At 36.3% G+C, this 144179-nt stretch overlaps 11 protein-coding genes across 15 annotated transcripts in view; 8 read left to right on the top strand and 3 right to left on the bottom strand.

The window, feature by feature from the left end:
• LOC144434916 (uncharacterized) overlaps nucleotides 1–2022 on the bottom strand; it is a 2163-nt gene extending 141 nt beyond the window's left edge. The window contains exons 1-2 of the mRNA XM_078123438.1: nucleotides 1847–2022; nucleotides 1–705 (exon numbers count right to left, since the gene is read on the bottom strand). The exon at nucleotides 1–705 is cut by the window's left edge and continues 141 nt beyond it. Of these exons, the coding sequence (XP_077979564.1) occupies nucleotides 1–594 (594 nt within the window). The 5' untranslated portion in view covers nucleotides 595–705; nucleotides 1847–2022. The remainder of the gene's footprint in view (nucleotides 706–1846) is intronic.
• Nucleotides 2023–4557: 2535 nt separating this feature from the next.
• Nucleotides 4558–11335, top strand: LOC144435959 (uncharacterized). 3 transcript variants are annotated; one of them, XR_013480916.1, is made up of 5 exons: nucleotides 4558–4861; nucleotides 6266–6490; nucleotides 7858–8305; nucleotides 8805–10587; nucleotides 11252–11332. XR_013480916.1 is itself a non-coding variant. In XM_078124604.1 (3 exons), exons 1-3 carry the CDS (start codon nucleotides 4680–4682, stop codon nucleotides 8162–8164), a joined length of 714 nt encoding a protein of 237 aa, XP_077980730.1. In that variant the 5' UTR covers nucleotides 4558–4679; the 3' UTR covers nucleotides 8165–8741. The 3 variants fall into 3 exon arrangements, 1 of the variants encoding a protein (XP_077980730.1); XR_013480915.1 differs by having other exon boundaries at nucleotides 8805–11335; XM_078124604.1 differs by lacking the exons at nucleotides 8805–10587; nucleotides 11252–11332 and having other exon boundaries at nucleotides 7858–8741.
• Nucleotides 11336–13992: 2657 nt separating this feature from the next.
• LOC144435032 (ubiquitin domain-containing protein UBFD1-like) lies at nucleotides 13993–22799 on the top strand. The gene is made up of 7 exons (XM_078123571.1): nucleotides 13993–14015; nucleotides 15700–16098; nucleotides 17012–17191; nucleotides 17698–17795; nucleotides 18265–18370; nucleotides 18795–18877; nucleotides 19260–22799. The coding sequence occupies exons 1-7, from the start codon at nucleotides 14000–14002 to the stop codon at nucleotides 19368–19370; spliced, it is 993 nt and encodes a 330-aa protein (XP_077979697.1). The 5' UTR covers nucleotides 13993–13999; the 3' UTR covers nucleotides 19371–22799.
• A 1036-nt stretch (nucleotides 22800–23835) lies between these two features.
• Nucleotides 23836–31146, top strand: LOC144435960 (methionine-R-sulfoxide reductase B1-like). The gene is made up of 4 exons (XM_078124605.1): nucleotides 23836–23976; nucleotides 24588–24730; nucleotides 27648–27765; nucleotides 28521–31146. The coding sequence occupies exons 1-4, from the start codon at nucleotides 23922–23924 to the stop codon at nucleotides 28550–28552; spliced, it is 348 nt and encodes a 115-aa protein (XP_077980731.1). The 5' UTR covers nucleotides 23836–23921; the 3' UTR covers nucleotides 28553–31146.
• A 2259-nt stretch (nucleotides 31147–33405) lies between these two features.
• On the bottom strand, nucleotides 33406–37532 carry LOC144435227 (uncharacterized). The gene is made up of 4 exons (XM_078123809.1): nucleotides 37460–37532; nucleotides 36969–37208; nucleotides 36108–36238; nucleotides 33406–34784 (listed from the first exon to the last, which is right to left on the bottom strand). The coding sequence occupies exons 2-4, from the start codon at nucleotides 37201–37203 to the stop codon at nucleotides 33498–33500; spliced, it is 1653 nt and encodes a 550-aa protein (XP_077979935.1). The 5' UTR covers nucleotides 37204–37208; nucleotides 37460–37532; the 3' UTR covers nucleotides 33406–33497.
• Nucleotides 37533–37546: 14 nt separating this feature from the next.
• Nucleotides 37547–43647, top strand: LOC144435228 (uncharacterized). The gene is made up of 7 exons (XM_078123810.1): nucleotides 37547–37834; nucleotides 38512–38899; nucleotides 39359–39520; nucleotides 40030–40278; nucleotides 40454–40540; nucleotides 41159–41388; nucleotides 42156–43647. The coding sequence occupies exons 1-7, from the start codon at nucleotides 37767–37769 to the stop codon at nucleotides 42283–42285; spliced, it is 1314 nt and encodes a 437-aa protein (XP_077979936.1). The 5' UTR covers nucleotides 37547–37766; the 3' UTR covers nucleotides 42286–43647.
• A 5238-nt stretch (nucleotides 43648–48885) lies between these two features.
• Nucleotides 48886–64239, top strand: LOC144435692 (UPF0764 protein C16orf89 homolog). Its single transcript, XM_078124300.1, has 8 exons — nucleotides 48886–49170; nucleotides 57261–57422; nucleotides 57927–58077; nucleotides 58539–58656; nucleotides 59499–59661; nucleotides 61338–61463; nucleotides 62090–62146; nucleotides 62674–64239. Exons 1-8 carry the CDS (start codon nucleotides 48969–48971, stop codon nucleotides 62754–62756), a joined length of 1062 nt encoding a protein of 353 aa, XP_077980426.1. The 5' UTR covers nucleotides 48886–48968; the 3' UTR covers nucleotides 62757–64239.
• Nucleotides 64240–64899: 660 nt separating this feature from the next.
• On the top strand, nucleotides 64900–70059 carry LOC144435812 (transmembrane protein 220-like). Of its 2 annotated transcripts, none has more exons than XM_078124437.1 (7): nucleotides 64900–65018; nucleotides 65835–66069; nucleotides 66804–66833; nucleotides 67251–67311; nucleotides 67899–68034; nucleotides 68458–68526; nucleotides 69114–70059. In XM_078124437.1, the coding sequence occupies exons 2-7, from the start codon at nucleotides 65923–65925 to the stop codon at nucleotides 69247–69249; spliced, it is 579 nt and encodes a 192-aa protein (XP_077980563.1). In that variant the 5' UTR covers nucleotides 64900–65018; nucleotides 65835–65922; the 3' UTR covers nucleotides 69250–70059. The 2 variants fall into 2 exon arrangements, with proteins under 2 accessions (XP_077980563.1, XP_077980564.1); XM_078124438.1 differs by lacking the exon at nucleotides 64900–65018 and adding an exon at nucleotides 65216–65353.
• A 1568-nt stretch (nucleotides 70060–71627) lies between these two features.
• Nucleotides 71628–111051, top strand: LOC144435109 (uncharacterized). Of its 2 annotated transcripts, XM_078123668.1 has the most exons (16): nucleotides 71628–72914; nucleotides 78293–78410; nucleotides 79225–79270; nucleotides 79870–79963; nucleotides 80466–80606; nucleotides 80998–81119; nucleotides 82178–82280; nucleotides 90759–90944; nucleotides 91299–91416; nucleotides 92823–92938; nucleotides 96122–96314; nucleotides 98807–98908; nucleotides 101800–101870; nucleotides 103827–103887; nucleotides 104405–105882; nucleotides 106598–111051. In XM_078123668.1, exons 1-16 carry the CDS (start codon nucleotides 72828–72830, stop codon nucleotides 106610–106612), a joined length of 3051 nt encoding a protein of 1016 aa, XP_077979794.1. In that variant the 5' UTR covers nucleotides 71628–72827; the 3' UTR covers nucleotides 106613–111051. The 2 variants fall into 2 exon arrangements, with proteins under 2 accessions (XP_077979794.1, XP_077979795.1); XM_078123669.1 differs by lacking the exon at nucleotides 98807–98908.
• A 15773-nt stretch (nucleotides 111052–126824) lies between these two features.
• Nucleotides 126825–131321, bottom strand: LOC144434917 (sulfotransferase 1B1-like). The gene is made up of 6 exons (XM_078123439.1): nucleotides 131210–131321; nucleotides 129368–129631; nucleotides 128692–128865; nucleotides 127949–128049; nucleotides 127281–127470; nucleotides 126825–126966 (listed from the first exon to the last, which is right to left on the bottom strand). Exons 1-6 carry the CDS (start codon nucleotides 131319–131321, stop codon nucleotides 126854–126856), a joined length of 954 nt encoding a protein of 317 aa, XP_077979565.1. The 3' UTR covers nucleotides 126825–126853.
• Nucleotides 131322–134410: 3089 nt separating this feature from the next.
• The window catches only part of LOC144435234 (uncharacterized), a 24502-nt gene continuing 14733 nt past the window's right edge, over nucleotides 134411–144179 (top strand). The window contains exons 1-10 of the mRNA XM_078123817.1: nucleotides 134411–134650; nucleotides 137449–137605; nucleotides 137877–138055; nucleotides 138880–138987; nucleotides 139674–139782; nucleotides 141715–141812; nucleotides 142336–142508; nucleotides 142883–142931; nucleotides 143480–143758; nucleotides 143937–144019. Coding sequence (XP_077979943.1) covers nucleotides 134438–134650; nucleotides 137449–137605; nucleotides 137877–138055; nucleotides 138880–138987; nucleotides 139674–139782; nucleotides 141715–141812; nucleotides 142336–142508; nucleotides 142883–142931; nucleotides 143480–143758; nucleotides 143937–144019 — 1448 coding nt within the window. The 5' untranslated portion in view covers nucleotides 134411–134437. The remainder of the gene's footprint in view (nucleotides 134651–137448; nucleotides 137606–137876; nucleotides 138056–138879; nucleotides 138988–139673; nucleotides 139783–141714; nucleotides 141813–142335; nucleotides 142509–142882; nucleotides 142932–143479; nucleotides 143759–143936; nucleotides 144020–144179) is intronic.

A 144179-nucleotide genomic window follows, 5' to 3' on the forward strand; every position in this document is an offset into this window, starting at 1 on the left:
ACAAAACGTTCCGTCTTTTAAGAGTTTATCAAGAACTTCATATTCTGCACCTCCAATATTCATTCTCATGACAACAAAGTCGTCTTTAATTACATTATATCTCAACCACTTGCTAAAATTTAGTGTTCTTTTCACTTTTTCTAAATTTATACTCAGAGGCTCATCGTTATGCCAAGCGGCCGTACTACTGTACAGTGTAAATCCATATTTTCGCTTCATCTCGTATAGAATACTATCAAAACGTAAATCAGCCTCAAACACGTACACTTTCCATCGCTTTGGATCATATTGGCATGGCAACAACACGTTGAAATCTTGAGCAAGCAACGGGTCGTAAAATGCTATCAGCGACTGACCATTCCCAGCACCGACATCGATGTAGACTCCTTCAACTTCGAGTTCACGGGGTGACATGTCAGTCAATCCTTTATCCTTACAGGGACCGTTCTGCCAGCGTTTTATCATAAATGATATAAGACTTATCTCATGTTTGAATCGCATAAGAAATACAAAGACAATACACGTTATTGTGACAGCTGTCAAAAACGAACGTGTTCTAATTCTTCGTGGTCGCAGAGAAAGTCGTAGAACCATGTCTCATCAGTCAGTTCAGTTCAAGATACCAGTGTACACCCTTTCCCAGATTTTATTTGGGACAGGTCTTCCTCAGAGCTTTGTCCACATAGTATATGAGTTTCTGAGAGCCTGTGAAGAGTTAGACATAAACATTAGTACCGGTGCTCATTAACTAAAATAGACATCATTGTGTTGGTTGCTAAGCCAGTACTGTTAAAGTGTTTATTAAGAGAATGTGTAGAGAATTTCTAAAACGTTCCAATGTTTAAACAAAATTGAAATTCAATGGTTTGTTTATCGTCTCTGAGTTCCATTAACAACATAGCCTATCTGTTGTGTTGGAAAACTGTTGTATTCCCTGGAATGCTGGGGTGTGTAAGATTTGTTTTACGTGGTTTGTGACGAAGGTGTTACACAGCTGTCATCCGTCCATATGGGTGAAAGATCAGAAAAAAACAAAACTCGAGACCTTTCTATGCTTACTTGTTGTCATCGGAGCTCTAAATCGATATCGCATTCATTGACATACCGATGTTGTATTCATAAAAGCGAACCTTAGGGGCGAGATCAATCGTTCAATATAGGATAAAACACTACATTATTTTACTTTGGGGCTGGGGGAGAGGTTGAACCATTTTAGTTCTCATCCTACAAAATCAATTTTACTTTTAATGGATCTATTTGTACCCCTAAATGCAAATATTTTTTTTTTTAAATATCGTCAAATTGAGATATAGAAAAAATTTCGCTATAGTAAATGCATGGTACTAAAATAAAGTAAAGTGTCAACAAAAGAACGACTTTGCTGTCCGAAACATTTTCAATTTAATGGGCCAATTTAGTTAAGGGGGTGGGGGTTGGGGTCTGAGGCCTAACTAAAAGAATTTAGTTTTTTATCCTACATTGAAGTATTGATCTCGTCCCTTTACCCCTTTTGTCTTTTATGGAATTGTCTTTCTATCTATTGAATGGAAATCTACATATCGACAGGCGTACGCACATGGCAGACGTCTAACCTCTGCAAAATGATTCTAGTGGGGTCAGCCCCAACATCAGAGAGTGACAGTTTCTGGATTCCAAATGCATATGACTGCGTTCGTGTTTTATGTGGGAGTTGTAAATAAAAACGTTATTCCTACATCAGGCAACTGAATCACTGGCGAACAATTTCCATGCAATATTCTGTACTATACATAGTGTTTAGGCTTAATGATCTCATGGGGTACAATAAAGGTTCTGACACAAAGTAATGGTAACTGAGTATACTCACCGTTTGTACTGTATCATGTGTGTTGTAGTCAATCTTCCCGGCAGGTGCCTTGATTCTGATAACACACGACAATTGTGCATCCAAACATTGTAAACATTCAAGCTCTGGGAATGAAAGCGAGATTGATCCACAGTGAAAAGGGAAAGGGAAAGTTTAAAATATGGCGACACAGTACATAAACACTACTCAGGCCAACTAGCTTGGGCTCATATGATCGTACGAGTTTCTTGTTTGTTTCTCTCTATTCATATTGTAATTGAGGTCATATTACGGGTCACTGGTATGGTCTGGAAAAACAATTCAGCGGCGGGATGTTTTGAATTTTCCTGTTGTCCGATAATGTAATCATTTAAAAAAAATAGAAAATGAAATACGGGAAAATAAAAAAGGAAAGGAAAGGAAAGGACTGTTACTTGCAAAGGCAGGAATGAAGATACCGGGGTACCTGCATAAGTTCCCTCATAGACAGTCTATGGTTCCCTCCCAATGGTTCACACTGTCACACTCTTGGCCGTCCTATGCGCATGGCCAATTTATGTTATATGTGATGAAGTCGCGTCACGATCACTATGTATTCAAGGTTTTACTCATCCCAAATTCCGACCACGTTGTTGAATTTAGCTCATTTGCCAACATAATTCACTTGCGGAAAAAGCCTTTGGGAAATCATGTAAATTATTAATTTCTCAATCTGACAATCTAGTGGAAATGCGTCTGATATGCCTCTACAGTTTTGCATATATCCACCATCTCCTGTTTGATATGCTTGTCATTTACCACCTTTACGCACCGGGGGCTCAGGCTTAGTTAGTTATGTTTACGAAAACACACTAAACAAACAACAAGCGAACAAAAAAACAAACAAACAAACAAACAAACTAACAAACAAACAAACAAACAAAATAAATAAATAAATAAATAAATAAATAAATAAATAAATAAATAACAAATAAACTGACAAACATGAACGACAAGGTGATTACAATCTAGATCATTATATATATCACTGAACAACGCTTCTATGCAACAATTGTATCTGTGATTTTCCCATCACTACCAGCATCCCACCACTGCCGGCATCCCACCACTGCCACACAGGGACACATATTATTATATGACATATTGTTTTCCTGAGGAAAATATCACACGGAATCGCGCTACTACAAATTTATCAATATACACTACACTATTAGTGTTCTATCCCCCTAAAGGCAGTGTTAGGAAGTCAAAACGTTATTATATTTCAGCATGTAGACAAGGAAAACAACAATCTAAGAAATACTAGTAATACGCGTCCATATACACTGCCACCGTAATAAATGAAATTAAACGTGTCGATCAACTCATATTGAGCCAAGGAACAGTTTCTACTCTTTCATTTATTTGGCAATTATGGCCTTCAGCTTCTACAATTAGATCCCGGCCGGGAATTGATTGGACTCTAATTTTATTGAACTAAGATCAAGTAGCTATGCCTTTGAGCTTTTCCAAAGTATGGGAGCCTTCAAAACAGAAAAAAAAAAAAAAAGAAAAAAAAAAGACTTAATTTACAGTACATAGTTAAAAGCAATCCATCAAAAATCTTTTCCAAAATTTACTGTTTAAGATCCCAAAATCAGGTAAAGATGCTGTAATTATAGCTAACATGGTGTAGGCTCGGTGTTTCACTCATGGGACATTACGTTTTTGACAACTCTAGACTAACAAAATAACAGAAACACAATAAACACAGCAGGATCCATTGCCGAATCACATTGAAAACTGATATTAAAGCATTGCTATTCTTTAACAGTGCAGTCAAAACAGGCTTCTAATGAAAACATTGCACATGGATTTGATGATTTTAATTGTATTTTCTAAATGATAATCAACATTTCAAATTGACTACTTCTACAACCCCACTGTGCACGGCACATATTAGTCTATCTGCTAGACCTCGGATGTTCTTCCGATACAATACGACACACGACCGAACATCGCTATCAAAGCCCTCACTGCGAACTTCGTTCGCTTATGGTATCGGAAGAAGGCCCGAACGTCTAGGAGCAAGACTAGGCACCTATGTAATTGTTTCTTTTGCATTAGCAGTTGCCTGAGGGTTTGTAATAAATGTCATGATGTTGCATGAGTGAAACACCAAGCCTACATAATTTTAGCTGTAAAATATTTTTACTCTCTTTGAGTCTGAAATAACATTCCACGCTGTTTGCTTTCGAATGTCATGCTAATTAAACTATGGACAAACGTGTTACAAATACTCACATGCCTCTTTCAGTCAAGCAATATTCTTAAAAGCATTGTTGTACGCAACACGAACATCATCGAAACATTTTTTCGTATTTATACTCCAAATGTGAGAACAGTACATGGACGAACAATGTGTCCAGTGATTCATGATTTACTCTATCCTTAATATACATCCCATCTACATGATCTAAAAATGGCCCTCCCCGAGAACCGATTTGTAAAGACGGGGTAAAAAATACCCCCCCCCCCCCGCACTTGCCTACAAAGTAATAATTAATTTTTTTGAGAGAAAAGAAAAAGAAAGACCATTACTGCACCATCACTTGGCGTGAGCTGCATGCTGTTTTTGCTCTGTAAATACAGTCGTGGCGGTACAAACAGCGCCCGCACTGTCCGTCTGATTTCCCGCGCCTTGGGGTCGAATTGCTTGATCCCCCTATAGGGTACAATTGCTACAGCGTGGCACAGGTCTTCACAGGGCCACTAGATACGCACGTTTGACAGTGCCACCAAATTTTCACTGACAACAACACAATATTATCCGGTCGCGAAATCAAGACTCTTTCAATTCTTCTTGTTGAACATTATGAGCTACGGCCGTGGACCGCCTGAAATCGAGGGGATGCATTCCCTTAAAGTAGACAATTTGACTTACCGAACAACACCCGATGATTTGCGCCGATGCTTTGAAAAATATGGCGACGTTGGAGATGTGTATATACCACGAGATCGTTTTACTCGTGAAAGCAGAGGATTTGCATTCGTCAGGTAATGATTATTTGTACTTGTATAATCTACGTATCCTGTAACCTTAAATGTAGGAGTGTATCATCGCTATTCGTTTCTTGGTTTGCATGTTTGGTGTTTGCTTCTTGTCGCGTCTCTACATGTCGCCATGCTACATGTTACTTGACCTAATTTTCATCATGGACGAAGAAAAACGTTGTTCTGACGTGACGTACATTAATTTATGGAAGCCATTTACCATCAATAATTTCCAATTTCAGTATACATTCTCTGTATTTAATTATTGTACTTTCATTCGGAACATATTCCAGAGGTTTTTGAATTCAAACGATGGCAATGTGTCATTAGCATAAAAGGCGATGCCACATCCATTGTCGCGTCTTCATTCAAGGAAAGCGTAAGCCTTTTGCTCGCAGACTCACACCTTCCGATTTCATTATGTGTTTGAGCATGTGTAAGTTCATTTTCTCAGGCGCATTTTCTTTATTTGAAGATGTTCAAATACACTACACATGTAGTATAATAAAGATAAAAAGAAAACATGAGTAACAACGAACTCCATGACTGGTTAATAAAATAATTACAAATGGCTACATATAGTACACGTGGTAATAAAATCAATACAGTTCATAACGTTCGCTTTTAAAAGTTCAGCGTCACCAGTCATTTTCAGTTCACCCGGGATAGAGTTCCAAAGTAGACAGCAGCATGCGAGAAAAATAACTGTTTCCTTCATAACTATATAAAATGTACAGTACATGTTGGAGGTACACGCAGTCATGATAATTGATATTGTTTTTACAAAAATGGTAACGTGCAACTTGTGAAAGGTAGTTTACTTGTGGTGCTGTTTTGAGCACGTTCATACGTGTATGTTCATATGCATAGAAACCACCAGTAAACATTTCGTTTTAATACGAAAAGACCCTTAATAAATGAAAGACAGGAAAAGTGAACTTGGATTTGTTTCAAATGAAGTAATGTATAGTTTCAATTTTCATGAATCAGTGTTCACTTACTAAAATATTTACCTTTGGTAGCATTAAGCATTTGTTTATTGTATGTTTAGTAATTTGCATTATACAAATTTATTCATTTATTTATTGCCAATTTGAAAGTCAATATGTACAGGTCAATGATGATAACATAGACGAAGGGAGAAACAAAATGGCAATTTGGAGTCCAAAAAATAGCTTTCCGCTAATCGAGTTTGGCTCTACCGCTAATAGAAATAATAAGTTAACATTACAGGCATAACTAAACAAATGTATAGATTATAAACATATAGATGGACACAGCCAAGTAGTGAAGTGTAGATGTATCTACTTGAAAAAAAACCAAACAATATTCTAATCTCTGTTGAAGTTAGAACATAGCCTTTCTCTTTTGTAATGTTATAATTATTGAAAATTATCAAATCTTCAGATATTATGACAAACGTGATGCAGAGGACGCGCTGGATGCTATGGATGGTGCCATTCTTGATGGTAGAGAATTGAGAGTTCAAATGGCTCGGTATGGTAGACCATCAGACCCAAGACGTCCCCCACCAAGGCGCTACTACGGAGGTGGTGGTGGCGGCGGCGGTGGTGGTGGTGGTGGATATGGAGGAGGTGGAGGCGGCGGTGGTGGTTATGGAAGGCGTCGAAGGTTTGTTTATACATCAGATAAATTAACTTGTCACAGTGTGCTTGTAATCATATTCTGCATTATCTTCATGAACAATGTATGTCGAGTGTAGCATGTGAACTATAAAAAAAACCACAATCTTGGAGGTTTTGTGTTTGCAATGAAACCACAATGACACTCAGTTTTGTTAACTTTGATAGTTCTCAAAGTCCTAAAATGTTATTTCCTATGGAAGTACTAGAAAATTTGCCCATTTTGTGAATTGATTTTCAAAGCAATGTTTCTTGTCTGATGATAGTAATGAAGCCATTTATAGCTCTTATAAAGAATCCTTTGATTTAAGGGTAAAGTTATGATTTTGAGTACTATAACAATTTTGGTGCTTCTCCATATCAATATTGAAAATTGATAACCTTTGTTCAAATTCTAGTTGATTCAGCAAAGTACTTGTATTCTAGTAGCTATAGCAGCCACTTGGACTCCACATTGCAAATCATGGTTATGACATTTGTATGAATTCTTGTCTATATTTTTCACAATTTCATGGTATCATATGGCAAGAAAACTAGTTTCTAGTGTGGATGAGCTTTACTAAAATAAGTGATAGACAAAGTTAAAAGGAGTGATAGGAAAGGCATGTGGACGGTTATCGATTATTCTTGCTTGGGTTATCAGTTTGTGCTCAGCGCTAAATATCTGCACTGAATGAATATACATGCAGCAAACCCACACTGCACAATGATTTTAGAATTATTAAAGGGTGAAGTGATTCATAATTGAGTATTTTTAGTGGTGTTCTTTGTAATAGGAACAAAAATGAAGGATCCAGATTGCATAGCAAGATATTTAGAATTTGTACCATTCCTATCACCCGACTCAAAAGTACACAAGAAAATTTGTATTCTCATTGTGAACCTGAATACTGACAGACAACGATATTGCTGTCACTTTCAGGTCTCATTCAAGATCAAGATCTCGCTCAAGAGGCAGATACAGGTCTTTTATTTTTTTTCTCTTTTTTAGATTTTTTTATTGTACAAAACTACTCACTGTTTGGACTTTTGTTGAGTGGTAATAATGACAATTGAATAACAAGCATATTTGAGTGATTATCCAATTAATTTAGTGACACAAATCTATGATATTGCTAACAATGAATGGTATTCTCAAAGTGTTTAGAATTGAAGAACTGTTACTATTACATTGAGCAATTTCGTGGTACAGTCTTAACATCCATCACTAATGGTTTTTAAAGACGGTGTGGCTTTGTATCATTCATTTCTTACTTCCTGTCTACTTTCCATCTGTTCGGTGTGTTGGCAGTTATTTCCTACACACCACTGATACCAGAAAGAATTCTTGTTTATTTTGTCTGTTTTTGTTTATAGGTCATATTCAAGATCAAGGTCGCGTTCACCTGTCAGACACAGACATTCAAGACGTTATTCCAGAAGCAGATCCAGGTCTAGAAGTCGTGACCGTCGCCGTAGTTTCAGTGGCAGCAGATCAAGGTCTCCACGCCGTTCTAGGTCCAGATCTAGGTCCCCACGTCGATCCAGGTCAAGATCAAGGTCCCCACGTCATTCACATTCTCCGAAGTCACGCTCACGGTCACCTCGTTCAAGATCAATTACACCAGTGAAGTCACCGTCTCGATCCAGATCACGTTCAATATCCAGATCACCATCAACCTAGCACTGGGATTTGTTGTTGGGTGATCACTAAACGTCTACTGAAGACTTTAGATTATTTGAGACTGCAGAGATCTAGAGATAGGACTGAAAACTTGGTGTTGACAACCAGTAGCCTTGACAAGTAGACCAAATTTTGCAAAAGGTTAATTATCCCATTTCAATATCTTACCAGTCTCAGATTTTAAACTTAGTTGTTTTTTTTTCCATGTCTTGTTCACAACTCTAGAAGATTTAGACTAGTTCCTCACGGTGCACACTTAGTGAGGTTTTGATTTAGTGTAGGGTGTAGTAGTCATTGTAAACATTTAAAAGTAATTGTGATATGGTTATCTACGAGACAACATGTAATTTTGCTTTCTTTCCAGGAATTGTGACTTGTAACTTTGTTAAATATGTAATTGGGTCCCTTTTAACAAGTACAACCAAGACTCTTTTGTAGGTCTTCCACAGGTACATATTAATGTAATGTGTGTTCTTTTTTTGTAATTTGTTTAGAGAGTACAGTACACCTTGGACAAATGTGTTTGTTTCCCCTTTCTCACATGTGCAGCCATAAATAAAGTTTTTGAGATTTTTATTCCAAACAAAACAAAAGACTGAGACTAACCTGGATACCTTACTGTTGTTTCCCCTACCATTAGGAGCAGTACGATGTTACTGTAAGGGCAGTAAGAGCATGTCATGGTTGCTGATTTGCTGAAAGCAGTGTGAGGTGGCAGTGCTCCTGTTACTGACTATTCAATGAAAAATAGCTGTTCAGCGCAGCAGGGGTTGCAGTTCCTTGTTCTGCGATGCAGTGCAGTTCAGTGGGCAAAGAGTGGCAGGAGAGAAAAATTTTGGACTTACTGAAAACTTCCAGAAACCAGTAAAGAATACCAGATATAGCTGAAATCTACATCTACTTTGTGGTCCTGCTTTGCAGCTTCGCTGTGCAGACAAGATGTTCCTGCAAAAAAAAATATCGGGGATAAAATTTGTCAAAACATTTTGTACAACTTCAAATTCAAATTCCTAAACTGGGGGGTTAGGACAGCAACATTTCGGCCATCAATTCTCATTCGTTAAAAAAAAATATTTCTTGAACCAGTATTTCAGCAACAGGATCAAAGTGTAGGATTATAGGATTAGGCCTAAATTTTGCATTATGTTTTTGGAAAGAAGTCTTCAAAAATTGGTTTAACAAAATTGTTTTCTGCAACCATAAAGATATGCTCGATACTTCATACTAAAAACTATCGAAAGGCAATATTGGCTTCTAGATTGGCATTATTTTCCGTGTCTAGTTTTGAATGTTGACCTATGTTCTATCTCGTGGATCAAATAATTCATTATGTGATGGGCTTTGTTTTGCAATTCACAGATTCAGGAACCTTTTGGTATTTCTGTTCATACAGGAAACCTGGCTTTCAATTTATGAATTGTAGATCAAAGTCGAGCACTAATGAACTTTTGGTTGGAAAGTAGAACATATGAGGTCACCTTTTAAAAGAAAAACATGCCATATCAAAGGCAAAAGCTAACTGCAGAATGGGTTGGGGGAGGGAATTATGTTTAGTCACTAGTGTGATTCATCTAATAAGTAGTTGGAAACTGCATTGTTCTCTCAACAGAAAATGCCCTGTATAGTGCAGCAAAGCTTGTCAATAATGCTACTCCTGGAGGGGGAGGGAGGAGGATTCACATGTAGTGTGAAAAGTAGTCCAGTTTTGATTGTTATTGTCTTGTGTGAAGTACACTCAGCAACCAAATTACCCCTAACTTAACCAAGCAACCACTTCTGTATGTATCACTGTGTAAGCCAAGCCTGTCAATTCACCTGAAAGCATTGCTGATAGTACAGGGTATTTGTACAACTTTGTTGTGGCAAAATATCTGGATTGAATTGTGATGTAACAGGTCAGGAGCTGGAGTTGTAGGTAAAAAGAATGTAAGAAGTGTCACCTTGGGTGCATGCAGCCGAGTTGTTTGTGCAAGTATGATAGATGTAGGATGCAGCTGTATGTGTGATACTAATGATATGTCTTGCATGATAATGTGCAAGAACATACTTTTATTGCCAAGTCTGTTGGTGATGCTCATCATTCATTGCCCCCATTGTTGGGATGGGTGGGTGTTCACAAGTAGGACAGTCACTTGTGATTTGGTGGGATGCATGGTTCTTTACCCAAAATATACAGATGTTAAGTTTGGTGAAATGGTAATAGATGTTACCTTTCATTAACATTCACCTTTGATGACTGGAGATGAAGGGTAAGTATTCAAAGCCAAGGTAAGTGCACTAATGTGCCCTTTTCTCCAGTCACACAGGGACTCTGAGGGAGGAACCAAAATAACCTGCATGGTTGAACTGGCAACACTACAGCCTAGTGATGGCTAAATGTTAACAAAGTGTTTGCTTCCACATGCTATGTTGATTTCCTATAGGTAAGATATGGAACCCATGATGGATTGGATTTTACCAGTTGGAGGAGGTGGTGTAGTTATTGTGATCTGCCCAAAGAATGACAAAGCAACTGTGATGTCTGTTTAGTGTTTGTTCAGCAGAAATTTGCTGCATGTACGATTTTTTAACATAACTAGGCAAGTTCCTAGCAACCTAATCCAATTTAGTCGTGGTAGTATTACTACTGCCTTCTGACCTAAAATTATCACTATATACATGTGTTAAAGTCCTGAATTAAGTCCCTAGCAACCATGACCAAGCCAACTGCAGATGTAAAGTGAAGTGGTTTATGTTGAAATTGTCCAGGGTACAACTGAAACCTCGCAGTTTCTATATTGGATAAGAATGGTCTAGTTCACAGCCAACTGTAGCAACAAAAACACGCATCACAGGGTTGCCTAGGCCAATCTTGTGTATTCCCAGTTTGGGGACTAATCATCAGACCCCCTAGTCAATCACGAAAATGCCTGTCCCGAGTAATTCAGGAAATGCAGTTCCCCTTTCTATATGGGTATAGAAGCTAACGCCATTGAATGTAATGTTCTCATAGCCTAAAGTAGCATGGTTTTGCAAGTACAGATATTTTGCTAGCCACGGGTTTCTAGTTTGTTATACAGGATCACGCTTTAGTTTTTCCCTTTTCAGAGAATAGGTCCAGGAGTTTGTGACTGATGAGAGCAGATACCAGGAGGACGAGAATTCATTCTACCGCTCAATTTCTTCAAATTTATGGCATGAAATTACATTCGTAAATTTCATTAAATTCTTAACCATGAAAGAAGTGTTTTAGTGTTTTCATTTACATGTGTACTAGTATGTGAAAGAACACTGGGTAATTTGCGAAATTATATTGCTTGGAGGTACAGTCGAAAAATATTTTAGGAGAACTAGACATTTATGAACATTGATTAGGGGTAGTTTAAGGGGGGGGGGGGTTGCAGTAAATTATTAACCTGGCCTGGGATAGTGTGAAAAGTAAAGTTTCCTAGCTGCAGTAGTGCTGGGCGTATATAAGCTTGGTTTTTTCTTCACGTTTGGTGACCGACATTCCACCAATGCGGTTGTCTAAAAATTATGGAACATAGCCCGACACACTGTGCTCTGAAGGTGTTAAAATTCACTAGAAGTGGAAGTCTTTTTGGTCATCCTAACCCACGATCCCTACACTTCCGTTATGAATTGAAAGTGCTAGTAAGGCTTGTCAACTTCGTGACGCTTGACGTTATGGTGAATAGAATAAAACTATCACGAGCAAAGAAACCAAATCGTCTTGAATGTCCAGCTGTGTGACACGTGCTACTGGAGTAAAATATCCCAACATTTCGCTTTAAAAAAAAGGACCGAGAAAGATGAAGATCACGACTTGGGCACAAAAGCGATGACGGCGATAATACTTTGGGAGTCTAAGTAACTTCAACTGGGGAAATAAACTAGAAGCAACGAAACATATTAAGAGGTCAAAGTCCCTGTAAAGGTGCAGCAGAGTGATTATTTTGGGTGAAATGTGCCCAGTGAAATGAATATCAAATCACTGTAGGAGTAGGAAACCTTCAGTAATTACGAGGAGGAGGGGTGGGGGAAATCAGGCCCGGTCCAGACTGTTGCGTAAAATATGACCCTCCCTCAATTTACTCTCTCTAACACATTACCTCGTGTTAATATTGTTTGTTTTTAATGCCACTGCTGCCACCATGTCGAAAGTTTTAAAGTATTGGCTATTTTCTAACGACTACCACCGGAGTGAATTTGCGTTGCATCGGCTCTGCGTTACTCAATACCCGTGTTTGGATCGCTTGCTGGGCTGAAGGCGAGAAAATTAACTTCCAAGCACTTCACAACTGTTCTATTTTTTAAGATACGTATTGAATACAACTTGAGACTGATGAAAGTGACACTTCTGTAATGCATGTTCTAGACAGTGATGGAGACAATCATGATACTGATGGCTCAGAAAATTCATGTACTGATGATGACACTGATAGTGATTGTGATGAAACAAGTCTTGCACATTTTTGCGGACAAGTTACTTTGAGAAGTGGCAGAATTGCAGGTCTATTTATGTTTCATTAAATAATCATGTTTTTTTCCATGACCCCCAGTAAATTGTGAAACTTTTGTTCACCCCCCCCCCACCCCATTTTTCCTGAGAAAAGTTGATATCCCCCCCCCCCCGAAAATCCTCCGGGCCCCCAGGAAGTAAAATCTGGACACTCCCTAAGCCAATGAAAATGATGCAAAAATGAGTGCCCCGCCTCCCAAGTATGTCATGCTCGTAGTATCATGTGCGTTGGACGAATATGGTTTCTAGATCTGTTCGCATGCAAAGTTGAACTTGCTGAAATGTGTATGTGTAGTATATAATTACCAAAAGACATTCAGGATACCGAACATGGAGAATGTCAGTGTTTTATTTAGACATCTGAGGTTCAGTGGCCAAAACCCTCAAAAGTTAGCCGAAGTATCAAACTTCAAAGGAACATTTCCAAAACGAACCCCTGTCTGCAGCCAGCGACCTCTCACTTTCAGTCTGTATCAAGTACATTCAATCATACTCATAGACCAGGAAACGAACTCTCCCCGGGGTCAAGCTATGATGGAATACCAGTGGTTAATAATGAGTAAATATATTAACTACTTTTGAAAACAGATTTTGTCTTTTCTTTATGTTACGTTGGCGTTGTCATGGTTATGATGCATGACTACAAATTCTTTGGTATAATTCCCGAGTTGATAAGGAATATAAACTACTTGTGTCACGTGCACAGAAATACAGATGTATAATCAATTCATTCAACGTCAAATCTGTAATCAACAGGCGTGGAACATGTGAAAGAAGATACGCGCGAGGAATATTCCCCACAAAAATCTGAATGTTCAAAGAGCTAGTTCGGAACCACTACAGGGTACAGAAATGCTGAGAAAGGTGTAGGTTTATACATGAAATATTTGAAATTGCAATGGTGGCTTCTATAATTTATGACAGGACTCGTATGATTGTGCTCTAGTTCAAGTTCCTGAAACCACGGATGTATTAGGGGATAATAATACGTCCATGCTGAAACTAGCTGAAAGCAGAAATTTGTTGACGGGTCTTTCTTCAGTCTGTATATCATGATGTAAGACAAGTCACTTTACAATAATTGTGAATGGAATTAAGTAACCATTCACTCAAAACAATTACATTTTCTACACAAATAAGTAATTGTAAGTAAATGTAACAAGTAATCTAGATTATTGTAAATCGAAAGACTCTGGCAGCGAAAGAACAAACGGTCGATCTGATCTCAGCATGCTCAGAGTGGTCCGTGAGGTCTGATGCAGACTTTGGTATGGTAATTTACAGTAACTTAGGTAGTTCAATTTTGGCAGAGCTAGCCGGGGAGTTTGTCCAATATGGCGGAAGAGCTAGGTAGGTGGTTGCGCAACCTTACAAAGCACTTTATTTGACCTGATTTTCAGAATAATACAGAAAACGTGTGCATCATGATCGTATCCTTGAAATATCACCTACAAAACTCTTCGATACTTTTAAAATATAGTTTGTATCCGCAGGAAGGAATGGTTAACAAGTGAAGTCTTACCACTTCCGCATTGCAGCACGTATGATGCGATGCACGACGACATGAGACTGCATAATTACCCAAATCTTGAATATTTAACTTATCCAATTCTTTGTATTGGGGTTTAGTTAATCAGGGATAGAGTTTACCTAGAAAGTTCATCTCTGGCCAGTTTTAAACCAGAGTACTCACGAATTGTAATGAACAAATGAACTTCAGACGGTGATCGGTCTCTGGAACAAAACAGTGGTCTGCGCAGAGTTGAGTAGTTGCACACAGCGCCCCCAGTCCTGAAACCTATGAAGTTCATGCAGTTCATGATGTGATAAAGACTGAATATTTACCAGGTTCCTTTCATGAAACGGTTATTAATCAATCTACTAGATTACTGGATGAAGTTTTACTTTTAAGATACTTGGTAGAACTGAGTAGTAGTACATTTCTATCATAGGTCCCCTTTCAAGACAGGGATGTATGGCATCACTGTAATGTCACGTTAACCATAGACACTTTAAGGGTCTATGCTTTAACAAATACACTATTCTAAAAAAAGGAAAATAAATTATGCCCCTCCCCCTGTTCTCCATGCAAGTAGATTACTGTGTACCTAGTCATTTTCAGTAGTCAAATTGTCACTTTGGGTTATACTCACTTTCTCGATCGTTGGCTTTGAGATGGTTCATACATAGGAATAAGTACTGTACAACTTAATAAAAATGTGCAATATTTAACAATACGTTAACCAAAACTCCAGCTTTGAGGTTCAACCATACTGCATTGGTTGAGGTCCAGTCATACTGCAGTGTTTGAGGTTCAACCATACTGCATTGGTTGAGGTCCAGTCATACTGCAGTGTTTCAGGTCCAGCCATACTGGATTGTTGAGATCCAGTCATACTGCAGTGTTTGAGGTTCAGCCATACTGCATTGTTGAGATTCAGCCATACTGCAGTGTTTCAGGTCAAGCCATACTGCAGTGTTTCAGGTCCAGCCATACTGGATTGTTGAGGTTCAGCCATACTGCAGTGTTTGAGGTCCAGCCATACTGCAGTGTTGAGGTTCAGCCATACTACATTGTTTGAGGTTCAACCATACTGCATTGTTTGAGGTTCAGGCATATTGCAGTGTTTGATGTCCAGTCATACTGCAGTGTTTGAGGTTCAACTATACTGCGGTGTTTGAGGTCCAACCATACTGCAGTGTTTGAAGTTCAACTATAATGCAGTGTTTGAGGTTCAACCATACAGTGTTCTCCCTATAATGTTTTAACAAGAGGGCTCAGAGAATAGCAACACTCTTGTGTAGTTGGTGAGGCTGAGTTGGCGACCAAGGCAGAGGCCTCAGGCATTTTGGGTTCGATGGCCGTGTTGCTACCATTTTTTTTTTGCGTACAATGAAGTGATTTTCATTTTAGCGAGAAGATGCTTAGATGTTACAATGGAGCTTGGCATCCTTGTTACCTAGTTTATTGAGATTACCAAGTACTGCTAGTATTTGAATTGTCTATCTCATAATTTTAACATAAATTTTACAGACAGCAATGGTGATGTGCCAATCAAGGAATGTCAGACAGTCAGTGGAGATCAAGGAACAGGTGATGGTGACAATGAACACACTAAAATGGAGATAAGCAACAATGTAGAAGAAAGTACAACCACTGCACAAACTGAAAGTGACTCATCATCAAATTTAGCAAAGGAGTGTGAGAAATCAGAACAGTCAGAACTGTGTGAACAATTAGAAACATCTACAGATGTGACTGAGAACATTGAAAGTGTTGCAGGAGCATCATCATCACCACCGACTACTGAAAGTGCCACACCCAAGGAAACTGTAGATTTTAAAGTTGTGTATAACAAAAAGAAACATGATGTGACTTTTGGGCTTGATGAGACTGTTGCTACTCTGAAACTACATATCCAAACAATAACAGGTAGGCTATTTACTCATCTTATTTTTTTAGTGATGGCACTGTACTTAGAAGGAGGAATCTCATCTTGGGGTAAATATGTATTGATTGGCTGTTGAAAACATTGTTCACTTGCTATGGTTTGCACTGATTTTCATTCACACCTTCAAAATTCCTCAATATCTTATAAATGATATGTGTTGCCATTGTTACCTTTAACATTAGTAACAAGACCTCAGTGGCAAGTACTAGCGACACTCTGGTAATCAAGATCTTGGTTTACTAAGATATATGATAGACCCTACACGTGTAGGGTTTATGGATATACACAATCTATAATTATTGTTCTGACATGTTGATATAAGCTATTGAAAGACAACTCACAGTAGGGTACCATTTCTGATGACTTCCATGATCTTGCAGTGTACATTTTTAGGGACTTTCAGTGTTTAGTGTATACTATCTTGGCAACAGAGTGATTTATTTTGCACAAAAGAGACACTGGTATTACCCACTTGTGTAATACCAGTACACCACATCAAACAACAATAGTTTGATTTTGTGATTAACTTAGTAAACCAAGACCTGACTGCCAGAGTAGTAGTTGGTTATCACCTGCTACACAAACTTGAAACTTCTCAAATGTGACATCATTGGAGGAATTCTGATTCCAACACATATCAAATTACCACTCATTATATACTATATACTATATACTATATACTATATATTATATACTATATACTATTTACTATATACTATATATTATATACTATATACTATATACTATTTACTATATACTATATATTATATACTATTTACTATATACTATTTACTATATACTATATATTATATGTCAGCTAAGCAGTATAGATAATGGTATACAGAAAATGAAAGAATTTATTCCTACTAAATTGTTCTGTTTACGATATGCTAGGTGTTCCACCTGCAATGCAAAAAGTCATGTTCAAAGGATTGATGAAGGATGAGAAAACATTAAGAGAACTAAAAGTTACCAAAGGAGCTAAAATGATGGTGGTTGGATCAACATTGAATGACGTCATTGCTATAAATACACCTACTGCCGAGGCTGGCAAGGAGGATCAAACAGACACAGGTAAATACAGAATTGATTTCAACAGACGATTCCAAATAAATCATCAGGCAATCTTGTGTACATGCTACCTTTAAGGAAAGTACACTGTTATGTACAGAAAATGACTTTGATTTTCAATCGATTTAAGACATGTCTGAAAGACATAGGGCTAATAATCCTAACCATTATAACAGTTTTGTCTGTAGCAATTGTACTATGAACATTGTGTACATCCTTAACTCAAATACCACCTGTACTGATCGCATTCATATTGTTTGGTTAAAAAACAAGGTTATGCACACAACCATAGTTGGCCCAGTGTTCTTCAGTCTTGTTTGACTCAACATTGGCAACAGACATAGAAAGAAGGAATCTGTTAAAAGTTACTATGTATACACATAATAATAATTGTGATGGGAAACTTGGATGGATTTGTAACTTGGGTAGATTGAACTTGCTTAAAGCCCTTAAGAAAAATGGGATTGACATTAATACATATGACCCTCCATATATTCTATACTGAGCAGGTCCAGCCAAAGAATCTTTGTCCAAGCAGAAGCAACATAAAAAAGTACTAGATAAGGGAAAACCTGATGACATAATGCCAGGTATTAAAGGAAAAAAGGTATGTAAGAAATAAAAATTGCACTGCACACACTAATATAATACCAACAATCAAATGTAGATCTGGATATAATAGTGTACCCCTATTGTAAGTCACACTCACACTTTTCAATTTATAAGTTTATCCATACAGAAATATTGTTAGTGTCTTTGATTAGTGCTAATGTGTACGTTACAGATACTAGTCTACTGGGTACAGAAAATGACAGGACAGAGCCAGCAATAGCTGACGCCTGTTAATCACCAATGTGTCATTCATCATGCCAACACCCATGCCAGATTAAGACCTTTTATAAGTCACAGATATGGGTTCCATGACATCTTTACTTACATGTATAATGTGTAGTAGGAATGTTACTTGATGTAAAGATGGTCAACTTTCACACACAAAAACACTATGATTGAGGTGGTATTGCCAGTTATATAAATATTTAGCAACATAAAATAAATTTTCACTGTCTTTCCATCAGGAGCGACTCCCACCAGTTCCTGTGTCAGGAATGTTAAACAAAGCAGGCGGAAAAGTGAGACTGACATTTAAATTGGAAGCTGATCAAGTTTGGATTGGCACAAAGGGTAAGTAAAGTATACATTATTATGTGCTGTGTAGATTTTTATCACAAGTAACAAAGCCAGTGAAGGTATAGGTTCACTCTCAGTATCTGTCTACCTGAATGTCAATGTTTACATATCTGCTTGTATGTCTATGTTAGTCTATGTCTGTCTGTATCTGACTGACTGTCTGTCTGTCTGTCTGTCTGTCTGTTAGGCTGTCTGAATCTGTTTGCCTGCCAGCCAATCTGAATTCATGTCTGTGTCTCTGTGTGTCTCTGCCTTCATACCTTTCTGCCTATAACTGTAAGTGTCTGTCTGCCTGTCTGTCATAGTCTCTATTTGTCTGTTTTGTTTGTCTGTTTCTCTGACTATGTCTCTGTCTCTGCCTCTCTGTCTGCCTCAATAGTCCAGTAATTGAAATCCCCAAATTACTTTTTTTCTACAGAGAGAACAGAAAAACTCCCTATGGGAAGTATAAAGAACATTGTAAGTGAGGCAATAGAAGGGCATGAGGAATACCATATGATGGTAAGTAATAATTCTTTTTACTTGTATTTACAGCAAACCTGTATATTTCATTTCAATGTGAAACTCACAACTTATTTCAAACGTCATGGCTAATACTAGATACATTTTCCCCCCTTTAAATATTTGGACATCGGAGATAGTTGGGATGTGTGCAATTAAAAGATGTGTCTGCCAGGCAGATCAACTTTTCTGGTCACCTTTTGTCATGATTGCACATCTGTGTCTGAGTACATGTGTATTTTAGCAACGAGTTAGCAATATAGCAACGGATTGATGTTGACTATAGTTTCATGAGTATTTCTGAAGTATAGGGATCATTTTCTAGCTTAGTTTGTTCAATTCACAAGATATTGAATGTTTGTCATTTCTTTTATACTACAAGGCACTTCAACTAGGCCCTACAGAAGCCTCCAGGTATTGGATCTACTGGGTACCAGCACAGTATGTTGATGCCATCAAAGATGCTATCCTAGGAAAATGGCAGTACTTCTGATGATAGAGGGCGCCCTTGGCTATCCACCTTGAAATTTACATGACATATCTGTCAGACCTTGTGTAAGAAAAGGAAAACAGAGACTTTCCAATCCAAGAACAAGAAGTGGCACTTCAGATAAGGTTAACCTACATCTGAAGTCTAAACTAGATTAACCAGGATTTGTTTCTCTTTTTTGTAGAAACCTCAAAATGTAGTTTATTTGGTAGATCTTTCAGATCACATCTCAGTGTTATCAACATTGACTTTCAGATCACATTTCAATGTTATAAGCATTTAGTTTGATATATAGAACAGTTAATTTCAGTTTCTAACTTTCAATGATGTGGCAGTACTACTGTAACTTTCATGTGAACTTGACGCAAGTAAAGTTAAACTCTTGTTAGTTTCTGTTTTTTTTATGCAATCATCCATGTAGGTTGATATTTATTGATTGTCAATTACTGTTCTAAGTTGAAATTTATTTAGTGAATTTCTCTTTTTCTTTTTTTTTGAAAAATGAAATGCATAATCTGTGCAAATTTGAAATATTGCAAATACAACTATGCCTATCAGTATGGTGCAAATTTTGGCCCTATTTCACCTCAGTCCTGTATTTGGGCATCAAATTTTAAGCTGTAAAATTCAATGGGGATGTGTTTAGTCATACTCTTTGGTGAGCCTACAGGTGTCAAATGTGTAATTATCACATGTAATCCTCAAATGTAATTGATCATTGTCCCGATATAACATTTTTGTCTGAAGTCATCCTGATGGAGGATGTGAAAGAGATTATAAAAGACATGTTTGTATGCTAAGTAGTACTATCTTATGCTAGATAATACTAGCTCTCTTGATGTATATCGTAACATGTACATTTTCCCTTTCAAGAATATCAAAATGCTGATGCTGGTCAGACAAAATATGCAGTAAATTCATGCAACAGAGCTCTTCAGTTCCCAGGGTTCCCCTAAGTGAATCAATTTTGAATATCCAGGACTCCCCAAGTGATGTAAAGCAAGACTCACCAGTGAATATAATCAAACACACCCCTGCATATTTGTAGACAATTTGAATATTAATTACAAAGGTATCTTTTTTCCCCAAATAGAACCTATGAGGGCGCCCTATTCTAAGTTATCTAATTGAATAGAATATTTATAGAAAATTGAAATATTGGTTTAATACAAATTTAAGCTCTTTTGTTGTATGAGAAGACAGGATTAAATGTAATACAATTCATTTCTAAATGTTTTTTTTGCAATATCTAGATTTTTGTATGAAACAGGAAGACCTCATATAACATGGCTACGTTTGGCGTCACTTACCTTGCTTGGTAGTTTTACTGTATAAATCATTATTTTTCTGTTGCTTACAAAATAACATCTAAAAAATCAATGACACCTGAAGAAAAATGTATTTCTGTAATGAGTAATGTAATGATTTAGAAGTGCTGACAGCTTGTGTTTCATAAAAACATCACAAAGTTTGAGGAAAATACAGGAGGTAAGAATGTAGAACAGTGGACAATCTGTACCAAAGATGTATATTGTAACAAAGCTAGGAAGTTTGTGTTAAGGTGAGGTTAGGGATTTTGATATGTTAAGACCCCCTAGCATAAACCTGATTAGTACTCTTGACTCTAAATGGCCACCACTCTACTCTTGCCTCATACTGAGGGCACACAAGTGCTCATGAAATTGCTATCAAAGAGATCAGGCTGAACATTCCTACATAACTCAATGCTCAATATGACAGCTTCACTCATGTAAATCTATGTAGTATATCAACTCTGTGAAAACCTGAGTGTTTTCTTATTCCATGAAAGTCAATGAATAAATGATGATGATGATATGTCAGACATTTTTAGTATCCAGATTCAACATGTTTATGCTGTGATGGATGCATTGGCTGCACGTTTTTTTTATGACACACAAATATGGTATAAACTGGTATACTTTATGAAAGATCAACATATTAATGGTTTTTGTCACCCAAGGAGTTTAGAGCCATTAATGACTGTAGTGTGTGTACATGTCTACAATATTAAAGGGACACAGGCTGAGTTAGACGGTTTTTACTTTGGTTTGTAATACAAAATACATAAAACCATGGCTAAACTAATCAAGTATAGTGTTTACAACGATTCATGTAGCCATGATGTGTCACTTTTTACCAACCATCCAACTCACACGTTGTTCATGTTTGATTTGTTGATACATACCAACAATTATGTCATCAAATCTTTCCTATATCGAAATACCAGGATTGAGTTATACCAGTATCAAGTAACGAATGAGTGTGCTTCAGTAAGTAGAATACAATATGTAACACTTCGTAGGCAATAAAATTGCATCCAAAAACCGTCTAAACCCAGCCAGTACCCCTTTAATTCTATTCAATGGCATATTGTCAGGTTAATAAGGGAGATTTTGTGACTTTCCTTTCTTACACATTGCTTTTTTTCAGTCTGAAAAAGAAGATCTGTTTTGAAATGTCTATTCCATCTAGATAACTTTCTCAAAACAAAGCATTGTATAGTTTAAGTCTGTGAAGTCACTGTACAAGTAAACCTTGAAGGAAATAATTACTACACTGGAAAAATCACTGAAGCTAGAACAATGAATCAAAACAATTTGTAATCCTAACAAACCAAACAATTACGTGAAAATATGTCGGTGTGAAATTTTACAAGTGGAAGAGCACACTCTAAATTCTTAATGAAAATCAACAAACTTGGTATAAAGTTAAAATCATCTACTTTATATTCACCATAGATATAGTATCATAATAAGACATGTTTATTACATATACTGATATGTATAAAGCTAAAGAACATACCTACAACTTCTGTGATCTACCACTTCCTGATAACACATCATACAGTTGTTTATACCGTAGACTCTCCAACATCTGTGTTTATGCCATCAATGTAGTCGGCAGCAAATGAATCAATCAATCATTTCATTCAAACTAAGATTACCGTTTTGCATATTTACCTGATGTGTATCCAAGAGTCATCTCATTACCGAAACAACAATTTTTTTCTTAACTGTTTAACTTCACACCTGTATAGCCCATAGAACAATATTTCCCAGTAAAGGTTTAGTACCATGCTTACCATCTGAAACTCCTACTTGACAAGCATCAACCATATTAAAAACATGAGTTTGCTGAATTCTGTTGGATGAAAACTACACTGAATAATTCTGAAAAATTTCACAGATTAAAATAAAACAGATTATGTCATATATGAGTACATGGTTGTATTTCACAATATCTTTTCTTTCAGTTTTAGTTATGTACAACTCTTGTGCAGAAAGTACCATCTCCAGTATACCTTTTCTCTGTAGATTTCCAAGTAGCAATAATTTGTTGTAGCTCCATATAGTAATCCATTGGTGTAAACTTTACTTCTTGGTATAATAAATGTTGAACAGCTTTTCACTAGTGCGGAATTTTGATGTGTTCTTTTTTTCTAGAGTATATATTCACGCGTCAGTCAGCTGTCCCACCAAAACTACCACTACCACCTACTACTACTACTACTACTACTACTACTACTACTACTACCACCACCACCACCACCACCACTTCTACATCATAACGTGTCAATATAACATGTGTGATGTTATTATATGTGGATGTTCAATCCCTAACTGAACTAAACTAAAACTGGTACTACATGACGTGTGTGTGTGTGTGTCTGTCTGTCTGTCTCTCTGCCTGCTTGTTTGCCTGCCTGCCTGTCTGTCTGTGTCTATCAGTCTTGCAGTGTCTGTCTCTGTCTGTGTCTATGTGTCTGTGTCAACATAAGGATGTATGCCAAACTACCTTGGCCAATGTCATAGCCCATACGTATATATTTGTCAATCAGTGAAAGTAAAAAATTAATAAATACAAACTGGTATTATGCTGGTTTAATGTGGCTGCCATAAATTTGTCAGGAAAACTGCTGTGAACTCATTCAATGTTGTAATCTGTTTCAACATGATAGTTGTTTATAGTCTAGTTAATTACTATATGCTGTAGTCGAGGTGATCGTAACGCACGACTAGTTGGTGGTGGTGGTGGTGGTGGTGGTGGTGGTGGTGGTGGTGGTGGTGGGAGAAGTCGAGTTCCTGACGACCGTATTCCAATTTCACACTACGTTACATGTATCTTCACACAATGTGTGTAATCTAGGGAATACGGTCGTCAGGAACTAGGCTATGGATGGTGGGAGTGGTTATATACCCGGGGGTTTATACTTTCTAGATTCTCCTTATCTGGGAAAGGGAATATTCAATTTCAAAACAGATTTACTACCAATTGCAATTTTAATGAAGCATTAGCAGCATGATCACAGTCCCTCTAGAAAGGGACCTAGAGAGGGACACCCCCTCCCCGGGGGACGTCCTCCCGTTATATGCGAGCTGCGTCCCAATGAACTTTGACATTTAAACAGCGCCCTCATATCCTGATAAACAATATTTATTACCGTATACGGTATTACATCTCAGACGTCGTTTCATAAGGATACGGACCAGCAACGGTATTCCTAGTGCATACTCCCCTATTTTAAACTTAAAAATGTCGTTCTGCTCGTGGTTTGGTGGCGAAAAGTACCGGGATCATTTTGATGCAGGTAAGAAGTTAAGTTGGAAGAAACAGGTTATGAAAGTGTAACGTAAAAATCGTCCAACGTACTAGTACAAGATACTGACACTGTGTTCTTCTTCAGCCAACGGACGTGGACGGAACCGAACCCGGGGGGCGGACGTTTTTGATAGATTTTTTATCACCTTCTGATCACTCAAACTATGTTTATGGCATTAAAAAATGCAATACCAAGTTATTATTTGCTATATGCGTCTAGTAGGGAGGACCTATGATAGATCCGGGAGTGTATGCATGCATGATTAGAATGCAATGATTCGTACTAAGAATGAGTCATCATGAGTTCCAATGAAAGTTATATATGAAAACGAGGAAGTGGTTCACATAACTTCAAATTAAAGGCAAAAGCTTCACAGCTGTGAGCCTTCCCATGAGTTTCGTGTATTTTGTTATAAGCAGATACATTTTTATGAAGATTTTAAATCATACTGAAGTCACAAAATAATTTTGGATATATTTTACTGTAGACACGTGTCTGACAAAACACATACTAGTACCAGTACTGTCTAAAACAGCTGGTATAATAATTGCATTTGTTTAATAATTGTCTCTTATCAATGTAACCCCTCTCAAATATAGGGACTTATGCATGTTCAAAATGTGGCTATGAGTTATTCTCCAGTAAAAAGAAATATGATCACTCATCCCCCTGGCCAGCATTCACAGAAACTGTTCATAAAGACAGCGTATCTAGAAGACCAGAGAGTGCAACAGCCATAAAGGTAAAGTGCATTTATTAGACACATACATAACCTTATCATAAGTGAATGGGTCAGTGTAGGCTTGTCTTGTCAGTGAACTAGGGCCTACTATCTCATTATTTATTTGAATGCATTGTTTGAGACCACTTGGATCTCTGACTCACTGAGAACAGAGTCATACTGACCAAATGTATCTGACGCCATACTCAAGTCAAAGCCTCCTCGGACTTGGCCTTCTGATAGACATGATCTGATGTCAAGTGATTGAGAATGAATCAGTATTCTGATTGTAGTATTAACTGTATGATCTGACAGAGAAAGGAAATATTAGTAGTAGGGAAGCCAGCTTGTCAAGTCTAACCACTCAGTTTTGTATGAGAAAAGGTGATTCATTTAGTTGATATCAGGTACATTCAATTTAATACACTGCTTATAAATGCAATACAGACCATGTTTGTGTTTTTTGGTGAGGGCCCAGTGGAAGAAATCAGAATTACTTAAATGCATTCTTGCAAACCAGAGCTATTATTTCTTCGAAATAAAACAGTAGGGACCAGCTTGTTAAGAACGGTACCGTAAAACGGTCATGGTTTGCGACGATGCTTAAATGCTTACCTCTCTTTGCTGCTGTAGTATTTTGTGTGCAGTTCTCTTGTGATTGTTATCAATTTTGACCAAATGTTCAATTGAAAATCAAAGTAATAAGAAAGTTAGATCATGCAGTTGATAGTTGAAGACATTACATGTAATAAATTATACTCCTACTTCCTTGTTGCTACCAACCCCTCGTCACTATAATGGTATAATCCATCCTCTTTTGAATAGGTAGGACGTACATAACCAAAATATAGGAAGAGTACAGACAACAAATTCAAGGAACAATTCCCTCCTACTTCCTTATCCTGTCAATTCCATTGTAATCATACCAACAAAGAAAGTAACTGAATCTGTTTGGAGGTGGGGGGGGGGGGGGTGAATGGTCTATAATTTTAAGATTAGAGTTGTGAAAGTGAGTGTCACATCCTGCTGAGTCACTGTGCTAAAAATAATGCAGACATTTGGTTTCAAGGTGAGAGATTGAGTAGCCTAACATCTTGTACATCAACACTCTCCTTGTCACTGTGCCATCTAATGGAACACAACAAATTTTGATGTTGGTCAAAATGATAAAAACTAAGTTTCCTTGTGAGTCAAGACACACAGTAAGAGGTATGGGGAACATCAAATTTGATGGATCACAAGAAATAGCTGTGTGACAAATTGGCTTGAGGCACATTGCTCCTAGTACAGTTCTAAGTACAGCATACACAATGGCTGCATGTTGATAATATCTCACGTTGTATCGTGTGATGGATGTTGACTGGCCAAATCTCAAAAACATTGTTTGTCCAGGCTGTAACTATGGATATAAATTTTGACAAATCTAAAGAACTAGCATATTCTAATGATATGAAACATACTTAGGATTTCCTTCTAAAACTTTACAACACAAAGTGAATAATGTAGAGATATAAACCTAGGGAAAACAAGTATATTTGATGTTGTAATAAATGGTGCAAAGGTTGAGTGAACCCCATAACTTTTAGACACTGTTTTCAATGTTGTGAATTCTAATATATGAATAGTCAAAGTTCAGCTGATAGACTGAAGAAATGTCAGATGTTTGAAAGGTTGTCAACCATACAACATATTGCAATACATAAACATGTATGTACATGTGATAAACCAAGTTATTTTTATCTAACACTTTGCACTATTAGGACACAATCAGTGTCTCACCCAGTTTTTCCAAACAGTGGGTTACTCTACTTACTGTCAACCAGGCCTTTTAATTTTGGGGTCATCCTGAAATATTGGGGATAAGCAGAACATGGCTAATTTATCCTTAAAGTGTGCCATCATAATATATGAAATGATATATGGTAGTGATCTAGTTACAAGTTGAACCAAAATATTGATTATTTAGCAGTGACTTCATTCATCTTGGAGAACTTAATGTATTATGTAAGGCACACCATGACAGGGTGCCTTCACACATCAGTCAACCCAAAGCTGGTCGATGAGCGGGTAGCGAGATTGTGAATCTTCCAGTATAGACTGTCAACAGTCATTCCTGCCTTTTTTGCTACGTTTTATCTAAAACTAAAGTCGTCACCTTGCTACGATCCAAAGCAATGCATTAGTATTCAGTGCTACCGAGCAAGGCAACGAGTTTGTTTTAGATGAAAAGTAGCAATAAAGGCATGAACGACTGTTGACAGTCTACGTACAGTATAAACTTTGTGATATTCAGGTGATAAAGTGGCTCACCTATGTTATACAATCAACACATGTAATATGTTATTATAACATTCATGTAGACAGGAAGCGCCTCCCTTGTTTCCATTTATGCAAAGCACTCACCATTTGTTGGGAGCTTATGAGTGGTTACATAGTTCTCTATAGTGGTCTAAGCATAAGTGAAAACAGTGATGGATCTTTCAGTCTGACTTTCATGTAGTACTTTTTATTCAATGTTCCATCATATAAGATGTAGTCAGCTTCAAAATGAAAACAGACATAAACTTTAAAAGTTCCCATAAAACATAAAAGTTTTGGTTACATAAGTGAAAACAGTTACGGCTCATTCAGTCTAAATAACGTTCACGCAGTACCTTTTATTCAATGTTCCATCGTGTAAAATACAATCTGCTTCAAATGAAAACAGACAAGAACTTTAAAAAGTCCTCCAGAAATACTTCCTTTCCATTGGATTCTCCTGGTTCAGTGGTTGAACCCTGAGTTGAACAGTTAGCCTCACTTACATTTCCATGTGTTTATTCCATGTGTAGTTCAACATTTAACATCACAGTTGTTAAAGTTGTGTTTTTTAAAAAAACATCTGTGTGCAAGTTGTTGAGCAAGAGTTTATAATACCTGATTTGTCTTTACTCTGCAGGTATCTTGTGGCAAATGTGGAAATGGTTTGGGGCATGAGTTCTTGGGTGATGGTCCAAAGGCCGGACAGTCACGTTTTTGAATATTCTCTGCCTCATTGGAGTTCAAGGCCAGCAAAGGTAGGTTTTGACTATCCCCTCATAATTATTGACCATGATGTCATAAATTACAATTACCATTCTGAAGTGTCATGCAAATCAAGTTGAAAGTTTATCTCCAATAAAGACCCAACAATTTGAGGTTGGTGAATGATACATGGAGAATATGTTGACATACAGCAATATATGGCAGCTCAGACCACTAAAAGGAAGACAATATTATCTGATGCTTTTAACAATTTACCACTTTCATGTCAATTTTTGTGAGCCACATATGGCAATCCCAAAGGTGTGTAACAGAAAATAATACAACCCTGCAAGAATTCTATATTGCTTCCAATCAATATCTTGCCTTGGAAGCCAGGAAAATGTCAAACTTTGTTCTTGGAAGAGGTATTTGGGCACTTAAAACAACTAGTGGACAGCAGGTTTACAATTCAGTGTATTAAAATTTGCCTAGAAATGGCAACTGATAGACTACTGTGACGTCATATGGGGATCATGATAAGTTGACCATTCTACACCAACATGCATTGAATCATACCCCAAGCATAGCATTGTTCAATCAGTCATGAAGCTTAAAAAGTGAGTCATTTCTGACATTATTAGTGTAAGTGACTCACAGGACTTTGAGGTCTGTCTGTTATACACTATTCTTAAATCACAAAAAGTAACTGCAATTACTAAAAAATCTACAGCATTGGCAGTTCATTGCGAGCAAGATTTCAAAAGTGACATGCTTTGTATACCGTAACAATATTGTCTTTTAATTACAGGCATGGCCAATGGAACCAGTGAGGCAAAGTAAATGTAACTTTGCCGACCAATGCTGACATGAAACCTAGGAAATCAGAACAGATGATTATAAAGTGGTGAAAGGAGTAACTGAAAGTGCAATCTTCTTTTTTTCCTTTTTTAGCAAAATATTAGAAAATAACTGATTGTTGTAAATAGTTTCTGTACTATGGGGATGACTGAAGATGTCTCAACTTTATCAAAATATGTGAAACAGTGTTCTTTGACTGTGTTATTAGATGAATGTGAATACATGTAGATGCACTGTGATAGGTGCAAATGTGTTAAAAGTATATGTTTGATAGCAATGTATAGTAGATCTGTACATAGCATGTACATTGTATATGCATGGATGTATATCTCCCCTAATGCATCAATGGTAGTATGTGACGATACTGTGTAGATATGAGTGGTTGTATCGAGTCCTTGTCATGGAGTGTATGCTGCTGTGAAATACTACAATTTTTTAGTCAACCTTTCTTCGAGTCAGAGGAGATGATTTTAAGAGAGATGTATCTTCTAGGTTTCATGTCAGTCATTTTATTCAAGGTATGAAGTGAGTCCAGGGATATGTAGTTTTGACATTCTGAGTCTAGTCTATGAAGCTTTTTGACCCAAACCCCGACACCAGGGGAGGTTAGAATGGCAGAAACTTAGCTGACATGTTATAACTACCAGCTCCTGTACTGTCACAGCATACCACAATGTAAGCTATGCATCAATGATGAATAATTTTCTTGCTGTACTTTGTTCCAATTTCTTTACTAATCATCAGCTTCACAAAATGTAAGATACAACGTCTTGCTGCCTTATTAGAGTACTTCAAAAACACCAACACAAAGGGAAGTGAGCAACACCACTTCCAAATTTGAAAAATTTATCATTATTGCCTGGACAAGATTCATTATTTGATGTATAGCAACACTTTTTCTTCTTTATCTTTAAATTTTGTTTTTCAAAAACCTTTCAAAATTATGAGTTGATTTGTATTTTGATGAAAGGGTGATAAAAAGAGAAACATGGCCTTCCTAAAACATCTAAGTAATCTTATCAAAATACCCACTATCATATCACTAGATAAGTTTTAAGTCAGGATTTTTCTACATTATGAGTTCAGAAAACATCAACAGAACTAATTTAAACAGCTGTTTTCCAAATTTCTTCAAAGGAAAACAGTCAAATTGGTTCGAAACCAGTTTTATCTTTTCTATTATTACTGATCTTTGGCTATTATTACATTATAAAGGAAGTCCTAACATATCAAAACAACGCCTCAAATTACAAGATAGCATCCATACATACATCACTTATCACACCAATCCATGTTGTGAGAGACATCTTGTTTGGACTCCCAGACTATCTTGACCTTTACCCCCTGACCTGACTATAGAGGTCAAACTGGTGTAAGTATACATTTGCAGTTTACAGACAAAGCAGTGTGCAAGTAGAGGAAGGAGAAAGATTTGAATAATCAGAGTGATGTAAAAACAAATTTTTTTCCTTGAGATTCATACTAAGTTTTAGATTATAGAAGTGTTATTTTTTGATGTTATATATATCTGGAATATACAAAATAATTTGACTTTCTTAGAATTCTTGTGCAATGGACAATACAGCTGAAAAGTCACTGTTAGAGTTGACTAGCATAATGATAGCTCATTGTTACTACACGAGGCTGGCATTGACACCATGCCATGTGTTATCAATTGAAAGGATGTTATGCTTGCACCAGTCCGATGCCACCACCAGGCTAGCCAAGCATCCACATCAAGCTGACACAGGGATAGCAAATCAAAAAAAAAAAGATTTCTGAAGATGTGCTGTACTATTGTTGTAGCTTTGGCTTGGCTTACTATATATGTACATGTGATATTAAAAAGAGTATAGAGTAAATGTAGAATAAATTTGTATACTTGTTACAGAAAGTTATGACAGAGCGTTTTTAACCATTTGTACAACTTTGAAACCATTATGAAATGGATAACATTTTGTAAGCTTTGACTGGCTTTAAACATAATTTGATGATATAATTTGTGATCAAAGAATCTATTACATGATATAGTATTGAAATTCTGCAACTATCTACATTGAATGGATTTTAACTTCCAAGTAGCTACATGTATTTTGGCATTTTAGAGTGGCCACCAAGTTATTATACCAGTTTTAAAATAATCAAGATTTTCTATATATTGGGTGAAGTGTGAATATTTGTAACACACAGAATTTGTACTAGTTTGAGAAGTACTGTAGGATCTATTTTTGATGGCGGTGATGTGGATAAATTCCTCTACCAAGGGAGTATTTGTGTGTACACAAATAATTATGAGATGAGCAAAACAGGATGAACTGTAGAAATTTGGTAGGAATGGCATATTTTGACTGAACTGTTTACAAAAGCATTTTCAAAAGATGATTTTTCACTTGCCAATGGTAATGTCCATTTTATTCCTCCATTATTAAAGAAGGAAAAAACTTTCTATTGAACTCCAATGGTTGTGTTTGCCATATACCGTAACTGTGGTTTGTAATAGTAGTCGCTATGGTAATATAACAGTACTTGATAGTTGTGTATACTTGATAGTTGTGTACCAATAAAGTCAATATATATGGAAAACAAATTGTGTGCAGGTAATTCATCTTTGAAGTGATTTTTTGTGTTCATTGATGTTATTGTAACAAATATTACCTCAATAACAAATATACATCAGCTTGGCCATGTAATTTAACCAAGACTTGCACAGACATACTATAGTTATTCAGCTGGTTGATATTTGTATGCAGCAGGACTAAAAATAAATTGTTTGTTCATGTATATGAGCAGCAGTGTGCCCTCTAATGATAGCCAAATTTTGTTGTTGTGGGTCAAAATAAGAAAAAATAGCATTTCTTGTGAGTCACCACATAGTAAGAGATAGGAGAACACCAAACTTGGGTACGTCACTAGAATTTTTGTGTCAGTGGTGTGTCAAATTGGCTTAGAGGGCACACTGATGAGCAGCTTATGGATATCAGGTTATACCCAGTATTGATGTATACGTGCACACCAGCAGCACTGTCTATTTTGAATATTTTATTTACACAATAGCAGTAACACCAATCTCTTATCTTAATATGTAAAAAAAAACCTAAAAAATTCACAGATAACATTTAAATCCAACAAAATAGAGTTATCATAGCATATTACAAACTTGCTGACATGAAGTGTTCATATGTCAAGTTGTATTCAACTTCATTCATACTGACAATTGTATTCAGGTACTAAAATTAGAATTGTATGTAGAGTGCGATATCTGAAGAAGGGTATATAAGAACTATACATAGAACCTTAGTCTGAGTTTATGTCATTGTATTCATCAGACAAACCACCTGATTGTTCAACCTATTAATGGGAATAAGTATACTATTATAGGAATGATGATATTACTACTACAGTAACTGTACAATGTTAGTTTCAATGTTAGGACGTTAATCCCATTGGAAAATGCTTGTGAAATGGAGATTGACGTTGGGTTTTGGATGTTTCAGAGTATACCAGGTTGACAAAAGTTTGTACAATGTGAAATTAATATCTCTTACATGGTTGGGTTCAGTGTCATTCTCTTGTACAAATATATTTCAGTTTCAATGTTGATGATGATCATACATTTCCAAACGATGATAATACAAACCATAACAAGTGCCCGAAACTTGGTTACTTTGATGGCTGGTCTTTGTGATAAAGAATACAGTTTTAACATGTACTCCGCTCCAGTTGTGGTTATATCATCTCTGACCTTGCTTGACACAAATAACTCACAAGTTTGTAGCCAATATCCTGAAAACTCTCATTACATAATTGATAATTAACTGCATAATAGATAAAACTTTGTCATGTGTTTCAAATGGTATTATGAACAGCATAAATCATTTAAGGAAAGAATTTCATTTTAAAAGCAATATATACGGTCAGAAATGCCAACTCAGCTTTGGATTGCCGAAGAACTCAGGCTAATGAAATAGATATCCTAACTTGTCTTCTCTTAGAAACTAAATGTTTAGTCAGTTATATAACATACACAGGATATATAAGATGGGAAAACATACACTGGATCAGGATATATAAGATGTAAAATATACACAGGATATATAAGATGGAAAAAAATAAATGTGCATCAATTATGTGTTTTTTCATCATAAATATTTATTTGCAATTACAGCATGAGACAAATCTATGTTCAGGTCCATTTACAGCTAAAATGTGTCTAGAGTATCAACTAATAAACCTGATTTCTCCTTCTTTCCCCATCTCCATCCTCCCCTCCCCACCCCACCCCCACCCCATCCCTACTTTCTTCATCAATACCAAAACAATTTTATAAAGTACAGGTTTAGATTCTTTGCATTAGTTTTAACTGGGGTATTATTTTTTTTCATAAGGCAACAATATATTCCCTGAAAATTGTTGAAATATTAATACTACACTACACTGTGCATGTCAAGTATAGAGGTCTAATTTATCTATTAGTAGTATAGTAATGAGTTGAAATCGTGATTCACTGGGGTGCTAATTATAGTAGAGGAGGCGATCAGGCTATAAACGTAAACATGTACTACGAAGGTCAATTCAGGCAAAATAACGAATGTAAAATAGCAATGAACGATTAGCCGACATCTACATCGGATTTTAATCAGATTGCCTATTAGTCTTAATTATTGTTTGAAATAACATTTTCATCATTAAACAACAGAAAGACATAATAATCTTTTGTGAGTTAAGAAAGACTAAACACCAACAGTCAGATGACAACTACCCCCCACCCCCCCAACCCCAAGTAACATGTACAATTCTTAACATACATTCAAAATACATGCCATTGTATAGGAAAATACACAATGCATCTGGCAACTGTAACAGATCTTTTGAGAGTTGAAGTCAACTCTGTATAGATGTATCGACACGGACAGCCATATAATTACATTCATGAGTCATCATCCGCTTCCTCTATCATGTCTGAAATCCAAATTGGTAGGCTGGGTATTGGATCTTCTTTAAACAGATGTTCCGTTGATTTTTTCTTTGTTTGTTCGGTATCCTCCTCAACTTGTGCAGAAGTTTCTTCTTTGTTTTGTACCTCCTCAGATTTCTGACATGTGTTCCCTTCAGAGTTAGCATTCTGCCCAGCTGTATCAATATTTGTGGGAACTTTTTCCTGATTGGGTTTTTGACTATCGTCTCTTCTTGGGTGACTACCTCCACTTTCTTCACGTCTCTTACTACTGTCACTGCGGGTGCGTCTATGTTCACTTTCCTCACGTCCCTGACTACTGTCACTGCGGGTGTGTCTATGTCCACTCTCCCCATGTCTCTTACTACTGTCACTGCGGGTGTGTCTATGTCCCTTATCACCACATCTCTGACTGTTATCACTGTCAGTGTGTCCATGCTTAGTTTCTTCCAGTCTTTGACTATTGTAGTTACAGGAATCTCTATTTTTAGCATCAGTGGGTGTAAGGCCCTTGCATACACTGCTTAGCAAATCAAGGCCATCCACAATAGATTTTTCATCAATGACAGAATCTTCTGCATCAAGACTGGGTCTTTGACTGTCGACGTCCCCAACATCAACTCGACTTTCTGTGACTGATTTATGTTGATAATCAGCAATAACGTAGCCTTGTGCATCTCCAGAGAGTGTCTGACTTGGGTCAACTATGAGTGGATATGCTGATTGGCAGATAGATGGGTCAAAGTTACCTACACTAGCCTCACTAGATTTCTTATCAGCTTTAGTTTGTTTATCTTTACCAGCTTTGTCAGGCAATGCTTCATTAGGTGTGTCTGTGACTGCTTCTCCTGCAACTAAGTGGAGATTATACCTGTGCAAATCTCTGAAATCTCGGACAATGCTCATGCAACAAACATTTTTAACAACCTCACAGATGACTGTATAATCTGGACACAGCAAGTCAACTTTATGATATGAATTTTTGGATGTAACTTCTTTGGCTAACATTTCAATAATTTCTTGTTTGTTGTGACTGTTATTATACCTGGCTTTATACTCCACTGAGAAAGTTTTCCTTTTTGTGCCTGCTTTATGAAACACTGGATTACACAGGTCAGCACACAAATTTCTCATACGTTCTGGAAAAGCCTTACACGTGCCCTGTACAGGAATCATTCGCAAAATGTGTCGCACTATCTTCTTTTTATTTTCAGCAATGTCTGAGAAAATTTCATAAGCAAATTCACTGGGATTGGGTATCTGAAAAAGGAAAAATATGCCTATATCAGTAATAGTATATCTTATTGCAATCTGATTAAAATCCGATGTAGTGAACACTCACGATTTCTTTTTGGTTGTCACATTTACTGTTGTTTGTTCTTTTGTGAGGGCTTGTTACATACATCTGACACAATGCCATAGGTTTCCCGAACCACACGAGAGCACCAAGTGAATCACTCAATCAATGAAAACATGTAATACATGAAACATACAGGTACAGTACTTCAAAGCACTCAGTTCGAAAACAGCATGAGCACAGAGCACAGACAACGATGTTATCATTATTGTTTGGTAATTCTCTTTCTTTCAATTTTGAACGTTGAATGTTATATTGTAAGACAGATTCTTGTTGGCTACTCGTAAGTACGAGATTGGGTTCAGGAAAACCTATGGAATTGTGTCAGATGTATGTAACAAGCGCTCATGAAAGAACAAACGACACTAAACGTAACAGCACAAAGTGTACACTACATCGGATTTTAATCAGATTGATCTTGTTGTTACATAGCAAATTGTGGTGTTTCATTTAATTTCATACCATTTCACCAGAGAGCCACCCACCACATCTTAGTTACTGAAGTTCCAATGATGTCACTGGTTAGCATCGCGACAGGGTGTACCAGATTTGGCAAAGTGAGGGCTTTGATTTTCAGTTTGGCTTCTGATCATATGGCAATGCTTAAATTTAAAACTGTGAATAAATCTAAGCTGCATTTACAACTAGGAACATTACAGTAGTGTCAGGGGTTAGGCATGTTTTTATATTTTGGTAAAAATTAGTGCACCAGGAACAACACTGAAAATGTGTGATCATGTCATGTTTGCTATTTTTTTGCTACAACACTTATAAGTATTCTACCCTCACTTCAGGCCCCAAAGATGGCCAAACTATGAAATCTGTTATCTGTCTGACAACTGGAATGTGGCAAACAGACTGACGCTATCAGTAAACTAGATGCAAGCATGTGAGCACTGTACTAGAAATCATAACACATGGTTCAGAACACGGAACGCTGTAAACAGATGGAACATTGTATTTTTTGTAAAATTAGTTTTCACTGTTGTTTTATACATGTGCAGTTTCTCTATGATCCTGAAGTCAATGAAGATTTCATCAAATCATTTAGTTTCCCTAAACGCACTGTTACACATCTCTGAATTGTTTACTAGTGATGATTACCATGATATATGTTTGAATAAGTACAGTAACATAAATAATTGAAATTAAATTACAACAGAAAAATTCTCAGATATGCATGTATGGTTGATGGATTAGTCAAAATTATGGTGTATTTAGTTTACCTTGGCTTTGATGAAGACAACATTAAGTGCACCGCTGTCAACAGCTTGAAATCGTCTGTTCTTTTTCTTGTTCTGAGCTTTCAACTTTTGTGTTTCTTTCTTCAGTGCTGCTTCAATATCATCATCTGATTCTAAAATGGAAATGGAAATAGGTTACTTAAAATCTTAACATTAGATCAGAGATATAAGCATCTTTCAAGTACATTGTATTACCAATGGCATGGACCTATAAAGGCACAGCAGCCCTTCATAGTTCTTCATCTCCCTCAGGAGCATACAATCTACTGAAGCCCCAGAAAACACATACAATTAAATCCTTTACAATGCAGCCAATGATCTAGCAGCTCCCAATTTATACAGCTGGGTTGACTGTGGCACAAATTGAGGTTCAAATCTTGACCAAGGACTTTACCATTTGTCAGTGTGGTTCACCTGGTAACCAGCAGACACTAAGCAAGCCATCCAACTATTTGACCTTCATGACTTCATGACTGTAGGTAGGTATTCATGTAGCATTGTGTAGCACTGCATTGTCACCCAAGGTTGTGATATACCGGAATTATTTGATTTGTCTTCAGTGTATTATACATATACACACAACTTAAAATTTGACAATAGGACTACCCAAGAAGAAGTCTAAATGACATTTTGTAACAAACAATCTCACATGGGAGTAATCAAGGGGAGGGGACCAACAGGTGACAACTATATGCACAACTCCAACGAATGACACATGTGCTTGCCTTAAGAAGTGAATTCACTGACTGATAAATCTATCCAAATTCCAATGGTATACCGTATAGTATACTCATTATGCCACTGACCAGCACAACTGATGTCCATTCCTTGTTGACTGCTTACCTGCAGCTGAAGATTCTTCAGACATAACTTCTGGGCCATAAATCTTATCAGCATATTCAGATAAGACATTGTATGCTTCCCTTACACAAAATTTCTCATTTCTATTACATGTTATGAGAAAACCTGTCATTCCAACTTGCAAAGTCTCCAGCCCCTTCTTTCTTTTTTTGGCCACTGATTTTTTATAGAATTGTTTGCCTCTTTTCTTCCCACATTGTGCACCTCCTTCTGACATTGTTTCTACAAAACAAACGCAAATAAAATGTGTTATATAGGCTGCTATAATACCACAAGTACTATCATCTCTTACACACATGGACTATGATGAAATTTAGTACAACTTTTCATTAGAGGGCGCTGTCACAACAATTTACAGGTCCTATTTCTGCGAAATGAAAACTAGTCAAATATACGTACAGTGTAACATAACACACGAACTGAAATGTGGTTTTCAACTTATAAAAGCAAAATACAACATATTTTCGTGTTACCTTCCCCTTTTCAAGTGTAAAAGTCTCTGAATCCCCTTCCACAAACTTGTCGTTCGTACACACGCGTCTTCAATTTGTGTGTGTATGTTGGTTGGTATTCGATTTCTCCACACTCTCAAAAATAACCTGGGTATTTTAGACGAGTCATTCGTTTATCTGAATATTCCCTGTCCAAGTTGAAACAGGGTTTTATTTAAATCAAACTAAAGTGTATTGGAAAGTCAAACCTTTAACACAGGTTCAATATTTGGGCAAACACTTAAAGCGCAATAGGTTGAGTGAAGCCGTAGAAAACGAACAAACAAAAATGGCGGATGTATCACTCGACGAAGTTATTGCACAGCGAAGCATCAAATGGTCTGGCGGGCGTGGAAGGTAAGCCTGATACTTTTGATGAAAGGTGTTCGAAGAGGATGTGAATTGCCAGGTTTCATAAATGTATTCCTACGTGTATATTCGCTAGAGGATCAGAAGTTTACGCTTTAATATTTAGTGCCACTGACTATGTACGTTGACTATGTACACAATGCACGCCAGTAGCTACACTGTACAGAGTAACAGTGCACATACAACGGAGCAATGGCCACTTGTTATCCACGTTTAATACAAAGCGCGTTTCTGCAAACCGATATAAATAGTTTCCACGTTGCGAGGAGTACACCGAGTTTCTTTAATGTCATGGTAGTTTACTTCCAAGTTCCAGTATTATTAATATTATATAATAGTAACAAGATTCTCTAGTAAAACTAGTAGTAAGAGGCCCTAAACTTAAAGTTGAGTGGCACATATTTGGTATTTCCCCAGCTCAGTGATGACTCACAAGAAAACCCAGTTTGTACCATTTTGACTCGCAACAAAACATTTTCCTCTATGCACACTGAGGTCAAACAATGCAGGTATTATGTGTGTCCACTATTTATAATATTCCTTTGTTATCATCACTGTATCAGAAACTCTTTTATATAATTGTGGCTATTGCAATGACTAAAACTAGGAATGTAAAATTAAACGTTCTCACATGATATACTTCTTTTTTTCAGGGGATCAGCAAGAGGGAGGGGTAGAGGGAGGGGACAAGGTCGAGGGGGAGGAGGGGGACGTGGGCGTGGTAATTTCAATCCACCATCACGAATTCAAGTTGCCAAATCACTCGCCAACAAAAGACGATTCAACCAGAAACCACCACATATTCAATCAAGACTGCCAGATGCAAGACAGAATATCGGCATTAGAGATGTTAGACAGAATATCGGCATTAGAGATGCTAGACAGAAAATTGGAATGACAGACGCAAGACAGAAAATCCAACAGAAAATGAGACAAACTGATGCCAGGGAAAGATTAAATCAGAAAGCCAAGAAAACAGATGCCAGGCTGAAGTTAAATGCAAAGAGAAGTTTTGAGGATCAAACCAAACAAAGTGGTTCCATCAACATGGAAGTAAGTTATTTACTCTCATTTCATAATAACAATATGACATATTGTAGTCTGAACTAATTCTTCACCTGTTTTCTTTTTTGAAAATTCACTCAACAATGATGTTCTGTATTGATAAACTAATTTAGTGGTAGCCACAGTTCTGGTTATTTACCAGCATTATTACATGTAATCATGGGCTTTCTAAGTTCCCTCCTAGTCTCAGTTACCCACACTCCTCTGACTTTCACCACCATTGAAGTTTGGTGCAATGCAGGAACCAGAAGAGGTCTGGGTAACTAAGTTCTCTAAGGCCTAAGTTCTCTCTATGCCTTCATAGAGTAAAAACTTTGTTGGTAGCAATGGAAGCTAATCAGAATGACAATACATTTTTTGTTGTATAAATTTCTGTCATTATCTGCAGAGAACACATCGAATTAGCTATTTCTTGATTTGTCCATATCTGTCTTTATTTTAATTCAGGCGGGTACACCAAAGATCACAATACAGAATCCTAAAGCAATCGTAAACACAGTTAACTTCAACGCCACTCCACAGCAACCAGCTGTACAGAGACTGAGCAACAAAGTCACTGCAAATAGTGGTGAATTAAAAATCACAACTGTCAACGAAATGGCCAGAAAGGTAAATTCAACATTTTCAGGGTGTATGTAGTGTGAAAGTATACATGCATTGTGATATATTGTTACCTCCTGTTGTCTGCATAAGGAAACACAAAACAGAAAAATGATTTAGTTGAATTACTTGAATTGTATTGTTACATACAATTGAACAGATTAGGAATTCCAGTTTGTAAAAAAAAAGAGAAGATTTTGTAATCTACCTCAGAGTATGTACACACACATTTTGTGTATGAGTATATTTATAAGAAGTTTGTTCGATCTCTCTGAAAAATAACAAGTGGCATTGAAGAAACTGAAAGAAGACTTGCTAGCTTGTCAATACAATATCTCCAAAAGACTTGATCAATACTAAAGAGGTACAGTGTGTAACTTTTAAGAGTTTTGGTGGTTAGTGTTGTTTAATATTTAAGTATTCATAATTCCACAGGGTACATGTACTGGCAAAAGATAAACCATGCTGGTAGATCTGTCTGTAATGTTGTAACATTTCTGTGGAATTGATTTTGACAGAGGAAAGCGGCGCCTTCATTGTTAACATCATCACCAGCACCAGCACCAGCACCAATGTCATATAGTGCTTATATTCAAAGACGACAAATCAAACAAGAGTTTGAGGAGGAGGAATTTGAAGAAGAAAATGTGAAAGAGGAAATTTTTGAAGAGGATGACTTTCAGTTTGTTGAGCCTGAACCTATTCCACCCAAAATAACAAGGATGTTACAGAAACCGGCGGCACCCCCCAAACCAAAGGCTAATGAGGTATGGCATCTACCATCATAGACTAATATTTAACAGACATTGATATAGGACCAAGATAACTTATGCAAAATTTCCCACCTTCTTGCCAAGATTCCCAAACCTTACCAAAACCATTGTATTTTAACATTTGTTTATTACTGTATAGTAAAATCATATCTTGTCATATTTGGTTCAGTTGTTAGGTTTTGGCATCAGTCCATTACAAGGCACTAGAATGCATATCACAAATCTACATCCAACTGTCACAGAAGAAGACATAGAGGTAAGCATCCAAGATTTGTCTTATAAGTTATAGCACAGAGTTGAGCAATATATGTATCATATACTATACTGCCTGGTAAACCGTATCTAACACAGCAAGGTAGGTGAATGAATGGGGGCTGGGGGGTCTGATTGTTTTACACCAATAATCTGAAAATAGACACATTTTTACCAGGATAGAAAATGTACACATACATATTTTATATCCCCTGTCCAAACAATAACTGCTTAAACTGTCTTCCACTTCTACTTCTACGCTAAAGCCTGTTCAGCTACCAACAAAACACACATACATGTATTGTACATCTATATTCTTCAATCTATATGTGTAATAGTAAGATGCAAACAAGTTATTTTGGTTCAGTGGCATCCTTGAATTACTGTAATGTTGGAAGTTCAATGATGAAAGCAGGTCCTGTTGTCCTTGGGAAAAACTGAATCTATACGCGTCACTATGTGTACTTCGTCTTATAATGATGACGATACCTCTAAATGAGTCTGATGTACAAACCGATGTGAGCCCAAGAATCAATTTGGTTTGACGAGCTTTGAAAATGATTCTGACTTCACATGTTCAGATATGAATTATTGATAACCTTTTTTTTGCACCATCATATAGGAATTGTTTGGTGCAGTCGGTGCACTGAAGAGGGCACGGCTCCTGAAACAAGGGACAGCTGAGGTTGTCTTTGTTCGAAATGAAGATGCACTTGAAGCATTTAAAGCATATCATAACAGAGAACTAGATGGTTTACCAATGCAGTGTAAACTGGATGCATTTGGAGTTATGTCATCGTCATCATCACCATCAGTAGCTACAAAATCATCAGTTTCAGCCCTCGCATCCAGGTAAGATTTATTCTTTTGTTTTTAGCTGTAGTTAGTCTGTAAATATATAGTCTGTACGATATATGTCACACCTATCAGCTAGCACTCAAAATGGTTAACAGATGCATGAAGACACCCCACCATGGCATACCTTACAGCCTGAGGTGTAGAAAGATTATTTTAAAAGTTTTGGAACGTGCCTCATTCTGAATACATCATATTTCAGTTACCCACTGTGTAGCCATTTCCAAACAAAACACCATAGGAAAGAACACCAGGCCAAATATAATGTGTGTCCTAATCCTATTACTTTTGAACTATAACAAAATGTATGAGACTATCACATTATGGTTAGCAATGGTAGAGCACTGTCTATGTTGATAAAGTAATTATTAGGGGTGTAGTCTAACTGCTAGACTCTTGGGCAAGTCAATTTGTAAACTTCTAAAGTGACCACAGGACACATAGTGCCAATGATGCTGTCAAAGGCTTGCCAAAGAGGTTCTGGCAGAGGTACTATCATCCTTGACTATTGTGCTGCAACCTTCGAACTGCAGATTCAAGGTCTCACTACAAGACTATGCAACTTTGATATTAGATGGAAAGCTTGGTCTGGTGCCCTTCAAGTACACATAAAACACTTCTAAAAGTACATGCTTTGATGAGATGTCATCTGCAGTTTGTAATGATCATTCCCTACTAGAATTCTTAGTATTCGTCATTGTAAACAGCTAGTACAGTAGTACAGACTGTAAGTGACTATCATATTTTGTGTTTCTTCCTTGTAGGATAAAACAGGAAACTGGCAAAAAGACACCTCCAGAAGTGGATCCTACACTTATCCAAAAAGCTTTGTTTAAAACATCCACAGCAGGCAGTACTCCTGTACGGCCGGTTACTTTCACTGTCAAGCTGTAGCCTAGCCATATTGAACACTGCCCTCTATGTTCAAATTAGAAAAGTACTTTGTGTTATAACCTCTCCTTTACATGTAGCAGAATGATTCTGCACTGTTTAGTTTACTTCAGAGAAATTTATGATAGAAAGTGTCACAGGAGAAACTCTTAGCTTCCAAAATTTATAGACACCTATTGATCTGATTTACTTCTTGGATATTTTCTCGTCTCTGTATTTTCTGAAAAGTGAAGTTGTAAGCTCAAAAAGGAGATTGTAAGCCGTTCGGCAAATTTTTCTGTGTCATATTTTTATTGTCTTTTTTTAATGAGTCATTATGACAAACATGCAAACTAGAATACTGGGAAACAATATACATGTACCATACAGTATCAGGCTTGGTATGGTTGTGAAGCAGCATTTGTTCTTGTGGCTGTGTTTTCAAAAAACTGCGAAAAACTGAGTTCCACAATGAAGTAAAGTACAAAATAAAGGGAATCCAGTTAGTGACAGTGGATGATATTTCAAGATGGTACAATGTGTCCTCCTTTATTGCTATTGTTGATCTCAACATTTGTGTTGCTTTTCCGTAACATATACATTTGTCAGACTTTTATATAACACAAACCTTATACTGTGAACATAGATATTTTCAACCCAAACATTTTTGGTTCACAGTCTTCAACTACTTCGCAAACTCAAAAACTAATGTCTACACATTTTCTAAGCCTGGTGCACTCTTTTGAGTACAAAGAGGACATTTTAGTCACTACTTTTGTTTTCCAGCCAAAAAAAACAAAAATAAGTCTCCAGTGACATTTTCCAGGTTTACAGGATTACATAGTAGAACAGAGTGGAAATAGATCGTATTAGCCATGTTTGATCTTTGAATAGTATTGTCTCCAAGTCACAGGGTGCCAAAGATTGGTATATTTGAAAAATCACTCTACCCAGGTATGTGACTTAACATCTACTGAGACAAAGTTTGTACAGTGTTGTCTGAATTTTGTTAAAACTTTATAAAATTGAAAGACAGGCATAAGAACTTTCTCTTAGACCTCTTTTTCAAGAGTTTAGAATTAGGGTCCATTCAAACTGGAAGTAGTATACCAAAGTTGTTATTATTATTATTATTATTATTATTATATATGTACCAGAGAGTACTTACACTGATACACATGCATACTCGTGGTATTTGCACTGAAGTGCAATACCCCAAACATTATTGGATACCTGCACACAAATGATATGCAAATAAGGATGCGGTTGTTCATTTCACCCAAAAGTGTGTGATCACATAGTGTCATTTTTATGGAACTTTGTTGTTTCGAATAAACATATGTAATAATAACAACCCCATGCCGCGTGAGTGCCAGTGTGGGTAATCGGGTGTATATGCACTCGTGCTTGCAGTGTTTTCTGCTACACTGCCACAGTGAACACTGCAAGCATTCATGAAAATACCCCCAGTATGTCACACTTGCACTCACGCATCATGGGCTTCTGTCATAGTGTTAAGTGCTGTATTAAACTGTATACCAAAAAACATTTAGTTACACTGATTTTTCATCACAGAACCATTGTCCATGCACCGGAGTAAGACACATACATCAAGACCAAACCAACAAACCTTACACAAGGAACATGAACAAAACAAGCCTTTTTCAGGTCTTACTAATCATGTATGTTAATTTGCTGATTGTTGTATTTCAAAGTCAACATTCATGAAACTCATAGATATGTACATGTACAATGTATTATAGTATGATGTGTCTATTTTACATTGTGAGCCAGTGTTGGGATACTCTCCACTAAAAGACTTGTCAAACTTACTTGCCTTCCAAGCTAGTACTTTCACAGATCTTTCAGTCATTTCATTAGAATAGATGAGAGTATTCACCAGACTCTTGATTTGATTGCTGATAATAGCTAACACCTTTACTGTCTCTACTTTAGATAAATTCTCTAAAATGAGATTGATTTTCAAATTAGTTGCCAAGAACTCTGTCTCCGTTTGTTTCTTAACTATTCAAGTAAGCATATGACATACTGCCTAAGCTCTCATTGATATCAATCATTTGTTCATGGTTTTCCTACACTCAAGTTTTTTCCTGCATATCTTGTAGTATATTATATACAGTGTGCTGGATCATTTGAGTAGCTAGTATATAATATACTGCTTGCACATTTATGTAAATATATGCAAATTAGTGTGCTAATGTTCATGCAAATTAGCAACCCCTTAATTTGTTCATCTGTAGAGAACACTGACACTAAAGGTTACTAAAGTCAAACAATATTTTTTTTGCCAATCATGTTAACTGTCTGTCTGCTGGAAGATATTTTGCTAGTTTCAGATTCTAGTTCAGTGTCATTATGTTATTCATCACTCATTTTCATAATCAGACATGTGGTTTTCATCAGCCAACCAGATTGTTGTTAACCAACACCTGTGGTTTTCATCAGCCAATCAAAGTGTTGTCAGCCAACATATGTTGTTTTCCAACAGCCGTGTTGATATCCACCATTAGATTATTCTTTCTTACATCTGGGATTGACATCAGCCAATAAGATTGTTATTTGGGATTTCATCAATCAATCACATAGTTGTTTATGAACATCATCCAATCAAATTGTTATTTTCAACATTTGTCATTAACATCAGCCAATCAAATTGTTGTGTTACAGCATGTGATAAACACCAGCCAATCAGACTATTGTTTTCCACAGTTATGTTTTTCAGTGACTAACCAACTACAGAGATATATGTGAAACTTGTCATTTTCACCAAGAGTTTTTGTTGCCAATGATATTTGTGTTATCACAGTCTCAATCAATGTAATAGAAGCAGGGTTTACTTTATTTGTATGTTTAATGTATTTGAATAAACCAATTTTGTTATCAAAAAGGTACACTTTTAGGAAAGACTAAAACCAAATGTTAATGTTAATGTAGTTTTGTGAATACTGTAGTCTCTGTGTGTATTTAAGTTTCATATACCCTATCCAATAATATGCCAACACTTTTGTGCATGTGAAGTAAAGGTACTATTGTATGATTCATGGTAGAGCTTTCTTTATTTTAAGTCCATCATGATATAACATGTGTTAGCTTTACATGAAGATGTGTCAGTGCTTTAAAAAACTGTTTTTCTGACTATAATATACAGGTTCAAAATGTAAGAGCGCCGTTCCATTGTCTGGTATCATGGTTATGTTGATACTGCCAACTTTGAAGTGATCTAACGAATCTGTACACTTTCTCATTTTAAGCCATGTTTTGGGTTATAATATATAATTCATGTGCTATCAGTCGTCAATTACCTGTCAACCATGTCACTGTCAGTAGCCTCCAGGAAGTAGACAAGTAAAGGGAACATTCCAGTATTTTATTCAATGTTTTACAACACGAAACTTTACAGCGGTAAATAAACATCCAAATGTGTAGGTGATTTGTAAGCAGGGTTATCATCGGTGCACCAAATATTAGTTTCCAAAATTATTTTGTATTGATTATTCAACTATTGAACACTTTATGTTTTCAGTCACTTATTGCCTTTTGATGCTGTTGCACAGACAAGGATTGCAACCTATAACACCGAAGTAAAGCATTTTCTGTATGTACCACAATCGTTTATATCATCCATACATGTACTACAGAAAGAGAAGATAAACACACGGTAACTCCATCTTCAACTCATATTATATTACTTTATTTTTTTGTAACCTTACATGCATTTTTTTTGCAAAGATGTATGATTTGTTTTCTCTGACACAAAAACATGGAACTTAATATTAAACCCATTTATATATCAATTTGAGTTGTTATGAAAAATGAAAATGGTTGAACAAAACTAGTACCAAATATCAAAATGTAACGACTGCTATTACCCGCATTAAAACTGAAAACATAGAGTATTGAATGAAAACTTTGTATATTGCTTTGGACCAATAAGTAAACAAAGGCCAAACTGTCTTACTTGTAACAGAATCTTGTGTGTAGTACTCTATATTGTATAAGAACTGTTTCCACCATATATACATTTTTATAACCAAACGTTAGTAGATTAATTCAGATAAACTGTTTGATATGGAGAGTTCTAGTAAAACGTTTTTCTCCGGGGTTTTTTGGGGCTGCTACATTTCACCTATCATTCAATCGTCAAAATATATCTTGATACCTCTCATGTACATTTTGAAATAAAAAAAGACTTTGTTACACAATAAACGAACGTTGTCTATTGAATGTTACAGTACAGTGAAAGCTTTGTGTTCTCTTGTACCTCATGTTTTCTCTTCCATCAGTGTCTATTAATCACATGATTCGTCAGATTAATCGTCACGTTTTTTAATGGTATTCAAATAGGCCTTTATACATACACAAACCGAAATAAGCGATATTGAATCCCCCCCCATATCTCTCTCTCTCTCTCTCTCTCTCTCTCTCTCTCTCTCTCTCTCTCTCTCTCTCTCTCTCTCTCTCTCTCTCTCTCTCTCTCTCTCTCTCTCTCTCTCTCTCTCTCCCCCTCATAATACTTTCATCCCGTATTGCCATGGTAACAATGATGTAGACCACATTATCTTTTAAGCCGTAACTTTATGGCGATAAATATTTCTTTTCCAAAATTGTTAAAATTGGTCAGTGCGTCTTTTAGTCTGTAATTATGTTCCCTTTGAGAAATATTAAAAGAATACTCTTGTGAAAAGCGGCATTTGGAACCAAGTGTTTTGATTTTTTTCATCGTGTAGTGTCTGTGTCTGTGTGTTTGTGTTTGTTTGTTTGTTTGTGTGTGTGTGTGTGTGTATGTGTGTGTATGTATGTGTGTGTGCGCGCGTGCGTGCGTGTGTGTGTATGTGTGTGTGTGTGTGTGTGTGTGTGGCGTGGAGATGATAATTAGGATGTTTATTTGGAAAACTGTTCAAATGATGGTGGGCTGATCATACAACAGCATTTAGATACTTGGTCAAAAACCTAAACTCCGAAGTTACTGGGAAAATTCATCTGAAGATTGTTTTTAGGGTGATTATGAAGAATTGCCTCAGACAATATGGCACCCTATTGTTGATATGCAAATAAAACAAAACAAATGGGGTTTTTCAGGGCCCTGGGGTTTTTTGCCCGTCTTAAATTTGATGAAAAATTTAAACTTCCAAACAACTTGGCAGATGTACATCCTGAAAGGAATATTCTCTGTGTGAACAGTATTCAGTATTCAAATGTTTAATTTAAAGACAGGGGATTGGCAGGAAATGACATTATGTAACATTTAGATATAGAGTCTCAAAACATATTCTATGCTCGTGGGTTGTATCAATGGACTCGACTAGTTGTGTAACAATTACTTCCACACTCTTTTCCCGAATAACACGTTTATTGTATATACATAAGGATATTTTGTTCTGTTCTGTAATCAAATTTTGTAAGTGGGAATAAATTATTATTATTATCATTATTATTATTATTTAAAAAATGTATGTCCTTTTGTTTTTACGGGGATATTTCTTATCGTTTCCCCAAAGATTTACGTCATTCCGTCCAAAACAGTATTGGGTTTACATATTATTTTAAACATTTCATCCATAAAGTCAATCTCTCGATTATATTTTTTTTTTCGTTTGTATGTATAGTATTATATGAGGAAGAACGCCGCTTTAACAAAAAATGAACCATTCAGATTTTTTACGATTCAAGATAGCCCGTTTATTCGAAACGTCCTTCAATTTTTTTAATGAACTAAACAATATTGTGTATGTTTAGAACGGAGTGAAGTTAATTCTTCAACTATTTGCTGTAAGTTACAACTTGAACGTATGGAGTACGAATCAATGAGAGTGTATCAATTCACTGCCACAACTACAGCGACTATAATGAAACTTTTCACAATCAATTTTTTTACCCGAGGCTACGTTGTATGAAGAATAGAAATAGCCTTGTTAAATTCCAAATGGTATAGTTTGCGTAGTAAAACGATTTTTTTCTAAATGAGTAATTTCCGATATCGTTAATAATTCCTCTCTCTACCGTCGTCAGGTGTTACAATTTATCGTTTCGTTTTAGATGTAGCATATATCACGTCTCACGTTGAAATAAACCACATTGAATAATTCAAACTCTTGGTTTAATATAAAATTTGCTAGATCATGTATATTACATGCCTTATATTGTTTATTAACCATGAGTATTGTTAAAGGGATGCTCCTCTGAGACCCTAGTTTGTTGATTACAGGGAAAATTAGATTTCCATTCTCATTAAGGAGTACGCCACTTGGAACACGTGAAACGTATTGAAAATAAGATTCAAGATGACAAGCAAGAGAATTGGCAACGGTATTACTTTGTGTCAATTTCATATAATTATGTTGATTGCATTACCGTTTCTTTGAGGTGGATGCCCTTTGCTCGGACTTCGTGTCACCCGATTTAAAGCACTTGTGCACATTACTAACTCCCTAACAAGGTAATACTCAAATTCACATCGAGCCTAGCCACTGGCGGTTTCTTAGAACATAGTCCTCCAATAAAAACAGTTGAAGCTTTTACCGACGATTTATGAGTTAGCGATGCGATGAGTGGAGGGGGATCGCGATCGGACTTCGCCCGTTGAAACTTAAAAGGGCAGGAGAACATCGTAACGAGTATATGTGGACCACGCCAGTGACTGAACAACTTGTGAAGGATCCCGAGGTGTATGATAAAACTTCAACAGGATGCCGCCGACGTTCTCGTTGTGTGTTATAGTTTTGATGGTCGTTCTTGCTGTTACAGGCTCTACCGATCTGGCTACTGATGAAGAGTACGACGATTATCTAGTTCAAGTTTTAGACGCTTTAGACAAAGCTGTTAGTTATCTCGGCAACGAATATACTGAAGTTAATGCCGATGTTGTCCTTGGTGTACGAATGGCTGAAGGTAAGAGAGAAATTAAATTTCTATTTTTGTACCACATTCATGTAAAAACTGTTTCATTATTATTTTATGGTATTTGCTTTCCATCGAGTTATAAGATATCGTCGTATTTAACTGATATTTCATATCGAATTATAGTACTTATCTAAACAACCAGCATATGTTTACATGTACATAAATTTTACATTAAATCTCGTCTTTCAACCCTTCTAGCGCCTTTGAATTTTGAAATAGTTTTTTGTGTTCTTTGATGAGATGTGATGTTTCGTCACAGCTTTACTAATCTGTGTCTTCTACGACACCTATTCATCAGTCGCTAATATTGAAAAGCTGATATGATATTAAAGGCAGATTACCGTGAGTTTGACAAATATTATACATTATTGAGTACTCGAACTGATTAGTTTATTTGTGACGAAGACTTGCCTGCTTGACATAAATACATACATGCCTGTTTTGCAAAAATACGTACGTAATATAGGACCACTCAGTCATGAAAAATGCAAGACACACAATTTCTTCTACTTTCCCGGGGGAAAATAAATGGCATCGTCTGTTAGAAAATATGCTTTACCGTTTACACTATCGTAATTATTGAAACATTGGCTTCATCAGATTATTTATCCTGAAACGTAAAATTCACCAGAAATTGTATTCTTCTATGGTCAGAGAAAGTGATATTGAGAAAATGATAGAAGCAGACAACTTTAGATTGATCTAGCGATGGGACCTTAGTAATTTTGAACATGAAAACGATCTAATTCACACACCGGCCATGAAGTTAAATTGAATGAGACATAAATATGAATGAAACCACATAACATTTACATGTATATGTTGCCTCATCAACATTTGACCTTTGACATGTTTCGTCACGTTTTGACAAGACCATGCTCAAAATAAAAAGAAGTACAAACAATATTAATTTTACAGCCACAGAACATGAATGTAATGATTTGTATTGTGACACTCAAATCTTCCCACAAAATATTGCATGGACGACAAGGCACGATTACATATGTAATATCAATTGGAGTGTTTTTATGTGATACATTTTTGAATCAATAAAATATAAATTGCAAATAACTTTTAGCAAAATATAGCTAATATAACTACAGGGTATGGCACAGAGGGAAAATGAAACAAAGAAATCATCACTTTTTCTCAGGCGATGTCGAGCTTTTGATCACCTCATGGTTCTCAATACAATATTTTATTTATGTAACAATACTTCTGACTAAAAGGTGAACCGACCGTGACACGCTTTGAAAACACGCGTCTGGAATAAAAATTTCCATTTCCAAAAGTTTTGTTCAGTTTCACTCATGATCACTCGTGATAATAATATTTTTCCATGGACGATATCGTGATGATATACCCGTACCCTCGACATACTCCTTGACACAAATAAAACACACACAGAAAAACAGACACTTGCACACGCACACGCACACGCACACGCACACACACACACACACACACACACACACACACACACACACACACACACACACACACACACATTAAGACACATGCACATTAAGTCCGACCATAAAATTTTATAAACCATAATTATGCTCGAAATATCCAAATCAAGTACATGTTCCAGAATATATAATATACAAACACATTTACATAAACGATATTTTATGGTATTGACATTGGCACTACAAGGTCATCAACAAAGTCATCATATTCTATATCATGAATAGGGTAACTCTTCTATTGAGTTCTCGTCTGACGTCATTCTGAAAAGAACAGCTATCACAAGAATACAAATCATATTTGATGGTATATTTGCATTCCTAACGAAACCTGAGGACCAGAACATCGTGATTTCGTGTAATATAAACTCAAATCCCAGCATTGCGACTAAATGGGCGTCAGTAATAAACCACTGTAATTGGATACGTGGAAATCATCTAACGCAATCAATCATAATTAAGTCAACCAGATTAAAAATTAAACAGATAGTAGGTTTTACAAACACGTACTTTCCAAACTCAACTAATTATTCATGATTATTAGCTCCCTACAGACTTCGTCAACATATGTTTCATTTAATAAAAATATCATTCCGTTCTGGGTGCAATTATTCATATACTTATTATTATGAAATATGAGCTATCGGTGGAGATATATAAGCATCAAAAAAGGCCTGGAAAATGTAAAATCCATATCACGATTAAGAATTGATGATTGAAACATGGCTAAATTCTCACGCAGTTATTAACTATATGACGTTTTTTTTATATGAGAGCTTACTTGCAAGTGTCTGTCTGTCTGTCTGTCTGTCTGTCTGTCTGTCTGTCTGTCTGTCTGTCTGTCTGTCTGTCTGTCTGTCGGTCTGTCTGTTTGTTTGTTTGACTGATTGTCTGTCTGTCTGTCTGTCTGTCTGTCTGTCTGTCTGTCTGTCTGTCTGTCTGTCTGTCTGTCTGTCTGTCTGTTTGTTTGACTGATTGTCTGTCTGTCTGTCTGTGTGTCTGCCTGTCTGTGTCTATCTGTCTGTCTGTCTGTCTGTCTGTCTGTCTGTGTATGTATGTATGTATGTACGTACGTACGTACGTACGTACGTACCTATGTATGTATGTATGTATGTATGTATGTATGTATGTATGTATGTATGCATGTATGTATGTATGTATGTATGTATGTATGTATGTATGTATGTATGTATGTATGTATGTTTAACTCCCACTTATAGACTCTTTGGGAGTTTCCTTCGCGTCCAAACTTTGAGAAATGTACATACATCAATTTTTAAAAGTACATATGGACAGACTGCGTGAAATGAGACCACACAGGCACGTATTAAATTGAACGCACATGTGATGTGTTGTCAGATCACGATGTCGCTGTCAGGCATGTAAGACGCATGGTGTTTTCAGTGTCATCATTCAAACGGACAAAGAAGCCATAATGTCAAGAGAGCAATAATTCTAAACCGTACCAACGAGAACGAGGTTAAACAACCGTGCAATATACATACTAAATAGCGATATATCATGTACATATTTGAAATTAACAAATGTGTCAACTTCTGATCGTTGCACTCAAACGAATGTATTTCAAAGCTGATTAGCGTAAGATTTGTTCGGATTCAAAGAGGCTTTTCGTTTTCGTCACCGATATGTGGTTAATTTCCCTGTAGTGTCTAACGGGATTATGTCAGATCTGAGTCAGGATGATGAGAAGGCGAAGCATTTTCATTAATCATACCTTGGTTTATATCTGTATTGAGAGTGAAGAAAAATAGGCCATCACTTTGCAATATATCCCAGGTAAAAATAAAAATGGTCAGATGAGGCAACATAAGATTCGATCTATGAAATGTGAAGGATGGTGGTTGTTTATTCTTTGATGTTATTACCTCAGATCACTATATGTTGTCCGAGATGTTCTCAGCTCCTTAAAGTAGCCATATGGATGAGAATATATATATTTATCTTAGATTTTTAATAAAAGAACTTTCTTATGTTTTCTAATTTGAAAAAAAAACAGTGTGAAACAATGTAGACCAAGCATATGGCAAGCCGTTCAGGCCAAAAGTATTATTTTATCTTAGCTATAGAATTTTATATTTTTCGTAGTTACAAACTAATTTTAACTGTTACGCGTTCGTAACTCATCAATTGGAAAATAAAATGTTTATTATTGTACGTACAGGAAGTGATTTGTATACAAATATTTTACAATTTTTTTTAATTTCTGGAATAATTGAGTTACAAACCCGGACTTGGTCGATGTTGCGTCATGTGATTGTTATGAATGTTTAATATTATATATCAATCATTTTATTTCATTTTAGTGTTCATCTTGTTATCTCAGTTTGGAATTGCTACTAATGAATGAATGATGACTAATGGAGGCAAAGTGCCGTCATTATATGCAGTGGATTTATTATAAGCTTAAAAATGACCAGAAAGTTGGAAGAGTTTCATAAGATTTGACATTTTTTATGAAATTCCATGTGATTTATTGAGTTTTGACTGCTTTCCTAGTTTTGTACAGATGGCGGCTTTTAATTTAAGTGAATCCCTTGATGAAAGAAAAACAAACATCCTGTTTGATGGAGTGAAACCATTAGTAAGATTTCTATCAGAAAACTGTCAGTCTGGTAGCCGCCCGTTCCTGTTAGATGTTTATCGCACTTTTGAACTTCAGGTTCGCAAAATGTTTCGGTTAACAATGTATACATCAATCAACGAGCGATTCTAAATATAGCAGCAAGTCATTTATAAAAACTATTAAAACGTAAAAATCAGTTAAATGTTTCAACTATAAGCTCTAAAATTCCTCTTGTTGGTGGCTGCATTCTTAATCGTAACGGTTGTTTTTGAAGGCGGTATGTATCATAGTGACTGTTTGTCTGTTTGTTTGTTTGTTTGTCGGTCGGTCGGTCGATCTGTATGTTTGTGTCTCCCAGTCTACCACACAGTCGCTTATGGGTTAATATTCTATTCAAGGATGGTCTTAATACAAAATAATGGCGTTATTATGTATTTACGAATATTCAAAATATATCGTCACCTGTGTATGTGCAAACACTGGTGACGGCATTTTTCTGAATATTCGTAACTTTGGTCTACCAGACTGTCTGTACATGTTCCAGTGTGTATATTCCTATAATAAAATGTTACAAGAAATGAGAAAAATCTTCACAATCTGACAAGACTGTCATGACTTTATGTTTAAATAAAAGATCACTACAAATAATTACCAGGCCAAAACTTCAACAATGTCAATTTTTTTCTGACGTCATAACTTTAGGATACGTCATAGCGTATGATTTACTACTGTCAGTGGTCATCTGTGTATAGTATTATCAATACATGGACCGTTGAGGGTGTACAGGGAATATAGTGTAATACATGTAATCCGTAATATTAGAATCAATGACATAGTGAATACACAGTTTAACCTCTAAACAATACATTTACTATGTCAATCTTTAGATCTAATTTCGACGATTTCGAGTGACCCATGACCTTGTCACTGAAGCATCAATCATAAACAGGACGTGACGTAGACATGTACAACACTTGAAGGTGATTTGTATCAGACCACAGACCCTCCACCAACACCGTGGGTGGAGAGTCTATGCTCAGACCACTAGCTAAACAGTTAGTGGTCCGAGTTTGTATGTGGTCTTGGATTGTCGACTTATCACTGAACATTTGGCGAGTGGGGTTTATTCTTCGTCTTCTAGCTAAGAAAAGTACTTCTCATTTGTACGATTCCGTTTGTAGTATTTCTTTAGATATTCGTGTTCTTCTGCCATGAAATGTGATACTCTTTTGACTGGATGGATGGATAGATGGATGGATGTGTGGATGTGTGCGTGCGCGCTTACTTTGAGCGACCAACCTGACCAAATGCTCAACTGCTTTTCGTTATCTAGCATTTTCCCACCAAATTCGGTCGACAGACTTTTTTTCTCTTTCGTATTTTTTTTTGGCAACTCTCAATTCTCAGATTTTAGATTAGATTAACATATAAGAGTCTTCACTTGAATTTTTTGGTAAAAAAAAATCGAGTTTAGACCTATACTACAAACGGTGACTGTGACTTGAAAAGAATGAAAACAGTCATCATACTTCTCTAATATGAACCGTGCACTGTCATTAGTTAAAATTACCAACATTTAAGAAATAGCAAAATTGACAGTAGAAAAATGGATGAATTATGAATCTAAATACCTTAGGCACTGCCATCCTTCGGGTAAACAAGTGTCGAAAGGTGGCACAGATGGTCCAAACACTCGGCTAATCATTATAGATGACCGTCGCATAGAAACAATTTTTCATATATATTGTGGATGGAGACAGGAAAGCTTGACTTTCATCACTCACGTCGGTGCATTATCTTATTGATAAGTAGCCGTTGATGGGTCCCTCGACTACCCAACGGACCCATCGATCTCTTAATCTATGTAACGTAAAGAAAGTTAATTTTTTCTTTTATGGACGGTTTGTCATTTGTAATAATTTGCCGAAGACAGTATGGATGTTTCATATTTATTATGCCCAACGTTTAAGATCATCTAAGTTCATACGCCGATGGGGGTTTGGTGTTGTTGACGGTGTGATAAAATATTAAAGGTAGAAGAAAACGACTTTGATTTCTGTACAAGAGTGTATGGCTGAAGTCGATGGGATGACATTAATCAAAATAATAGCACATCGAACTGAATAGATGGTCGATACTAGATATCAGTCATGTTTTGATTGACGTGGTTAATGTACAATTATGTTGGGTTTTCTTGCATTCTGTTTCAAAATTATTGTACTTTGAATCATAAATCTAAATTTCCTAGACTCAGTGACATTTAGAATGTACAAAAACGTGCTACTGACAAAATTGTGGTATTTTCTCCCGAGTTCCAATTCAGTTGTAAACATTACTCTCCTTGATTTACAGCTAAAACAGGCAGCGTTCCCCAGAAGAGATATACTATGTAACATATACATGTGCGATAAAATCAATCATTTTGCATTTAGGTTGTTGTTTAAATTGATAGATAACAACATTTTTATTAACACGGTATGGTTTTATTGATGTAAGTTTTACAAACCTGAATGGAAGTAAACAAACCTCTCTCTTCAATCACAATCCTACTGTGTTCAGCAGTAAAAGTGATCTTATCCAGCAAGTAAAACAACAATCTCAACCAACCAAGTGATCATGCAGCTTTGATTATTAAATATATATGTTACATTACAGTCTTCTGGCGAACATTCCCTGTTTTAGCTGTATTTAGTTCAACGACGTATTCAACATTTAGTGTACATAGTCCGTTGCGTTTAGTGGGTTTCCTTGTGATTTATACATATGAAAATTTGAAGAAATATCAATGGGTTTTTAGAGCAATTTTGACCACGATACCTTAACTTGCAACAAAAAGCACAATTCCAAGATCCTGATGCACGAAATATCATTTATTCCAAGATGAAAAATGTATTCACTTATTATCAGAAGTGAAATAAATAGACATGTTCTGTAAGAAATTTATAAACAATGCCTCATACTACAACTTCTCAATCGTGTACTGTAACCATGACAACTCGTTGCAACTGTTTGACCTCGCAATTCACTTGAATAAACAGGCCTGGGTTAATATTTTGACGTAAGTGTGAGATATTCATGAAATGTATAATACGTCTTCACTGAAAATGGTTTAGAAAAACTAAATTTCAAAACTCTCACGTAGAAATCTATGTTATTTGTATTCGGCCACTGTACGCTAATCTGATGAGACACCTGCATCACATAGTGTTTCGCTGAGACTTAACAAAGTCAGATTGTCAATACCTTTTGTAATAGGACCGATTGATTTAATTCGACCCGGATAAAGTCAATTTAGTGTGATCACATTCAATTTCACACTTCATTACTTATGCTCGATTGAACTTGTAGAAACTGTTTGATTTTATCAATGATGTGAACAGAACTGCGCATGCGTCGTTGAAGAGACTGACTTATACTAGGAGATACAATACGTTTTATACACCGGTGTGTTATGCACACACCGTCCCTTTAGACGTTTCTGTCGTCCATCATTGCTATACATGATGATGGTGACAACGATGGCGATGATGATGACGATGATGATGATGATGATGATGATGATGATGATGATGATGATGATGATGATGATGATGATGATGATGATGATTGCTTAGGTTATTTAGTACCGAAGGGCGCCGTCTTTATTTATTGAGTACCACCCCCTCCCCTCAGCCTCGCTTGAGAAATTTGAGTATTCCCTTGTAGTTTTGGGTTTCTTTGAGTGCCCCCACCCCCTCAGATTCCCCCAATCCCCCGGGCGTAAATAATGACGGCTTCCTAATGACACGTCAGTTGATAAGAATTGTTTAAATATTTTTATGGAGCTTGTGACAAGGGCAATTTAATACCATGGTAATGGGTTGAAAATTCGCCATCTTTTACTGATCACAATCTGTATCCGAAACATCCGAAAGCAATTGAATTCATTGATGATTTAAACTAGAATATCAACAGTTTACTTGGATGTGACGTCACCACTTCATTATCAAATTGTATTGATATAGTCTCTCTTCTCATCATTACAGGACAGTTGAAAGTGCTGCTGGACCGAATGGTCAATTTTGAACTGCTACCACCAGTCGACAGAGACACATTGCAACGAATCCAAGCCAGCTATGACAAACTGACGTTCCTTGGCGATGTGACCACTCCACAGCTGCTAAAGTCAGACCCTGACCAATTAATGCGTACGATTAAATCGTTTCTCATATATTCAATACAAATTTAACTTCTTCACGAATATTGCATTTAGTAGTAATTTGACAGGGTATTCATTTAGACTCGTAAACTTTGGTTTAATTTACAACTTTTATTTTGATTTATCACTTGTATTACTGGTAATGATTGAAATCTCTGACCACTTTAGTGACAGCAATCGAATAAAGCATCACTCAAACTCGATCGAGATCCTCTTTGAGGCAAGAGAGACTGTCATCCCGCGAGATCGGGAAGAAATATTCTCGGACTCAATAGATTTAATGTATGACGTCACACTAATGTTTTAATTGACGTCACAAATTATACGCCGAAAACTACCATACAACTTCGACCTCCATTTTGCCTGATGTACTCTATATTTTAGAATGGCATTAGTGCCATATTCAGTTTTTCTCAATCTGTAAATTTACAGTAATTGGTTCTGTTAAGAGGATTTAATGTTGACACCAATAGTGTAACTCTTTCATGTATAGATCTTGGTAAGATGCTACGTAGGGGATTCTGGGACATATACGCACCAACCAGGAAAGTTGATGAAAATCTCGCTATGGATCACATCGTCAGTGGTGAGTTCCTGAACGAGGATGCAACGGACGACTGCATCGAAGAACTCTTAGGAACGAGGTTGGCATATAACATATGAGTCTTTATTTATGATTTGAGTTTGAGTTTGAGTTTAAGTTTGATTTCAAATTGAGAGAGAGAGAAAGAGAGAGAGAGAGAGAGAGAGAGAGAGAGAGAGAGAGAGAGAGAGAGAGAGAGAGAGAGAGAGAGAGAGAGAGAGAGAGAGAGAGAGAGAGAGAGAGAGAGAGAGAGAGAGAGAGCGAGCACCGTTTAACTGAAATAAATGCACACTCCACCCCTAGCTTGTCCGTAGGGAACGTGCGTTGCTGATGACCTAAAATTATAAGGTTAAAGAAAAATATTTACAGTAAAAAAATTGCATTTTCAAATACATGTACCAACATTTTTTTACGAAAAGTATTTCTTCTACTTTGTGTAAGGGTTATCTTAATCTGAACCATGCCAATAATGATAATGTTTTAACAATGAAAACCTTTTGCTGTCATTGGTTTTCTTCCTAGTGATGACAGCATCAAACCATGTGATGTATCCGATACATGTGTCAAACTTATGACGACTCCAGGATTTCGTCTGTATACATTATCACACCAAGTGTTATACTTGGAAATTGCCCAACAGGTAAGTTTTCAAATGGAAACATTTGTTTTTGAATATTATTTCTCTTCAAAATGTCGTCTTTGATTAGTGCGCTATGTAAATATAATATTGTTAATACCAATATGTCATGGAAACAAGACTTACGTCGCCTCATTGTCATAAACCACTATTCTCTTGACGGAAACGATACTCATCGATCGTTACACCGTGCATCACGTGATCAGCAGAAAACGTTGCTCTAATTTGCGATAATACGTCGCTTTAGAATGTTGACCAAAATGATATTTTCTTCTGATAGTCACATATCACTTGAACGTGTTAATAAAACTCCGTAAATTATACATCCCGTAATATCCAAAGTCAGGTGCAGTCAACGATCGAGTCGATTTTCTGAAATATTTTGAATAAGCGAAACAAACGTTAATAGACTACTATGTTGACAGTTTTGGGTTTTATTACCTATTATAAAAGATTAAAGGGGAAAGCGAGAGCTGTTCGTATGTGACCTAGCCACCCACTGCAACATTCCACAAAATGCCCTACCGCTGGATCCACATGTCCACTGCTCGCTACCAAAATATCTTTGTTCGTACGATTATCTTTCTCTCTCTCTCCTCATATTGGAATACTACCCTCTATCCATCCGTACTGAATTGGTGTATTGTCATACCTTTTACCCTCCCCATGTCCACACAGTCTGCTACAATATTACTTTTGTCGACTGAAACAACAAAATCCCCCGCATCCCACTGAAAAATCGTATATAGCTTCGTTGGCTGCACCTGATTACGTCACCCGTTTAAAGTGTTCATATACTACAGTTACAAGATAACACTGTTTTAATTGTTTTTGACTTTTAATAGGCGGGTTGTGCAGACGAAATTGAACGGCGTTTGCAGGAAAACGGTGTCCTTGTTGACCCCAACTTAATGATGGAAACTTTCTGTACAAATATGTTGAACGAAGCTATCGAATTTGCTAATGCTGGCTATCCCAGTAAAGGACAGGACTTGTTCATGGAACAAGGCAAGTGAAAACGGTTTGATTTAAACCTTCCGAGTACAGATTCATACCACATTCCAAATATGAACAAGTGTAAATGGATCATCAATAAGTCATCGATATCGTCGACTTTTGAAAGTTGACTCTTCAAACCATGTGATTTTTTAAAATTTGATTTGTGAGATAAACCATTTGACCTTGGGAGGAAGAGACAAGTCGATAGGTTTGAATTTACGACAGATTCAAACATCCTCTCATAATAGTTTACAGAAGTTATGCTTAGAGTGGGGATGGTATTAAATCTTATTTCAAAAACTGAGTCACCAGTAACACGTAAAATTAAAAACTATGCAGGCATTTTTGTGGCAAGGGTAGATGCCGTCTCGACCCCGAGAACCGTGAGTACTGACATAGGCCAAAAACATGGATAAATCGAAACCAACGTTAACAAGAGAGAAATGGATCAAAGAAAATGGTCACCCACAGAAGACGTTTTTATCTAACTTTGCTGTGCGTTATCTTATTCAGTATTCAGCATTGTCACGCTTTTTCTTCTCTCTTGCCCACATTTTGCAGTCTTGTTTCTTGTTTTATCTGCCTTATATCCCATTTGCTTTTGTAAACAATTGAATTTGTTAGTATAAAAAAGGACCGTTTTCATAAGAGCCTGTTCATATTCATCGTCGTAAAAGCACCTGACCCTTTTGCGGCGCACAATATAAAAACACTTCCCAATAGACGTTTTCGGAAGAGCAGAAAAAACACTCTATCTCAAAAACGTATTCGTGAGCAGAAACCTTGAACTCAGCGGTTAACCTTATTTCACTAGATATTTGTAAAACACACGGTCAGCAAAAGGAGCCCCATGAAAAGATTTAAGAACGCTTAATATTCGCCACATCCCCCATGAGAGAAAACTGTCAAGCTTAAAAAGACAGTTAATAACATTTCGATCTATTACATAGTGTTGATAGACAAGATCGACCGTCTGTAAATCTACTACGTTCTCGTTACAGCAAATTCTCTTAACTTCACATTTCCTCGGGGAAGCGTTGTTCATGGCGACACAGTTATCTAATTTGGCGCAAATTAAATGTGTTTCATGATTATAATACAAACCAAAATGTCTTTGAAACATAACCATTTCCCCATTGATTTAATCGGTAACAGATATAATAAGACGATAAGAAAACTGTCTTAGTGAAATATGTCATACCTCTAGGCTATTTTAACTTCCATTAAAACTATAGCAAGGTAAACGGCTATGTAACATATAGGTAATAGTCTTTGGAAGGACTCTTGTGTCGATATGAACTAAGACAACAGGGAACAGAGAGTATGCGGGGTGAACTTTATTTTTCTCTTGTTTTCTTTCTCTTTATTGACTAAATAATTTTGAAAAAATAACTTAAGTCTTCATTTTTTCGACTTTCATAAATATTCACTGAATAGTGACGCGCCTTCTAAACTCACGTAAGACATCTAATTGTATCAGTAACAGTAATGGTACTTCTGTATATCAGTACTATTAGTCAGTATTCCTTTTGTCTCTGAGGGTTATCGCATGTAATGTAATGTTGATTAAATTATATTACATTCAATCTAAAACTTCGAATACTTGCCAATGTGCTAAACCCAATTCATCGAATCTATACAAGATTCACTTCAGTAGTTAATTAATGATACTTCATCTCATACAGGGCTTCTATGTGGTTTGGACGGTTACCGCGAATTCTTTCGCTCGGAATGGTTGCAATCGATTCTAACTTGGCAAGATCCGACTGGCTGCTTCAAAAGTGACTCTATGTCTGCTTTCGCCCATAAAGGTGAGGTACTGTGTTTCGTCTATGGTGAAGATTATACTTCTTCTCCTCGAAATGCCCACAGAAGGAGGAGGAGGAGGAGGAGGAGGAGAGAGAGAGAGAGAGAGAGAGAGAGAGAGAGAGAGAGAGAGAGAGAGAGAGAGAGAGAGAGAGAGAGAGAGATGAGGGAGGGAGAGACAGACAAACAGACAGACAGACAGACAGACAGACAGACAGACAGACAGACAGACAGACATAGGGATATATAGATAGACAGACAGTGACAGTGACAGTGACAGTGACAGTGACAGTGACAGTGACAGAGACATAGAGAGAGAAGGGGAGGAGAGACAGACTGACATACAGAGACAGAAACAAAGAAGGAGGAGGGAAGGAGGGAGAGAGAGATGGGGAGGGAGAGACATACATACATACATACACGCACATACATACATACATACATACATACATACATACATACATACATACATACATACATACATACATACATACATACATACATACAGAGACAGAGGGAGGAGGGAAGGAGGAGGCATACAGACATGACAATATAGGATGTATAATCTTTGTGGAATGAATCAATTGTCTCATTTTTTGTTTGCTTAATCACTATATTCTAGAGGAAGAAGATAATACAAGTACACCACAGCAGGAGTCGGTGAAACGACGAGAAAAAATCCTCGACGGTAAGAAATGGTGAAATTTAGGGGGAGGGGGAGAAAATACACACAATAGGAAAGTTCATGGTGCTACAGTGCATACCCGACATTATGTTTAGTTGTACTCTTTATTTACTCTTTGATTTATGTATACCTAATTCACTTTACAGATGTAAACTGGCACCAGTCCCTTTGGAGATTTTTGAAGTCTCAGTGTCACAATCATCAAATGTTTTGAGTTTATTGTTGACTTTGAGTTTTTAGGGCTAGTATTTTGACTGTCCTCATTTTTGTTTGTTCTCCAAGTTACGGTTACAAAGAGTCTCCCAGGGCAGTTCAACAGTTTGTCACTCGCTCAGGTTATCATTTCACACAAAAGAACGCAGCGATGTGTGTTTGTATGTGTGTGCACGTGTATTTGAAACAGAACTGAGAAAAAGTCGCTGACTATATGTACGGTTAGATTTACAAATATTATAATACTGAGACACTTTTGCATGTACGTGTATTTCTTTGCAATCATTATTCATTCATATATCTTCATTCATTCATAGATGGTTGTTCCTCCCATAAGACGTCAGTGGCAGTGGGTATACTCAGTGGTTACGTACGGTATATACTTGAGGCGATGATTTGAGTGTAGAGACAGCTTGGTAGAATACGACTTGGTAGAATAAGATTCTTAACTGCGGTGGAATAACACAATACAACTGATCATGGAACAATACTGGACTCAATATGATTGGGGATCACCTTGCACTACGAATTATACTATTAACAATGCAAAAATGGTGTATAAAAATTAAATTGTTAGCAGCTTCATATATATTCTTGATCATTTACCTTATTATGCACATAACTATGACGAATGTAAGTTTAGTATTAGTCAACATTTGAGATTCAGTGGTGAAATTTGATTGTTGATAAAGTATTTATCCAGTGCTTAAAAATTAAATGAGCAACTGTTTCAGATTATTTGAAGGTAAGCAAGGTGACACAGTGCTAGCTCGGAGACGTGGTTTTGTTTGGACTTGGCGATGCTGTTCGTTAGCCGATAAGGCCTGTTCGCCAATTTGCAGACAGCATTGTGAATCCCGAAAACTAACTTAAAGTCTCTGACGAACAATATTGTCAAGCCTGTAAAGCATTTCGCGCCAAGTTTCTGGACTATAGATTGGCGCACGTATTTTACAGTACATATGTTCGATCCACACACCTCTACGTACACCCAAAAAGTAGAGTTTGGATACAATGAGTCAATGAGGTACGGTTCAACCTATATTAGACGAAATGTCAATGTCAAAGTGAGACTAAGAGACAAACACTTGTCACAAGTTGATTTACACGTATTCACTATTTTGAGTAACACATGTCACTTTTACATTTACACTTGAACTAACTTTACAAGATGTATGATTCACATCAAATTGAACGGAACTCAATGTCTCTTTTCTCATCTCACAATCATTATCTCCTTTATTTACCAAATACCTCCTTAGTGATAAATCATGTATTAGAAAGTGATTCGTTAATCAACCTCAAGGATAAATTAACACCCACGGCATTATTTACAATTAATTCAGATAAATGATAGTTTGAGAAGTACACACAGAAAATGTCGGCGCCGGTCGCCCACGTCAGCTGTCTATCTATTTTCATCACCGACTTTTAAATTAAGAACTTACTAACTAATTTACCGGACTTGATAGGGGTCGACACTCTACACGTGGAATGCATATGTTACATTTATTCTAATTCGACGTCAGGAATTCTTATATTTCGACAAACTTTGATAAAATACGCCCTCCGCATATTATTTTGGATTGCCTTTCGTTTTCAAAATCCTGTCCCCCATCCTCATTTGAAGCCTTACTTATTAAAGTTGCACTGACCTTGCAGAGAACGTGTACCTGTAGAATACTGATTAATACACGTCAGATTTGAAACATTCTTTGTTGTTTGATTCTATGGAGAGTGTTGTAATATAATAGAATATTGTGTGTATCATTAATAGTCACTGTGATTTTTCACATAATCATATTGTATTATACATCATATACTCATGGTTGTAAATATATGCAATTGGAATGCCTAAAACATATAAAGGAATATTAAGAGAATAAACAGACATGTTTTAAATTGATGACAAGCATATGTGCTTACATTGTGTGTATGCAGTGTGTGTGTGTGTGTGTGTGTGTGTGTGTGTGTGTGTGTGTGTATGTATGTATGTATGTATGTATGTATGTGTGTGTGTTTGTTTGTTTGTATGTATGTGTGTGTGTGTGTAGCTATTGCTAGAATATTTTGCATTTTGAAAGAATAGTTTTCGAATATGTACGAGCATAGGCTCCCTTACATATCTCTTTGTCTCTATCTATCTGTCTGTCTGTCTGTCTGTCTGTCTGTCTGTCTGTCTGTCTGTCTGTCTGTCTGTCTGTCTGTCTGTTTCCCCTCTCTCTGCCTCTGTCTCTCTCTGTCTCGACGTCTCTGTCTGTCTGTCTGTCTGTCTGTCTGTCTGTCTGTCTGTCTGTCTGTCTGTCTGTCTGTCTGTCTGTCTCTCTAGGATCTGATATCCAATCAGGAACAATATAACTTGAATATTCAGGGGTAATTAATGACGCTAGCGTTTGATTTTATGATAAAACTGTCTTCATCGAAGTTTCCTTCGTTGGTGGAGGGTCTATCGAATATCTAAGCTAGTAGTAGGCTGTTGAATGCCCGCTCTGTTCATGTCACGTGACCTTTGGTTCATTATAGTCATGTCAAGCAGGTCATGTCCTTAACTGAACTTCCTGGTTATATATCACAAAGCGAATAAACAAAAACTTGGATAATGGTGATGAAGAAGAAGAAGAAGAGAAAATAGTTCAACGGCAAGCATCCTGACGGTCACTTTGTAAGTTGGTCTAAGGTTTATCCCACCGTAGCCCCGTTTCTGCCGTGTCGATGAAGTGTCAATCTTAATGACTCCATATAAACGTACCGCAATGCATTTAATATATATAAATACTCATTAACGCGGAAGTAACACGAGAGAACAGCACGGAGATAGAGTGTATTAGTGAACGTGTATCATACAACGAGCCGATTACCGTGAAACACCCTTTACGTGATCTTCTAAGGAGCATGTCAGATTCCTTATGGTCAAATATGTATTATATTCTAAAATATGGGTTTGACAAGAACAGTTCGGTGTACTAAGATTTAGGAAAGGACTGTCATCAGACAAATGTAAGTTTTAAAGGTGTGTATATTTTGATAGGAAGCTAGTATGTCTGGTTGTGCTACGCGACAATGAGTAATTTGCCAGATATTTGCCAGTCTTAGAAGCTACGCTGTCAGTTTATGTACCCTAGAATAAATCATATGTCTCTAGGTAGAGCCAGTCTAGAGCATATGCATATGTAATAAATGTGTCACATCACATTTGATATTTAGTGCTATACATACATATACTCCCTGCTGTGGCGTAGTATAGAAGCTTAGATTGGCTAGAGAATCAACAGGTGGGGAGATGACGTCATTGGCGCGCGATGAAATATTAAAAATATTGGAATCTATATTTCATCAATCTTCCTATAATATGTTTGTGTATATACACTGGAAACATGAATAGAAGCTAAAGGAGCAAGGATAAAGTCTACGGTCTATCATTAATAACTAATGAACGACAGTACGTGCAAAATGTCTGGTTCCATTTCCTTTGTTCTAGCTCACGTCTACTGTTCTCTTTGGTGCTGTTAAAATTTACCACAACAGAACTGTTATTTTTGATATCTTGAACTTTGGATGTGCCAGAGATGAAAGGAAGGATGGATGGAAAAGATGGGAGGATGCCCCTTTCTTCAACAGAAACGTTGAAGCCGATAAGCCCTGCTCGTTCCTTCATCTTGAGAAGTATTCACGTTGTCATGACAATATTCTTTTTCCTCTGCGCCATAACCCAGGTTAGTCACTACAGTTATGACCGCTGTCTGCAAGGATGAACTCACAAGATTTCGATTGGATTGTCAGATGATTTTTTTTAATTGGTTTGGTTAATATACATACAAAATAATTTTCTTTGTCCAAAATATATATGCAAATTTTCATACGGGAGTGAGAGACGAACTCGGAGAGACTGCTATGTACATGCAAATAGTCAATACACAGTAAGTCAACGCTACGTGCCAATTCCCATAGTATCTTTGACATATTGCTAACGTTTTATGATTCTTTCTACAAAAGTCATGTTTCTGACTATATTTGTCTATAAATCTCCCGACCCTCTCTCCGCAATGAACGTGGTAGTATTCATTTCATCACTAGCCCTGTTTAGTCTGTTTGTCACATCTGGTCGTCCCACTCATCTTGCCAACGTGATATCAGGACTTAAAACATTTATGAGTCGAAATAATGACATGAACTATACAACCGATTTTTTTTCTGTGAATAATTTCTCCACCCCCACCCCGCCCGGTCCTAAATAATGACCCTAACCGTGGATAAATATAATTCACATTTGCATTCAAAGTGTTATTTCTAGTAAGAGTTTAGTAATTTCAATGTACACATATTCTCCGTAGTCTAGTCATTCAGGGAGTACACAATCATAGTGTGGCAGGATAAACTCTCGAAGTTCAGATACAAACGCTACTGAATATATGTTTTGTATAACAAAGTGTTATACATTTCTCACCAGGTGAACGATTCCGATCCCTTTATTTGGATGGTAAGTATTTGAACAGACTGGTGTTTACTTTCTATGTACCGTGCCAGGCCCAAACATATCTTGAGTTCAGACCGTAACCGATTTCATTTCAAATCGAGATATAAATTGCAACTGAATGGAATGTATCTATTAGATTGCTGATGTTTGTGATAAAATAACCAAATTCGTTAAAAACGAAGGTGCATTCTCTGGTTGTGAAATTGATAATGGTATTGTAAGAAATATTAACATGACAGTCGTTTGAAATGTGATCTATCACATTGAAATGTACGTGCTCGTTACATTCTGTGTGCATCGTTTTGAAGTCAGAATTTGTTATATTGAACCGGTCATACACATGACGAGTGTAACATTACAATCGATCCAGTGTCTATAGATAATATGATTGAATTATTAATTTATGTATCTCTCTCGTAGCCGCTTTACCTGGTAGCTTTTGTGTTGACCGCACTAGTGGCACGATCGTTGGATATATGTGGTCAGTATTGGCAAATATATTATGTTTTATAACTTTAATTAATATCTAATTACAAACCTTTCCACATGTATGAGCATATATATATATATATATATATATATATATATATATATATATATATATATATACATACATATATACATATATATATATACACACACATACATACATACATACATACATACATACTTACATACATACTTACATACATGTACATACATACATACATACATACATACATACATACATACATACATACATACATACATACATACATACATACATACATACATACATACATACATACATACATGCATGGCTGGTCTTTGATATTTTCAAATAGACGTGTTCATTCTTTCATTGTTTTGGGGTTTTGGAACTTTGAATCATTGTGGATGGGGGGGGGGGTTTAGCTAATTTATTTAATATGTTCAAAATCGTTATTGAGCACATGTTAGCTATTTGGCAATCACACTCTAAGGCATTAGTTTATGGGTTCATGTTTATCTACATTATACACTGAACTCCAGTGTTTAAAAGTGTTTAAAAAATAATTCAAAACATGACATTTCATTTCATGTCCACAGAGAATCCAATATGGCGGTGTCTTGCACTAACCCATATTATCGTTTGCACATTTGGTATTATATATTTACTACTTATAGTTGTTAAATCGATGGAGGGCCACTTCATGCGTAATCCGATGATTTTTGAAGAAGGCAGGTTGGTTGAACTTGTATCAAAATGTTGAAAGTTAAAAATGAATTGTTCAGTTCTCTTTCTGAGATTATTGTTTGCATTTATAAGTAAGATTTGGTAATATGAAATTAATAATCAAAAATTGGCCTGTCATGACATGGAGTGTTTGTCAGATTATGATCGATGTAAATATGCTAAGTACAGAAAAGCTACGATAATATTGTAACATTCATTGTCAATATTAGTTTTATATCAAAGCATTCATCTGTACTTAATCGCCGTTCATGTACTACTAAATAAACACAGGGTTTTGGTCTAAATGTGGTCTTGTCGTTTGGGAGGGGATGGGGTAAAAAAAACCTTGGATGGTTGGTTTATTTTCAAATAAAAAATATGAGATTAGGGGGTCATGGTAATGTTTCCTTTATTTGTGTGTATCCTATATAGGGAAATGGTTGGGCTTTTTATAATGACATTATGGTTGTCGATATCAAGATTCAGTCGTTGTCATCACGTGTGAGTATACACGATTTTACCGTTTACACCCACTAAACTTATTCTTGACATTATGAACGAAATAGTCTATTTATTTATTTGCAAACATCTCGTGCATAATTTGAAGAAATGTAGTATTTATTTATTTATGTTAAGTATTGGCATCGTATTCAAATTTACAATTTGTAACAATCATCGTTAATAGAGAATACTCATTGACATTGGATCGTACACTGTATAACTTTGACCTTGACATCAACTCAATCAAAACTCTATTATTCTGGTACAAAATTAACTAAATTTGTGCAATGAATACAAAAATAAGGGGAAGTAACTATTGGTATTGATTGTTAAGTTGGAAAACCCATGGTACGATCGGGCTTGATATTAACGAAATGTCGATGGTATGCGAATGTGAATTGGGGGTAATGTCCCTATATGTTGCTTTTTGTTTGTTTGTTTGTTTGTTTGTTTGGGGTATTTTTTTTGAGGGGGCGGTTGGTTTTTTTTGTGCGACTGTATTTAGAATGCGAACCAATATAAATTTGGATTCTATATTTCTCAATCAATACTAATATGTTGTGTTGTTTGTGTCTTTTTTCCTTCAGCGTACAGCGAGGTATAGCAGTGACAACCATATTGACGTTTCTTGCCATCATCGTTGGTTTGTTACCAATCGCCCTTTGGAGTCTGTGTCTTGTCCCATCACTGTCATCCTTCAGTCACTGTGGTGATATGCCGTAAATTTAGCTCTGGATGTATACGCTGAGGGGTTTCGACACGTCTTCTCCGTTCGAAGACGTGTCGAAACCCCGCAGTGTATATACATCCAGAGCTAGCTGTAAATAGTACTGGTCAAGATATGTACGTCTGATGGACGTTCAGTAATGCTACAATTGTTTTCGTACGAGACAGTGATATAAAACATCGCAAGATTCGTCCAGACCAAGTCACGCTGTATGAGCTATCAAAGATCCTCCAAAAAGCATGGAAGTACCACCCATGTGGGTGGCACGTATACTTCCACGGAAGAAGCTAGCAAACAGATCTAGTGTATATTGACGCAAATCTGAATCACTTTGTGAGGCTCATTTTATAAGAAAATATCTAAATCGGTGTTCTCATTTATGCCTTCAACCAAGACTCGAACAGTTGTCCTTTTAAATTTCACCAGACTCTAAATGGTCGTCGTTGATGGCGCTCTTTCCGAATCGCTTCCTACACCACGACGTAACACAATGTTCACAACATAAACACAACGATGAATAGTTGTCTTAAACCAAATAACCCATTGAACTTTCAGGTTTCGTAAATGATGTCTCATCTATTCACTTAGAAAAGTCAAATATGAACTAAGTCATCCCCCAAGATAATTGTGTTACTGTAAATATTACTATGTTCTGGTAATCTTGAATGTACAAAGTGATATATCTTTGAAATAATAATCTAATGGTTTTAGGACAAAATACACAACTCTTCCAGCTATTGCATGGAATTGGAAGTGTACAATATCACAGACATTGATTCCGAATGAAAGTATTAGTACAATTAAAAATGAGATATCAAAACATCCTGTAATCACTTGTATGTTATTTTGTATGTATGTATGTATGTATGTACCTAAGTGTGTGTGTGTGTGTGTATGTATGTATGTATTTATGTATGTATGTATGTATGTATGTACGTACGTACTTACGTACGTATGTATGTACGTGTGTATGTATGTATGTACGTACGTACGTACGTACCTGTGTATGTAATGATATTGAAATATGTGTGTGAATAAAACAAATCTATAAAACAGAGTAATGGCAGTGGCAATTTAACCTGGTATGCATTTTAAAGTGGTAAACAGAGTTATTTGAAGGTAACAGTGGTGCAGCATCTATACATAATGTAATTTCACATGTTTAACCTCTTTTCTATGGTGGTCTGAGATCTAACCACTCTGACACCAAAGATGGAGGTTAATGTTAATGTCTGCAGTAGTAACCTGATGAGTTCATGGGGACATTCAACAGATTCACGCCGTTGTATTACCCCAATTACCGCAGGAAAGGCTATCATATGTAAATGACGTCATCAGTAGGCACGTGCACAACATGTAGCATGTGTGTAAATATATGTTAGCTCTGGATGTATACGCAGCGGGGTTTTGACTAGTCTATCAGCTAGCCCTCGGATGTTCTTCCGATAAAATACGACACACAGCCGAACAACGCTATCGAGGATGGAACATGGCAAGCCCTCACATGCGAACTTCGTTTGCTTATAGTTATAGCATCGAAAGAAAGCCCGAACGTCTAGCAGCAAGACTAGGTTTTGACACGTCTTCTCCCCTCCCGAAGGAATGGGGTGGGCTCGGTCTATGCATACAGATTGTTCGAGAAGACACCAACTCGAGTTTCCAAGACTCAGAAAACCAAGTATATATGACTCCTTCTCGCTTTACTCTACATGTAAAGACTGATACCACAGCAACGCCCCGACATCACCTTGCATCAGTGAGCAACAGGGCGAACCCTTTACACACAGTATGTATCAGAATGATCAATAGTGACACGACTGTGGTAGCTCAAACCGAATGGCATGGCGCGGCAACGACGGGATACTATGATTTCAATATTAATCTTCACAATGCTAAATGCTAGCTACCTCGCAGTGGCTCTCACTGACAGTTGTTTTTCGTTTTCAATATCCAACTCCAACCTTGCAGAAAACTGACCAAAAAAACTGCACGGGACGACATGGAGTTGGTCCACGGCAGCACCGGTTAGGGTTAGAGGACAAGTCCCGATTATCACACAGAACAGTCCCTGAGAACCAACAGCAAGTGAAATCACCCGCCGCATCGCTGACCTTATATATGTGTCAATGACGTCACACTAAATTAGCCAATAGGAATTTGATTTGTTTGTTTGTGTCAGTTTTGGTTATACTGTATCTAATGAATATAGCGTTTGAAATATCTAAATCTGGTCGTGAAAATTTAGTTGATGAATAAAGGGAAAAAAAAGTAATGATTATTTTTCCATGAAAATTATCCTTAGGCTTTAGCCGCATTACAAGTTTACCTTTGACCTGAAAATATAATTACGCATGCGCTGCCACGTTGGAATCAGCTGGGCAGGTAACTTGATAATCAAACATCGTGTCACTTGTCTTTCTGTATTTGAAGGCGGCCTTTTCATAAATCAAAAGTAAAGCTCTGTAGTGAAGAAGACAGTTTCAGTGAATTTACATGATCGATCGCATTTTTGGAAGAGAAAGTGGTATCAACAGACCTGATGTGATGATCGGAAGGTGAAGCTGATCGTACCGGAAGTTGTGACCCGACGTCATCCGTCAGCAAGTTTCTGCAACACGTAAACTGTTATGGACGCTTTGTAAGGCTCTGCAAGATTGAAAATCGAGTCTAGAAGTGAACAAATTAACGTTGCATGACACATCTCACCGTGTAGATTTCCTATCACTAGTGATTAAGGTGTGACCCAACACGTAGTACGGTAAACGACAACGTGACTCCAGATTACGGGATTTGGTGTGTACAACGTGTGCGTAGATCATTCCTGGAGATTCTCACTTTAGTTTATTTACTGCCATCGTAGTTTTCTCCATCCCCCTTCCATACCATTGCCCATGTTTGGATCAAGTTCCCCGCAGTAAGTTCATAAGAAAGTGAATTTAAAAGGTGTTGTGTTTAGCTTCATCAACTCTCGATCGATTCCCTTGGTATCTATTCCAGGTTTACCTCTCCCCCGAAACTCAACGTTGTTGACTGGTGGTACGGTGAAGGTTAAATGATAAATAGATGGATTTTAAAAAAATCGTGTTCCTGGTAGAATTCATAGAGGTCCAGTTTTGCATGTGTAAAGAGGCAAGGGTAGAAGGCTTTATCTTTCAGTGTTTAGTGAAGAGAAACTAATTTTCATAATTTTGTGTCAATTTATTTTCTTTTAAATTACCTCCCATTATTGGATCATAAACAAGAATTGATGACTTAGATATGCCGTCCGGTGCATCGCCATACTATTCCTATGTATTCACAATTAGTAATAGTATGGGGGGACCAAGTATCCTTGCAATCCCCTTCTGTATAAAAGAGGTGAGTCTCTGAGGTTGCCCCAAGCAACAGCATCAACCAGTTGTCAAGGTGATATACAGACATTATCTAATAATATTGGTGGCGAGACTTTTCAGTGAAAGACTTTTTGAGCTTTGTGAGTTTTGGTGGTTTTGGGTTGCCATAGTTGGCAAATAGTGAAAGCTGCATCCTGGATAATAATAGTATATTGGGAAGTTTTAAGGTGACATCTAACAACATGCCAGCCGAGTGGACCTATGTTTTGAACTTGGGCAATAGTATAATAGGAGTCAGTATCCTTGCCATGCCGTACTGCTTGAGGCAGGTGAGTGGGTTACAGGTTTTATATCTTGTTTGGTTGTTTGAGTTTATATATATAAAATGATAAAACAGTAGTCCTGTTTACATGCACTCATAGACATCCTACAGCTCACACTACTGGCTTCAATCCCAGGTATAGGACAGTTTTGGAGTAGCAATAGGAGGGCTGTTCATGTTCATGTAAACAGGGCTGCTGTTCACTCCCAAACTGTTTCAAGGAAGACTGGCTATTATGTTATCATACAGACTGATAGAATTGTCACTTTTAGGTACTCATTCCTTCAGTGAATGTAATTTCACTGATTAAGTGCCATACAAGTGATGGTTCAGACAGCCTAGCCATCAAGGTGCATCACAATTCCGCCAGTGTCTAAAGATTAAGGGGTCTTTGAACTACAAGTTGAGCAACAAGGGATTATTACCCAATATTTTTCTCCATTCAGCCAAGGAAAATATGAGAGGCAGTGACCTAAGGGGCCTTGTCACTATGATTCAATAGAAGAGTAGTGACAAAACCCTTTATGTCATCGAGTATCTTCCTATTGAGTGAAGAAAAACATCGGTGAAAAATCGAGAAAAATAATGGTGAACCTGTTGACAGGTATTTTGAGCACCATGGAATCAATGACATTAACGTGTTAACATGACACAGAACAACCAGCATGTAATAGTCTTCCCAATTCAAATATACAAATGTACATGTACCTGCAATAACAAACTTCTAACTTTGTATTTGAAGAAATGCATTAAAATGATTGATTCACCGCTTATCAGTTGCTTTACTCAAGGAATTGTGATGCACTGTAGCCATAAACAGTATTGTGGGAGAACTTGAAAATAGAATGTGTACAGTTCCGCCCCTCTGATCACTCTGACCAACTGAATCCAAGTACACCCCTCTTTTACCTGTTGGCCATGGCCAACAGGCAGGGTTATGTTCATTCTGTTCAAAGACAAATATTGAAAAACATTGCCTGACTAAGACTGAAAACTCACTCTAGAAAAGTTAACATGAACTTTTGTTTTTAAAAAAAAGAAGAAATTTTTGAAGAGAATTTTTATTTGCATCCTTAACAATAACACTATTAGTTTGTAACATCATTTTAGATAATTTAAGGTTTGATATAAAGTTTTGGAAGGGGAGGAGGGTGTTTGAAAGATTGCCCCCCCCCCAACCAATGATTGACTGATAATGGACAGCTTGATCAGCTAAAGGTATAGGAACAGATACATCCTAGATTCAGTTGAGTTGTTAACCTTGTATCAGCCTCATGTTGACACTGAGTTAGTCTGGTGTTAACATATGACTGGTGCAGGCATTAACAATTCCAGTTGTTACTGTAAGTAACATGTGCAGAGTGCTTAGTGCTTAGGCGTCATTAACACTGAGCTACATGTACAATGTAGCAAAATGCTAAGCCAATGCTAGTCCTATGCTAGTCCTGTCAGAAGGAGATTCTTAAACAGTACTGTACACCATTTTGAGTCAGGTTAAACTGTCATCTGTGAAAAATGATGTTTCCCTTTCTTTAGACAGCGACAGAAATAATTAACTGCAAAAATACAAACATTTATGAAAAGTTTAACCTCACCACGAATGTTGTTTAATTAATGTGTTGCTGTTAAGGGCTTATTCCGTGAATGGATGTGTTGTGTTTGTAAATGTATATACTTGAAATGGAAATGGATTTGCACTTGAAGGTTTAGACCTTGAATTTGTTCTTCAGTATTCAGTTGTATGCTGTAATGCAATGTATGTCATGGGACAGGCATATACTGTGTCTATACTTTAGAATGGTAGTAATTATCTTGAATTTCTGGAATTCTCCATTTGTATACCAAGGTTTCAAATTATGGTTTCAAAATAACAACTATTTCATGTAGGGTCTGTGATTAAAATGAACTGTGAATAGTGTTTGAAAAAAGGTATTTAACAAGGTTAGCAATAGTACCAAGTAAAAAAATATAAGAACAGAAAATATATCTAAATCAAAATTGCAAAATTAAGAAAAAAAGAGCACATATTTTATTTACATATAAAAACATTAATAGATTATAAATGTTGTGAAGAAACCAAGAGATGTGATAATTGTAGTACACCCCTGTAGTACCTACGAGGTATATATCTCAACGACAATTTGAGCTTCACTTCCAAGAAATGTTGTGATTCCGTGTAGAAATTGTCATTTGGTAACCTGAACATGTTTGTAAAAGAGAAATGACAAGAAGTAAAACTTTAAGTTTAAGTTTATCCCTGTAGAGTCAAACCATGACTTTATTCAGAATACTGTGTCTGTACTAATGTGGAATTATCAGAGAAACTAAATTGTTATACACTGTCCAAAACATCAAAGCGAAAATTTATTTATAAATCGTTTGATTTCTTTCATTTACCCAGCAGCAGCCAGGACATTTCACACCTGTTGTTATTGATTTAAGATATAATTTTGATACGCCAAAATATTGCATCATTGAAACCTATCCTGCATGTTGACTCAGATCTTTTTAGTGGTCTGAGATGTTGATATGTAGTAAACCGTCTCCAGATCAAGTCCATGTAAGAGATAACGGTTGTGGCAGGATTAGGGACTTTAGTTAATGGGGTGACCGAGAGCACACATATCTAAGTCTTCCTAGTATTTTTAACCTTGTCCAGTACATGTATTGCACATTTCATAATCCAAGTGTCATTTTTTACTTGCAGTTAATACAATTAGAGCTTAATAACTCAAATGTACACTTTTCTTGTAATATATGGAACCTGACAGTTCTGAAGCTATGTAGTTTTTATGTGTGATCCTACAATGCACATTGTTTGGTATGTGGGGGTCAAAAGGCAAAAATAGGCTAGCCAGGAAACAAAATAATATGGGACCCAGCTGAAAAAAGTTTTTATTTTTTCGTTCACCATATGTTTATTGACTAAAAATATTTATGTAAGGTCTTTTCTGTTGATATTTATAACTTGTGATAAAATTTCACCCATACTCTTAGCTCTTAGCTCTTAGCACAGATAGTAATGGATTAAATATGTCGCGGAAACAAAAGTCAGTTCATATTTTCATAATGAGATATTAGTCATCCTGTTCAATTATTATATGAACAGTCAGTTTCATGTTTTCCTTCTTTTAAACTTTAAAGCCAATCATTGCATTGCATGACGAGAATGTATATATTGCATGCTTTCAAATTGCATGTTGGGAATGCAAACTATTTTTAATGTAGAGAAAATTAATTATGTGTTTGTAAATATTTTTCCTATACATATACTGTGATTCCCTTTGCAAATTATCAACACATAATAATGGGTGGGAAACCGGAATGTTTACAACAACCCCTCCCCTCCCCCCTAAAAAAACAACAACAACAAAACAACAAAACTAAAAAAAACAAAAAAAACAACAACAAACAAAAAAGAACTAAATAAAAACTAAAGAAAAGTGACCCAAAATTGAAAGAAAACACAGAATGAAATTTACTAGTTGTGAAAACTGCAGTCAGTCCAACCACAGTGATGAGCTAATTTGGAGGCATGGACTTGAGAATTTGTAATATTGGGTTGGATGAAAAAAGTTGACAAGTTGCTAGTCGTGTAGTCGCTGCAAAAACTAATTACCCAGACTGTACAACAGAACTTTAGCTGAGCACACTTTCAAGAAAGGTAATCTATAAATAACACTGGAAATACCATAATGAAATGATTTAATAATGACATACACAGATATGAAAATATCTAAAAATCCATATTTTGAAAAGAAAGATATGTAATTAGCATACATGGAAAATTGAATATGAATTTTAAAAAATCATGAATAATAATTGTATTTATTGATTAAAGTGGCCATATGGGGTGAGAATTATGTATTTATTGGGTGTTTTAAAATTCACAAAACATCTCTTTTACGTTTCTCTACATGAAAAAACAGTGTAAAACAGCATATGTCATGAAAGTTTGTAACTCAGTAAATTGCAAAAAGCAGAAAAATGTAAAAAGTTTATTATTGTATGTACAATCACAAATATTTTACACATTTTGAAAATATTTTGTAAATTATTGAGTTACAAACAGAGACTTGGTATTTGTTTAGCATTTTTTTTTAAAAGTGAAAAACATGGTAGCGTTGTTTAATCAAAATAAATAGTCAATTCTCATCCATATGGCCACAGAAAGGAAAGGTATACAATGACACGTAAATTCTTTGAAATGAAAAAAAATCATGTTTATATAAAATTTATTGGTAAAGTACAAAAAAAGGCAAAATTTTGTTAAACATATTTAGAATAAAAGAGAAGGAAATGATTTGTTGGGTGGGGTCTAGTCATTTACAAATTTTAAACTGGTGAAAATTTGACAGAATTTTTTCTTGCCTGTTTTTGACCTATATAATGTAGGAATTGATGCATGTGTTACATTGTAATACTGGTGGCATGTTGCATGTATTAGGAGATTGTAGCATGTTTTATCTGTGTTACATATGGTGCACAATATTTCAGCTGATTACTATTTAGTTTGAACTGATGATACCTTGACAGCATTCTTTGCTGGTATATATTACTGGTTGATAGACAATATGCATTCATGAATGTAGGAATTAAGTTGTTTTTTTATGTTGAGTAATTGATTACATGAATCATTGTATTTATGTCATTTTATTGTGAATTTTTACAGTTTAAGGACTGAAAAGTACTTTTAATGAAATGTAATGAGATTATTTTAGAGTCAGAGTGTGCAGTGATTGTGTGTGTGTGTGTGTGTGTGTGTGTGTGTGTGTGTGTGTGTGTGTGTGTGTGTCCATACATGTTTGTATACATGTGATAGGTATGTCTATGTGATAGGTATGTCTATTTATGTATGTACATGCATATATATATTGGTTTTGTATAAATAGATGTCTCTTTGTTTCTGTTTGGCTGTTTCTGGCTGTCTGTCTCTCTATTTGTCTATCCATGTTACCTGTCTGTATGTTCTGATGACTATGTCACTAAATCCTGTCTATGTTCCACAGTGTAGTTTGATGACTATGTCACTAAATCCTGTCTCTATGTTCCACAGTGTAGTTTGATGACTATGTCACTAAATCCTGTCTCTATGTTCCACAGTGTAGTTTGATGACTATGTCACTAAATCCTGTCTCTATGTTCCACAGTGTAGTTTGATGACTATGTCACTAAATCCTGTCTCTATGTTCCACAGTGTGGTTTGATGACTATGTCACTAAATCCTGTCTCTATGTTCCACAGTGTGGTTTGATGACTATGTCACTAAATCCTGTCTCTATGTTCCACAGTGTGGTTTGATGACTATGTCACTAAATCCTGTCTCTATGTTCCACAGTGTGGTTTGATGACTATGTCACTAAATCCTGTCTCTATGTTCCACAGTGTGGTTTAATTCTAGGACTATTACTACTATTTGGCAGTGCCTACCTAACAAGAATCAGTTGTAATTTATTACTCAAAACTGCCAAACAAGCAAGACGGACATCATATGAATACCTTGGTAAGTGAAACTAACAGTTTGGGATTATAATTTTACCATATAGTTACTGACATGTGTCAGAAAGTAATGTATCAATGATCAATATTGATACAAATGCAAAAAGTTGTAGATAGTACATGTAGTATTAACATAGTTCCTGATAATAAGTAAAATCACTGACATTTGAAATAGAAATCCTTTCTCACGATGGAAGTCAGATAATTCTGAACACACCTCCTTGGCAATTGAATGATACACCATGAAAGAAAGTTACAAAAAAGTAACAAATGCATGTACATATCTAAATATTAATATTGTATTTTTATTAGTCTAGTCCCTGTACGGTATCGTTACGACTTATATTTCCACTCACATGTTTAGTTAGAGACCACAGTTGGCATCCAGACTATTTTTATAGTCAAAAACATATCAAATTTCTGTACCTGACTGACAAACTTTTCTGATATGTGTCATGATATCATTAGATTATCATTTCACTTATGATAATTTGAATCAATTATGTTAGATGACTCTGATTTCAAATTAATGACACCCATTATGCAATAATTCTATTCTTATCTTTGATGTAGTTTATTAAAAATGAAAAGTATTTGGGTATGAGTAATAAGCAACATTTTAGAATGATAATCAATTTTTTTTGTCTTGTATGTCAAAACCTGAACCCAAAGTATTGTTGCTTAGTGCACTCTTTGATTTCTGTTTTGTCAAATAATTTTATGGTTAATAATTGCATTATAAATCATATAATCTAAAATTTGTTATTTATTGATTCAGTCCACTATACTTGCATTTCTCTTTCTCTGCCTGTTTTTAGCTCTGCATTCATTTGGTAGTGTAGGCAAGCTAGCTGTTGAGACAAGGTGAGTGTCTTATTGAACTTTGAACTTACAACTTTATACAGAGAGGGGCATTTCAGGGAATATTTGCATGATATATAAATTTAGAAAAAGGCAGTGGGTATCTGTAATGCAGCACATTTGAGATCTTAAGGATTTTAGAGTGTTATTTTTGTTATTCTACTTACTGAGATGTAAGAAACCAAAAGGTCAGTAGAATTGCATTTAGGCAAATGAAATGAATGATTTAAAAACAGTGTTTGAATGTATCCATAATACCCACAATGTTTGTGAACCTTTCATTGAAACTGACATGTTTACTTTATAAATACCATAAATAAATCTTCATACATGTATGTTGGATTATACCTCATTCAGCATTCTATGTGACATTTCAATCAACAAGTTTGGAAGCCATTGTAGCATTGAGGTATTCTAGTTCTCATACAGTATCGTTACGATTTACACCTCCACTCACCTCTGGTTTACTTAGAGACCACGTTGGCATCCAGACTAATATTGAGACAAAACTTAATTAAAAGTGATTATATAAAACATTGAATACATGATCTTGTCAAGTGTAAATGTGATTCCTTAATAACTTTTTTTCCTTCTAATTTCAGTATAATTGGTTTGTTGTTGGGTACATGTATAGCATTCTTTGTAATCATTGGTGATTTGGGACCTGCTATCTTTTCAAAATGGTTTGACATTGAGGTAAGACTGCATTCAACACAATATTTTTACATTGGGGTAAGAGTGCATTCAACACAAAGTTTTGACATTGGGGTAAGAGTGCATTCAACACAAAATTTTGACATTGAAGTAAGTGTGCATTCAACACAAAATTTTGACATTACGGTAAGACTGCATTTAACACAAAATTTTAACATTGAAGTAAGTGTGCATTCAACACAAAATTTTGACATTACGGTAAGACTGCATTTAACACAAAATTTTAACATTGAAGTAAGTGTGCATTCAACACAAAATTTTGACATTGAGGTTAGAGTGCATTCAACACAAATTGTTACATTGAAGTAAGAGTGCATTCAATAATTTCTCAGACAAGCCATATCCATAATGATTCCATATGCATACAATATGATCAGCAGTTATCTAGGTCAAAATTCAACAAGTCCCAAGAATAACAGAGAGAAATATGAATGAAGGTGTTGTGAGTACTAAATAATATTGTCTTTTGTATGGTTTATTTCAGAACACATGGAGTCTGAGAACTGTGATGTTAGTACTAGTAGCTATCTTTATCGTTCTACCACTTGGTTTACTAAAGAAAGTGGAACAACTCAGCAGTATTAGTGCTTTATCATTCTCATTTTATACAATTCTTATAGCACAGGTGAGTAGAAATATTTTTAGCAGTAACATTTGTGTGATCATAATGATTTGTGTACTATATTACGTAGTGAAGCCGTGCTAAATAATGCATTTCTGGTGTAACCTATCTTAAATATGTCCATATAGATGAATCTGTAAATACATTTTTTCAGATACTGTCTGACCTGATTTGTTATACTGCACTCATTAAATGTCAGGCTAGTGAAAAGAATAAACTGGATTACTCTTCCCATAACAGTAGGAAAGTGTTTCTCCTATTTATCTATAGAGGGCGCCCTTCTCTACCAGTCTGGTCCGAATGCAAGGGAGCGTCATTATTTTAAGCCAAGTCTTTGTGTTCATATTTCTATTTAGGTTTGTGGTAATATTTACTCTCTTCTTTCTCTTCACAGATTATTTTGATAAGCCTTCCTACATTAATATCCTTTTCCTGGGTGAACCATGCAAGATACTGGCGAGTTGAAGGACTTTTTCACTGCCTGTCAATCTTTTCTCTAGCGTTCACCTGCCATACGTGAGTACTATTGGATTTTGTAAATTTTCACAGTATATTTGATGTGAGTGTAACGCAATGTGAACAGACTAGTGCAATCGTTGTAATCAGTTCTCTTAAGTTTTTATTTCTTTGGACACGAGAAACATTTGGATCATTCCAATTTTGAACATGAATATTCATCAGATGCACATGTCTAGTGAAAAGTCTGCTAAGACTCAAGAGACAACGGTGCATCACTGAAAAAACAATAACGACGAAAAAAAAACAGTTTCAGTTTGGCATTTCTTGGCAATTGAGTGAAGTTCATGTGATATGAAATCGTGAAATAACTCCAGAACATAAAGGTTATGAAAATAAGTTGATATCGTGGAATGGTGTTTAACTGTGTTGTTGGAAATTATACAAATGAAAGTGACTTATTGTTATTATTTTAAAGTTCTCCAAAATTAAAGATTTGCAGAAAAAATTAGTTAAAGATACACTTATGGATCACCTAATAAATGATAGTTTTTTGATGTTTTGATGTGTTTTAAATATTCACTACAAACCACACAGTCGCTTGAATTGTACCCATCCAAGTAAACGCTGACAAGTAAACGAACTTTGAGTTTTGTCATGTTTATTCCTATTCCATGTGCATCTGTAGTATTTTCAAGGTTTATCACAGGAAGTGTGGGTGTAAAGTGTAAAAACAAAAGCACCACAAAAAGACAAAGCAATATATAGAGGGCAGCATACACCTGCCATCTTCCAGTAAGCCATACCAGTAACCTTTTCCGTATGGTGATATTTAAAGATCTCACTAATGCAGTAACAAATATTGTTCGTTTGGAATACGTCAGAGTGTTCAAATCTGCAGGTCTTATGTTAAAGCAGTCATCTTGAAACACAATAACAATTTGTTTTCTAAAAAAAATTCTCTGTTCTACCTCTAAATATTCTTTATAATACTAAAAATATAGATACATGACTAAATTGAAAAATGAAAATTACAAAATGTATGTAGCTAAAAATGATCATGATGATACGTAATTTGTTTCAAAATCTAAAAATCAGATTTGTGTCTTCCTTTGCAGACAAGTGTTTGTAGTGTATGAATCCTTACCAGACAGAACAGAAAGGAAAATGAACGATATTGTGAAAGGTGCAGTCAATATGGTGGCTTTCTGTTATATTATGGTGAGTTAAAACAAGTTGATTTGTAAAATCAAAATGACCATCTTTATTAGACTGTTAGTGTAAATAATGTACATGTATTCTGTGAGAAGCGATTATTGTAGGCCCAATGTGTTGATATGAATGTGTGATTGGTTTTACTTATAAACCTATATCGTTGCAAAAATCTATACTGAGGTATTACTCTGTATTAGTGTACATGTATGTATACATTTTTCTTTGTAAATTGTATGTTAGTACCTTTACAGTCAGGACAAAAAGACGTGGTGACAGGACTTTCAGTGTTGCTTCACCAGTTTGATGGAATGCTCTCTCTCTCCCCAAATCCGTCGTTGTAATAATTTTAATGTTTTTAAACGCATGCTTAAAACTCATCTTTTTAAACTTGCCTTTTTTAGATTCCAAATTTTGCTTTTATACATTTTTTTGATTGTTTTGTATTTTAAGCGGCTCTGATCACTGCCTCTGTGGATTTTAGCTGCTATATGCATTTTTATTATTATCATTATTATGTGTGCATGTGTATTCAGACATCATATGAAAAATGTATTTTTTCAACAAAATGTTTAGGGAATAGATAAAATATGTAGAAAGTATTTTCTGAAAAAAATATTCCATACAAGATCTTTCTGTCCAAATCGTCCTTTTCCCCAAGCCACTTTTTTTCATTTTGGTCATAGTTTTCACAGTTTAAGCTTTCAAAGATTGACACCGAGTATTTGAGACAGAACTCCTTCATTTAGATTATCAGAATGACTGAAATGTAACAAGTAAGTCAGATGAGGTATGTGCTAGGGTGCATACATAAACATCACAATTGTAACCTATGCTAATTTTAGTTTAGTGTACTACATGAACACAGTTATAAGATGGATAGGGTTACTATGAAAGTGTTTCTGTGCCCTCCTGGACTTGATGAAATCAAAATGACATTTCCAAACCAAATTATCGTTAGAATGGTATAAAAACAATCACCTATCTCCAGAAACTACCACTTCAGTCTAGACATGTCAAAACTTGTACCTTCAGGATGGCTAACACTCCCTTCCTGGGTTTCAACCAGATACTACAGCCGTGGTTTCTGGTTGTCTTCAACCTCACTTGTCACAAAATCCCAAGGGTTCCTCTGTAAATTAGAGTGTTTGTCAAGAATTAAATGCTTTTCCACCTTTCTTTAAATCAGTTGCTTTAGCTCAGTGACATTTTTTCAAGGTGTAATAAACATCCTGGCAGATAAGGTAGAGACAGTGAGTCACAAATCAGTTATTAACTTAAATTTTGGTTTTACTAGGTAGGGTAATGACATGGAAGTAGCTGTGGTCCAGTCACTGGACATAATACCACCCATTGTGATCCTGTTTCTCGTGCAGACATACAGTTCAGCCATCACTGATATCGCAGAATATAGAATTGCTCATTATAATATTATTAGCATATGTAATTATATGCTCAGGTCTTGAGTATGTGCAGACCGAATGCGCAATCAAATTGTCACTGTCCGGATCATTTGAGTTTCACTTCCGGGTTTATACACGATGCAAAAAACTCGTTCTTTTTAAGAATCAGAAAGGTTTATCTCATTATTTACAACATTTGTTTGTTTTTAAAGAAATCAATAACTATCATGATTGTCAGTTGAAATTCAAAGTACCTGTACCTGTATTGTCTATGCAGTAGACCTATCATTGTTTAAAAAAGCTTTAACATGATTGGTCAAGAGATGTTCACATAGCTACTTAGTATGACCTTTGACATTTAATGAATATTAATGAGCAATTCCAAATATGGTGATATCAACGACTGTTGAGTGTAGTCCCATTTGAAAAAAACATTACTGCTACCATAATATAATGATATGGAAGTTTGATTTTTTTTCAAAATTTGTGTGAAAATTGACTTTTGATGTCAGTTGTAGTTATTTCCTAGAGATGATTGTAACACTGAATTGTCTTCCTAATTCCAAATGTTCTACTTGAAGTTGGGAGATGGAGCATTTTATTTTAAACTCCTTCTGTCAAAAACGGATAACACAGAAAAAAAATACTGAGAAATTTAGAGAACAGTGTAATTTAGAAACATACCTGACCACCAGACAATAATTTGTATTGATGACAGGTTGCACAGTTGTGTTCCTCCGTCAGTTTTTAACAACATTTTGTTAGCGGAAAGAACTGTTCAGTTGACTGATCTCAATGATTGCACACTTCCTTACGTTGCACATGGACAACCTCAGATCAAAATCACAAGAGAAAAAAAGCTGTCGGCTGTGTTTATTGGGTGGGTTAATGAGTTGTAAGATTGTTATAAATAAATAAGGCTTTGTTATCAACAGTCAGTTCTGACATCATCAGTCAGTTCTGATGTCATTCGGTGTTCCGGGTCTAATGCCATGATGTTATCTCTTACGCTTAATAAACACAGTAAACAAACAGCTCTGCAATTATTTACACTTCACAGTAGAACTTTCAATTTTACACTAAACCTACATTTGAAAGTTAAAAGTATTGACTTTGACCTTGACAGGAAGGAGTCAATTTAAACTTCAAGTTTGTAAACAGAAATAAAAAAGTGAAAATCACAAGAAAAGTGAGATTGCAGACCTACTGTCAGAAGTTGTACAATTATATATAAGGAGTTGATATTACTCCAATAAGACATTTTCAAACATATATTTTACTAGGCTGAACACAGTTTATTACAAAATGTACCATCAATGAATAGGAAGAGGAACACCAGTAACCTTGACACACCTGTTGATGGTTTACAATTCAAAGAGATCTTACCAGAAGGAAATGTAGTACCAGAAGGAAGTATGTTACCAGTAATTGTGGCTTTCGTTAGAGCGCCCTCATTGTTGAATATGTCAATCGTTTCATACAATTGGGGTAAAACATAATACTGTTTATACAGTTAGATTTAAGTCTGTAACAATGAGACTTGGTAGGAAACGACTTTCTTAGGGTCGGAAATTTATCTTAAATTTATTCATAGAGCATTTCCTAAATTAGTAATGAATAGCAAACTGTGAACAGTGGTATTGTCTGAAATTATAAGCCCAGTTTGAATTGGGATCAAGAGTCGGGTGTGAAAAACAATTGTGTGGCAGAACTAGAGAAAAAGTTTTCCCAAGCAAAAGAATGATCCAATGTATTCCTTTATGGCTCCACTGATAAAATAACATTAATTTGGGAACCAGGGATTGAAACCTTGGCCTTCAAGTCGGTTAGTATCTAACAAATGTTATATGTAGTTTTATAGAAATTGAGAGTGCCCAGCATAGACTATATAGCACAGCTACAGTTAGTGTACAATATATTTGATACAATGATGTCCCAGGTAGATGACTTGACAGTGGAACAGTTACTGTCGCCACACAACAATACCACCTACTTTGAACAGAGAACAGTTATACAAGTAGTGACAGCCTGCCACAGTGTTGCCACATCACAGCTAAAAAAAAACCAGCAAGTCTGGACAGTTGAACAATGCTGGAGTACTTAGCATGGTGTGAAAAACACCGTCAATGTAGCAACATCGTATGATCTGAGACTCCACCCTGGTTGAGAACACCTGATGTTTGCAGAGTTCTGGAAAATGTATGAATTGTTCATTAGTGTGGGTACTAATTGAATTAGACATAGCACGCTTCTTATTGTTATAAATAAAGAAAGGCTTTTGTTTTGTTAATTGACCAATGGGAAATGTTTAATTAAATGAAACAAAGCTGAATTCAAAGTGAGATCAGTTTCACTTCCTGTAGTGGTACTGTGACCTCTTTGTCTAATCTGTTCACTGTAAATTTCCAGATCAATTTCTATGATTTCCAGACACAGATAGATATCAATTTGATTACAGTTTGATGAGTGAGGGGGCTTTGTTCATTTTGTTTTAATTTGTATTTCAAGGCCTACTTTGATATGAATCACCAGCCATAGTGTTTTTGATAAGGTTGGGGTTACCCTGGTAACAGAAAGAGGGATAAAGGTAAAAGTGGCAGTCATCTACCATAATTTGCTTTACTTAGGTTTACTTAGGTTTACTTAGGTTGTATACTGGGCGCAGGAACTCTAGTAATGTGACAGGGAAACTCTATTAAATTTTATATACTTAACATCCATAGCAAACACAGCCAGTAGGTATGATTTTGAATGTCACACGTCCAGAGGACCCATGAACTAAAAATGGGACAGCAACTTACTAAAGGATATTACAAACCACACAAATTAACATTTATAAGTAGAGAATAAAAGCATAAATAGAGAAATATAAACTTGAATCAACAAGATGTTACAAACAGTTATTCATTCCCCACATGATAGGTTTACAGAATATCACACCTTTTTGATTTTCACACATTTTGGGCAGATAATAATGTATTCATCAGAATAACACAGGAACCTAAGGTTTAATCACATTGTTCTCATTGAAGGATGCTCTTTGCTCATTCTGAGTGAGGTTGTTACCCATATATGTAAGATGGTAATGTTACATCAAATTTCTTTTTGAGAGGGCGAGGGGAAGGAGAGACTACTATTGTGTCAGTGTTCCTAAGTATGACGTGTGGGTGGGGGTGGGGGTGACTGCGCTACCTGGACACCTGTTGCTGGTTTCACTCAAAAGCATTTTTGTAGGCTGCCATATTGAGGGCGCCCTCAGTGGTGAAGGGTGTTTGTCTGTCGAGTGTACAAATTTGAAATATCATTTCAAGAGTAGAATTCTACTGCAAATACAATGCCCATCTCAGTTATGAGGCATTACTCACACTGCTTTCAGTATTGAGTACTCTTGTATAACAAACAATATCCTACAAATTATCATTTTGCAAATCATAATATTAACTAGAAAAAATGTTGACAGTATGCTAGAAGAAATCATTTTGAGGGGAAAAAATTGATAGCCACGGAATTAACATTGTCCTTCAAATACTTATAACTATCAGACATGTAATTCACATCTCTGGCATTCCTTTAGAACAGACAGTGTTAAAAATCTTTTAAAAATCAATTTTTAGTGTGCACAAGCATATTTTTGGAGGGAAGAAACGTTTGTGACAGAAAGTGATGAAATCTAGACACATTTCAAATTTTTACTCTGTTCAAACATTTTTTTTTGAAGGAAGGTGCTCCTTGTACAAAAAAGATAATAAAATCATGAGCAATTTCAAATTTTCATTTATTATCAACCAAAATACTGGAGGGAAAGAAAACCTCTGCTTTGTTTTGAAAGTGTTAAAATCTTGAAAAATTTGCAAATTTTAACTCGATTCAAACTCCAGTTTTGGAAGAAAGATGGTTTTCATACAGAAAGCAATCAAATAACTTGTCAAGCGTAATTTTGGAGGAAAGAAAACTTTTTGAATAGAAATGTGAAGTCTTGAAAAAATTTCACAAATTTTCTTCAAGCATGATTTACTTGCCCAGTAAATAGGTTTTATGTGTGGGTTGATAATAGACTTTAGACAAAATGGAAGTGATCATTGTTACTAGCTTTATCACAAACAAATTGCCAGTCTTGAATCAGAAATTGGGCGTGCGGATGATTTCCTATCGGGTGATATGACGTAAAAGTTGAACAGCTGTTGGATAGAATACCACCCACATGGAGAATAGAGAAAGTAACACTGTGTTGCAATGCCAAGTATGTTCACCCCAGACAAAACATGTTACCGATATTTAAGGAATACATAATAAATAATTCCTTTTGTTACAATTTAAAGTGTCTAAAACAACATTATATTTCAAAATCAGATGCCACAGTAGTTGTACATTCGCAACAGTGTTAACGTTACATAGTCTAAATTGGCCACAAAAATTTTATCTAACATACTTCTATCAGTTGCATTTTATTATTCATGTAGATACAGGCCTCAAAGACAAAGTAAGTATAAAATTACCCTCAGCATTGACAGATTTATGTATGTGTAGTTTCTCTTTGATTCTTATATCAATGACAGTGTCTGGGTGTGTCCAAAATGTATTTCATCAAATTCTTCATTTGATTAGTTTGCCAAACTGCTCTCTACCATCTCATTGACTGATGGTGTATAAATATGTTTCAGTAAACAGAATAACACATATGATTATTCTGTTTATTACACATTTTTATTGTCTGTCGATATCTTAAAGTAAAAGACGACAACAATGGATAAAGAAACATTCAGGAAAATGTTCAAATCAAGACAGCGTCTCTTAAACGTAGGTGGTATGATATCCCTGCCAGACAGAGCAGTGATTGCTGTAGCCTTGGCATAGTTATTGGTACACCCCCTCCCCCCAAAAAAAGGCTGTGTTTGTTTCTTTAATTAATGAATTGGAAGATTCTAATGAATTAATGAGGCTGATATCAGACAATCAGTTTCACTTCCTGTGGATAAGAGTACAGTCATCTGATACACAGTATTTTAAAAAATGACCACCCTAGGTTTGAGGACATCAAGTTGATGTCCCAATCCTGAAATTGGAGTTGATTTTTATTTACTGTGCTGTGTAAATTTTATTTCTGTGCTGAGTTTACATGCTGATCTTTAAATGAAAGTCTTGTGGAGTGTTCTTTGTCTTCTGATCCAAAGGAATGTAGAATTAACAGTATCTGATAAAAGTTAACTGGCATTTAGTGAATGATTTACACCAGGGATTCACAAACTTTAGAAGCAGATTAGACGGTAATTAAAGAAGATGGAAAAGAGAGGGACCACAGTGAATTTCTAACAGTTGAACTGCCACATGTTAAACATTTGACAACATTATCGCATCCTTGCAAAGCTTGTACGCTCCTGGAAAATCCTTGTGTTAATCCTTGGAGGATCAATTAATGCCAGGGAAAGTCCTTGCAAATGTGAAATAATCATGGAAATTCCTTGAAAGTTAAATTTATGGCATGATTTAGGAATAGAGTGTTTAAAATTGCTTGAAAAATCCTTGTGATAAAATTTAAATTTCTAATTCATAGAGGAAAGTCCTTGCACATGTTTTATAAAATCATGGAATTCCTTGAAAGTGTTGTTTATGACACGATTTAAGCACATAGTGTTTAAGATTTGTGTAGTCTGACAAGTAGGTGTGTCATTTTGATGAAACAAATAGCAGTCTTGTGTTAAATGTGTGATAAGTTGTTACTGGAATATATAAATTTCTGACAAAAACTCCATGGCAATATGGAAAATCCTAGAAATGTACATCACAAGTGAAAAATAGGTCAGGAAACCACAGACTTCGTCAACAGGTCACTTGTTTTGCCTTCACAAGATGTCTTCTTGGTTTAAAGATTCACCAAACACCCCCAACCTCCTAATGACTCATTTATTTTCTGTATAAGAAGTGAACATACAACTATGGTTTCATCAATTGGAGAGAAAATATAGAAAACATGACCACCTTTCTATGAGGAAACATTAAAGATATCAATTGTGTGGAATATGGATGGATGGGTGGAGGGAGGGTGGGTGGATGGATGGATTGAGGGAGGGAGGGATGAGTGGGTGGGTAGGTGGATTGATGGTTGAATGGATGGGTGAATGAAGGGATAGAGGGACAATGAGGGGGTGGATAAATTGTTGGTTGAGTAAGTTGGCAGATGGATGGAGGGTTAAAAGTCTGTGAAATGTGCTGACATTATTTTAACCCTACTTCACTAATGAATATGAAAGGAACTGTTGTATGTATATATAATTTATATGTAGACAAAATAAGTGACTCAATGGATAGATAGCAAAAGTTTGAAGTCGTCCTTACTTCCAATCCCAAGTTGAAATCTTGATAGCGACGTTTTGGTGTGTCTAGCACACCTTTATCAAGCTACAGTACAAGGATGACTAATAGAACAAAACCAACAGCGCTCGTACGAACTACGAAAACTGTTAAGTGAAAAGTGACGTAATAAAAGGTGTGAGAATAAACGGCAAGATAAGATTCATTAAGTCCATTTTATATGTGCATTCCTCCTGGGTCTATGTCATAACATTTGATGTATATGCATAGTGAATGATCAGTTATAGAAAGGCCCCTACAAGCAGATGTATATCATTGAATCCACTATAACTGTCAGAATACCTACCAATAAATGACCGAAAGTTTTGTCGTGGGTCAAAAATGGTAGAAACTTGGTTTTCTTGTAACTTGTAAAGGATAGGTTGAACCCAAATTTTGGTGTGTTACAAGATATGGCTATGCCTCAAGAGACGTGTCAGATTGACTCACAAGGCACACTGTTCCTCCTATAAAAAGTGTCAATTCTGCCCTAGGAACCAAGATGTGGAGTGCATACTTGAAGCAAACAATTTAATTGAAAAAAAAAGGTGAACAATTTACCCATTCATTCATATAGGCACTCAGCATTTGTACAACCAGACGTCCATTGTATGTTTTATTTTACACTTTCAATCTGGAAGTGTCTTGTTATAGCTGTGTCTAATGTAACCATTGTACAAAAACTTGACTAATGCAGACAGTAAATTATTGCCAATCATTTTATCTGCCTCTACAGGTTGGTTTCTTTGGTTATGTAGCATTCATTGAACAAGGCATAAAAGGAGATGTTTTGATGAACTTCAAGACATCCTTTGTAAATGATCTTCTCAAGTTTGGTTTTGTGGTCTCTGTGGCGCTCAGTTTCCCAATGATGATTATGCCATGTAGAGCTAGTATTTATACATTGATATCTGGCTCACAGGTAAGTTATCAAGTTTACAAAGTCTTGTGTGTAATCATTTTAACGCCAAATTTTTAGAGTTTCTTCCTACATTTGATCCAAATTGAAATTTTTATTTTATTGGTAGTGTGCTCGATGTACGTTTTGCTACATCACTACAATCATATACTGCAGTACTCGGTCATTAGTAATCTTCAATTTTCCAAAAAATTGTGTGAAAAAAAAATCAAAATAAAAAAATATCAATTTTGATAAAGCATCACCAAATTATTGTGAAAGATCATATAATACCCATCCATATAGCGTTTATTTAGTGTCAATGGAGGTTTTGTTCAATTGTTTTCAATTCTGATAATTGTGTATTTTCATCTTTAGGGGCCTTCTCTTGAAAACCCTCTTGGTGGAGGTGATAGTATTTCCCAAAGTACCCATAATGCTATTACAGCATTCATCGTTGCATTTGCTCTTATGGTTGGTGTGGCCATTCCTAACGGTAAGTACCTGTAAAACGATAGCTTTTACTAACTTTTTCTCTGGATACACTTTTTTTGCTGAGAAAGGTAAAAGAGACATCAGGTCGGTCCCGGTGTAATTTCACTGCATCTTCTTAAATAAATGAAAATGGAATTTCCAAAATGTGTAAATTGTCAGGACTACATCCAAATTGTCATTGAACTTGACTGCAATAATATAATCATCTACATATCTCCTTACCATTGGAGGAGGGAGGGATGAGGGGGTGAGGGAACTACCCTCCAACCAACAATGACAAATCACAATCAGTGTTTTTGCTAAGGTGGGGGGTCCCCTGGTAACAGAAAGGGGAAAGGGGTAAAAGTTGCCTGGCTTCCCATACAATCTACCATAATTGGGGGGTGGGGGGTGGGGGGTGGGGGGTGACCCCTGGTAAAATTACTGGGGAACCCTGGTAGATTTTACTTGCTTACTGCCCTTAACAAAAACACTGACAATTGGTCACTTGATCTTCAGATCGTTTGAAAAATGACAGTTTTGACACTGCTTTGTGACATTTTGACATAAACAGTACACATTGCTAATTCATTATTGTTGACTTATTAGTAAAACTTGTGTCAGACATTTTTGTTGTGTTCTTGTTTTAAGGAATCTGTCTAATTTCAAAGTCTTTTAAAATGTACACAAAACAAAGTAGGGGCATGAAAGACAATCCGATTTTCTAAAATTCAGTTACATCCTAAACTTGTATGAGCCATTTGTCAATATTTTGACATGGGTGTGCCTACTAGTTCACACAAACAAAATCAATCCCAAAAAATCTGAAGAATGAAAAAATTGTGAGATTTATCCAATTGTTCATGGTTTGGTGAGAAAAGTGTTCTAGTATTGGTTTATTTAGTAAAAAGATAGTGTGTTACCTACATGTATACAATACTGTGGCAATACCAAACACCTAGCTACAGACTTGTGGTCTTTCTATCTCAGGCTATTCAAACTAAGCTTAAGATTGTAATACCACAACAAGTGTAGGGATGCCTTACTGAACACATATATTGTCTACAAACAACACAAACGTGTCATCCAGGTTGACAAAAGTCTGCGTGGGAAGATTTTCTTTGGGTCCCTCACCTGTTTCTCCTCATTGTAATAGCCTTCAAAAACTTACATATACTAACCAAGCTACGCAGCCTAACTAACCGTAATACTAAACATTTTGTTCTTCATTGGTTTGTTTCATTTTATCTTGAATCCTCTTTCTTTCTACCAGGGGGATATTTGTTTGAACACAAAAAAAATATAAGTTGGGAAAAACAGGATTGAGACTGTATGTATAGTGTGTATAGTGTCGTACAAGCCTAGGAAGTCTAATCTATCTGTGAAAATATAGCTTAATACTGATTTGTCATTTTTCCATTTTTCCAGTGGAAACCATCCTTGGTCTAACAGGATCAACTACAGGTACTATGATAGGGTATATCTTTCCAGCCATCATGTTTTTGAAGTGTCTACCAAAAGGGCCAGGTGTCAAATCAGCACAGGTACGGCTACTGTAATTTTCATCTCATTACAGGTTCTTGGGTTGAAACCTTTTTAGGAGTAAAAAATTTAAAAGTGAAGATTTCAGGAAACGTTTGTGAAAATTGTGCAGGTTTTTACTGACCTTCTGCAGATATTGATCAAGTTACAATTTTAATCAAAATATTGTGAAGAATGACTTTAATGAAAAAAATTGTGAAATTTTGATGACTATGCACTTCTAGTGCTGAAATTCATAAAACATCAAATGTTAATTACATAATTTTTTCATTTTTGGGGGCTCACTGAACATAATTATTGAGACTGCTTGCATTGTTTTCACAAACACTTTAATTAAGGGTAGCAGGTAAAATTTGTCTAACTTCTTTACTATTTACAAGTTACTGGGTTGTTATCAAAATTGTGATTGAATATACAGGAAATAACTCAAGTGTTAGCTGATGTTTACCTCAGTGTTACTAGGTTACCGAAACACTAGCAAAATTGTCAACCTTTGTAAAGTCAATTTCCTATATGAATGTCTGTGCAAACAGAAAACAGATATGATTAGCTACCTAGTATAAATTCTATATACTGTGTATTGGTAACATATCACCCATATAACTGAGTTTATTCACTGCACTCAACTACTTGCTACTGATACATGTCACGTTAGAGACACATGTCTACTCATTTACACATGATACAAAGCAGGTTTGTGCTAGGGGGTTTCATCCTATACTGTACCTATCCCTAACCTAACTTAACCACTTAGCTTAAGTACAGAAATACATTTATTGTATAGTTAGTCCACTGTACTTCAGTCTTGCCTGGTTTAATCTCAATGGGTATAACTGTAGAACAGTGGCCACTTTGAGATGATGATGTAAATCAGCTATATGTTAGGAGGCCAAAATTTATTTCAATGTCACTCTATTACCCAACCAAAATTGCCTGTCTTTGTTTGCCTCCTTGAATCTTGCAGGCCAAATGTAGAACAGTTACCATTTTGAGTGATGCTCCAACTAAGACTCATCGCACATTCTTCGCAGCATCACTAAAAGGGCTATTTTGTATATACTGATATCTACAAAATAATTGTACTTGAATATTCTTGTACTGTCGGCCCTCATCACTCTATAGGGCTAATCATTCCTTGATGTGTTACTGCGATGTTTGTTGTATGCTCAGGGCATGCAATAACATGGAGCATCACACAAACACGTCAATGAATGATTACCCCTATGTAGTTGATGAGGGCCCACAGTACAAGGATATTTGAGTACAATTATGTGGTAGATATTAGTACATACAAAACAGACCTTTTGGTGATGCTCCGAGGACTGTGAGGGAGTCTAGTTCCAACTTGGCTTTTCCTACCCCAAACTGAAACGCTCTAACTAGATGCCAATGTGTACCAATTGTACAGTTGGTGCACTGTTCTACATTCTTACCTCATTGTATCTTATACAGCAAGTATGGAACAGTGGCAACTTTTGGACAATGTTGCATCTTGCCACAATGCTAAAGGGTCTAGCCGTATTCCAATTGCAGTCTAACCATAACTAAAAGCTCCCCAAGTTGACACCAATGTGTATCAATTGTACAGTCAGTCCACTGTCCTACATTCGGTGCCTAAAGCTATTTATAAATAGTAGCACTGCTATGGCAAGTGTACAGTTGACATATCTTTATATAACAATGTTTCCTTAGGTTTGAAAGTAAGAGTACAGTGTATATATATATATATATACTGGTAGTAAATACACTCAACAAATGCAATAATGGTACCAGTATTTGTTGTAGATACTTCAACTATACAAACACCAAGACTAAGCTGATAAAAGCATTGCTAGTGTACTGACTTCTACTCCCACTAATTGACAAGGTTGTGTAATCTCAGGAATCTACAGAACTGTCTTTGTCTTTTACCTGTAAATAGCTACGATCTTGGTACATTCCTGTTGTTTTATACAGTGGGATTAATCCACCTCAGTACTGCAGGGGTGGTAGCATGTAGCTATCCTAGTTTTCCTGTATATCTCATTTAGATCATTTAGTTGATGACGTTTGTCAATCACTTCCCTGTCTGTGACTTAAAGGCCCAGGTTTCAATCCCAGGTACTCACATTTGTGTTATCTCATCAGTGAAGTCATAAAGATTACATATACCGGTAATCTTACTTTTGTTCTGACCGGTACCCAAATTGTTTTATAGCTATCCCAGGCAACCATTTTTCATACCTGAAGTTTAATAGTCTTGAGGTTATCCATAGCTTCGATTCACTTCTCACAAGATTCTAGATTAAAATTTTGAGATGGGGGTGGTGGAGGGGGGGGGGGGGGGAGAGAATGTGTGTAGCCCAAGTTCAAAACATCCAAAACAGACCCATTGTTAGGAATTTCCAGTCATAGTCATCAAGCCAGTTACCTTTATTCTGATGCTATGAAAGTATTTCCAAAACATGAAATCATCTTCCATGTTATCAACCCCATAATTAGGAAATATTCAGATGAAAATTCAACCCATGTTTAGGGCTTTTTTTTCTGTGAAAAAGTAACCCATTGGGGCAAAGCATACCCATATACCTTTCTGTGGGAGTACCGCCTTCCCAGTATAATATTGATAAATTTTTACATCAATTGGTTACCAATAAACTTGAATAACACCAGTTGAGAGATGACGTGATCATGATGTAAAACATATACACATTGGAAGATGACAGTAATCATTGTAATAAAATACAGTAAGTGATGAAGTAAGAGACACAGACAGACTAGAAGAAAAATATGAGAATTTTCAGACAACAAAGTAAAGTAAGATGTATGCAAAAATTTGTGTGTATAAAATCAAAATGGACAAAACTTGTGCTTTGACATACACAGTATAAAATCTATCCAGGTTCCCTTGTACTTTTTATTGAGTATATTTACTGAGGATTTACCAAACTATTGTACAATGTATAGAAAATGGAAAAATTTCAAAGAGTTCATATATCTCTGTCACTTTGGCTCAGAAATTTAGCAAAAAATTTCCAAAAAAAGAGAACTAATTGTAGAAATACATGTACAGGTTTATCCTAGTCTTGTTCCTATACAGTATCGTTATCCCGTCTTTGTGACAAAGGTCTAAAATTGAAAGTAAACACTGCTGGAAAGGTATCAAAATTTGAAAAAGTGACCAAATTGTGATTGATTTGTTTCAGGCTGTTCTCTTCCTTGGTATTATCATTATGTTTGCCAGTACCTATTCTACCCTACAATCCCGTCCTGATGAAGTTCAAATCGTTCAACCAGGAGCTGACCTCAACTTACCGGACCAAGACCAACTTGCACTTGATGAAAACAAAAATGTACTTGATGGCGACAAAGCTATTGCTCCAAATCTAGATGTAGCAGGTAGGTGAAACTTATGCCTAGATTTTCACTAGATTTTCACTTTTGATTTTTGTTTGTTTTATTTTTTCAAACATGATTCACTGAGTGATTATTCTAAGATCAGTATGTACCAACATTGCAATGTCTTCACCTATTGTCAATTGGTTATCACCACTATCATGTCAGAATCAGAAGAAAAAATGCACACATTTAAGAAAAGTTTTAATAAATTCAAAAGTTATTTTGTACCAAAATTGAATCATTAACTTCAGTTAAATTTTATGAGAAATCCCAACATATGTAAAGGAAAAAGTGAAATTGTAGAACCATCTGAACACGGTTGATACAATACTGAAAAAGTCACTGCTCTACTAATCAGGGAAACCAGTATTTTATTTTATTTTGTACTATTATATGTTAAGAACTGAATCTTTTCTGATCAAGTTGTGTCCTTGGTTTGTCATCTTCTCAACTGTGTATGATATTTGTATCATTAAAGGCACACTGTCTGGATCCAAAGTTTTTTTTTCTGCGCTATTTTTGTTTAGTATGAAGAAATACTAACACTGTTCTGTTTACTGAAACCTATCATTACTAGTAACCACAAGATCTGTAGCATTGCATTTTAGGCAAATTAAACAAATGGTGATTTTGGGGTATGAAATTGTTCTTGGCATCAGAATGAAATTGCCATAGTATATGAATGCATTGACTGCATTTACCTGTCAGTAGAATAACACGACATCTTTCATGTAAATAAAAAATTTAGAAAAAAAAGTTATGATTTGGACTGTGCCCCTTTAATGATATACATGTATATGTATGACTAAGCTAAATGAAAGATTCAGAGTTTGGTAAAAATTGTCAAAACAATATCTTAAAATATCATGTTTTAGAGATCTTTTCTGATCTGAAGGAATGGCTGTGGTATGCCTGTGATATTTCGTTGGTTTGACACAGCAGTCACTGATAGTGTTGTATGTCACACCGACCTGATCACACTGTCACTGTCTATTGCATAACCGCATGACTTATCAATATAATATGTAAATATGTTTACCATGGCTGTGTTTGAGGAGAGGATTGCGTGGGGTGAGTTAAAAGTCAGAAAGGAAACAATGCTATGTGTGTTCAATGAAGTAGAACTAGAGTAGAGTAGAATAGAATAGAGGAGAGGGGAGAAGAGTAGAGGAGGGAAAAGGAGAAGAGAGGGGAGGGGAGGAGAGGAGAGTAGAGGATAGGATAGGATTGGAGAGTAAAGTAGAGGAAAAGAAAGGACTGGATAGGATAGTCACTGCAACATTTGTTGAAAGTAACTGACATAAGATTACAGTTGTTATGTTTATGAGATTTGCTCAGAAAGTCAAGGTGGAAAAACAATATGTGAAATTCTTTTGGAAATTTCATTAGAGAATTCTATAACATTTAACTGGAAATTTGGCAAAACAAATTTAGTGTGTATTTTTGAAGAAAACTTTCAGTATGGTAAAGATGGTAAATTCTGAATATGGTAACTGGGATCTCGAAACTGTACTAACTGTAACTAGAATGTCTTTATAAACTCTTTTGTTAGATATAATAATGTAATCGTAATATCATACACCCAAAACAGTATTGAATCACCACACGATATTGATAAAAGTGTGTCTGCTGGCATTCTTTTAGTAATTTTACAGAAGATAGTTGCCTTTTGACCACTTTTGATATATCAAAACTCCCTTTTTAGTGGGGGAGGGGCTGTTCATTCTTTTCAAGCATTTATGTGAGTGGTAACCCTCCTAAGTCTTCCAAACGATGTATGTATGAAATGACAATGGCAAAAACATTCTCCCATCTCTATCTGATGTGACATTTCATTGTGCAAAACATGGCCAAACATTCTCATGAGCATTTTGAGTGCTTGTCGTTAACAAATATAGTTGTATAACCATTTTCCACGCAGCACTTTGCACAAAATTGATGTGGAAAAATTGTCCTGGTTTAGTACTACAATGCCAACAAAAATAAACTCTGCCAACTTCAGCCAATTACCTTGATAAAGAACATGGCCAAATATTCTTTTGTGCACTTTAAAGGTATGCAGAGCAGAAATTATGTTCCTTAGGCCACTTCAAAGATGACACTGTGCACAAATCCAAGTTTAGAATTGTTAAATAACTCAAAAGACAGAAGAAAAAATGCAAAATGGCCAGATGATTTCATGAACTTCTCTGAAACATAGTTTTATAATTATAGCATTGCACCAAGCACAAATCAAAGTTATAATTGTTTGATAACTCGGCTTAATATTCTCATAAGCACTTTGAATGCTTGCAGTTATCAAAAATAGTTGACTTGTATGACCATTTTAAACAAAACATTTTGCACAAAATTGATGTGGAAAATTGTCATGGTTTAGTACTGCAATGCCAACAAAAATGAACAATGAAAAATGGACAAGGAAAACCCCACAAATCATTTCGTCAAAGAAATATCCCAGGCAGAAAATGAAAATAGACACACATGTTTTGCAGGAGGTGATGTAATCAAAGATAAAGATGAGAACAACAACGATGTTGGTGCAGGAGGTGGTGGTGGTGGTGGTGGGGATGAGCAAAAGGAAGAAATTGGCAAAGGTAATGATGATCGTAACCAGGGAGATGAGGTTGCAAACCAGGAGGTAGATCTAGTGGGAAAGGGTGTCAAAGAATTGCGTGATGAGGAGGAAAACAAAGAGAAACTGAAACCAATAGAAGGTGAAATGGACAATGGAGGTAGGCTGGATAAGAAATGGCTTCCTCCTGGTCACCATAGCAACCAGAATCATCATAAGCCTATGCTGCCAGTAAATACTCTACTCCTGCCACTGCTTTATCATAGCCCCTACAGTAGTGTATGGGCTATGTGCTTATAAACTGTCCAGTGTTCTGTTGATGTTTTGTCTTATAAGCTTGAAACAACTCTGCCTTCATTGACCACATTGTTTACCTTTGTTGACTAATTAATACCTCTTAATGTTTATTCTCTAAAGGAAGTGGGGGCGGGGTCATTTAGTTAATCAGTCCTAATTAGAATTTAATTAATACTAAAGACAAAGTTAGCACTCAAAAGTTCAACATCAGGAAGTCAATGTTTTCCTACTAGATCAGCCCATCATCTCCTTATAAGATAATACTTTACAAAAAATATTGTTGGAGCCACACTTCTTTATTGAATCAGTTCTATTGTATTTTCAATCAGAATATTTTGGTCACCACTAATTAGTGGTCTGAACCTAATTACATTTTTGTGGATTTTTGTAAAGAAAAAAATCCATGAATGGCAATGTATTGGTGCCCACACACTCATGTACACTAAAATTATTTGTATAAAGACTCGAAGAGTACTGGTACCAATTTCTGTCATTGAAAGATTTTTGAATCAAATTAAAGTTTGATTTATTTTTTTTCCAAATGTGATAGACTACATTTCCTGTACAGTATTTATGTTATTATAATCTATATTACTGAAGTTCAAAATTCAGTTATTCTCAAGAGTTGAAATATCTATTTTCTTTCCAGAGACAGTCGGTCTGACAATGGAGATTTTAGTGTCAGTAATATATCAATGGTGTGACATTAGTAAAAAGAGTTATACTGCTATATAGATTACAATTTACAATGTTTATCCAAGGCTTACCTTTAAGTACATTTGTTCATAGGCCTTTCAGTGTAGGGTTTATGATTTGTTGCACAAATCATCACCTTTATAACCAAATTTTTATGTTTCCAGCAGCCTTTTCAAGCAACCTTTATGACAGAGACAAGTAAACAGACTGAAAAATAGCTTCACATTACTAGTAATGCTCTTCATCAAAGTTCAAAGTCATAGAAAATGTAGTAAAATTGTTTTTGAAAAGCACACCGTACCTGTGGTCATCACACAGCTCTTGTATAGTCACAATATTCCAGTTTCCATACATTTTCTTACAGTCACAGATTTCCAATTCTGTAATTTGCTGTGCAAAAACAAAGCCAAGTAGAGCATTGGTCCCTTCTGATAATAAAAATATTATGGCATCCAATTTTTTGCACACTTAGAGGTGGTGCATAATGTTCTGTACTCTGAAAACAACACAGTTACTCCTTCTGCCCTTAATTATACAGTGAACCTTATATATCAATATATTGTACAAATTATTTTAGGTCCAAAACCTAAACTTTCAAATTGCAATAATCGAAATGTTGGGATACAAATAGTAGTCAGAATACTACTTCATTGATGTATTCACATACTGTCATGGTGATACATGGTAATGTGGTGACAGATATTTCACAAGATTCAAATGTTTTCAAAAAAAAATTATGTAAAGGTAAAGCTACACTGGCTTGAAAGATCTTTGAAGACCATCATGATCTGTCACAAACAAAAAGCCTGTCCTGATTTGAGCAATGCTTGAGTATTGAATCCCCAAATGACCAAACACATACAGAAAAAAACTAAAAGATTTTGGGACGATAAATATGTAACATTTTGTAACTATAAGCCCTTGTAAACCAACCTTTGTTTTCATTTCAAGTGATTAATTCTGATTATATCTTTAATTCTTGTCCAAAAATAAGCTGAAACATTTGAAAATTTCGAGAGAAACAATAATTTTGTAAAAAAATAATAATTCATTTTCATGTTTATTACTGAGTAATTCTCATGTGAAGAGATTGATTATGATAATAGTTATATTTATAGTCCAAAAAATGAGCTGTAAACATTGAAAAAGTTATGGAGAAATGATAATTTTGTACAAACTTGTTGAAGGGTAATGTTCAGTACTATAAAGTGTAAGCAAAGAAATAGGTGAATTGTTATTTGAAATGCCTGTTCAAATAATTCTGACCTACATCAAAGCAGTTTATTAGTTTGACATTGATCCTTGCCACTCAATACTTTGGGGAATTGCCAAATAAAAACTTAATTAAGGAAGTCCTAGACTCAAAACAAGGGAGTTTACCACATTTAGTATTGTGTGGTTGGTTCGATCCTCAAAGAAACATGAATTTACAGGGACTACAAACATGTGGATACTAAGCAGTCTTTTAAGGACGATTTCTTTGCTCCCAACGGAAACCCCAAATAAAACTTGAAACTCAGGAATTCTGGTTATCTCGTTAAAATCAGAAATACCATACTCTTAAGAAAGCACCAGTCTTAATACACCTACTCCATTGCTGTAAACAGTCTTTTCTCTTTTCACTAACATCGCTATTAAAATTTGTGAATGGTCAGGTTTTGGGTTTCCACTTCGTGTTGACTTTTCAGATCACTGTAAGTAAGGGAAGCTGAAAATAGAACCACATAAATAATTCATGTGTAAAGCAATAAATATCATTGGTATGTGTCCATAACTTATTCACCTTGGTTAAGAAATCTCATTCTAACTTTTAACTTTTTTTTCATAATTATGAAACTTTTTCTCTAACTGAGGGGATTCTCGGGTTAATGCATAGGTTGAATTACTGACTGTTTTCCCTCAAAATGCTTACATTTGTAGGAAAAGAAGTGGAGATATTACCCGACAAAAGACAAGAACCTCCGATACCACATGCACCAGCAGATAGCCCAGTACGTATAAATAAAAATGACTTTCTCTGATAGTTTTGTGTAACTGGATATGATAGATGTGTAACACTCTAGTATCAGGTCTGAATACTCCAGGGCCGTTTTGTGTCCTGATAAATTAAGTAGCCATTCACTTGATATCATCAGCTATGCAGTCGTAAGTTGGTTGCCGATAACATAATATTTGCCACTGCTACCAAGGCAAATGCCAAGGAGATGATATCCTACATGATTCACATGTCTCATGTAACAAGTCTGGAGTTTGTTTATTGTTTCATTTATTTTTTTTTCCTGAAGGAGAACAAGTCTGGAAAGTACTAAAAATGTTGCAGTATGTTTCAGTCAAAATACAGAGCACAACAATTCAATGCCAAATACTACTTAATGGTGCATAGATTGCAATAAAGGAATGAAAAATCCTACCAGTGGTTATGATAGGCCATAGTCAGTATTTGTCCTGAGAGTTTGTCGGAACAGTGTTGGCTAAAAGTGCCCTTCAACAAAGGCACTGACTTTACTGCCAAGAATTGAGATCCAATTCAATATCATGCAAAGATTACAATATAGAAATATTCAGAAATGAAAATTTCAGGATTGCCCTTCCTGAGTGTTCTTATCAGAACAGAGATGAAGACCCAGTTACCACTTGAGCACAGTGACTGGCGTACTGCCAGGAATAGGGGTTCTCCTCCTTTGGGTGAAGTGTTTGACATTTAGAATGTCAACTGTTGACCTGTGGAGTCTGGTGACTGTTGTGATGCCATTTTGGCATTAAACTCAAGTAGTTTGCAGTTGTAATTTTCATTTTATCAAGAGGACATTTCAAAATTACAAGATGGCTCAGTGGCCCTTGTTGTTACCTTGTTCAGGGGTGTCCCCTTTACCTTATTCATGGAGACACAGTTGCTCCCAGCAGTTGCTACATTAACAGCTACCATAGACCCATTTATGCTGGTACTGACACAGCTTTTGGTTTATAGAATGAGGAATGAGTTCTGCTACAATATTACAGATGGTGTCTTCAAATTACAAATTATAGGTTTTAGGTATGAATAGTGGCAAAAAACCCCACTTTAACTTTTTACCATTTACTGTTACTAATATTTCATGGAGTTGTACAGAATATTCTGCTCAATTTTTGAGACTTCCATCATACTCCAAAAAACTTGGAGTCATTACTTAGATTTTTGACCAGGTTGTTTTTGTAGTTTTTGTTTTTGATTTTGAATGTCAGACTTGTAGAGTCTAAAATGGATGATAATCTACCATGCATAACACCGATATGTATCGAGGGCAGTATGAGTGTAGTAAATTGTTTATTTTCACCATGCAACATTGAGATGTCGGCATGCAGAACCAACCATAATTTAGTCTTCACACTACAAAATGTATGTTCGCTGTGAATTGAAAACAAACTCTGTCTGGTTTCTTGACCGGTTTAAAACTGGAAAATTGACCTTGAAATTGGAAGTATCAGTGGTAGTTCAATAAACAAAGAAAGAAAGTAACAGCTATAGATATCACACCATATGTTTTCAAATAAAGTGTCTGCTCTCCCAAATGTCATTTGATGCTACGAAAATATTTATGGCACAGAGATTTGCGCTAGTGAAAATGGGTAACAGTCTGAAGTAGTGAGCTTTAGTGTTCCATTTTGGTTTCTCTATTCTGTGACAAGGGAACTATGAAAGCTTTGAGTTGAAAAATAAGGAAGAAAATTGGTCTATAAAGATACATCATTTGCAAAATTTGGTTTTAGTCAATCAGTCTATATAAATTATTTATTATAGTGAATATTCCTGATGTAAATATTAAATATCTACTATGAATATTCCACTAAAGGGAATACAACTTTAGTTACCGACAGTTTGTCTTCATCGTTTCATACTGGCCTTTTATAACTTAAGTTGATCAGATGGGAATATTATGAATTCAAATTCTTATATGTTTCATCAACAGGAGATTATTGAGAAACAAAACTTAGTTGAGGAGAAAAAGGAAGAAGTTATCAACATTGCAGGTAAGTGTTGTAGAAAAATGTATTATATCTACATAACTGTCATCATTTCTGTGAGTATTTTAAACTGCTTGCATTCAATGGTTTCAAATTCAGACCACCTCTTATTTCTCTAGGAAATATGATATTTGGCTATATATGTTGAGATACCTAGAATTTAACTTAGGATTCAGAGAAATTAACATAGTGGCTATGTCTCTATAAGATTTTGAGAGGCTGTCACACCCTTTCACTAATGGTACAGGAATGAGTTTTGGCCCCCACCCCCTCCTCCAGGGTAAGGGTTCTGGTCATCACTTTCCTTTCTTTTACAATTGCATCTCTACTATGCAATGGTGGATTTGACACAAATATGGCTTGTCTCTCTGAAAAAAAAAATATGAATGTATTATCTAAAAAAAATATCGAATACAAACAATTCACAAAATCATAATCAAAATATTCACTTTTTTAGACTCTGAAATACATAAAGGAAAATAAGTAGATTTGGTAATGTTTTTGGTTAATTTTTTTTTAAAAGATAAAGACACAGGAGAAGATGAGATTCAAGAAAAAGTCATTGATGTTGGTGATGCCAAGGAAGAAGTGATAGTAAAAGAAGTAGAAGATATCCAAGGGAGAGGAGACATTGGACCAGATGATCAAGGTATGATGGAGAAAGGTGATGATGAGGAGGGGGAGGATGAGGCTCATAAACGCCTGGAAGAAAAAGTAGAGTTGAAAGTGAAGGAACAAGACCAGAAACATGAAGAACAGCAGAAGATGATTGATGAACTAAAGGAGAAACAAGACATTCAAGAGAAAGTTATTGAACAGCAACAGGAGGTTATTGAGGAGTTGAAAAAACAACACGGTGAATCCATGGAGAATCTCCCAAAAGCTGACGAAGGTCAGCATATTGATGTGGAGGCCGGTGCTGGTGATGTCGTTGCTCAGCAACAACAACATGTACAAGCTCGTGCAGTGGACCCAGACAATCAAGCAAATATAGACGATCCAGCACAGAATGTAAATAATCTAAGAAATGTGGTACCACAGCAACAAGGCTTTGATCCACAACAGCAACAACCCAATAATGAGCAACAGAAGCCTGCAGTACCTATTGTTGGTGAAGAAGCAGCTAAGAAGATGTTAGCAGATGCACAGCAACTTGTTGCAGATCTAGCTGCCGCAAAGAAAGACATGCAAGTCCCTCAAGCTGACACACAGAATGGGAATTTGAGAAATGATGCTTTGGATCAGCCTCTACAGCAACAACAGCACCAACAGGTACAACATCAAGAACAGCAACAGGTACAGCATCAAGAACAGCAACCGCATGAAATTAAACTACCACAAGCAGATCTAATCCAGCAAGCTGTAAATCAGGGTTTACATAATGCTGGAGTTCAAGGTATACCAAAACAACCACATCCACGAGATATTCTAGAAGTGGATGGAAAGATATCGGAACAAGAAGGGAATCATGGCCAGAAGGAGTACAACCATCATGGAGGGGATGATGGAAAGGATAACAAGGAAGAGAAAGCACAGGAACACATGGAAAATGAGATAAAGCATGAAGAAGCTAGAGTTTTGGATTCCAAGGAAAGAAGGAAGAGGGAGGAGCACGGACACAGGAATGAGGAGAGAGAAGAAAACAACCACAACAACAGAGATAATGATGAAATTAAGAGGGACAAACGAGAATTTCCTGATGATGTTAATAATGATGATAATGCTGAAATAAGAGATGAAGAAAAGAAACTTGAAAATATTGAGGATATGGAGAGAAAAATGTTTGAAGAGCATCTTGAGAATGTTATGAAAGCAAACAATCGTCCAGATGAAGATGTTGTTATGGACGACAATGTTGAAGATGCTGTCAAAAAGTTTGATGCTGATGTTAAGCAGATTGAAAATGCAGTAAGGGAAGATGATGAAAATAAACGTGTCGATAAGGATGGGAAAGAGCAGATAGATGAGGATGAGAAAAAGAATGAACACTTACGAAAAGAGGTAAGTCATGAGAGGTTAAGTCATAGATTTGTGAATACCCAGTTCATAGATATTCCCATTATGCTATGCAGTCTTGTGCTTTCCTCGAGTGTTACTGTTCAATATGTCTATATTTGCAGTGGACTACAGGGTCTGTTTTTACTGATTCTCACCTTAGACACATTAGTGCAAAACATTTTGTTAGATTGCATGTTGTTTACTTATGGATTGAGCAACTGAAATATTTGGTTGGACAGACTGCCTATAAAATAGTTGGTTTTATCTTGTTTGTCTCAGTTTTAAGTGGGTAATTACCATACCTCTAGTAAGATTGACAAGCTTTGTGTTTGCTGGAATCAAAAATTCTGTAGCATTTATTGTGCCCATAACTTCACTGAGCTGCAAAATAATTACTGATTTGTCAGTTTGCAGGTGGGCAAATTGGTTTAGTAGTCTATTCAATGTCATGTTTGCTTGTCTGCCGTCAGGTTAAGTTGCCGGTGGTGTGTAGACAAACTGCAAAAATGACAGGCATGAGTGACACACATCCATGACAGAAAAGCTGATTGGTTGTCATGATCATTTTGAATAAGCAAATTGAAAATCTGGCCAATCAGTGAAGACTTTGTAGACTTTGCAACTATAATGAGTGATTTGTTTATGACATTGCAGTATTTCACAACACTTTGATATGGATATTTTTTCAAAATATGTTATCTTTTATTATTTATTTCAGGAAGTACGAAGGTGATATGGGAAATAAAATGGTTATTCAGTACTATGCAAACTGAAAAAGAAGAAAAGAAGAAAAAAATAGATATTTCTATCTCACAGTAGCCTTTTTTTGTAAATTTATGCAAATTTATGCCTGCATGCACATACAGACCGTTTTCATCGGTACTTCTTAAAAATTTGATTTCACAACAGAATTAGTATTACAAATAATAATATCTATCAACTTTTAGAATAGTTTGGTGAATTTATGACTTTTGACTGGCAGATGACAATTTGGGGAACAACAGGGGTGAAAGGTCATGAATGCCAAATGAAATACAACACAGACACCAGATAAGCCAGATTTACTATTGTTATCTTGCATACCGTACTTTGCACCACGCCTAGGGGTCACCGAAAGGTCATACTTGCAACAAACAATACTTAAGTATATAATTAGCTCGGTTTTATTTCTGGGCACTGATTTTCATCTGATTTTAGTGTTGGTGACATAAAAAACCCTCAATTTGTTGACCTCTGGTTTAATTTCCTCAACTTTTTCAAAATTTTAGACAGATGGGTACTTGTGGTATTGTTGCTTGTCATTACCTCAATTTCAGGTAAATACACCAAGGTTTATTTTCAGTGAAGACTGAACAAAAAAATTGTAAAAAAAAAAAAAAAAAAAAATGATCAAAATTTAGGCTAAAGTGAATGTCAGAATTTCACAGATTTTTACTTTGGTACTAAAAATTGGTCAGATTAGGAACTCAGTTTAATTAAATGAATTATGACACTGTTTTGACTTCAGTAAAAATTGCTAAATTTTCTGTTCAAACTTTTGTTAAAATTAAGATAGATGAATTTTGTGCACATTGTGACACAGCTAGGTGGATTGATTCTATTTTTCTATAAAGATTTTGACAAAAAATGTAGAAAGATGAAATATTTTGCACCATGGTTGGGAGGGGTAGAGCCCTTGCCATGTAATCCTATGTTGGGTGGGTGGGTGAGATGACTACACTGTTTTTCTATCAATATTTTGGCAGTATTCAAGACAGCTGAAATATATTGCACTGTGACAGTTGAAAGGCTGGGTAGGTTACCGAGCTATGTGTGGTCCTACACTGCAAGGCAAGGTAACATGAAGATTTTGATACATTCTCAAAAGATGAAGAAAAAAAATTGTGCACCATGGAAGGGAGCTATATGTAGCCCCACACTGTTTGGAGACATAACTATTTGTGTGGCAAGATTTAACAAAATTTGTGAAAGCATAAAAAATTTGCACCATGGTGAAAGAATGGGTATTGAATTACACACAGTTGCTAGGTGGCGGTTTATTTTTGACAAACTTCTAAAAAGTGTACAAGTTGTTGCACAGTTGAAAGGGGAGTGGTAGAACGACATTAGTCCCTGACTGCAAAGTGACTTTGTCACTGAGAAGTGTACCTACCTTCTTTAGCTAAGGAAGTAGGGGGAGACACTGTAATGCCATATCTCACAGTTTATTTTGGTTAGCTGTTTGTTCAGAGAAAAGCAGAAACGCAAACCATGGGACCATGTATTGTGTTTAGTCTGTTGAAATTTACGCTGTCAACAAACCATTGTGTTTTCACCCAAATGACATTTTGTCTGGTTATAGTAGGTGAGAACGATTTGAGTGACCTTTTTTGTGAATGTCAATCATACCAAAATTTAATAAAGCAGGTAGTGATATTTGCTTTTGGAGGAAAACCAAGGATACTGAAAGTTTAGATTGAAACCATGGGAACCATTACTTTGAAGGATTGTAAATGTGACATACTATTTAGAATGATTGCTAGAGGGTTATCAGCAAGTTATTGCATTTTACTGTTGGTGACCCCAAATTTTCAAGTGTGCAGTTACTAAACCAAAGTTTAATGCATGATGTTGACTGTCTAAAATGTGCATAAATTAAATGAAACCGTTTCACAATAACTTTTATTTTTAAAAAAATTAACCCAAAACCTATCCTGTTACTCATATGATAATGAGATAAAATGAAACTAGATGATTGATCCCAAATCAATTGAGAGTCTCCATTAGTGGCCAGTCCGGGTAGCAATGAATTCAAAAAAACCACAGAGTGAACAAAATCTCTGTTTTTACATGGCTTTCCAGTAAGCTTTGTGATTAAAAACAACAAATCTGTTTAGTTTGTTTTCAGCTTTAGATAATCTCCACTGGAACCAGAAAGCAAAGACAATTGTGGATGCAGACGAAGCTTAGGTAAATGGTAGTCGAAATATATACGGTATTTAAAAAAAAAAAAAAAAAAAAAAAACTAATTTGAAATAGGAAAACAAAGAAAAAACTCTGTGGTGGAATGTTTCCGAATATGATAGCGTTGATATTTTGACTATAACTTGTAGGGAGTCCACGGTGTGTTGTGCCATAGAGGTATCTCACCTTATACCGAGTTCCATGGTCATCAGTGTTGTAGGATTACAATGGTTTGAGTACAATAGCGAAAGGTGACGATTTGGAAGCTAATTTACATAGGCAGACTACCGACACCAGCTTAATCCTGGTAGAAAGCTATACTGTGGTGTTTGTCGAGTAACACAAGATGAAGGAATTCTTTCCTACATTTCACAGTGGTCTCTTGGCAACAGCTATAGCCAGAAATCATGCGAACTGACAAACACTGCATTCTGACGTATATATCTGTTGAGCATCTCGCCCGAGGAAGTGTTCAAACAGTTTTTTTTTTTACAAATCTGATGAAACCTTTCCTCGCAAAGTGACAGTTTCAAAAGTGATGACATGCGGTAGTGAATTATTTGAAGGTTTACAACTTTCCTTTTTTTTCTTTTTTCTTTACATACATCAGTATACTTTCAGCTGTACGTGCTGCAAATTTTTTTCTCGGTTAAAACAGAAATGTCACATGTCATTTAAAGGAAATACTAATTTCCGGCGCAATAATTTGACCGACTGTGTCGAGCTGTATAAATCCCGCCTAGAAGGTCGTCAGAATACATTGCCAAGTAAATGTTAATATAAAAATAGCCGACTAATATTTGGCGAGTTCAGTCAAACACGGAGAGGTTTCTTTTTAATATCATGAAACCGACCTTGTATCGGAACTTTGCCTATACAACCACTTTTCAAGCATAATTGTAAGACCTTCTTTGACATAATTCAAGTTTAGATAAAGAAGGGCAGAGTGACTCGACAGAGAAGCATTATCCGAAATTTGACAGCGTTGGTACGGTGGTCCACTCCCCAAAACGGGACAACTCCTCCTGTGTGTACTACACGAAAGGCATACAACTTGAAAAGGGGTTAATGCCTGGTACACAAAACCTATACAACAAAAAGGGGGACTGCTTGTTTACTTTATTGACTAAAAATCTGTATGAGAAGAGAAAACAATTTAGTTTCATATAATTTGACCTTTCATGCCCTGCTGCGTCCAATTTTGCCTTCGAGTCACACCATTTATTTCAGGGTTTTCGTCATCAAAATTTTCTTTTCACAGTTGGCTCGTCCCTCTCCGCTTCTCATCAAACCAATTTGTATGAATTTGTAGATTTCCACAATCGGTCTTTGTTCCCGGGTTTCATTAGTGTTCATTTCAATAATGTATTTGTCGGTTTCAGACCAAAGGCAATAACGGGGAGGTCGTCAATTAGCCTTTTGGGTCAGCCGCAAAACAGATCCGACTTCGGACAAAGTGAAATAAGCATACTGACATAAACTCTTTTTTTCATTAGTAAATTAATCGAATGTAGGGAATGAGTGTTCGGCAAATTTGTCGGCGATTCAATCAAACCCGGACCCATTTCAAGTGTTTTTCAGCAATAAACGGTACTTTAACCCGATGTAAAACGGGGCACAGTTTTCCATGTCTTTGATCTTGTTGCCGAAGTTTATGATACTTATCTAAGTTACTTAGCAAAATTGAAGTTCAAGGGTGAGTGCTACCTTGACAGCTTGTCTTGCACTCTGTATTTACGTAAACTTTGTACGCCTACTTGAACTTGAATCGCATTTAAACGTAACGGTTGTAAATAATTGTTATAACGATGATTTCCATATCTCAGTTGTGAATGCTTGAGAATTTAGAAATTTCGTGTAATTTCACTGCCGACATGTTGTTTCCTTTACTTTTTCGCCGATTTAGTTATTAATAATTATGTATTTAATCTAAATTAAAGGTTTACAGAGGAAACATATAACAAACATATAATATTTAGGTTTTTAAATTAGTTATTATTGATGTAAAGACAACTCATTGGATATTCGTTGGACTTTTTCCAGCCGAGTCATCAGCGCCAGTTGACGTATATTCTTTTGGTGTTTGTCGAAATTGTTTGATGTCGGTACCTTGTTCAAAGACTACAGAAAGTTCGCTTAATTAAAAAAAAGTCGAGCTAACACAAAGGATTAAATTGTGTATATTCTCAAACGAAAAAAAGGACACCTTTCTGAAATGTTCGATGAACCGGAACACTTTCTTTCAATTGAATAAATATTTTCAATATAATACATTTTAGTCTTGTGTATTATTACGGGTCAACAAGTCAACATTTAAACAGACAAACAAGAACCACAATAAAACAAATCTGGAGATTATCCTGGCTTGGTACTAGCTGTGTGATGGTAATAATGCGTGCCTATTTGCAGTCAACGTCTGGCATTTGTCATCATGTATTAAGAAAAAGATCAGAGACCCACTTCAGAGCATGTAATAAGAAACGTGGTCCGAAGTCAACTGGAGAAAGAACTCTCCGCTTTACACGTGTTTTATGTGCCTATTTCGACTGAATGGTACATATACATTCTGCGGTTACGAGTAGCAAATAGCGCCCGACTAACATTACAACGTTGTAATAGAAAGCAATTGGTTGAACTATTGTCAGTGTGAGATTGGGGTTGTGCGTGATGAATTGTTCGACAAATTTAAACCATAAATGCCGTTGGGACTTTCTAAAGCGAAGCGTCGTTTTGTGCTTGTCGAGCCGTTATACATGTTATACCCGGAGCCCGTTCATTGAATAGAATACACTGAGGCAGACGAAGCGTTCCAATTTGGTTGTCAGAAAGTGTGTGGCTAGCGTATAAGTGATGTTTGATTGAAGCAGGTGAAAACGAACGACTGCCAACGTCCGGTTTAATACTGTTCTCAAATGTAAGGTGGAACATCCGTCCTCAGATAGCTCACTATCCAGCATTATAAAATATTAATTTTATTTGAGCGAATGAGGTCAATATTTGATATCTAGCGGTCCAGCACAGAAAGGTATAGGTAACAAGCCAGCTTTCGACCCCATAGTTAATGGAACATTGATACCCCCATTTGCCCCACACTCATTGTCCAATGTAGACATCCACTTTCGACGAAACCAGATTTCAGGTCAACCGTTTATCGACTCCCCAATTTGTCTGTCTGTCTGTCTGTCTGTCTGTCTGTCTGTCTGTCTGTCTGTCTGTCTGTCTACCTGCATATCTCTCTCTCTCTCTCTCTCTCTCTCTCTCTCTCTCTCTCTCTCTCTCTCTCTCTCTCTCTCTCTCTCTCTCTCTCTCTCTCTCTCTCTCTCTCTCTCTCTCTCTCTCTCTCTCTCTCTCAGTCTGCCAATGCGAATTTGCCCTCATTTCAAATGTTGTATGAAATGACATTTTCTTCTCAAATGTATATCATACATAGGCTTAAATAACTACCCCCCCCTCCCATCGTACCCCCCCCCCATCGTAATCGTAGTTCTATGACAACATTTGAGTCGCACTTGACTTTGAATATAATAGAGCTACTGTAGATCACTATGCCATCCCAAGTTGCTGGTTAATGGTAGTAACGGTATAAATGATAATAATAATTAAATAAATATTATATAATAATGAGAATGATAAATAACCGTGTGAAGCAGTTATAAAGATTGGCAATTGATGAAGAATACCAAGGAAAGATTACCATTTGTCCATTTCTCAGGAGGATAGTTAGGCTGGTGCTAAAACTTTTGCAACGTTGTCAAAATTTGGTAGGGGTTCACGGTAACGTACATATTCAATCATCATAGTGTACAACTTGGTTACGGTGTTGACGATGTTCAAGGTTCGTGCACTGGACCGAAACCAGACAAATAAGATACGGTTTTCTATGAATGTAAAATCCCCAAATAAAAAGGTATCAATTCAGGGTTACTTGAGGCCCCACTGCGCCATTCTTCCATTGATTCTGTACATGTCATCAATACCCTTCAAATCCACCAGCCAACACTGAGCTACAGTAAACACATTCTCACAGTCACCGACAAGACCCTCTCTACAAATTGTGACCATTTTTCTCCTTTTTTTGTTCTTTACCAGGGGGGTCGTGTCATGGAACATGGAGGGATAGGGGAGATTTTGCTTTGCCTGGAAGACATGATTCCGATCTGTAACAGTTATGTGTTCTAACAAAACTTGTTTTCTCATAACTTTTTATTGGGGTGTTGGTTTAATTGTATGAAACTGTAAATTCAGGTAAACGTAACGACAGCAATGAAACCATTTGTAGAGGAATTTTTAACATATATACTATTATCAGTTACGATAATCCCTTTTCTCTTCAAACCTTATTTTAATAAAGATATATCAAAGTCAAGATTAAGCTTATATAAACCTTGTCCTTGGTACGATAGCAATACTAGTTTCAAGTTCATAGTCTGTCCTTGCTCGGGGATAACGCTCACTGTATCTTCAAGTTCTCTTATGGTATCTTCGTAATATGTTTCTTTCAAAAACAATGTGTTTCAAGGCTTAGATTTATAAGTCTACAGTAGATGTTGTTTTTCAAATGCGCCTGAGAAAAACCGAGACAAGTGGGAACAAAAGATTAAGAATCCTGTGTAAGGAGACAATTGACTCGTAATGACATGTTGGTAACACCACAGGGACGGTAACAGTAGCTTCTTTCATCCCATTATGCTATAAATTGAAATGCACCGTGTCTCAGTTCTTGAGGTCTGTTCGTACTTGCGACGAGCAACTAAACAGGGGTTATTTATCTTGCTGGTATAGTTCTTGGCAGAACATAAAAGACTTTTTTATTGCTAGGGTCAGTAAGGTCATGCAACTTCAACAAGGCCGCTGTAGTTCTACAGGTACGGGAGGGAAAAAAACAAAAGGAGTTTCAAAACACGCTTCAAAAAGCATGAACCGATAGTTTTCATTTCGGTGTAAACATAGACAATGCTGTTATTGATAAAACTACACTACGTTGCGTCGTTGAGGGTCAACCAGGGGACTGCAATATGTATATACGTACTTTGATGAGACACTGATTGGGGGGATCGACTAGACCCGGTTTGCTCTCACAAAGTCCGTATGAGTACCTGGAGCTTGTGCCCACAAAAGCCATTGGGCGTCATACAAAGAGGAACTATTTTTAGGTTGGTGACAAATGAATGACTCACTGTACCTGACCAAGAAGCCGTGTATGATCCTCAGTTTAACTGTTACAGTAAATTTGACAGATACTCTGTGATGAGTGCTCTTTTGCGTTGATTCTTCTGAATGACAAATATACAATATTGGGATTTAACGCACTCCAATGGGAGTTTAATCAGTTGTTTGTGGAGTTCCTTATCGTCGACACCTTCTGTGTGGTCCTAATCAGCACATTGACACTATCCTAACTTGGAATTCAATAAGTTTCCGATAAGATATCCAAATGAAATTAATTTATCGTCTGAACGTTTTTCATATCAGAGCGGTCCATTTTCGGCATTGCGATCCGTACATACGTACGAGAGAGAGGCCTACTTTGGAGTTATTTTGATAATAACTAGATCGACCTTTATACTAGCATATGCTCTTGGTTGCTTTATTTTTTTGTGAGGTCATTCTATCGCATTGTATCTTTAACCATGTAGCTTATCGGTAGGGATGCATGATATCAACGGATAATATGTTTTAAGCTAGGCTGTCGAGCGTTGCTTAGATACGCATGATCTAAGATAGTATTTTGACACCCACCCTTGATCTTCCGTTGTACAGGTGAGCCTTATCGGATCAACAAGTGAATGACACACGACAAAAATCCTTCCTCTGCTCTTTTAGGAATTAACATTTAATTAAAAGATTAAAGAATAATTAGCGGTTAAACAATTGAGATATTTGAAAGACAGCTATGTACATTTCATAGTAAAAGTTTACATTTTGGTGAAAATGGCTTCTCTATTGAAAAACGACAGTCATAAAGGCTATGCTCTAATAAACATATGTACATTTCATTTAAATTCTCATAACTTGTCTGATGTGTCGCTTCCAAGGACGTTCGGCTGCTTTCAAAGTCCAACTTCATGAAATATATTTGTTTCGAGCCATCCGACCTCTCAATTCTTATCTCAGTCACCCGGAGTGCTTGTTTGCTAAAGTGCGAAAAACAAGAAAAATGAGTAAAGTCGCTCGGAAACTGTCTTTCATTTTGCTGGTCCCATGCTGTCAGCTAATACAAGACCGATCACGACAGTCTTTTGTTCTGTGCGAGTGTATTTTTTGTAGGTGACAGGTCTTAATAGTTCAAATACAGACAAGCAGTCCCCTTTCTCCAGAGTTCACTTTTGTAGTTTGGGTAAAAGATTTCTCTCCCATTTCACATGATTTTATGAACAGTAAAGTACACCACGTCCATTATGTAACTACGTCCACAAGTTAGCGCCAGAGATTAGACCACAAAGTGTAAAGGCAACGTTAATGTCATTAGGTACTCAAGTTTTTGCTGCCAACAATTCTTCAAACGTCGACTCAAGCTTGTCCAAACGTTCTTGTAGACGGGAAACCGTCGTCTCCAGAACCTTGTTTTCTTCTCTTAGGTAGTCCACCTCCGCATTATACGTACTACTAACTTTGACAAAATTCTCCGAAGCCGGGTCATCGTCGGATGTTTTCGAGACGGTCGATCTATGTTCCGAGCCTCGTGAAACTCTTACGCTATCAATAATGATGTCACTGTGACAACTAGTCTCTGAAGTGGACCGTGCTTTCCTATTCCTGAAAGTTTGTCGCTTGTTATCTGTTTTTACCTCACTGTCCGTATTTGAGTCCGTCGCAAGACTTGCCGTGATGGTGATAGTCACTCTTTCATCGTCCTCCGTGGTAGTCTGAGGGGCGGAGACCAACCCTCCGCTGTGTCCCCCGGCAACGCTGCTACCCCCATGTCCATCTTTTTGCATACGAATATTTACCTGTGGACTAACTTGAATTTGAGGTTTATCTTTTTCCAGGTCTGCTTCTTTCGTTGAAAGTACGCCAATTTTCTCTTCCAGTTCTTCGTATTTTTTCGTCAACTGAGCCACTTCCAAATACGCAAGAGTCAGGTCGTCCTGGGAAGGACAAGTCCCGTCCGACAACTCCGGTACAGCATACGTAAACTTGCAAGAAGCAGCCTTTTTGCGAAGACGCATAAATCTGGCACAGTTATATATATGAACTCTTGGGCACGAAGATGCTGAACAGACAATAATAGACAGGGCGGTGGCCATTAAGAGCTTCACTAGAAGAAGTGAGCTACTGCAGCGTATGCAATCCGTCCTGAACGCCATGGCGACTGTACTTGAAATGACCGGCACAGCTCAGGTAGTCGCAAATTTAAACAGTGGAGTTCATAAGCAGCCCCTTTTGTACTATGTTTCCATTATGGGATTTCGCGAGAAAAATAAACAGACTTACGTGGTGTATCACACGGGAAATTACCCGTATCACCGAGATAGGTAGGCTTTTGTCTACTCGAAGGACCCGACTTCCGGTTCAGGGGGATTGACCCATTGCGCAGGTGGGTTGCATACGAACATAATAGAGAACAACGCATGATTCAGTGTTTGGACTTCTTCTACTTCGAGAGCTATAAAGCATAAAAGAACCCAGACTTCAATAAGTCGAAAAAGGAGAGACACTTTTATATCCTCTTGTGGATCTATTTTCAGACCGCAAACATGTCCGAAAGTGAAAAGGGCGGGAAAACTTTCTTCAGGCACGGTGTTCTTCAAAGTGGGCTAAAACTTTTACACCCGCTTTCCGCCCGAAATCGTCTGTGAGCAACGAAGCATGAAGAAGAAGCGTGTCACAAATTCTTACAACGTCACGTACGGATGTGACTTCTAATATTAGTATAACCCCAGATGCGACATTCTAAATTTACTACAGCATTTCATGCATTCTTTCTTCTTTACAGGAAAAGTGCAGTGTTAACTTTCTCATGTTTGCTACTTTGGTCACTTTTTATGCGATGTATATAGTCTATGCATTTTTGCAGTTGATCTGGTAACGGAGTATCTGTTCTTTGGCGTGACCGACTTTCAGTCTGCATAGAAGGTTGTAGAGTACGGGCAAATAACGGGAGAAAGGGCGAAAAGTTAAAAGATGCAAAACTTGACAACGGGTGGAAAAGTTTACGATGGTGGTCGAGCTATAAGTGAAAAGTTCTTTTTTTCTGAAGCTGATGGGGCGGTCAAATGATTACACATAAGCATTCTTGCCTGTTAGAACACTATCGCATAGTTACCACAAGACAGCATGTAGTATTGCCATCGCACACGTCACATCGTAAATCATTTATGTGCAATGCGTCTTCGTTTGATCAAATCCCTCGCCTACCTGGGTTTTGAGTTCAAGTTCGTGTCCCTGAATTAACACAAGTACTTTGTTTTTGTTGTCACACTATTGCACCTGATAAACAAGATAAGTGACAAAATCTTGCTTATCTTCGCGTTCACGATTCTATATTCATGTTCATCTTTCTGAAAGTTTTTTTTTTTATAAAGGGGACACCTGCACTACCTGGAGATGAAAGTTGCCAAGGGAAATTTCGCGTCCACACGCAAACTTCGATTTCGAAATACAAATAGATGTAAGTGTCGGGTCTATGGCAAAGTTCAATCTGTACATGTTGCAATTAATATCATTATTTGTCTGTACCGTGACAGAAATGCCTCATTGTTCAAAGTCTGGATAATACACTGGGGAAACTTCGACGTTGAAATAATGGATTCTGATAGCTGAACATTACTCTGTGACCGAACCGTTTAACTACTAAGTCATGAAAGTAGACGGTGTGGGCAGAGATATAAAGTTATTGGACCAACAAACAAACGTCACATTGACGGCAATATTGAGTACTTAACTTGATAAAAAGAACATAACTACCCTGTATCTTAAGCGACGCAGAACGAACTAGATGAAACCGTCAAGCAAGCGTGTAATTTTCCTTGAACTTTTCTCCAGTTCATTTTTGCCATTTGCCGTCGTTATGGCAACGGTTGAACTTGGGCAGTCTCTCTATTTTGTTTGCTGTGATAGACGATATATTTGTTTGGTAATGTACATGACATCGGCTTCTTGTTTCAATACAGTCGGTTTCTTTGAAAAATGCACCGACTCGTACCTTTTAAAGTTCAGCCAACACAGAATGTCAACTACAATGTGGCACACAATGACCTCATCAGCTTCTCAATATAAAGCGCCCCCTTGAGCCCTCACTAAATTCTGAGATGTGAAAATGCGGTGGGGGTAGGGGTTGTGGGATGAACTAATTATAACAATCCAACTGGTGGCATCATGCGTAATGTCGTAGACCGTTCCTGGTTATAGGGACGCTATCAAATCAAAGCTATCATTTTTATGTTCAGGCCCAGGCCTTTCAGGATATAAATATAGCACTATGACGTCAACCCTAGCTTGTTGATACGGTAATTGTGGTGGAAGCGCTTTGAGAACGATGATAAACCGTGTCTGCTTTCGATACGGAAATGCCAAAATCTGGCATTGCAAACTGTTTTCAAATCATTGGGAATCGAAGGCGTAACGAGATGGATGGAGAGAGAGAGAGAGAGAGAGAGAGAGAGAGAGAGAGAGAGAGAGAGAGAGAGAGAGAGAGAGAGAGAGAGAGAGAGAGAGAGAGAGAGAGAGAGAGAGAGAGAGAGAGAGAGAATGGAAGAGGGAAGATAAAAAACACGTACGTATTACAAAGTCAAGATTTTGCTTGATCTGGCTCAAGATCTCGTGATGAGTGAACGACTTAATCTAGAAACAGATCGTATATAAATCTAATGACGACGAGCAAAACGTAGTTGGCAATGTCGCAAATTTGTGACACTGAGCCACTGTTTCCGAATACATCAATTTTACTACATTATGTGATACATATAATATTATACCACACTATGATGTGGAGGATCAATGGAAATGGGTTAACTAGGATGAATAAAAACGACAATCGTGAACTTTTGAAAGAACATTTATCGAGATTCTCCTCACGATTTCTATTATCGTTCAACATTTAATAGATCCATTAAGACTGTCCGCTGTCTTCTTTCTCAATAGAACACATAATAGTGAAAGCTTCCTTCATATTATGTATGTTTATAAAGTGATTGTTTGGCACCAAAATGGTCACACGGTCCACTGGTGCCGACAAATATATCTATAAAACCGCAAACACAATGAGGAATCAGCGACAGATGACGTAAAAGGTGACATCGTGAGCATGTAGGACAATGCTGTACCCGTCCTTGTGAGAAAAATCGAACAAATCTGTGCCACATCAGGTATACTGTGGCGACGTTGTTTGGAGATATATTGACTGAAGGACGTAGGTTAAGCCTCAGTTATATCGAGAAATCATGGGGAAATATTCGAATTGTTTTTTTTTTTCATGGCTTAAAGGTGTAAAGCCATACAGAAAGGGTTAATGTACCGAAAAGAGCCCCTGACGATTAATAAAAACGAGTCCTTTAATTCCATTTTAATAGCGAGCTTAATCACGATGATTCCACAACTACACTAGGTCATTGCTAGTTTTTGAACACGATATACGATGATCCCACAGCTACACCCCCGTCATTGCAAGCCTTCAAACACGGTGATCCCACAACTACACCGTAACCCAGTCATTGCAAGCCTTCAAACACGATGATCCCACAGCTACACCGTAACCCAGTCATTGCAAGCCTTCGAACAATATGGGGAAATCTATGCATTGTGTTTCCCTATCCAATCGTGAAAAAATTGTCTATCTGTGTCGTCAATACCAAGACAGCTGGCATATCGGCGCGTGTTTCGAAATTTGAGTGAATTATTTCTTCGGTGAAGTCAAGCGCACACAGACAACTAAATCACTCCTTATATTGGAGTATAGAATACATAGGCTGTGTTCGGTTGACTGGTGAAAAAGTAGTAGGTATGACAACAAGATTCATTTATAGAGTAATGTGGATCAGACAGAGTTTTTTATCCTTCGTTTTGTATCATCATAAAGTACTAGCACATTGTTTTTGGCTGACTGACGGTGAAAAAAATGCATCTGACAAGCAACGTTAGATCCTACACTACGAGTGATGACAATCGTAAATACTTTACACGTGATATCCCGTGTGTTGCCATACTTAAAAGGGGATAAAATAAGTTGTTTTCAGATGAATGGTGAACTTGACAAGTACATTTAACAAAAAAGACATATTTACTTTGAGTTATACTTACCTTACATACATCATCCTTTTTTGTATATTTATTACTATATAAATCAAAAACTGGATAAAATAATTTTTTAGTTGACTGGTTTAAAAGTACATTTCTCCATCAGTACAGTTTGTCCAAAAAAAATTAAGTTCACCTTGAATGATGCAAACCTGACATATGGGGGGGGGGGGGTATGGTGACGTCAAATGACCACCATAGGAAAACAAATGTACTTTGGGGATTCGGTGGAAAAAATGACAAAGGTGGTTTCAGCTCTATCTTAGAAAAACATTCCATCGGTGTCTTTGCGTTTTATTACCATGGTTAAATGTTAAATAACGTAAGTTGTTTTTTGGTCGACTCGTGAAATCAAAAATACACCTGAAGAACAACGCCAAGGATAAATCCATCTCAAGTTTAAAAACTGTCAACCTTACATATCGAACCTAATTATCCCATTTTATTACCATAATAAAGAATGGGATGAACTAAGTTCCTTCGATAAAAAGTACATCTGACAAACAAGGGATTTTTCTACATTGAGAGATATTAACCTTGTGCATTTAGCCTACACATCCACTGCATTTATTGCAGTAATCAAGTGTGGGATGGAAGTATTTATCACCATAATTAAAAGTGGGATAAAATAAGTTGTTTTCGATGAAAGAGTACATCTGACATGAACAAGTTAAATTTACCTTGGGTGATGTCAACCCTGCATACCTAACCCTGTCATCATCTATATTTATTACTGTAATCATAAAATGGAATGAAATAAGTTGTTTTGGAATGACTGGTGAAAACGTAACCTTACTTAAGAAAATTAAATAAGCGATTCCCTGAGTGAGGTCATGAGGTTAACCACTCACCAGCTTGCTAAATTGTCACTTATCTGGTGTCGGGATATCATTGGATTGTGTTTGGTTGACTTGTTCGATAGTACATCTGACCTCATGTCTCTAAGTCGGATAGCTTGAGAAGCCCCAGTCATAAATGACCAACATAGGTATACTTAAAATTGTGGGAGCTAGTATTGAGATAGTAACACTGTACAGCATATAGGCCATTTGACTTGAAACAAAACGTCGCCTAGCTCAACAAGAATCTTACTAACATTTCTACATCTTTTCGTTTGGCTCGACAAATAAATTACTATTATTACACTGGGGCTTGCCATTGTTTGGCGGGAGAAAAATCTTCCCGCCATTGCTACAGTACTAGTTTATTTGCGGAACTACAGACCATCACCAAACCACGTGTATATTGTAATGACATATATACTTTTCAGGCATGTAACAATCTTCATTTTTGTCATGTCAGATGATAAATTGTGGCAATGTCAGTAAAGTATTTATCGAGCTACAAAATGACTTGTTTCAACTTAACTGGTTCCCCCTGTAGCACATATGAATGTAACAGAAAGTCAAAAAATAACTAATTTGAATAAAATGAATGACGTCACCAGCATTATGCAAATTGGCAGTTATCATTTAAAAAAAGGTACGAAAATGTGACCTCAAAGTGACCTGCCGACCAATGCATGTCTTATTGCAAGGCTAAAGTATAGTCTCAGGTCTTCAAAGTTTAAACACACACCTCTGCTTAAGTTTTGGCCGTGACCTTTCAGGCCGTTCTACTAACCACCGTCCTAAAACTTGATCGGCTTATTTATTTGTAATTGAGTTAGTACTTTCGTCTGAGCACTAGTCATGTAGGGGGAAAAGGAAACAGAAGTAGACATCGAGACAGTCAAGGGCCTCGCCAAGTACGGTATGCCTTATTTGGACATATCGGCAAAGTTGTTATTGAGCTACGATTGTGTATAGTACAATTGAAAGTTAGGCATTAAATAGTTGTTCTGATACCCAATTCCTGTAATCGAGAACTGTGTGTGTATAGCACTCGAGTTCTACTATAACCGGATGGATTTCTTTATATCCTTTAAGAGGAGAACTTAAAATTTTGTGTATTTTAAAATCGAGAGAAAGTATTCGATGTCGATTATACGTATTTGTGTCGATAATGCGGTTTAAACCATTCGCTAATGTTAGTTGTGTTTTTCCGGTTATTTACTTTCCCAAGCACCGGTAAGGCGACCGAGATATGTGGACATACATTTATCACAAGTTTGCGGTATAGCAATGAATTATCGTAACAGGAAATAAATTTGTCAAAGATCTTTAACCTGAAAATAGGTGACTTTATTCCGGAGCAGCAGGTGTCGGCAGAATCCAAGTCCACAGTCGATGACGCCATTGCATGAAGTATACGGAAGGACAGTGCACAGCATATGTCTATAGGAATATAATACTGTGAAAGATAAACATACATGTACGAGTGACCTTGATGAATAAACGGGTATGGACATGTATAGCATGACAGATGAAACCAGGTTAATACACGAATAACACGCCTAATATGATTCGATTACCATCGACGGAACTTAATTACAGACTAGCGGTCGTTTTCTCTTTTTTTTCAAATTTTAAAATGAACACTTTCATCTCAGTTACTGTGAGCTCTGTAACATAAATAAAAACCACTTGTCTCGATGGTCCACTTTTTATCATTGAGCTTTGTAGCAATTGTCAGGTACATCGATGTTTCATTTTACTCCAGACGACTGACCCATTCTACCGTCACGGTGACAATTACACGTAATCACAATGAGTACCGTCAACTTGAAGAAAGCCTCTGAAAGAACACAATAGTATTTGTGAATGACAAGTTCGAAAAATTCAATTTTCATGGGGTTTTTTATGAATTCATCTCCAAAAATGATATTACTTTTTTTCTGGACAGAAAGCTATTATAAAATACTACTAAACATTGACACCAATCTTGAGTAAAATATGCTGTAACATGAACGTGTAATCACAAGGGTTTATATTTGATAATGTACTTGACATTCCTGGAGAAGTTAATTGCCAGGCACGCAAGTATTCCAGGTGACTAATTCTATATCAGAATTATGTTCATAGTTATCAACAGCTATCAAATAGCAATAACGTCTAATATATGGAAGGCGTGACGGTTAATGGTCATTTTGATTTTGGTGACACCTCAATGATCCGGTGTGCAGTTTTCATAGGTCTTAGTAGCACGAAATCTGTGATGTAGGCTGCAGCCCATGACCAGTTTTACATTTAACAATCTGTTCAAAGTCATGGCTACACAGTTTTGTCCTATTCTACATCTACATGTCGTCAAAACTGATGTGATCGCTATGCCTATAGAAAGACATATAGAATCTTAGGGTATACGGCTAGACATGCGTACGTTCCGGCTACTAGTAGTGTGAGAAAGGAAAGTTACAACGGCACAGGTCAAAACACGATTGCCACTCGATGTACAATGTTCTATTAAATACATAATATACGTAGTTAAACAAACAAAAGGTAATTCAGTAGAATGGGAGGTGGGCAGGTAGGGTATATTTTACCGTTTTCTACAACTCTATTGTGTCACTTTTCATTAATCTTCCTTTTTTGGTGCGAATACTAACTAGGTCAGAATCACCAGAAGAGTTCAAACCATAAATCTTAAATCTGCAATTCTGAAACAATTTGTTTCCAGGATGTTTCTAGGATTGGTGTGATTCGTGAGGACTGATCCACGTGCAAATGTTGACGATAAATTCGTCTGATGTCACTTCCCATGCCCTTCACTGGGTTCCCGTTGTGTTGTCAATATATCAAATTCACCTCACTGTATAACGTAAGATGTATGTGTGTTGGTTTTCAGTAACACAGATGATGTGAACCATCCTTTCTCCTGTGCCCCATTGTCTATCTGTCTTCGTATTTTTTCCTTTTCCCAATTATACAACTTATCCGTAAGTTTTCTTGAATACCAGAACATTTTTTAGGTTAGCCCCAGTCCGTAAACTCTATTCTGTTTTGATCCTGTAATGCCCCTTCCCCCATAAAAAAACCCAACGAAACCCCGGCTGTCAACTGATCTGTAAGGTTTCAATGATCCTCAAGGTAATGACAAGAAAATGACAGTTTTGATACTACTTAGTATTGCCCATGTCTACATGGTCTGCTTGTTTTGCACAGTCATCCGGATCGCACTACCCAGACCCGGACGTACGCTCTACACTAATGCCAGGTAACTACTAACTGGCCACCATGTTTTATGACACATACATGTATTGCCCTACTCTGCGAACTACAGAAATACTAGAAGTTTGTATTACTACTAGTAGTATTCTTTCAGTCTTGGTAGCATCCTCAATCATATTTCTTCTCATTATCGGCAGCTACACCTTAGTAGTTGATAGAGTGTTACTCATGGAAGGTTATCTTCGGTCAAGGTCGACCAATCATTAAACTCAAGAAAGGAAACGTGAACGGCACAGCGCCCCCAAACTTTACTTTAATAAGCTACTTTCGTTTTCAGTAACTCCACGCATCTGAAAAATCACCGAAGTGTTTCTGCCGGTGGCAATTGGGACAAGGATTTGACCCACATTGATGCCGTGACCCTTAAAGTGATAACTCAGATAAATCAGTCAATAAGGAGTGACATGTTTTGCTTCTTTGCTTTGACAAGATAATTCACTGACTTCCAGCACTCGACCTGTAATTTAAAGGGTGACTTTCTTTGTCTTCCCCTCTTTTCTCATTTTTCTTTACAGATAATAAGCGAATTCGACTTTCCTTGTGACCACATTATTATGCTCTGTCACACGATAATTCACGGTGTTTACTAAGTAGAACAGTATGAGTCATAGTTCTATAAGGGTATTCATTCCTGAAAATGATAAAAACAGTCCCATGCATCCATATCGCCTCTCCACCTATCTAAGTCTCCTACATGATGCGTATTCAGAGATAGATGTTGATATAAATGTGTATAGCTTCCAGATAAAAAACAGAGGGAACAGGAAATTCATAGTATAGCAATAGTGGCAAGAGTTAGAAACTGTCTAAGAACGTACAAGAGACCTAGTAACCCATATATGAAGACTGTGGTCCATCAAAGTGGCATAAGCTGAGTTTATCATATTTCTTACTCGGTGAAAATACTGGCATAAAAAAACTTACTATTCTGGTATAATAATACTAACATTGATGCATGCCTTTGTTGACATTAAAAATTGTTTCCTGATATTGTTAGTAGAGTTGAGGGACATTGGGGGTTTAATTGACTTTTTATATACAAATAAATTATAACTCTGGTAACATAGGGCGAGGTAGTCTATCAGGTAGCCCTCGGATGTTCTTCCGATAAAATACGACACACAGCCGAACAACGCTATCGAGGATGGAACATCCGATTCGGGTAAGCCCTCACATGCGAACTTCGTTCGCTTATAGTTATAGCATCGAAAGAAAGCCCGAACGTCTAGCAGCAAGACTAAGGGCGAGGCGTTATAGCAATGTTAAGAGCTTCACATTTGATGTCATTTCTTGAAACACATATGCAATGATGCGAGAACAAGCTCCTAATATTGTTTATTTCCCATAATTCCTCACCCAGTGTACAACAGGCCTCTTCTAAACATTATTCGCCAATTTACACACCTTCTTTTTAGAGAGGTCGCACTATACATGGTTTGTAGAAATGACATTTATATTTGTAGGTGTTCTAAGCACACAGAAATACAGCCAGGATAAAATCAACCCCACCCGTACCCGTGTTCCCCTTTCATTATAACGCCGAGCATTTTCCGGTGCTTTACTCCTTGAATTTTTGACCTTTTGGCCACTAGTATTCATATCATAGAAGTAAACTCTAGTTCATGTTTCATTTTCCTCGGGCGAGACAAAAAGTCAATTTGTGCAGCAAGGAGATGTTACATTTACAACGTACGAGGGCGCTATTCACTGAAAATCTGTGGAATTAATGTTGCGCCACTCTTGTTCAGGGGTTTTTGCATGACCACTGTCGAACTAATGGCAATTGAAGACTACATATACATAGATACTCATGTTGAAATGTTTTCACCTGATGAATAATTGGTCACAGTCAGTAAAGAACTCAAAGTCACAAGCACATAATCTATAAAGTTGAAACCTGTGTCAGCCTTTTATTTCTTTTTTCTCTTCTATCAATTGTGGGTTTCTTTGTCAATTTAAATTTGTTGTTTACACTGATCCAAATTTAAATAAGAGGCGGGGATATCGAGATAATAATCATACCATATGTTTATTCAGTATTAATGGCCACCGGACAAAAATGTCCAAACCTTGAAATCAAATGAATAGTTCACTAGAAAAATAACTATTGAAATACAAGACGTGAAAAGATAAGGATAAACAAGAAAGTTCACAATCAAAGTTAGTTTTGTGGCATATAATATATCTACTTAGTTTTGTGGCATACAATATGTATCTATTTAGTTTTCTCTTAGTACCAACATTATGTGATGACACAAGTATTGTAGATTTATATTCAAGTGGTGGGTTATAGAAATAGACACTGTGCGATGGTCCCTAACATGTAATGTATATGGATTTTGTTACTGGCCCGAGCCATGCCACGGGGTTTATGGATCGTTTTGGTTTTGTTCTTCTCAAGAATCATGCAACAGATTTACTTGCAACTTGACAGTCGGCATCAATAGAGTTTTTCTAAGTTTGTGATACTGTATTCCGTATCTTTGTATTCACCAATTTAGATTTATTAGCGATTCATGTATCTATTATGAATGATCATCCTATTTCACATGAATGTGATCAACATCTTTTTATATTATGAATACATCTCTGCTATTAATTTTTAACTCTAAGTTCTGTGTTATAATTATGAATTATGACATCACGAGAAAATGGCTCATATGAGAATCTCTAGTAATACGTAGGTCTTATAACTCAAATCTCATTTCTAAGTCGTTCTCTCCCAACCAACTGCGGTAGATATCATCAAATTGTTCATTCGAGGTCACAGTGAAATATTCCTTCCAACCTCCAACACCTCCTGAAATGGTACAGAAATACACGTTATGGCTGCACAAATATTTCGATAATATAACATGGTTATATCTATTTTGAATCATCGAAATGGATAGTAAAAAATTCTTGCCTTCTTGGACTTTTCAAAATTAAACGAAAAAGGAAATCACATGACGCCACATTGAAATGGTTTTATCAATGGATATTTTATTTGATCAGAAGATTGAGGAGAAGAGGATACGAGGTGATTTTTTATCGGCATCGGCACAATGTCAGTTTTCCGATTCTTGACCATACATCTTGTATTTTGAGGAGGAAAAAACGTCTCCTTTTACCAACCTTTCCTGACAAACGGTGAGTTTTTTTCGGGGTCAACCTTCACGAAGTTTATACAAAAGTCGCTTTTAGTCGCCATCTTGTTTTTCTTCATATTGCGAATATTGCAGTGTGTAGCAATTCTCTCTACTGCATCGTCCGTTAACTGGGCGTCAAGAAACTTGGCAATTTGACGAATACTTGATTTTAAGTCCTAAAGTTATAGAAAAATAGATGTTTTGAAAACAAGGAACATTTCAATCATATTTCTCCAGAATTGTATTGTTTAAATACAATTACACTAATTTACAATTCAAGTGAAATTTTGTCTCTATTTAATTTACATGAATGAAATACGGTACGGATGTACAATGATATTGATGAGAGTTAATATATATATTTCGTGGTGAATGTTTGGATACACGTAAAAAACGGTATAACACTTTTTACACATTCAATAATAACTGTTATGAAGGTTTGTATGCCATGTTGAAAACATGAAAAATGGAGTAAGGGCGAGAAATCTTTGAAGATGTGTTATTATCAAAATCAATTTACACGAAACATCAACAAGACATTGTGTTATTTTGGTACATTAGCTTTCACATGGTACAAGTAATGACAGTACATATGTCATAGGTGATCACATTGAATCCATTCCAAGAATTTACATAAAAGTTTTATCAACTCACTTCAACCATATCTTCGTATTTCAGGAACAGAATGTTTTGTTCATGGCGCTTTTTCCACCACGACAGTACGTGCTCTTGCCATCGACTGCCGTCATCTGAGAGAGAGAGAGAGAGAGAGAGAGAGAGAGAGAGAGAGAGAGAGAGAGAGAGAGAGAGAGAGAGAGAGAGAGAGAGAGAGAGAGAGAGAGAGAGAGAGAGAGAGAGAGAGAGAGAGAGTGGGAGACAGAGACAGACAGACAGACAGACAGACATACAGACAGACAGACAGACAGGCACAGACAGGCACAGACAGAGACAGACAGACATAGACAGAGGCAGGTACAGAGACAGAGACAGAAGGACAGAGACAGAGACAGAGACAGAGACAGAGACAGAGACAGAGACAGAGCTGAAACGTTCATAATTCTAAGTGCTTGAATGCATGTCGTGTTTGATTGGGCATACAATAAGAACCCGTGTAAGAGAAAGGAGGACTATTTGGTCTTTATTATAGAACTTCGTTTTAAATCACATGGTATGCACTAGTGACCCATATTGACTTCAATTTGCATACAATATACGGGCAATATTCGTTTTTTATTTTCCCTACTTCGCTTTAATTTTTCAAGTAGAAAAACATAGTAAAATCAAATAAAAATCCAAAATAAATACCAAATTCTCATCCATATGGCCACTTTAAATGAAATAGTTCTATGTAAATAGTTCTAAGATTAAGGCAAAATGAATGTCTAATATGATCTTACATATAAGAGGCTGGAGTCTGCCCCTAGTTTCCAGAAAATCCGGCAGAAATTCTCCAAAGTTAGTGTAAGGGGTGTTGCCGAGGCTCTGTCCGAACTCATCTTGGTTCAGCAGCATTTGGGTAAACCAATATGCAGACACCGCTACGTCTTTCGGATTGCGAGCACAATAGATAATCGAGGTGAAAAACAAACACGTGTAAATCAAGGTCATCGTTTGCATCATGCATATATTAGTATGCTCTTTAATTATACTAATTAATAAATTCATAAGTAAGAAATGCCAATTGGATGTATCATCATCATCGTCGTCGTCGTCGTCGTCGTCGCCGTCGTCAACATCATCATCATCATCATCATCATCATCATCATCATCATCATCATCATCATCATCATCATCTTGTGTACCAAGCTACATAGACTGAGAGAAAGTGATCACACAAACAAATACACACATGCACAGACATCACCATTACAAACCCTCACTTACAGAAGTTAAAGAAGTTAAAGATGAGTCCATATCCAAAGGTGAAATAGTTCAAATACAGAGAAATGGAAACATTTAGGTTGAGGTTTAATTGACACAAGTTATAGCTCACTACACTCATAGGATAACAACCTAACACTGACAGCTTCTTACTAATTAGTGAATAAGATTAAGGACAGTTTTACATACGTACTTTGGGTTTCTTTTCTTCAAGTTCTTTGGGTAGAAATTCTTGTCTCAAATGAGAATTCAATATTCTTGGCGACTGCATGTTCGTAACATTGAAGCCTTCCGGTACGCCTAACTTATGCTGAACGTCCAGAGTTGTCTTGTCATCATCGGCAGACAGAACGAATTCAAGGTAAGGGACTTTGACGTCTACTGGGACGTCCTTGAAGGCTTGGATGTCACCACAATTCAGAACAAGAGGAAGAATTTCCTTCAACCATGTTGTACCTGAATAATAATTGAACTAATACATCTCTACTAAGTCCCTGTCGTGAAATGTAAACGCTCATCTTACTTCCACATTTGTAAAAGAGTCTTAACTGGAAACCTCGGTGACTTTAGTACTCTCTACTAAGACCTGGCACAAAAATTACCGACCCTCTGCTTCCTCTGTTACAGGAATATGTGGTGATCAGAAATATCATTGAGCAAAAATAGTACTCCAATACTTACATGAAAAATGGTGACCCCCAAAAATAAAGAATCAAACAAAAACGAGCCCCCCCCCCCTGTAATTTGAGTTCCGTCCCTTATCAATAATGTTAACTCTTCTGATACAAATCTCGATGAATTGCTAAATATAGCATATTTCCAGATAATTGTTCAAACCTTTTTTGTGTGTATTTCGTGATTGTATAATTTATTTGAAGTGATGTCAACGCTGTAGCATTGCATCTAATGAATTTGGTCTAGTAATTTTATACCCGGAATAACAGCACCCATTGTACGTTATGGTCTATGCAATGAAGTGTGCCATCACAGAGAAGTGGTCGAAGTTACCATATAATGTAGCAATTTCATGTAGCTCATTTCTACTTGTAGCAGTTTTACGTTCGACACTTTTCTTGGTGGGACTGTCTTAAGTTAAACACATATTACGTTAGAGGATAGGGTAAAAATAAATTGAAATCAAATTTGAGTATGGCTTTAGTACTTGTCAGTTTATATTATAGTTATTTGTTCATTTTAATCTCTAAGCACTTGTTTGGTAGTCTGAGTTCTAACACTGGGTCCAGTTCCCTGTAAGGGAGCATGAAGGAAATCACACAGCGCCCTCTCTAACTATACATTAACACATATGTGATACTAATAAATATTGATATGATGTTGATGGAAAGTCTACCTATAAATGCATAAAATAGTTACTGTATTATTACGAATATAAGTACAAACCCTAACAGACTTTAAGTTTGGTGTCATTGAATTACTTAGCGTAAAATTATGATAAACATCATTAATTATGCAAAGAAGTCATATAATATGTTAATCATAGCCAGTATATTAATATGACATATGGTGTATATCCACCAAGCAAGATTAAGTTTTGGACAAGCATTGATGATATATCATCCCCGTCAAACCACTTGTCTCTTTACGGCGGTGCGTAACAAACGCCCCCTCACAGAGTATTATTTTTCGTTGCTCAGCTGTAAAATGTACATTCTTATTTGTGCGAACATAACCTAATAAGTAAAAAACCATTTATTTTGCAAGTTAGGCCCTTGTCGACAACAAATCCCAGGCAACAGATACCCCTAATCTCGGGCCCAATCTCTAGCATTACAAGAAAAATTTCGATTCTGATGCACCACCATTTTGGTATGTCGCCGGACAACCTTTCAGACACACCTTTTTCTTTCTTACATCTTGTTGTCATTTCGCTAGCTTTTTACATACACTAGTCTATCTGAACGCTCCCACAGCCACACAGAGATTATGTATTGAAGGCCACTATCCATTCCATTGTAGATCTTACAAATGATTCAACACTGCAATAAAAGTGTAATAACGTGTACATGTACATACCCGACTTCATGAAGGTTATTATGTAGATGTCATCTGACCTGACTTCAAAGTTCTTTATTTTGTCGAGGGAAAACCGAAAACCACTGTGTTTGATAGTCTCTGCATCCACCATGATTAGAAGGATTATAGAATTTGCAGTAAACGCCAATCTACTGCTGATCACCGAGTTAAACTATTTTCACCTGCAGAAGGTTCTACCCAGTAAGGCAGTTGTTCGTTGCATCGAGTAAGGCCAGGTCATGGGTCAAAGAGTCAAGGCATCAATAGCTGACCTTGGACTTTATACAGAGGAGTTGTGAAAATATCGAGCTTTCAGTCGTTCTCCATATCATGAATGAAAATAAACATATCTTCAGTTATTATCATATTTCCCTTATAACTATGCAACATTTTAAGTGGCTAATTAGTTATTTTATAGTCATAATGGGAATAGGAGTAAAGAGATAACTTTACCGCTAGAGGGCAGACTTTATTGAAAAGTTATACATTGATGAATATTCTTACTTCTTGACTAGGTTGAACACGGAGCTGATATACGTTGCAAGGATATCAACGATAGTACACCACTAATGAAAGCAGCATCAGGAGGGCATACTGACGTCATGTCTATTTTACTTGAAACTGCAGTTAGTGATTGATAGACAATATGAATATTTCTTGTAGATTATATTATATATGCATTGATTTTATCGGAATCAGATCTCCTTAAACTTTTGAAATTGGTCCTCGTGCCAGTGGCAAATATCTAAATTCAGCCATAAGATATCCTGCTAACACACACACACACACACACACACACACACACACACACACACACACACACACACAAACACACACACACGCGCGCGCGCGCGCACGCACGCACGCACGCACGCACGCACGCAAACAAACAAACAAACAAACAAACAAACAAACAAACAAACAAACAACAATTACAATCACGCAAAACAAGTAGATAAATCACTATATGTGTGAGTTGAACTTTTGTATATAAACGACTTTTCATTGTACGTGATTTATGCCATGTCAACGAACTCTTTGTTGTGTATCACTCTGTCGTGACTTCGATACAAGTGACCACCAATCAGTTTACTCTCCAGGACATAATTGAAGTCAGTTAATAGTCTAGATTTTGTTTACATTTATTTATCCACGTTAACACGGCAACTTTGTATCTATGACTAATGTGAGGACACGGAGTGCATGTTGTATAAGAATTTAAATGTTATGCTGTCAGACAGAACTTACGCTCGCTCAACAACGAAAGCTGTTACATGCTACGAATGTAAGGTAAGTTTTGAAAGTCAAAGTCACCATTTTTTTGGTGTCTTGATAAGCGAAGCCCTTAATATTTTTTAGATGTGTTGATTTCAAGCCATACGATTTAGTGTTCTTTTTTGTTGATTAAATTGGTCTACTACGATGTTTATATCAATACATGTCGATGGCACTCAAAATGGTCTCCCAGCGTTACTCGCACAGTTGATTGCACCATCGAGGTAGGAAGTGGGACTCCTCCATGATTGCATAATACTGTTTTCCTTGACATGTATATTGTTAGTGGAAGAACACTAAATCATATTATCGAATTGTTTATCTATTAGTCATATCTGGTAAATACCAGTCATTGAAGAGAAGGTAAGTACTATAAAGTAGAATACAACCAGTAACTGTCAATATTCTCAATTAGCCTGGAATCCATGAGGATATTAAATGTTTTGATGGGAAAACTAAAATTTAAAATCCCCATTCACATAGATTCCAGGCTAACCAGTAGTAAACGATAAACTGCATACGAGATTATATATGTTGTATAACGGGAACATAGACTTTATTTTGTCAAAGCTATGAGTTTGGCGTCACGCCCTCACTCAAAGCCAAAACCAGGTGAGAGATGCTTACCTGTCCAAGGTCAAGACCGAAGTGTCTAACCTCCGGCGCTTTGGTCGATACAATAATTAAATTACATTCGCAATAAACTTTCGGAGTCACGGATACTAGATGAGCGTTCTCGAATTACAATCGGTCATGCATAATTATGAGCATCATGAACAATGTAACATAACAATGGAATAAATAGTGTCTAATGATTCATTGCGATTTACATCATGTATTGCATCCACACTTGCAGAGGGTGGAACATTGTGTTCAGAGCAAGAAATAATACAACGGTCGAGTAAAAACAATGAAAGACAATAATAGGGTCAGTAAATAGCCTACATCATCTATGATATTGTTTTCATCCGTGATTAAAAAGAAAAAATATATAAAAGCTGAAGAAAAGTTAGCTATCGTTTCTAGTGTCCTAATTGCATATATTATCTTTTGCCTATAAGGCATCATAAGCTTATCTTCACGACTAGAAACAATTGCGAGGTAAATCACTAAAATTTGATAAATATCAAGGTCATAAATGTCATCGTAAAGTTATTACAAGTTTTCTCTTTTTAAAAAAAGAATAACACAAACACGTTCTTTAAATTTCTTATTACGTGCGATGTCGGCTTCAATAGAGACGAACATATACAGATGAACACCAAATGAATGTTTGATTTGATTTCAACAGTGCGCATGTCAAGGAAAGTCATCGATAAATTCAACAAGTGAAAGCCGCTACACTCATAAATATTCATAAGTTGACCGGCTTGCTTTCAGTAACGCACATATTATTAACAGCATATGTTGGAATGACACATCCAAAAATGTAACGCATGAACCAACCTAATAACGGGTAGTATACAGTTACTTAACGGAGCTATGGATTGGCAATGAACTTATCCTACCGTAACCTATCATTGTCGTAAAACACACCTCTACAACACGGCATTCCTCAATCAAGTTTGTAAGAGCCGAAACATACAGGTAAGGTATGTATGTACGTGTACAGTGGACACATGTCGTCGCCGTTTTACAGAATATTTTGACATAATAGCTCTCAACCGTTATATTAAGTCTAATACCAACTATCCCAGCTTGTTTATATCACAATTGTTGGGCTTAACACTATGATTTTATACAAACATACTATTAACTAGTCGACTGAAATGTACATAAACATTGAGGCCGTCCCGAATGTAGCGGTTGTGTTCTATAGGTATTGTTTTGTATTGTTATTGAAACGTGCGTCTTTTTATTACTTGATACCGTTAGTGCAGGGCTTCCATTGATTGTGTAAGCTGATAAGACGTCTGTCCTTCGAGGAGTTGGTATTAGCTCAGAACAAACGATATGGCCGAAACTGACTTGAACAAAACGAGCGATCCGCTCACGACGGTGAACGGGAACGGGAATGGACAAGCCAAAAAGAAGCCCACACAAGTTAAAAAGTCCAGTAGATCGTCTCGAGGGAGGGCAGCTAATCAGTTAAAAAACTTGGTCCTTGGAATGGAGACAACGATACCTGATATGGACGAAGATGATGAAGATCTATCAATATGGCAGGTATGATGAAATATTTGCGATTATTATTAATATCAGAATACAGTGTGCCATGTTTCATTCATTTTTATAACAATACCCATTGTCATTTACGATTATATGGTCATTTTGTGTAGTGGCATATGTATTCCATTTCACAAAATGCAAATTTGAATCGGTTTGTTTAATTTGCACAATATGCAGCACTGTATTATAGTCATCATACGTTCGATTTACTTTAATAATTCTATGGAAACAAATATTTTTTCAGACAATTTACAAATGCATAAAATATTACCTTCATGATGACTATATCACTTAGATAAATAAATAACCATTCGTCAAAATAAATTTGATGACTCGTGGAAATCATTATTATACGTGGAACGTTGTTATTTAGTATTAATTACACTGTTACGTAATTATAGAGAATACGCCTAATTTTGGTTTTGTAAAATAATTGCATAATAACGTGACGAATAAAAGGCCCATTTTAAAAATTATTCTATAATAATGATACAGAGAAGAAATGAACAGCTATGATAGGGAAATTAAAAAAAGTCCATCAACTAAAATATCAGGTTTGAGTTCTACTAATAGCAAGATATAGCTAACCGTTTTTTGTTAATTAAAATACAACGAATCTCTTTTAATCTACGGCATACATTGCTCCCCACGACGTATACATTCTGCTTGTGCCCCTCTATTTCAAGTTCTCGCTAAAAAAAAAAGTGTCATGCATGTCCACGAACAATTCAATAAAATGTTGATGGCGGTGTTACAAAGGTTCAACACTATGTTTTACCTTAACACTTTAATAATAATAATTATGAATTTATTATTAGTTTCCTCGATGATCTATCATGATGACAAATTACCATAAACGACACAATAAGGTACCAATGACAAATCACACAGATGGTGTAACGATATTGTCTTAATAATATATATAGAATAAGAATTGAACTAAATAACAACTAAAAACGAGTTATTATCCACTTGTATTACTCTTCATCGCTTATTTTTGTTGCACTTTTTTTGTTCTATTGGTGGTGATGCAGGTTACATTATTACCAGAAATATTATGTGATTTTTTTCTCAAATATCGTAAAAGGTCATTTTTATCAAATGTAAATTGCAGACTGCAATTGACATGTAGTTTGTGAATACACATAATAACATGTTTTATTCATACATGTGAATAGAAAAAAAGCAAACATATTGTATGTATATTTGAGTGAAATATTATATTTATGCAATATTTGGTGCAGACACAGACAGCACTGTGTTGACACCAAGGTTATTAATAATGCATAGGGCACAGATGATGGCGATTTAACAGTCAATAATACAATTCCAACACGAATACAGTCTAATTGTGAGACTTTTGTGCAGATGTCATCACATTTTCATGATCCATCCATAATGAAATCTTGTTTTCTATAACTTCTTTGATCTTTGTACATATTTTGGTCTTTTCATACTGAAATCGTCATTCAAAAAATAACATTTGTTATTTCAATGGGATTTGATTGCAAAGTTCTTTGCATTGAAGAGATTTAAGTCTGGATAAGTTAGATAACTGAAGACTCGTCTTTTCAACAGTAGTAATTAGTAACCCCGTGTTTCCTTCATTTAACCATAGACATTGGAGAAGAAATTCTTCTCCACCGTGACTGTCTGTGATTTAACTCAAACCACCGTTTAGTTACTATTGAATTGGGATTATTAAGAACACATAACCCAACTATACTAGGATAGTAGCTGTAAATGTTGTCACTACTTGTGTTCACTGATATAGTTGGTAAATAGTAGCAACCTTGTTACGTTCATATAGAGTATGTGGTATATCACCCAAATACCCGTGAGCTCTACAGACACCCAGCACATAATTAACGTATGTTTGTTTAGGTGTGCTTTATTGGTGCAGAAATAATGTTAATTCTGTTACTCGAAAATATTATCGCAAGTGCGGATGGTCACCTAACGAAATGTTAATAGAGTGCTCGAATTAGTACCATTTTAGAAGGAGTTTTATTTAAACAGTATTTCGGACGGATTAAACTGGTGGCCGGTTTGTCAAGACAAAAATATGGTTGTATTGTCCTTTACCCCTCCACCACCTTCTTCCTATTCATCAATTTTGGGGATAGTCTTTGCAATTTTTGCAAAGTCATCAAAGATTCGAAGTTGTGACACCTCTCATTATTTAAAACAACGATTTGTGTATACATGTACTCGATAGAAGTAAATAACGGTAGGTAGCAAAGTAAATATAGGTATATATAAATCCGATTCTCACGTACCATAATATTTTCAATAAATTCTATATTTCGCAAGTTAGTTCAACGAAACAGCCGCTCGTTTATTTACCAACTTATACTTTGTATATTGCATGCATGTGGGTTGCTAAGATCAAAAGGGTATAGTCTGTAAATGTATGGTTCGAGGTGCCTATATTTGTTTCATGTTAAAATATCACATATTATACTAACTATTGGACATAGTGAATCATAGTTAGAAACAGGTAGAACTATAACCAAGTATTTTGGTATGACATCAAATGGAATTATGACACTATTTTGGGGTACCAAAATATTAGAAAAGAACCACAGTCTCGAAAACCAAGCATGTTGGTGTCTACCCATCATCTTTATCATCTTGTGTCCATAACTATATGCACCATACATTATTGTGTTGTGCATTAAATGTATATTTTGTACATCGGTTTCAGCTAAAAAAAAACTATCCTTAGTTACAGACCATGCAAGTTTAAAGGAGATACAACTTTCACATAAAAAAAATCTGTATACCTATTACAGGCTGCCATGTTGGGGCGAGACGATATATGTAGAATATGGCTTGAACGTGACCGACAGTTGGTCAACAAATACGACGCAATCGGTGCTGTACCAATACACTATGCTGTCCGATTTAACCACAAAGCCGTCGTCAAAGAACTGTTAAGTTATGGAGCAGGTATGTATCCAAATTGGATAAAAGCCAAAAACGACGTATTGAATTGAACACTATATAAAGTAAAGATTAAACAATTAACGTCTTTCATCACTCAACCATGACGTCTTTTGTGTTAGTTGTTCTATGTGAAACCTTACTTTATTCTAGGTGAAACCTTGTTTTACTTTACTATTCACGGTGATCTTTGCAGGAAGAGGACGAGTACTAGTATCTCCGCTAACCCATTTCAAAAAATGTAGGATAATTAACATGTTCCCAATAAACTTTTCAGATCCCAATGTTCGAGTAGCCGAATACAAGTTGTCGTCCCTTCATATGGCAGCTAGACGTAATTTTAGCAATATTTTGAGACGGTTACTGTCAAACGGTGCTGACGTGAATTTGAAGGATTATAATGGAGCTGTACCTCTACATTACAGTGCTAGATACGGACACCATGAGATAACTGAGGTAATGAAAGTAATTCACCTACATGTATGTATGCCTTGTAGCGAAATAGCACCACGATCCCTTTCAGTATTTTGATTGTTAGGTGGATGGGCAATCGGTTGGTTGGAAGATTGGTTGTGGTTGGGTGATTGGTTGGTTGGTTGGATGATTACTAGATTGGTTGGTTGGTTGCGTAGATGATTGGTTGTTGGTTTGTTGGTTATTTAGTCAACTTGGTAGATAGGTTAGTTGGTTGGTTGGTTGGTAGATAGGTTGGTTGGTTGGTTGGTTGGTTGTGTGAGTGAGTGATTGTTATGGTTGGTTGGTAGTTTGGTTGGTTGGTCGACTTGGTAAGTAAGTAGGTAGGTAGGTAGGTAGGTTGGTTGGTTGGTTGGTTGGTTGGTTGGTTGGTTGGTTGGTTGGTTGGTTGCGTAAATGATTGGTTGTTGGTTTGTTGGTTATTTAGTCAACTTGATAGATAGATAGGTTGGTTGGTTGGTTGGTTGGTTGGTTGGTTGGTTGGTTGTGTGAGTGATTGATTGTTGGTTAGTTGGTAGTTTGGTTGGTCGATTTGGTAGGTAGGTAGGTAGGTAGGTAGGTAGGTAGGTAGGTTGGTTAGTTGGTTGGTTGGTTGGTTGGTTGGTTGGTTGGTTGATTGATTGGATTAATAATTTGTTGGTTGGTTCACATGTACAAGGAGCGGTTAACACTGATATAGACTTATCGACTTGGGAGGTAATAGTCTCTATATCAACCCAAATTTATTTTAAGCAAGTTGAAAATCTCATCACATTGATAATATATTGAATCATTATCGACCCTTGCGCATGATTCTGTTTCCATAGATACTGTTACGTCACGATCGTTCTGACGTGAATGTTCAAGATGGGGACAAGATGTCACCTCTGCACCACGCAGCCACATATGGTAACGTCCCAATGTGTGAATTACTGGTACGTTTGTCTGTGACACACATATCAAAATCTCCCAAATGGCAACATACATTGTAAACTGCATTTATGTCAAAAGCAATATAATAATATTAGTCTATATGTTGTCTATAAAGAAAGCGTAAATATACATAATATATGCATTTGAGTGAAGCTATAATAATTGTGTATAATCATTTTTTTATCCTCTGAGTTATATTTTCCTACTACACCCGTAATGAAATTAGGTGTTGCATTTTTGTGTTGGATTCGTATATGGATTTAATTAGGCATATAAGCTTACGTTATTTTTTCATATTTTTAAAAGCTTGGTCCATAACTGTAAAAAAAAAAGTGTACAAATAATGAAAGCATGGGTGATGTTTTTAAAACTGGTTATAACATCAAGTGCTCCTTAAAACAAAACAAAGTTACTGGGTTTAAACTGCATCTCTTCTCGATCGTCACATCTCTCTCTCTCTCTCTCTCTCTCTCTCTCTCTCTCTCTCTCTCTCTCTCTCTCTCTCTCTCTCTCTCTCTCTCTCTCTCTCTCTCTCTCTCTCTCTCTCTCTCTTGAACTTGAACTTGAACTTGAACTTGAACTTGAACTTGAACTTTTGCGTATACGCACGGATTTTATGAATAGGGTGAACTTTTGGAAATTGCCCATTTGGTATGTGAATACCCATAGTCCTTATCTATCGTTGCAGTTAAAATATGGAGCCGATTTAAGAGCCAAAGAAATCAACGATATCACACCCTTGATGTTTGCATCGATAAGAGGAAACATGGAAACCATGAAATTCATTATTGAAGCGGGTAAGTCACTTTTAATGTATAGACTTACATACATACATACATACATACATACATACATACATACATACATACATACATACATACATACATACATACATACATACATACTTACTTACATACACACATACATACACACACATACATACATACATACATACATACATACATACACATACACAGAGTCAGTCAGTCAGTCACTTTAGTTATTTTAATCAGTCAGAGCCTACCTAAACACATCACCTGGAATGATAATCGCCGAAGGTATTAATAATAGTAAATTAGAGATAGTATCATATATTTACACCATGTTGTAGATTGTAAAATCTATTGATATCAGTGAATTTTAAGTGCTGGAAACCATCGGGGAGTATGTATCGAGGTTCACAGATTGCAATATGTCAAAAACACCCATAACAATATCGGAATATATGCACCAACTAATTATGACATAACCAAATATAGACATACGGGCGATTAAGTTTGCATATTTGAAAGGTACTCACAGTATTGTACTTACTGAAGTATTACTTACTAAAGCATTGTACTGGGGGGGGGGAGGGGTTATTTGATTGTACACAAAACATCACAAGTTGTGAAAAACAGGATTAACCACCACATACAATTAACCGAACTCAAACTTAAAATAACTCAAAAACGATCGGTTGACGTAATTTATGATACGTATAAAAAATGTTTAGGAAATCTCTTCTATGCGATCAAATATTCTAAAAACAAAAGCCAGGAGACGGTTGTAATGTTATAGATGACAAGCATCGAGATTAACATTATACTGGAATGTGAGTATTTTTATTTGAGTTCATAGCTTATAAACTCAGCTTGTGTCTGATTATGAATTCATTTTGAAAATTGTTTTGTTCTCCTATTGATTCAATGTCCACCACCTGGTACAATTAAGCTACTCTTTACCATATGTGTCCACGTAAGGGTGATCTATTACGGGAAATATTTCATGGTGATAATCGCTTCTGATGAACTGTTAACACTGAAATCTAAGCATTAGCTGTTTGTCATCGTTACATAGAATTACAGAGCATTACTCCGCACAGCTGTAGACAAAACCTCACGTTTATAATGTTCGTCAAAACTGATTATTTTATTTTGTTTTCCTCTAACTTTTTAGCGCACCTCAACTGAATATAAGACTTGCTTTTAAAGAATTCGAAAACGTTTATCAATTCAATAATGCAATCATTTTAGTATGATAACATCATAACAAATTATTTCCCCGCCAAAATTAGGTTAACTTCGTAAACGTGTGTTTTGTAACTTTTTAGCATGATACCCAATCTTGGTTTTAGAGTGAATTCAGATAGTTAACTCTACCAATTCAACCACGTACAAAATTTGATGTAGCAGTGCACCCTTTCACAAAATAAACTGGCATAAGATCTCTGGGTATATTTTGAGTAATATACACGATAGCTGTACTAGAGTTCCCTTTACATTGACCCAGAAAGCACTCTTTCTGTATAACTGGTATATGTTCACATTTATAATCCACTGTAGTAATTTCCAATCTTGATAATGTTAGCAGTGGAGGAGTGGCTCATAATCCCTATGGCAATTACCTATGAATAGAAAATAAAACAAAGCTGTAGGAGATTATGCAATAGCATTAATAAATAAATAAATAAATAAATAAATAAATAAATAAATAAATAAATAAATAAATAAATAAATAAATAAATAAATAAATAAATAAATAAAAGCAATAATGACTAAAAGACATTTCGTAGAATGATGTCATTAATCAACAGTTCTTAAATTTCGTTCTCCTATAAATATGTTCAAAGGGTTGAACTCATACCCGTGCCTCTTCGTGGTATAAAACGCAGTATTAATTTTGAAATAGGAGTACTTTATTTGTCAAAATTTGATTATTCCATGATTATATGCATTATTCGCCTACAGGTAAAACTATGCACATTGCTTCTGACATATTCATGGAAGATGTTGATGACGAAGGGAGTAATGCTTTACATCTAGCAATCGTGCGCAGTCACACAGAAGTATGTACAATGTATATTGCCTTGAATATCTTCATCTATCATCCAGTTATATTTTCTTACCCTGTAATAGTCCTAAACACTGCCTTACCTTGTAGAATATGTAACATGTTGTTGTAAGCAGAAACGGGGTTGTAAGAGTAAGCCTTACGAGTTTCTACACTTTTCATCATAAAGCACACTTGGTATATTTATAGTTCATCTTGTGATTTAGAAGTTTACTATAAACACTATGAGCATTAGTTATGACGTCACTATGACTCGTATTGCAAGCAGACAAGTCTGATTGAAGCATTTCATTTCGAAATAAATTTAAAATGATAATTTTGACGTTTCAATATTAGATAAAATGAATGCAAACTCGTATCAGATTCCAATTAAAGTGTATTCCTCATTTAATTTACTTGATTACAAGCAATTTACGTTTTCAAATTTGGCTTCTTTTATAAATGATACTACTACTTTTTGTTTTAAATAAAGTTGCTTAAATTTTAAGTGTTCTAAAACGTCATATTTCTCTCTACAGACAGCCATATTTTGTCTCGATGAGGGCGCTGACGTCAACTCAAAGAAATTCAACGGTCACACTCCTCTGCACATAGCCGCCATCACGGGTAATGCTGATCTTGCAAAACTGCTAATCGAAAGAGGGGCAAAGGTCAATGCCAAAGACGACGAACAAATGACTCCATTACATAGGTGAGTATGGTAACCCCCACCTCCACAAAAATCATACTACTGATCCCCACCCCACCCGCATTCCCCCCCCCCCAATCCCACCCCAAACAAGGAAAACTTACTACAGAAAGCTGGCAATGTTCCAAATAACCATACTTTTGTTTAGGAGCCAGAGTAAGAGAAGTTACCTCCACGATAGAAAAATCATCGTTCAGTTTTATAAGAAACTTTAAAATGATAGCCCACTAGCTTCCCCTCCCCGATGCATCTTTGATGATCTTTGATTTCAGCCGAAGAATTTGATTTGGTGACTTTACATGCAACTTTTCTTAGTGTGTGTCTCAGTTATATACTAAATACACAGAACTATTCACCAATAATTTCTCATTTTACAGAGCTTCGTTGTACAGTCGTATGGATGTAATGAAGCTATTGGTTGGACGTGTAAGTATACATCCATTACTTATGTTTCCATCGTATGAAATGATGAAACTCGACTGACTTTTGGAAATGTGATAATTTCCTATGTATTCAGTAATATTAACCCATAGTATCCTAGAGTCGCCAGGGTCTTTGAGACGCTGGTATGGTATGGTATATAAAGAACAATGGAGCAACTAGCGTACTATATACTGTTTTTGAACTGTTTAGGGTTGACATATAAACCTAGGAATACTATCTCTCTTTAAGTATAGACCCTAAGTCTATGATTTAACTAAAACTTAGAAGGCTGCTTATTTTTGCATCATATATGAAATGCGTTGAACTTCCTTAAAACATAAATGACGATACCAACTCCAACATGCAACATGCATTTTGAATCAAAGCAAACACTGTCCAAATGAAGAGCTACCAAATTCCTTATTGACTCAAGCAAATGAATCAAGGCCAGGCTCCATCATGAAGTATATATTTTGTACTGCCTGCAAAGATAATCGTAAATTCAACGCACTTGATTTACGGATTTATTTTTGGGGTTTGCTCATCAACAGGACGCCTTCCTTGAGACTAAAGACTTGGAAATGTTTACACCACTCTTAGCTGCTTCTTGGAAAGGACAAACAGTTGCCGCTAAATTCCTAATAGACGCTGGTGCATCAATTACTGTGACGGACAGAGAAAGCAAAAGTTGCCTACATTGGGCTGTAGAGGGGGACTATTTCAACTTTGCTGTCATGTTATTGGAGAATGGATGCAACGCGCTGTTGGACGAAAAGGACAAGAAAGACCAAACACCTATGCACTATGCAGCAGAGTCAGGAAATGCAAAGGTGAGAGGTCATATCATTTACTTTCATGAAAAAGGAAAAGTGTTTTAGGGAAGGTGAAACGGGTAAAGTGTCAAACATTTCATAAATCATACAAGCATTAAATTCAGTTTTTATTTATTAACATTATAAATCTAACAATTATCGCTGACTATTGAAAATGTCTGTTTAATTTTTTCAGATTCTGAACTTTCTGATAGAGAAAGGTGCAAAAGTGGATGAAAAAGACATCGAAGAACAACTGCCCTTGCACGTTGCTTCGGAGTAAGTATTAATTTTGCTGAATGAAAAGAAAAGCTATGCATGCTAAATATCAGTTTCACTATTCATGCCAAGCCTGTGAAAACGATCAATTCTAAATGCTCGTAGTAATTAGCGACTACCAGAGAATCATCTTTTTATCGACGTTTTTAAATTTCGCCTT

The sequence above is a fragment of the Glandiceps talaboti genome, chromosome 5 (assembly GCF_964340395.1).
Source record: "Glandiceps talaboti chromosome 5, keGlaTala1.1, whole genome shotgun sequence".
In the NCBI taxonomy this organism is placed as follows: Eukaryota; Metazoa; Hemichordata; class Enteropneusta; family Spengelidae; genus Glandiceps; species Glandiceps talaboti.

Bases quoted from the DNA above. Each gene is read 5' to 3' on its own strand.
- LOC144435227 (XM_078123809.1), bottom strand. From the start codon at position 37,203: ATGTCAGAAGGAGGTGCACAATGTGGGAAGAAAAGAGGCAAACAATTC. The intron at 36,239-36,968 runs GTAAGCAGTCAA...TTTCCATTTTAG, and splicing joins TGAAGAATCTTCAGCTGCAG to AATCAGATGATGATATTGAA. The intron at 34,785-36,107 runs GTAAACTAAATA...TTCCTTTTTCAG, and splicing joins TTGTCTTCATCAAAGCCAAG to ATACCCAATCCCAGTGAATT.
- LOC144435812 (XM_078124437.1), top strand. From the start codon at position 65,923: ATGAAAGGAAGGATGGATGGAAAAGATGGGAGGATGCCCCTTTCTTCA. The intron at 66,070-66,803 runs GTTAGTCACTAC...ATTTCTCACCAG, and splicing joins TCCTCTGCGCCATAACCCAG to GTGAACGATTCCGATCCCTT. The intron at 66,834-67,250 runs GTAAGTATTTGA...TCTCTCTCGTAG, and splicing joins CCGATCCCTTTATTTGGATG to CCGCTTTACCTGGTAGCTTT.
- LOC144434917 (XM_078123439.1), bottom strand. From the start codon at position 131,321: ATGGTGGATGCAGAGACTATCAAACACAGTGGTTTTCGGTTTTCCCTC. The intron at 129,632-131,209 runs GTATGTACATGT...ATTATTATTCAG, and splicing joins AATAACCTTCATGAAGTCGG to GTACAACATGGTTGAAGGAA. The intron at 126,967-127,280 runs GTTGGTAAAAGG...GTACCATTTCAG, and splicing joins CTCACCGTTTGTCAGGAAAG to GAGGTGTTGGAGGTTGGAAG.
- LOC144435692 (XM_078124300.1), top strand. From the start codon at position 48,969: ATGCCGCCGACGTTCTCGTTGTGTGTTATAGTTTTGATGGTCGTTCTT. The intron at 58,657-59,498 runs GTAAGTTTTCAA...GACTTTTAATAG, and splicing joins ACTTGGAAATTGCCCAACAG to GCGGGTTGTGCAGACGAAAT. The intron at 62,147-62,673 runs GTAAGAAATGGT...ATTCATTCATAG, and splicing joins ACGAGAAAAAATCCTCGACG to ATGGTTGTTCCTCCCATAAG.
- LOC144435032 (XM_078123571.1), top strand. The intron at 16,099-17,011 runs GTAGGCTATTTA...ACGATATGCTAG, and splicing joins ACATATCCAAACAATAACAG to GTGTTCCACCTGCAATGCAA. The intron at 18,371-18,794 runs GTAAGTAAAGTA...TTTTTTCTACAG, and splicing joins AGTTTGGATTGGCACAAAGG to AGAGAACAGAAAAACTCCCT.
- LOC144435109 (XM_078123668.1), top strand. From the start codon at position 72,828: ATGCCAGCCGAGTGGACCTATGTTTTGAACTTGGGCAATAGTATAATA. The intron at 91,417-92,822 runs GTAAGTACCTGT...CCATTTTTCCAG, and splicing joins TGGTGTGGCCATTCCTAACG to TGGAAACCATCCTTGGTCTA. The intron at 101,871-103,826 runs GTACGTATAAAT...TTTCATCAACAG, and splicing joins ATGCACCAGCAGATAGCCCA to GAGATTATTGAGAAACAAAA.
- LOC144435228 (XM_078123810.1), top strand. From the start codon at position 37,767: ATGGCGGATGTATCACTCGACGAAGTTATTGCACAGCGAAGCATCAAA. The intron at 40,279-40,453 runs GTATGGCATCTA...TATTTGGTTCAG, and splicing joins CCAAACCAAAGGCTAATGAG to TTGTTAGGTTTTGGCATCAG. The intron at 40,541-41,158 runs GTAAGCATCCAA...ACCATCATATAG, and splicing joins TCACAGAAGAAGACATAGAG to GAATTGTTTGGTGCAGTCGG.
- LOC144435959 (XM_078124604.1), top strand. From the start codon at position 4,680: ATGAGCTACGGCCGTGGACCGCCTGAAATCGAGGGGATGCATTCCCTT. The intron at 4,862-6,265 runs GTAATGATTATT...TCAAATCTTCAG, and splicing joins AGAGGATTTGCATTCGTCAG to ATATTATGACAAACGTGATG. The intron at 6,491-7,857 runs GTTTGTTTATAC...TTTTGTTTATAG, and splicing joins GGTTATGGAAGGCGTCGAAG to GTCATATTCAAGATCAAGGT.